We start from the raw sequence: 143,364 nt of genomic DNA, 5'->3' as shown, positions 1-143,364 counted from the left end.
AAGGATTGTCGGTACCCCCCTACCCACCATTGAGGACTTGCACGCTGCCAGAACTAAGACAAGGGCGTGCAAAATCCTCTCGGACCGTCTGCACCCCGGTCACCAGCTCTTCCAGCTCCTTCCCTCAGGTAGGCGCTACCGATCAACGCAAACTAGAACTAGTAGACATTCCAACAGCTTCTTCCCTCTTGCGATCAACTTCTTAAACACCTAACCTATAATTCCATTACAACAAGCTGGCAATTTTTTGACTTGAGTTGGTTGTCACATTTGTGTGGGGCCAATTATTTATTACTTGTGCACTCACTGTAGTTGTCTCGCCATGCTGCACTATTTGCATATACTGGCCACTCATGCCAGAGTAGCATCTGCTCCATTTGCACACTGATTGAGGAGTATCTGTAACATTTGCACAACCGACATTGTCCCAGATGATCGCGCTACTCGTCACTTTAAACCGCATACACTCCTTGAAAGTCTCAGCGCCCTTTGCACAATGGTCATTGCACCGGACGATTGCAATATTAGTCGTTCGAACTGCTCTAAGTGCTAGAGGACTCTGCATCTTTTTGCACAATTGTTTTTTGTCAATGTCTTGATGTCCCCAAAGTGTTCTGTAAATTGACTGTTTGTTGTACTAGAGCGGCTCCAACTACCGGAGACAAATTCCTTGTGTGTTTTGGACATACTTGGCAAATAAAGATGATTCTGATTCTGATTCTGATTCTGAATGTGGTGAACAACTGAGCCTTTCGGGGATGCTCCTTTTGTACCCAATCATGACACTCGCCTGTTTCCAATTAACTTGCTTAACTGTGGAATGTTCCGAACAGGTGTTTGTTTTGGAGCATTCTTCAACTTTGGCCGTCTTTTGTCCCATCTTTTTGGGAATGTGTCGCAGGCATCAAACTCAAAACGAGAGAATATTTGAAAAAACAAACAACCGACATGGATCAGATTGAATCATAAATACTGTCTTGTATTTATTCAGTTAAATTTAGGTTGAAAAGGATTTGCATTGTATTATGTTTTTATTGGTTCACTGTTTTACACAATGTTTCCACTTGATCGGGACATCGCCCGGCGGTCTTGCGGATGCCGAATGACTGCGCGAAGGGCCTTTATGCATCTTTAAACAAGCTCGAAGGTGCAAGTAAAACAACGACCGGAATAATGTGTGGGACGGAGTGTCCGTGTTCCTGTTGTTATGGTTTTCGAACAGAGTTTTTATAACTGACGACAATAATTAGCCCTCTTTTATCATTACAGTAAGCTCATTTCCAGAAACGCTGTACCCGAAACTGCTGCGACAACGGAACAGGATGTGAGGCAATGAGACAATGCAATGCAGTTGGAGGTTCAAAATCAAATTTGCTGCCATTTAAGCGTGTTACACATGCGTGCGACTAGTTAGCATGCGATAGAAGAGAGCAGACCGGAAGAAGCGCAAATACACTGCAAACGAAGCGCCGCAACGTTCACTTCTGGTCTAGTCTGGAAAACCACACGCAAGTACGGTGTCCGCGATTTTGTCGTGGACCGCTTCGGGCTCCCCCCGCCTCTGGGCCAAAGTCGGCCGGGACGGGCTCCGGGACGGGCTCCGGGACGGGCTCCGGGACGCCCTTAAGCCAGCCGTCGGGAGGATTAGCGTGTCCCAGCATGGACGGATGGGGGGGAAAAATTTCCGCTCTTAGCACTGGCTAATTTACTCTTTTTTGGAACGCATGTCATCATCTTAGCAAATTTATGGAAACATATTTTGATATTGTGATCTTTTTTTCTTTTCAAAAGTGAAAATGGAGATAAAGGTGTTTAAGTTCTAGATGAAGATTTCCCAAAAATGACAGTCTGTCAAAATGCCCAGTGTGGTTGGAAAGGCTACTTTAACGAGTACAACGCGGCAGGAATTTTGAAAATCGGATGAAGCGTTGTGGAGAAACGCATTTTTTGTGTCAGACAAAAAGGGGAATTTTTTTTAAAATGTTTTTTTAAAATTATAAACACAAGTATTTATTTAGCTGTATTTCTACCTTAGGTACAGTGTGAGTACTTTTGCCACCTCTGCTGTGCATAACAACACGATTGTAATAATAGCGCACATTTTGGTGAACCCCAGCAATAATAGAAATGAAATGTTGGAATGCAACAACATAAAGAAGCAATGAGTGAAGCACACTCCATCGAAAATGAATGTAAGCGGCGATTCGAAGCCGACGGCGGGCCCGGATGAATGTGACTGGGGTCTACGATATCATGTGACTTGCTGGAAGAGAACTCCCGCTACCCCCCCCTCCATCCGGCGGGCCTGCCCCGAGTAGCCTCTGCTGGAAGTTTCCAGGAAAGGGGCCTAGTGGACAGGCTGTGAGGCCTCAGCAGGGAGACATTTGGCTCATTGAGACAAACAAAAACATCGAGGGGCGGCGGGAAGACTCTCCCTCTTACATAACTCGGCCTCCGTGACAGGAGGAGCAACAAAATGAGGCACGATGCAAAGAAAAACCCGCCCGTCCGCCGCTGCTCAGCTGGCCGGAGCGCTTGGCGACTGGAACGCGAGCAAAAGTGAAAGCGGCGAGGCTGGCATGCGATTGCACAACGGCCACTTCCGCATTCAACTTGTTGGAACGCCAATGCGTTTACGAGCAACTCATTCTGTACCGCAAGTGGGCCCTGAGGGATGATCGTCAGGTGGGCCGCGGCAAATAGTCCCATTCCCCTTCTTCTGTCCCAAAATGGCGATTGGGGTCAATATCACCGGGAAGCGCCTTCGGGGTTCTCGTCCTGTTTGGATTGGCCGCTTCAACTTGCGGACCTCCTAGATAGTTCCCTGTATTCCCTTTCTAGCGATGATTGAGTAGGGAATGAGGAAACGATTGATTGATCATTCCCGACTCCCAAACCACTGGAATTAGCAATGTGACAAGATGAGCCAGAAATGACCGTCCGCCCAAATGCGGAGTGCGTTTGGAGCGGCCGCTTCAAGCTGAGCACAAGAAGAGAAATTGAGTTTTTTGGGGTTGGACAAAAGGCGGTTTTGTGGGATACCTACCGCCTACGGAAAATCTGGTGAAAAACCGCTTTCATATTGAAGTCAAACAGAAAAGCTTGCCTATTTCCGAACAGGTCAGTATGGTCGCCAACGGTGATTAACTGCTACATTTAGATGACTGCTGTGGATAGAAAACGTATACACGCACCTGTTCAAATGCCATTTTACATTTTGCGATGCAAAAGAATTTTGACCCAGAGAAATCATTTTCAAACTTGTTTCACCATTTAAGCGACCTACAACTCAACCTTTGGATCTTTTTGAGAGGGGAGGTGAAAACAAACTTGAATGTGATTGACTTGGACTTGACGTGTTCTTGGCCAGCTCACCGTTGCAAACGAGATGTTCTGCTTAAACTGCTCTTTTACCTGATTCGATCAAATATATAAAAAGAAATCTTTTTCCACGAGGATGCACTCCCTCTTCGAGCTTGTTCACAAGTAACAGATCACGCGCAAACTCACGTTCAACGGGAGGCTACGCACAACTGCCACCGATTGAATTTTCCGGATTGTGACATTTTTTTGCAACTGTCCCTCGAAAGGTTTTATTTGGTGTCCGAATCACATGGCGAATGCTCTTGTGGGCCGCATCGGTTGCCCGCACATGACCTTTGGTTTGCAGGTATTCATGTCAAAAACATATCAAATGCAAGCTTGCGACTTGACAGGCCACGCTCGACTTACTGTGTTCTTTAGTTTGCTTCATCTTTATGATTATCTCCATTCCTGGAATATTTACTGCCTTCATTTTGCATTGTTTTCCTTCTTCATCAAATGATTGTTTAATGCTGCGTTTCCCAACAATGATTAAGACAACGCATGGCACACCAACCAAAAAAGTCAACATCAAGTATGATGAGTGAAATTGTGATGATCTTGTCCGAACTGACTTCACAAATGGAAATTTGGGCCTGTTTAATTGAACACGTTCATTGCACCCAACTGACCCTGTTACACTTGTAGCCGCTAGGTGGCGACATACTCCGCTCTTTTTGGCCTTCTGCTTCTTGTCCTTGCTGTTTCGTTTAGATGTGGGATGGCAACATTGGCAGCATTCAGGTACATTACCGCCACCTACCGGACGGGTGCCATATGACTAAAATGTGATCGATTGATTGATTATGTCATTCTTTAATGCAAAATCAAAGCAAAGCGATCCACCAGCAACTTCCTCCTTCATCCTTCCTTCGTGCATCCGCACTGCCTCCCCCTGTCCTACCCGTCCTCTCCCTTTTCAGTTTTACTCTGCTTTCTGCCATTGACATTTCAGAAATCAGCCGTCGCTCCAAGCCCTCCACTTGCCAACTCGACCCCCACCCGACTGTTCTGGTAAAAGCTCGCCTCCCATCCCCGCTCCCCCTCATCACGAACATCATCCCCTCATTTCTCTCCACTGCTATTTTTCCCACATCATACAAAAATGCAGCCACGACCCCAATACCGAAAACCCCCGGTTCAGATCCAAATCATTTCAATAACCTTCGTCCCCTCTCCAATCTCCCATTGGTCTCCAAAAGCTTAGCCAAGACCGCCACTTCCATTTGCACCGAAACAGCGCTCATCAAGATCGCCGACGACCATCCTCAGCCTCCTTGATCTGACTGCAGCTGTTGACACCATTTCCCACACCGTCCTCCTGAACAGACTCCACCACATTGCCATGACACACACACGGCCCTCCAGTGGTTCGGTTCTTACCTGTCTGGCCACACCCAGTTTGTTCAAGTAAAATCATTCTGTCCCCGTTTCTTCTGGTGTCCTCCAGGGCTCCGTTTTGGGACTCCGCCTCTTTATCACCAACATCCTACCTGTTGGCAATTTTCTTCCCCATGAATTCAACTTACATTTTCACTTTTAGGTGGATGACACCCAGCTCTATCGCTCCACCAAACCCACTGTCACTCTTCCTCTTTTCTGCCTTACTTCTCCAAACTCAAACGCTGGTTCTCGTGTAGCTTTCTACAACTCAACAAAAAGTGATAAAAGTGAAATCCTACTCATAGGTACCAAGTCCATGCTCGCCAAAATTGAGTTTTTCCATCACACCATAATTCCTGTTTCCCCGTCTCCTCAGGTGAAGAGTCTGGGTGTCATCCTCGACAGCACACATAAACAACATCTCCCGGTCCGCATACTTTCACTTAAGAAACATCACTGGCCTCCGTCCATCCCTCGCCCCCACCCACACTGCTGCTGTCCTTGTTCATCGCCTCGTCACTTCCTCCCTGGATTGTGTTAACGCTTCCCTTTTTGGTTGTAGTTGTCAGAGTAGATTGATACTTTTTACCTTTACTTGAGTATTTGTTAAGAATCGATACTTTTACTCCGCTACAATAATCGACATGCCGCTCGCTACTTTTATTTATCCATTATTGCATGTGCACTCTATTTCCGACTTCATCTGGGCCGTTGCGGGTCGTTTGACTCTAATTAACCAATCAGACGCCCCAAGGCTGTCACATCATCGCAAACAAAGCCTTCGTGAGCCAATCAAAATGACTCATTTTGGGGACAGAAAACAGCTGCGCGAGTGTTTACTTTACAGACTCCAAAAAACAACAGCTTTTAATCTGGCCAAACAAGAATATTTCAGCCCACTTCTAACTTGAGAAAACACCTTGCGGTAAGTTGCAGATGTTTCTATTGTTGTTTTGGCAGTGCATACAGTGGCTGAAATAAGTATTTAACGCGTCACCATTTTTCTCATTAAATATATTTCCAATGGTGCTATTGACCTGAACATTTCTTCAGGTGTTGGGAACAACCCAAGTAATCCATACATACAAAGAAAGTAGAACAAATGAGATCAGAAATTAAGTGTGAAAAAATGTGAAATGACACAGGGAAAAAGTATTGAACACATGAAGACAAAAGCCAACACTCCTTCATGCATGTGCCTGTGTTTGGTGTATGTCAGCTGGGAAAATTATTTTCAGTTGTACTGAACAACAAAAAAGTATTGAACACATGAAGGGGGGTGCAAAAAGGCATGGAAAGCCAAGAGAACACCTATAATCGATCAATAATCAAACAGCATTGCAGCCCCCTGACAGTGCAAATGAATATCCTAATTGATGGCCTACATAAAGGTCTCATTGCCAAGGTGTGAGTCAAGACACATCTCCCGATGGCGAAAGAGCAAAGATCTGTTTCAAGACCATCGCAAACGAATTGCTGCAAAACATAACCACGACATTCGTTACAGGCGCACATCAAAGCTTCTGAACGTTCCAGTGAGCACGGTTGGGGCCATAATACGGAAGTGGAAAGCCAATCATACCACCATAAATTTGCCTCCATCAGGTGCTCCTCGCAAGATTTCTGACAGAGGAGTGCAAAGAATAATCAGAAGACTTGTCCAAGAGCCGAGGACCAACTGCAGAGAGCTTCAAAAAGACCTGGAATTAGCAGGTACTGTTGTCACAAGAAAAAATTAAATCATGACAAACTCGTTTAAAGTTTGCTGAGCAACATTTGGGCAAGCCAGTTAAATACCGGGAGAATATCGTCTGGTCGGATGGGAGCAAAATGGAACTGTTTGGATGCCATAATGCACACCAAGGTTGGAGGCGAAATGGCACTGCACATCACCCTAAAAACACTATACCAACGGTGAAGTTCGGAGGTGGGAACATGATGGTGTAGGGCTGCTTTTCAGAAAATGGGACTGGTGAACCTCACATTATTGAAGGAAGGATGAATGGGCAAATGTACCGAGACATTCTTGACAAAATTCTGCTGCCATCTACGAGGATGATGAAAATGAAACGAGGGTGGACATTTCAGCAGGATAATGATCCAAAACATACTGCCAAGGAAACTGTGTTGGTTTCAAAGAAAACAAATAAAGTTGCTCGAATGGCCCAGCCATTCACCGGACTTGAATCCATTGGAAATCTATGGAAAGAACTGAAATTCAAGGTCCATAAAAGAAGCCCACGGAACCTTTAAGATTTGAAGACTGCTTGTGTGGAGAAATGGGCCAAAATCACACCAGAGCAATGCATGCGACTAGTTTCTCCATATAGGCGGCGTCTTGAAGCTGTCATTGCAAACAAAGGCTTTTATACAAAGTATTCAATAAATTCCCAGTTGGCGTGTTCAATACTTTTTCCCTGTGTCATTTCACATTTTTACACACAACTTAATTTCTGATCTCATTTGTTCTACTTTCTTTGTATGTGTGGATTACTTGGGTTGTTCCCAACTGATGAAATTTTCAGGTTAGTAGCACCTTTGGAAGTATATTTTGTGAGAAAAATGGCTGCCGAGGGTGTAGAGCTGGTCCACTGTTCCACGGCCAGGACGAAAACCACACTGCTCCTCCTGAATCTGAGATTCGACTTCCCGACGGACCCTCCTCTCCAGCACCCCTGAATAGACCTTACCAGAGAGGCTGAGGAGTGTGATCCCCCTGTAGTTGGAACACACCCTCCGGTACCCCTTCTTAAAAAGGGGGACCACCACCGCAGTCTGCCAATCCAGAGGCACTGTCTCCGGTGTCCACGCAGAGGCGTGTCAACCAGGACAGCCACACAACATCCAGAGCATTTAGGAATTCCAAGCGAATCTCATCCACCCCCGGGGCCTTGCCACCAAGGAGCTTTTTAACCACCTCGGTGACCTCAACCCCAGAGATAGGAGAGAGAGCCTGCCTCAGAGAACCCAGACTCTGCTCCCTCCTGGGAAGGCATGTCGGTGGAGTTGAGAAGGTCTTCAAAGTATTCTCCCCACCGACTCACAAAGTTCCGAGTCGAGGTCAGCAGCGCCTCATCCCCACTATACACAGTGTTGATGGTGCACTGCTTCCCCCTCCTCAGACGCCGGATGGTGGACCAGAATTTCCTCGAAGCCGTCCGGAAGTCTTTCTCCATGGCCTCACCGAACCCCTCCCATGCCCGAGTTTTTGCTTCAGCAACCACCAAAGCTGCATCCCGCTTGGCCAGCCGGTACCCATCAGCTGCCTCAGGAGTCCCACAGGCCAAAAAGGCCCAATAGGACTCCTTCTTCAGCTTGACGGCATCCCTCACCGTTGGTGTCCACCAACGGGTTCGGGGATTGCCGCCACGACAGGCACCGACCACCTTACGGCTAAAGCTCCGGTCGGCCGCCTCAGCAATGGAGGCGCGGAACATGGTCCACTCGGACTCGATTTCCCCGAGACGTGGGTGAAGTTCTGCCGGAGGTGGGAGTTGAAACTCCTTCTGACAGACGTTCCCAGCAGACCCTCACAATAAGTTTGGGCCTGCGACATCGGACCGGCATCTTCCCCCACCATCGGAGCCAACTCACCGCCAGGAGTTGATCAGTTGACAGCTCCGCCCCTCACTTCACCCGAGTGTCCAAGCCATGCGGCCGCAAGTCCAATGACACGACCACAAAGTTCTAATCGGGGGGGGGGGGGCGTTCCTCCCAATCACGCCCTTACAGGTCTCACTGTCATTGCCCACGTGAGCATTGAAGTCCCCCAGCAGAACGATGGAGTCCCCAGCGGGAGCGCTCTCCAGCACCCCCTCCAAGGACTCCAAAAAGGGTGGGTACTCTGAACTGCTGTTTGGTGCATAGGCACAAACAACAGTCAGGACCCGTCCCCCCACCCGAAGGCGGAGAGAGGCTACCCTCTTGTCGACCGGGGTGAACCCCAACGTACAGGCGCCGAGTCGGGGGGCAATAACTATACTCACACCTGCTCAGCGCCTCTCACCGTGGGCAACTCCAGAGTGGAAGAGAGTCCAACCCCTCTCTAGAGGACTGGTACCAGAGCCCAAGCTGTGTGTGGAGGCGAGTCCGACTATACCGAGTCGGAACGTCTCGACCTCGCACACCAGCTCGGGCTTTTTCCCTGCCAGAGAGGTGACATTCCACGTCCCTAGAGCCTTCAGAATCAAAATTACAACCATCTTTATTTGCCAAGTATATCCAAAACACAAGGAATTTGTCTCTGGCAGTTGGAGCCTCTCTAGTACGACAATAGAGAGCCATTTTAACAAAAAATACTTTTGAGACATAAAAACATAAGAACACACTATGGAGAGTCCCTGAGCAATGAAAGGTTGTCAGTAATGAGGTTAGGCTGATACAATTACAGTTGACCTCTAGCAATTTAATGGCAAGAGGGAAGAAGCTGTTGGAAAGTCTGCTAGTTCTAGTTTGCATTGTTCGATTGCGCCGACCTGAGGGAAGGATCCGGAAGAGCCGGTGACCATGATGTGGAGGCTCCAAGAGGATTTTGCATGCTCTCGTCTTAGTTCAAGTCCTCCAGGGTGGGGAGAGGGGTATCGACAACTTTTTCAGCAGTTTCGATTGTCCGTTGCAGTCGGAGTTTGTCCTTTTTTGTAGCAATACCAAACCAGACTGTGATGGATGAACACAGGACCGATTCGATGACCGCCGTGTAGAACTGCCTCAACAGCTCCCGTGGCAAGCCGTGCTTCCTCAGAAGCCGCAGGAAGTACATCCTCTGCTGGGTCTTTTGAGGACGGAGTTGATGTTGATCCGTCACTTCAGGTCCTGAGAGACTTTGACTCGCAGGAACCTGAAGGTCTCGAGGGTTGACGCAGGGCAGTTGGACAGCGTGAGGGGCAGCTGTGGCGAAGGATGCCTCCTGAAGTCCACGATCATCTCTTCAGTCTTGAGCGTGTTCAGCTCCAGGTTGTGTCGGCTACACCGACCCCATGCACGCACACACACACACACACACACACACTTACATACAGATTCAATTGCAATACCAACTGTCAGATATTATTATTGCTTTGAACATTGCTTGAGCAAAGAGTTGCAAATGTGTCGAGCGAGGTGCCCACCACGCACCTCCTGACTGGAAGCGAGGCGCTCAAGGCAACAGATGGAAATTGCTCCCATTTTGTGGGCAGAGACACACAGATAAAGAAAAGGTGGATTCCGGAAGAGGGTGGATCATTCTGGTGAGTCGCTTGCTGAGTGCGCTGGAATCTCTTGTGTATCACTAGCTAACATTTTTCCTTCCACAAAAACTACACAAGTGTGAAGGCAGTTTTAATCCCCAAGCCCTCGAATTGCACTTGTCAATGAACGTGGCCGTGTGGTGCAGGTTATTGTTTTTTTAGATACGGATGCCCTTTCACAACCAGCCTAATATTATTATAACGATCCAATTTAGAAGCTAAAGCTGGTCACACTGGTATCTAATCTGTGCTCAAACTGCAGTTCCGCTTACCTTTCGGCTTTGACGTGGCGACCAAGTAGTTCTTTCACTCTGGAACTTCAGCCGGCCTAGCTGCCAAGTCATTGGTGGAGAAACTGCGTGAGTGATTATTATGGTGATTAGCCCCCCGTTTCGGGCAAAAGTGCAGAAAGGCTTGCTGACCGACACATTTCCAGAAATAGGCAAAAAGCGAAAGATTGACTGACTTGTTTCATTTCACACTTGATGGGTGTGCAGGCAACTACAATATTTATTGACAAACAATAGAAAGTCCATTGTCAATAATATGCCCCCCTTTAAGAATACAGTGAACCCCCGCTGTATCGCAGTTTATCGTTTACTGTATAATGCTTGATCGACAGTATATTGCAGATTTTGAAGTGATTGCTTTTCGTGGGTTTTTGCACGATACAGGCAAGTGCGAATTTGAAGTTGAACACCTTCAAAGAGATGCAAGACGGAAATAAGAGCAAGAAGAAGAAATTGCTAATTTGCGCTAGCCCGTGTCTGTTGTGTTTGGCATTATACTGTGTGTTAGCGTTAGGATAGCGGACGTTTGGTTAGATGAAATAATGGGTTGAACATTTTGGTGTTTAAACGTACAATATTCAATTCTCTTTGTTTTAGTTATGTGTTAGTTTTCTAGTAAACTTCAACTGGGAGTGATAAACAGTGGAAGCAAGCACGCTTTATCGCTATTTGGACAAGTGCACATGTGAGCAAGTCTCTTCTCTTTGTTTCCTCAAAGTGATGCGATCCGATAGTCTCCCGTGTGTTAACAGCAAAAGATTTGGAAAAGGCGCCAAGTCTGCCTGAATCATTTTAAGTGTGTTCAAATGTGTTTACACCGCGCGGGAGGGGTAAAACCCGAAATAAAAACGATACCGTCTTGCATATTTTGCCCATTGGCGGGTGGGTCTGCGACGTATCCCTGTGGTAGGGGAAAATGGGGATTCACTGCAGCTTTTTCATCATCTGTGTTACTAAACTAGTGTACGGTCGGGGCCGTTGCACACATCCGTGCAGATCGCAGACGGAGTAATAAGAGATCACTTTGAATCCAATAGTCGACTCGTCAAATGTGACTCGGCGGAATCTGTGCTTGGTGGCTGAAAAAACACTGCCGGACTTTGTCACATTGACAAACAGTTGAAATCGGATGGTTTGAAAGTGTTTATTTTGGCAAGCACCATTGGAAACAGAGCAAATTTGTGTTGATGTTATGTGATCAAGAAAATGATATACCCATGCAAAATTCCTTGTGAAATGTACATAATATGTATTTATTGCAGAGAGATGATGTCTCAATGTCATTTCAATCTCATGGATTTTTATATGACTTTGGAGGGAATTTTTCTTCTCTTCCTGCCCTTGTTCATGTTTGTTTTCTTTCGGTTGGGCGTATTGCCCAATATTGATAAATAAGCTCGTTCAAATGAAGAATTACACTAAGGGGTCTGGAAAGGCTCGGCACGTACTGCACGGAGTGACATGATTTCTCGATCCGTCCAAAATCAAAGTTTGAGTCGAAAACAAAAGATGCAAATGCAATGCGAGGATCAACTGAAAGAGAAAGAAATCCTGATATTGAACTGGAAAAACCGCCCACAACATCTGGTCATCTCGGATTAGGTTAGAAAGGCCGTTCACGCCCCCGCGCTCCTTTCCCCCTTTCCGCCCTTCCTTGATGTCTTTGAAATTGGTTTGATCCTCTTTTCATCACTTCCCTCGTTGCTGAAAAGGAGCATCTGGCTTCCTTCAGTGATAAGAAACGAGAGGAGAATTCGCAGCGAGTGTCTCTGCGCGTCGTTGACGCTTCCCTTCGCTTCCTCTGCGAGTCCTTTTCCCATTTCATACGGCATCCTTCCGCTCATGTACATCTGGGCTCCGAGGCCACGAGGAGTTCCTTCCTTCCCGCCGCCTCATACGGTGGTGACCCTCATCACCACCTCCCGGTTGCGGGCGGCGCCGATCCGCGGGTCGTTGGGCCGCAGCTGGCTGAGGATGTGTAGGATGGTGTATCCGCAGCGGCGGTTCAGAATAGTTCTCAGCCTCCTGCCCCGGCGGCCCGCGCTGCCGCCCGCCAGGCCCTGAGGAGTCCCGCGAGCGCCGCGGGCCCCCGCCTTGCCGGCCACACTCACCGGGTCGCCCAGGTCTTTGGATTTCTCGTAGTTGAGAACTTTCCACTGCTGGTTGACGGCCTGCCATCGTTTGAAAATGCGATACACCGACGATCCCTCGTGGATGATGAGGCCTGTCGGAAGAAAAGGACATCGTTGAGCGGGCTTTGCGTCGTCAGCAAGGCTCATCGATGTGCGCGCCCGGTAGCTTCTGCTACTTTACTCGAGTATTTCTTTTTGGATTTTCAACTGAGAGGAGACGGCAGGAACGCGCAAACGAGATCCGGCCCACCGGTTCTCATTCTATCGAAAGGCCAGCTCACCATCGGCTCGGCGGTATCTGGGCCATGAGACAGATCCGCCCCTAAAACGAGCCAATTTCATCTTGGGATGAAATAAATACATAATAATTCAACAAAAGGTCTGTAATACTTGATCCTGGGAGTAAAGTGACCAAAGCATGTCACGGACACGTTATCAAGACGTGGTGAGAATCAACAAAGTACTCGGGTTGATTTACCGCGGATTCAGTGCGTCACAGATATTTTCCCCAAAAGGTCAGTGTCGTGTAAATACTCACCTGCACGTCTCTGCCAATCGATTGAAATGTGGCAGCAAAGACTCACAGAAAGTCAATTGGGGCCTTTTTCTCAACAGACAAAAAGACACCTTGCGAAGTAAATCTCAACTCATACGTCTGGTAAGACACCGAACTGTTTGAGGATACAAAACAAATGCCCGGAAAGCCGCTGTTTAAAACACAAGCCACAGTCAGAGTTTTAGAAATAGATTCACAAATACCAACCTTAGCCTGACCGATCGCTAATGCAAACACTCAGAACAATATCGACAGCAACAAATGCAAGTACAGGCCAACGTTTAGCTTGATTTTCTACAACTACACTACTTTAGTTTAAAACATCGCCGCAATGAATTCTGGGTACCCATAATGCTTTTTTGCCGACGACATTGGCAGGACAGTGAGGGTGAGGAACAGGACCAGTGGTTAACCCGGGAAATCGTCCGCTCACACCACATCCGCATTGGCTGTCGTTCACGTCACTCGAGCAGGGCATGCCGAACAGCGTGTTGCGTATGAACGGCGACCTCAAGTGGACAAATGAAATACCGCCACCTCTCTCTAATGTGCACTTTCACTTCATTGGCATTGGAATACTTGTAATATAATAATTTGTCAGGGGGTTTCCGGAACGTGGCACCCACGAGGGTGTACTGTACCAATACTTCGTCACCCTACTTAAGTCGACTTAACGTGTGTCATGTCCTGTCTGAGTTGTGTATTGTTTCTTGCTGTCAGCTGGCTCTTCTTCTTCTTTTGGAGTTTGACGGCGCTTTGCAAACTTGACAAGCGCATTCTGCTAGGGCTGCACGATATATTGTTTGCGCATCGTCATCGCGATGTAAGTGTGCGCAATAGTCACGTGGCAGGGTCCGCTGCAACGCCGGTGTTGTGTAATATACAGTGAATCAACTGTAATATGAAATGTGACCAGCAGAGGTACCAGTTTGGACATGCGAATCAGAATCAGCTTTATTGACCAACTGTGTTACAAGACAGACAAGGAATTTGTCTCTGGTAGATGGAGCCACTCTAGTATAACAGCAAACAGCCACTATGACAAAAGATACATTTAGGGCATCAAAAACACAAGTATGGGGAGTCATAGAGCAATGAAAGTGTACCACTCGTGCGGTGATACTGATATAATGGCAGTTGTGCAAAGGAATCCTCAAGCAATTTCTCTAGTACGACAATAGACAGACATTTGAACAAAAAATACTTTTGAGACATAAAAACACAGAACAGAATGTGGTAAGGCTGATACAATTACAGATGTGCCAATGAACGGCAAGAGGGAAGAAGCTGTTGGAATGTCTGCGAGTTTTAGTTTGCCTTGTTCGATAGCGCCAAGAGGATTTTGCATGCTCTTGTCTTAGATCTGCCAGCGTGCAAGTCGGGTGGAAAGGTGGGTAGGGGGTACAGACAATCTTTTCAGCAGTTTGGATTGTCCGTTGCAGTCGGGGTTTGTCCTTTTGTTGTGGCAGCGCCAAACCAGACTGTGATGGAAGAACACAGGACTGATTCGATGACCGCGGCGGGCCGTGCTTCCTCAGAAGCCGCAGGAAGGACATCCTCTGCTGGCTCTTTTTGAGGATGAAGTTGATGTTGGTCTCCCACTTCAGCTCCTGAGAAACTGTAATTCCCAGGAACTTGAAGGTCTCGACGGTTGACACAAGGCAGCTGGACAGCGTGAGGGGCAGCCGTGGCCAAGGATGCCTCCTGAAGTCCACGATCATCTCTATAATCTTGAGCGTGTTCAGCTCCAGGTTGTGTCGGCCGCACCGCAGCTCCTAGCTAAAAAAAAACTTGTATCTCAAATCGTCTGTCCCGTTGGAAATGAATAAAATGCCGTTAATCTGTTATTTTGTCTTTTATGATTATCCTTTGTTGTAAATATATACCCCTCCTTGAGCTGTCACCGTTTCGTGGTGAAGGGGTTTGTGTGTCCCAATGATCCCAGGAACTAAGTTGTCTGGGGGTTTATGCCCCTGGCAGGGTCACCCATGGCAAACAGGTCCTAGGTGAGGGACCAGACAAAGCACAGCTCCAAAAACCCCTATGATGACAAACAATTCAGGAAGACGTTTTCCCCTGCCCGGACGCGGGTCACCGAGGCCCCCCTCTGGAGCCAGGCCTGGAGGTGGGGCTCGAAGGCGAGCGCCTGGTGGCCGGGCACAGCTGAAAGGGTAACGTGGGTCCACCTTCCCGTGGGCTCACCACCTGTGGGAGGGGCCATAGGGGTCGGATGGAATGTGAGCTGGGCGGTGGCCGAAGTCAGGGACCTTGGCGATCCGATCCCCGGCTACAGAAGCTGGCTCTAGGGACGTGGAACGTCACCTCTCTGGCAGGGAAGGAGCCGAGCTAGTGTGTGAGGTCGAGAAGTTCCGACTAGATATAGTCGGGCTCGCCTCCACACACAGCTTGGGCTCTGGTACCAGTCCTCTTCCACTCTGGAGTTGGAGGCGGGGGACATCGAGTCCGAGTGGACCATGTTCCGCGCCTCCATTGCTGAGGCGGCCGACCGGAGCTGTGGCCGTAAGGTGGTCGGTGCCTGTCGGGGCGGCAATCGTCGAACCCGTTGGTGAACACCAACGGTGAGGGATGCCGTCAAGCTGAAGAAGGAGTCCTATCGGGCCTTTTTGGCCCGTTGGACTCCTGAGGCAGCTGATGGGTACCGGTTGGCCAAGCGGAATGGAGCTTTGGTGGTCGCTGAGGCAAAAATTTCGGTGAGGCCATGGAAAAAGACTTCCGGACGGCTTCGAGGAAATTCTGGTCCACCATCCGGCGTCTCAGGAGGCGAAAGCAGTGCACCACCAACACTGTGTATAGTGGGGACGGGGCACTGCTGACCTCGACTCGGGATGTTGTGAGTCGGTGGGGAGAATATTTCGAAGACCTCCTCAATTCCACCGACATGCCTTCCCATGAGGAAGCAGAGTCTGGGTTCTCTGAGGTGGGCTCTCCTATCTCTGGGGTTGAGGTCACCGAGGTGGTTAAAAAACTCCTTGGTGGCAAGGCCCCGGGGGTGGATGAGATTCGCCTGGAGTTCCTAAAGGCTCTGGATGTCATGGTTGACACGCCTCTGTAACATCGCGTGGACATCGGGTACAGTGCCTCTGGATTGGCAGACTGGGGTGGTGGTCCCCCTTTATAAGAAGGGGGACCGGAGGGTGTGTTCCAACTACAGGGGGATCACACACCTCAGCCTCCCTGGTAAGGTCTATTCAGGGGTGCTGGAGAGGAGGGTCCGTCGGGAAGTCAAATCTCAGATTCAGGAGGAGCAGTGTGGTTTTCGTCCTGGCCGTGGAACAGTGGACAAGCGCTACACCCTCGGCAGGGTCCTCGAGGGCGCATGGGAGTTCGTCCTAGCAGTCTACATGTGTTTTGTGGACTCGGAGAAGGCGTTCGACCGTTTCCCTCGGGGAGTCCTGTGGAGGGTGCTTCGGGAGTATGGGGTACCAAACCCCTGATACGGGCTGTTCGGTCCCTGTACGACCAGAGTCGTCGGAATTTCATCCACATATCCGGCAGTAAGTCGGACTCGTTCCCGGTGAGGGTTGGACTCCACCAAGGCTGCCCTTTGTCACCGATTCTGTTCGTAACTTTTATGGACAGAATCTTTAGGCGCAGCCGAGGCGTAGATGATGTGGTTCTGTTGGCTTTCATCAAGCCGTGACCTCCAACTCTCACTGGAGCAGTTCGGAGCCGAGTGTGAAGCGGCTGGGATGAGAATCAGCACCTCCAAATCTGAGACCATGGTCCTCAGTTGGAAAAGGGTGGCGTGCCCTCTCCAGGTCGGGGAGGAGATCCTGCCCCAAGTGGAGGAGTTCAAGTATCTCGGGGTCTTGTTCACGAGTGAGGGAAGAATGGAACGGGAGATCGACAGGCGGATCGGTGCAGCGTCTGCAGTGATGCGGACTTTGTATCGATCCTTTGTGGTAAAGAAGGAGCTAAGCCGAAAAGCGAAGCTCTCGATTTATCGGTCGATCTACGTTCTTAACCTCACCTATGGTCAAGAGCTGTGGGTCGTGACCCGAAGAACGAGATCCCGGATACAAGTGGCCGAAATGTGTTTCCTCCGCAGGGTGTCCGGGCTCTCCCTTAGAGATAGGTGCGTCGGCAACTCTGGACTCTGGACCGCGGTCCGGTCCAGTCGGGTGCAGTGCGCGGTGGGCTTAAAGCAGCTTTCTTCCTGTGTTCGACTGAGCACGTCACCGTCTTCTTGATCCCGCCGCAGTCCCTCCCACTTTGAATTGATGCCAGTTGGAATGGAAAAGCAACGGAGGCAAGGCCGGGCCAAGCGAGGCCGGGGCAGATCGGAGCTGGGCCGTTCTGGAACTCGTTGATGACATCGCCATCGCGCGTCACCGTTGAGGACATCACCCTAACAAAGGGGTGGGCAAATCTTTCGGCCACATTGACTTTTAAAATTTGACAGCCGGGCTAAGCCAGGACCAGACGCTTACATATAAAAATGTTTTTTTAAAAAAAAAAAGGCATTGTCGTGTTAATACTTAAGATATACTTTCAATGGGAACAGTGTTGTTTTGTTGATCACCTTTTTTTTGCCAGTGCATCAAAGTCTGGTATTAGTTTTGTTGTGGCAATTCTCAGAACGCATTTGAGGTTTCATCACTCAGCTGGGATCTGTAGGATGTTTTGTTGGTGTTCCTCACACTAAAAGTCTGTTGACGCACACATGTAGCGCCAAACACCACCGGGATCCTCTGTGCCATCTTCCGGATTTTTGGAAATGGGTCTGCGCTTCACGAAGGTTAAAACTCATCCGGTTTGAGGGTTGAACTTCTCTTTGAAGACAGTGTCACATTGGAGATCAATCAGTTCCATCTGCAGCTCCCGTGGTGCTGTTTCAGGGTCTTGCGTGACTGAATCTGGGATGGCAGTTTGTCAGATAAAGCTGTTTTGCTGAGCCGGCAAGCTCGATTTTAACCGCTGAGCCGTAGCCATCGCTTCATAATCAGCACGCTTGGGAGAAAGGTGACGGCTGATGTTACATTCCTCTAAAACCGCAATGGTTTCTTAACAAATTAGACATATAGCCTTTGACCGGACGGACTTCGGTGAAAAAGTATGAAGTTGTCCATTCTGTATTAAACACTCGGCACTCAGTCGACTTTTCTTTTCTTTGGCCCACTCAAGTTTGAAGAAGGGTTCAGAGCAGTAGCAGAGTAAAAACAGAACAGCCAAAGTCAAGTCAATGTATCACTGTACCTACTGCGCCACCTGGTGGAACCACTGGGCATTACAGGACAGGGTCAAATGAATGCAGCCATGATTTTGATATGATTTGGGGCGATTCCGTACCAATCTTTGACGGGCCGGATGGAAATGATCAACGTGCCGGATATATATATATTTCACATTTTGAAAATATTTCACGGTTGTTCCCCGTCCAAAGCAAAACATTCAATCACAGCTCTCTGCTTCTGACAATGACGTCATTTCCATAACGGCAAACAAGAAGAAAACAGGCTTCTACAAAACTTAGTATTTCAACTACAAACGGTGCAAATTCCCCCCCAAAATTCATCGGTTAAATGAAGTGGACTTTTTGGCGAGGTATTTCTTTGTACCGCAGTCGTCCGGCCGTGCGTTTGCGGCGCGCTTACCGATGCAGACGATGTCCATGAAGCCGTACATGCCGTAGCAGATTTGGAAGAGCAGGTCCTGCCGTTGCCACTTGGCCGAGGGGCTGAGGGAGGACCAGATGAGCCAGGAGATGCTGGCGATGAGGAACAGGGAGCCCAGCACGATGGCGGCGATCTGCACCTTCTCGATCACCGTCAGCGAGATGGCCTGCCACTGGAGCGCAGCGGGAAGGAATTACACAGCGCTGGACAGACTCGTCCGGACTCAACAAGTACCACACTGTCAAAAGGAAGGCTTCAATTCGTCTAACAGGTCTGAGGCACAATCCCAAGAAGTACATTTAATATCGTTGTAAGTCACCGTAACACGGTGCATTTAAAACGAACATTTAAAACGTGAAATAAAAATTGTACATACCTGAATAAATGTTGTTCAAGATTATATGCAAATGATTTCAATGCAAATGTGTTCAATTTAAAATGGATATTATTATTACAGAAGCCATCAATTCTTATTTTATTTTTTTTTGAAGCGGGGGGGGGGGCACTTCTTCTCATTGGACTTACGGGTGAGCTGGAGTCTTTCCCAGCTGATTTTGGGCGGGAGGTGGCGCACGCTCTGGACGGGCTGGCGCCCGATGGCAGGGCACATATCGACAAATGAGCAGGGACACCTGCGGGCAGTTTCACGGAAACCTTTTTGGAAAGTAGGAGGAAGTCGTTTTCATGAAAATCTACCCGACCGATTGTATTATCCGGGATGTTATGCTTCATTGACACGGCCGAGTGCTTTGTTTCCTGGTTTCCGACTTACACACGTTTCCATGGCAACAGCAAGCTCCACCAATCAGAGAGGCTGCACACACACACTCGATAGTGGGGAGCCGTGTCTTCCTTAATAAAAACAGGTTGGTTTTTTTCCAACACTCAAGGTTGCACGTGTGGCATCTTAGATAGATACAGCGGGTACGGGAAGTATTCAGACCCCCTGAAATTTTTCACCCTTTCTTATATTTGCTAAAATATTTTTTATTTTCCCCTCATTAATGTAGACAAGGCACCCCATATTGACAGAAAAAAGAGGTAATTGTTGACATTTGAAATATCCCACAGCCATAAGTATTCAGACCCTTTGCTGTGACGCTCATATTGAACTCGGCTGCTGTCCATTTCTTCTGATGATCCATCCATCCATCCATTTTCTGTCGCGCTTCTCCTCACTGGGGTCGCGGGCGTGCCGGAGCCCACCCCAGCTGTCATCGGGCAGGCGGCGGGGTACGCCCTCAACTGGTTGCCGGCCAATCGCAGTCTTCTGATCGTCCTTGAGACGGTTCTCCACCTCCATTGGAGTCCAGCGTCCAGCTGTGTTTGATTTGAACGAATTGGACTTGATTAGGAAAGCCACACACCTGTCTCCATAAGACCTTACGGCTGACGATGCATGTCAGAGCCAATGAGAAGTGTGTGGCTTTCCTAATCGAGTCCGATCAGTATCATCCAACACAGCTCGACTCCACTGAAGGTGGAGAACCATCTCAAGGATCATCAGAAGAAATGGACAGCACCCGAGTTCGTAATTATCTGAGCGTCACAGCAAAGGGCCTGAATACTTATGGCTGTGTGATATTTCAGTGTTTCTTTTTGAATAAATCTGCAAAAGATGGAACAATTCCGTTTTTTGCTGTGTGTACATGAATGAGGAAAAAAATGAATTTGAATGATGTTAGCAAATGGCTGCAATATAACAAAGAATGAAAAATTTACCACGATACCCGTGGGTACAGGGATCCTGTACATACAGTATCTTTCTTTCTTTCTATCTATGATATGATAGGAATGATGCAACAAGATGGACATTTTTACTCGATTTTTCCATTCCCACTGTCAGATGGCAATTTGCGCCTCGCAGCGAGTTTTGCCACACGAACGTTGGACGTCAGCGAAAAAAGAAGCTGAGCAAATGTGTTCATGATTTGAGATTCAAAATCAGATTTGGGTCCCGCTCCCAATAAACAAATGCATGCTTGTCGTTTGCGATGGAAAAAGGGAGAGAGAGTGTTTTCAATGACACGAGTGGACAATTTCACGTTGGACTTGCGTGACAGCAAATGGGATGCGTGATGCCATTCGTCATTCAAGTCGATGAACTCGAATGCAAATGACGTTCTGCTCATCCCGCTTCCCTCGACTGCGGGGTGTGATTATTGAGCATGAAGCCACGGGAAAAAATGGCTGCTGGAGAAAGTGGAGCGGCACAGAGTTAGATTTCGATTTTTATGTTGATTCAAACTAAAATTGGCACGCCGGTTCCAAAATGGCAGTCAGTTTTTTTCTCCACAGCTCACCCTCCACATAAGCAAAATTCCACTGATTAGCTGCAGTAAGACTTGCCGGCCGATTACGTTTGGACTCGTCGACAGCTACGTGGCAACTTGCTTGTGCAGCTCCCATTAGGTCACCACTATCAATATCTGCAAACAGAAAGCCAGCATAGTAGGAATTAAGAGGATTTGTGCTGGCTTTTCTCTTAAACTTGTAACCACGGGCATACCGTGGTTACAAAAAAGTTCTATTTTGTATTATGCTGGTTTTTTTTAGTTTTCAAAGCTTGTAACTATTCCAGCTTAGTGTTTTATTTACATAGGTACTGTATATATTTATTTTGTTCGACAACGTGAGATCAGTTTCGGATTCCGCACTTGTTAAAGTGAGCTCCGATTGAAATGACAAATACATTCCATTTTACAACTACTGACCTCTATTAGTGAAATACAGTGGTATATATTTTTCATTTACTCCATCCATCCATCTTCTGAGCCGCTTCTCCTCACGCGGGTCGCGGGCGTGCCGGAGCCCATCCCAGCTGTCATCGGGCAGGAGGCGGGGTACGCCCTGAACCGGTCGCCAGCCAATCGCAGGGCACATACAAACAAACAACCATTCGCACTCACATTCACATTCGCACCTACGGGCAATTTAGAGTTGTCAATTAACCTAGCACGCATGTTTTTGGGACGTGGGAGGAGACCGGAGAAAAGCCACGCAGGCACGGGGAGAACATGCAAACGCCACACAGGCGGGGCCGGGGATCGAACCCCGGTCCTCGGAACTGCGAGGCTGACGCTCTAATCGGTCGTTCACCGTGCCGCTAATTGACTCCTATGAGTTAAAAAAACAAATGTTTTAGTCCATAATGAGATACTCTTTCGCCACCATGCTTTAGCGTGCGCAAGGCATTCTGGGCTGTTGTGAAATGGTTACGTTGCTGCTCTCTGTGGAGCTAAGCTAGCCACTTGCGAACATCTTTTATCGTCAGCGAAAAGAGTTAAAAATGCCGTAGTGCGGCGCTTTTGGATGCAATTTCCAATCAGGACGGAATGCAAAAAAGGAGGGAAGCATTCGTAGCTTTGCCGGCGAGAGAAAGTTGAAGAAACGGTCGGAAGAGTTGAGCTGCCGAAAGATCCGCGGCTGTGTTCTCGCCACTTCAGCCCGGATTCTTTCTTTGGATTCTTTCCTCACAAAGGAGCCTAAACGGCCGCGTGTGACAAGCGGAAGCCGAGCAAAAAAGACGCGAAAGACAGGACGCGCTGGCCACGCGTCTCCATCGGCCCACATTAGCACGAGCTCCGAATCCACCGCCGAATATGACCGACTCGAGTCTCTTCACACGCGTCATCTTCATCCTCATTTCTCGTTTCTCGTGTCTTCCTCACTCTCCTCGCTTCCCTCGTCACACTCCGGCTGGAACCGAAACGGCTGAACAGCGTTCATCGCCGTCAGGGGGCTGCGACGCGGGCGTCGGGCACGTCCCCATTTGACGCCACGACCCAGAATGCACCGCCGTCAAAAAACAATTACGATTTGTAAAAAAAATATATCAATCTGGAAATGATTATCCAAAGTTGTATGGTATTATTATGTTACTCAAATCGAAAGAGATCACACCTAGCAAACGTGTCGTTTACTTTTAAAAACTGCTGTCAGCGCTAACTCAACAAAAGTTGCGTTCCCCAGTGATCCTTGTCATAGTTTTTATGTCAATGCGTTGGAAACACTGCATATTATATTTGAACTCAACGCATGAAGAAAAATGTTTCCATTTTGAAATTACAGGAAAAAAAGACAATTCAAATCGCAGGCTGTTAAAAAAAATAGCTGAAGCCGGAAAAAGAAGCATCCCGCGAGTCACCGTTACGGCGACACGGCGCAGCGACAAACGCCATGAAGAGCAACTAACGCGCACAATCGGCGTAATCTGGAGTCGTGTCTCGCTGAGATCAAACGACGGATGTCCCGCAACGTTTTGCTCCTCAACCCTGACAAAAGCGAGCTGTTGATGTTTGGCCCTGCTCAACGCAGCCACCCGTTGAAGGACAACACCTGAGTTTTGACCATTCAGCCAAAAATCTATTTGACTCAACTCGCGCCTTTCAAAAGCACATGAAGAATATTACCAGAGCTGCGTCTTGTCAAAGATTGAACAAAAAACGAATCCGTATTAAGCATCACGCCACGCAGGGTGAGCGAAGCCTTAGTTGTACCGTACGTTCCGTCCCGAAAGCTACGCTCGCAAAACGCTGGTCTTTTGGTGACTCCGAGAGCCAGAAAGAGCGCCGGCGGCGCTTGCGCGTTTTCTACTCGGGCTCCAGTACGCTGGATTGCCCTACCGCAGCTATTTAGAGCTGCTACCTCAGCAGCAATGTTTAAAACCCCACTTCAGACTTCTCTCTACTCTTTGGCATTTAGTTAAAGCACATGACTGCCGATTGTCTCCCTTTATCTCTCCCGCTCGGAGAGAGGGCTTGGTGTCGTTGACCGAATCTGAGGATGTCGCCGTTTGGGTTCTGCACCGACTGACCGGGACGAGATCTGAGGTGGACCGCTTCCCCCGTAGCGGATGTCGCGGAGGATTCCGTTCCCGACCGAGCGGGCCGGGTCCTGAGGCGGGACCTCTTTCATCTCTTGAAATGGACTCTTATGCTATCTTCGTGAACATTGCACAGCACCAAACTAGGTGATACGTGTTGCCCACTCGGCATCCATTGCAGCCTGGTCATCATCCGCAGTCCCTTCTCAAGGTGTCGTCCTTTCTCCCAAAACGAGGTTTGGAATTTTTCCTTGGCCGATCGGGGGGTTTAGATGAGGGCACGTGGACAATCGTTGCCAACCGCGGGCCTTTGAGACAGAGTGATTAAGGGCCGTACAAACAAACGTGACTGAATATTTAGTTGAATAACCACTGTTTGCGAGAACTTCTTCCAGTCCGAGATGATTTCACACCTGTTTTTTTATTTGACAGAATGAACGAGCGCCACGCTGCTCTTATTTTCAACAGGGCACTTTCGATGACTTATTTGATTGCGCAGACTCGGGAGCACGCAAATTTAAATGTCGAGTCCGATGGCTTTCTACGACTCCATTGGGAAATCATTTGCCGTGTCGTCATATATTTCCGACCAAAATAGCGATTGATCTGGTCGCTCATGTTGGCGAGCTCTTATTTTGAACGCTACTGGCTACGTTTGAGCTGTCCCAAGTGAGAGAGGGACGGACGGATGACATACCTGCAGGGGGTTTTTGGTGCTGATGGCCAGGACCTGGTACTTGAAGTAGCACAGCTCACAGCTCCAGGAGCCCCTCTCGCTGATCCAGCGGATGAGGCAGGGCTGGTGGGTGCAGCGCACGGACCCGTCGCACCGGCACGGGCTCAATAGCTCGCCCTGCGGGACAAAAGAGGCACCGCGGCAAGTCAGGAAACCCATACTGCACAGGTGGAGTAATATTTGAAGACAATAGGCACCAGGGTACCTCCGGGTCGCAGGAAGCGATTGACTACCGCTGACGTGTACTGAAAAGCATGGCAGAAACGTATTGTGTTTGGGGTTGCATCGCCGTGTATTTTTTCGATCGTCTTTCTGCCGTGGAGAAATAGATGGGCTCAAATAAGACGCAGACAGACGATCTGAGCATTTTACTGACACAGAGCCCATTTATACACAGTTAGCAGCATTTCTCGGAGCCGCTTCCGTTCTCGGAAGCTTTTGGACAATCCAAACAATGTGAGGATATTCGCTTAAAAAGAAGTTCACTGACTAATTATCTTTTTGCACAGTAACTGTCTGGTGCGGGATCACCCGAGTTTATTCGACCATATTCTTCCCCCCTATTTGGGGTCAATGACCCTAAAGCAAAGTAATCTTTCAGGTTTTCCCTCTGTCGCAATGTGAGAAAAGAAAAAAAAAAAACTAACTTAATCCAGCAGAGCCTGTGGGTGGGGAGAAAAAAGATCACGGGGGCGTCAAAGATTGCAAGACGTAGTCGCCATTTGTAACGGACAGACTGGAAACTAACCCTCCGTGGGGTTTGCGGAAGCCATTTTCTCACCGGTGCCTCTACGTCGAAAAGATTTGCTCGCGTTGTCTTTGAGCCATCGAGCAAAACATAACGACCGCGTCCAGTCGACAAGGGGCTATCCGTTTCAGGGTCAGGCGAGCACGTCTGTACCATTAATGCGAGCGACACAAAAGTCCATTCGGGAGTCGGTCCCTCTCTGTGTATGAGTTTCCAGCATTTCCCACCAGTCTCTTCTGGAATCAATTTACCCGTTCACATGTCAATTACGACCAGCATTCCATCTCCCTCGGAAGCAACTGGCCTTGTTTTCGACTGACACGTCACACATTCAAACTATGGCGGTAGAGAAGAAGGCTGAACTCATTAGTCAAGCCGTTTCGCCTGTTTCCTCAATGGCTTTGTCTTGGTCAAACGGCACGGAAGCCCTTGTTTATTGACGCCAAGAATCGTCGAACTTTTTGCCCCCCGTAAGTACGTGCGACGTGATGGCGAGAAGGTCCCGAGCTGTGATTGCCAAGCACTGAGATCATCAGCTGTGGGAAACGAAAGGCGACGAAACAATTTGTCTCCTGTAATCCAGGGGTCACCGACCGTTTTCAAACCGAGACCGACTTCTTGGTACCGATCCATGCGAAGGGCTACCAGTTTGATACACACTTGTGAAATTACAGATTTGCTGAGATGACCTAGAATTATAAATGTTTTTTTTCAAATGTATTCATGTTGATTATTATTGAAGACATTGATCATATTCATGATTTCTCACAGTATTCACACTCAACACTATTTCTTTCAACCTTTGCAAGTGTAGGAATAATCATTATGTCATTATGTTTTCATCGCCGCTAACAATTTGTTTATGAATCATGAACGACAGTATGCTGGACCATGTTTGTACAAATGTATTATGAATGACGGATGTAACATACAAAGATCGACTTTCAGCTTTTCAAATCTGACATTTTTAAATCCTTTTGAACAATTTTCCAATATTTGAATGAAACTTTGCCACGGCACTGCCAGGTTGCCACTGACAACATCTCTGTGTTTCTTTGTCTGTGCGTGGAAGCCTGGCATTGCCCGCTGTTGTGATTTGACTCCGCAACCCTGAGCGAGTCTTGCAGGTGTCTATCAGCGGGGCGTGTTCTGTGTTAGTTTTTGACAAAGTTATGTCAGAAAAGGCAGATGGACACCTTTCTCGCTGCTGGACACAAACCACCGTACCTTTCTGTGTCAACAAGACGCCGAAGGTTTGGTGCAGCCTGATCCCGATCGTTTTGGAATGCCACAATTTCAATTCCCACCTGTCCAGCATCCAGGCTTGCACTTGAACATCGCACTTAGTTGCACAGCAATGGAACGTTCATGAAAGCGACGACAAACAAGGCTCAAGTTGACAAAGGTCACAAAACCTTCTCTCAAACATTTGCCCAAGTCTCTTTATGAGTACTTTTCTACAACTTTGTCAAAAGTCCCAGATGCATAAGCACTGTTTTTCAGCACCATTTACACAGAAGGAAAGTGCAGCACATTCTTTGTCTGTAAATGCACAGAGCAAATGTTCATCTGCGCTTGAAATGCATTGAGAGCACTTATCGTAGCAGCAACAGTCTTACCTTTAAAGGCCCTGCAGTCAACAAACTTTAAATTCCAATGAGCCATCCTGCAGTTCTATTGTTGGAGCCTGGGTGGCGCTTTGTGCCCTCTCGCTCTTTCTCTCACTCTCCCCTCTCTTTCCAGCACCTTCCTCGGCCGCGCAACTGTCACCGATCAGCCCTCGTTACCACCTGCATTTAAGCCCGCCTGATCCCGGAAAGCCTTGCCAGAGTATTACAGCTTCTCCAGCGGTACAACGGCTCCCCGGTCTCCACGTAAGCGACACAATTCCTCGTCTCCTTTCTGACCTCCGTGTCTCTCCTTGTCCTCAGTGTTCCCTCCGTGTTCGTCGCCAAGTAAATTCCTACCGCCAAGCCGGCCGCCTGCCCTCGTCACCGCCTGCCACGCATTCCCTGCCGCCACAACCCGCCAGCGCACCTCAAGGACCATCTACGATTCCCTTTTTCAATAAACTGTTCATCAGAACCTCTCAGCCTCCGCCTGCTCTTGGGTCCAGTCTCCATTTGTTCATGACATAAATGCTTCAGTTCCTTTGGGCATGTCCCATTAGGGGTCGCCACAGCGTGTCATCCTTTTCCATCGCCTGGGTCCTCCTCTCTAGCACCAACTGCCCTCACGTCTTCCCTCACGACATCCGTCAACCTTCTCTTTGGTCTTCCTTGAGCTCTCATGCCTGGCAGCCCCATCCTCATCACCCTTCTACTAATATACTCACTCTCTCTCCTCTGGACTTGTCCGAACCATCCAAGTCTGCTCTCTCTAACTTTGTCTCCAAAACATCGAATCTTGGCTGTCCCTCTGATGACCTCATTTTCTAACCCTATCCAACCTGCATATATATATATATATGCATCCATCACTGCAGACGCCGCCCGATCCGCCTCTCAATCACCCGTTCCATTCTCCCCCCCCCCCCCAAGATACTTGAACTCCTCCACTTGGGGCAGGATCTCATCCCCGACCCGGAGAGGACACGCCAGCCTTTTTCAACTGAGGACCATGGCCTCAGATTTGGAGGTGCTGATTTTCATCCCAGCCGCTTCACACTCGGCTGCGAACCGCTGCAGTGAGAGTTGGAGGTCACGGCTTGATGAAGCCAACAGAACCACATCATCTGCAAGAAGCAGATAAGCAATACTGAGGTCACCAAACCGGACCCCCTCTACGCCTCGGCTGCGCCTAGAAATTCTGTCCATAAACGTTATGAACAGAATCGGTTACAGTGCTTCTGCGCAAGCATGTGTAGTTATGTTTAAATCTTTGATATACTATATACAGCTCTGTGGAAATCAAAATAAAAAAACACTGCAATTTATGCCAACAAATCTTTTTGGAAATGCGAAGAAACTGAAGTGTTTGTTATTACGCTTATTTGTGTCTCGCCGGGTTTACATGCAGACTTTTTTTGTTTATCCGATTGAAATCCTTCCGAATGAAAATCACCGGTCAACTGTTTACATGTGACGTGATCGATTCCGATCTGGCTCGTACGAGGGCCACTACATTTCATGAGAACAGCCGTTTTAAGGATGTGTGACGTGATCAGACTGATTAGGGGACACGAGGGGTGGAACACTTCGCAAAATCCACGGTTCGGTTCTGTTGCGTATTCATCTCTTGCGTTGTCCCCTTTTACGTATGCCGCGATGCGCACTGGCATATGCGAATGGTGACGTCATTACGTGGTTCCACGTTGAGTAAAAAAGAAGAGAATACAAACGCAGGTGCAATGGCTTCCCGTCTCCCGTGTCTTCATTGATTGTTATACTCTCACAGAGAAGTATATCACAAAACCGGCGACCAGGTACGACCTCACGTTTGTTGTTTTCGGCGCGGTAATAAGAAGTCCGCCTTTAAAGCGGTCATTCGTGGGTGTCTTCCGCGACGTCGTGGCTGACCAGGCGGTGCGGTGAGATAACAGCCGTGTTCGTGTTCGAAGGAGGACGTCGCTGCTGGTGGAAAGTAAAAGTTACCGCAAGACTCACCGCTGAGATGGCTGCGCCGGTCGGACAGATGGGGGCGTTTGACAAAAATGGAGAACAATGGACTTCTTATACCGAGAGGTTTGAGTGCTTATATTGTGGTACCAACGTTTCTGAGTATTATGGGAGGAAAAACATTCAACCTGCTGCGTAGTCTGGTACAACCAGACAAGTCAGGAAACTAGTCATGTGAGGAAATAGTGGCTATATTAAAAAACTACTGTGCACCAAAGCCGCTGGTCATTGCAGAGAGGTTCAGATTCCATAAAAGGAAACTGGAAGAGGGGGAATCCGCTTCACAATTTGTAGCTTATCTGAACATTGCGGATTTGGACTGGCAACACGTGACACTATACGTCTGGTGTGTGGTCTACGCAGTGAGGCTATTCAAAAACGATTATTGACAGAAGCTAACCTACGACTGGAGAAGGCAATAGAAATTAGCACACCAATGGAGAAGCACAGCAGCTAAGTGTGTCAACCCAAGTGCACAAGGTGTTCACGGAGTCCACAAAGAAAACGACAGCTGGCCACTTGTGTTACCGTTGTGGAAAAGCGGGACACCAGGCACCTGAATGTTGGTGTGAAGACTTAGACTGTAAAAAATGTGGTAAGACGGGCCACATTGAACGTGTTTGTCGACGTAGGAAAACTCAGACACGCAAGCCGTATAACGAGCGACAGAGAAGTGGGGAAAATAAGAAGAACTATGTGAATAAGATGGAACACGAAGAAGATGAGACGAGCAATTGTGAGTCAGAGGAAGACACAGTGCATATCTTATCTGTTATGAGGACGGATACTGGGTCACACCATTACTGGAGAACCATCCCGTCAGGATGCAGGTGGACACTGGTACACGTGTATCCACAGTATCCAACGTTGTTGACAATACCAAACTACAGCACCTTGCTCTTCGAAAAACTAAATTGAAGTTAAGGAGTCCGTACGACTGTTAGGAGTTGCGTATGTGGCAGTGGAATATAACAAACTGAAAAAGACTCTTCCACCGCATGTCGTTTCGGGGAATTATCCCGCTCTGATGGGTCGCCATCATCTCCTTGGCAGGAAATTCACGCTACTGACAGACCATCGACCACTAACATCTAGTTTTGGGTCTCATAGGGGCATTCCATCGCTGGCAGCCGGCCGTACGCAGCGATGGGCTCTGCTGTTGTCTGCCCATCAGTATGTCATCAAGTATAGGAAGTCAGACCAGCATCAAAATGTTGACGGCTCTCTAGGCTTCCTTGACCTGTCACACACGCTGAGCCTACGCGGGCTGAAATGTTTTGCTTCAAGGAGGTGACAGCTGCTCCAGTCACCTCAGTTCACATGAAGAAATATACGCGCACTGACCCCGTTTTGTCCGAGGTTGTTGATATCATCACTCGGGGAAGGAGAGGAGAGATGACACCCGCTTTCAAGACGTATCTGGTGCGACGAGATGAACTTTCAGTCCAAAACGGATGCCTTTCATGGGGCTATCGTGTCATCGTTCCACCACCGCTGAGAGAGAAAGGGCTTGCTGAGCTTCATGAGGGACACTGTGGAATGGTGCGGATGAAAGAAATGGCACGGAGTTATTTCTGGTGGCCTGGCCTGGATGCACCCATAGAGGAGAAAGCAAGGTCATGCACTGACTGCCAAAAAGTGAGAAACCTCCCACAACTGGCTCCCTTACATCCCTGGAGCTGGCCTGAGGAACCGAGGCAAAGAGTTCACATCGACTTTGCGGGACCATTGGAGAACCGAATGTTCTCAGTGGTAGTTGATGCTCATAGTAAATGGCCAGAAGCAGCTGTCTTGAAGAGCACCTCTGCAGAGAGAACCGTTGAAGAGCTCAGGTCTAGCTTCAGCCGATTTGGTCGACCTCAACAACTTGTTCGTGATAATGGCCCACGGCTAGTGTCAGAGGAGTTCCGAACGTTCATGGAAGAAAATGTTATTCAGCACATTAAGTCTGCGCCTTATCATCCTGCTACAAATGGGCTTGCAGAAAGATGTGTACAAACATTGAAGCAAGCGCACAAATCCTCACCAAGCTCACAGTCCCTCAAACGACGCCTCAGTGCTTGTCTGTTGTCTTACAGAAACACCCCGCATGCTACAACAATGCTGTCTCCGCTCGAGGGTGCGTGGGAGTTCCCCCAATCAGTCTCCATGTGTTTTGTGGACTTGGAGAAGGCGTTCGACCTTGTCCCTCGTGGAGTCCTGTGGGGGGTGCTTTGGGAGTATGGGGTACCGAACCCCCTGATACGGGCTGTTCGGTCCCTGCGCGACCGGTGTCAGAGTTTGGTCCGGATTGCCGGCAGTTAAGTCGGACTCGTTTCCGGTGAGGGTTGGACTTCGCCAAGGCTGCCCTTTGTCACCGATTCTGTTCATAACTTTTATGGACAATTTCTAGGCGCAGCCGAGGCGTGGAGGGGGTCCGGTTTGATGGCCCAGTATTGCATCTTTGCTTTTTGCAGGTGGTCCTCAGTCGAAAAGAGGTGGAGTGCCCTCTCCGGGTCGGGGATGAGATCCTGCCCCAAGTGGAGGAGTTCAAGTATCTTGGGATCTTGTTCACGAGTGAGGGAAGAACGGAACGGGAGATCGACAGGCGCATCGGTGCGGCGTCTGCAGTGATGCGGACTTTGTTTCGGTCCGTTGTGGTGAAGAAGGAGCTAAGCCGAAAACCGAAGCTCTCGATTTACCGGTCGATCTACGTTCCTTTCCTCACCTATGGTCACGAGCTGCGGGTCGTGACCGAAAGAACGAGATCCCGGATACGAAGCGGCCGAAATGAGTTTCCTCCGCAGGGTGTCCGGGCTCTCCCGTAGAGATAGGGTGAGAAGCATCTCCCCCACATCGAGAGGAGCCAGATGAGGTGGCTGGGCGTCTGTTTAGGATGCCTCCCGTACGCCTCCCTGGACCCAGGATACGCCGGAGAGACTACGTCTCACGGCTGGCCCGGGAACACCTCGGGATCCCCCCGGAAGAGCTGGATGAAGTGGCTGGGGAGAGGGAAGTCTGGGCGTCCCTGCTAAAGCTACTGCCCCCGCGAGCCGACCTCGGATAAGCGGAAGAAGATGGACGGATGGATGCATTTATATTCCGGTAAATCTGTATTTGATTTGTTACTGTATATTGTATGTTGTTCATAAGGCCAGGTCATGAGCGTCACGACCGAGTTTTGCGCCAATACGAGCCAAACGTATCGATTAGTACGTCGTGTTCCTATTCAGGAAGTAAATGGTGTCGCAAGCAAGTCAAGTCTCTTGTTCATCATTACAAAACACAAGAGATTTGAACTACCACGAGTACCAGCGTATTGTAGAATACACCCCTGTCAAAATCAATCTACGGCAATAGTTAAACAATGTGCAATTAAATGTTAGTCAACATCTTCACGACAAAAGAGTTAGCTTTGGTGGAATCCTATCGTCATGTCCATGCAATGTTCAATATCTTTTTTATGTGTTTAAGGCAATAGTCACTGATGGTGTAGTGGTGCACTCGCCTGACTTTGGTGCAGGCAGCGTGGGTTCAGTTCCCACTCAGTGACGGTCCGAATGGTTGTCCGTGTCTACATTTGCCCTGCGACGGACTGGCGACCGGTTCAGGGCGTAGTCCGCCTTTGGCCTGAAGTCAGCTGCGCTAGACTCCGAGCATACTAGTGCACGGACCCGGAGCTGGATATCAACGAAGGGCTTCGATAGCCTCGATATCACCGCATACGTCACGTGAACGCCGGCGCGCTCTGCCGCCACGCTATCCTGCCGCTGCTCACCGGGTTCTTTGACTTTGTTTTAATGTTTGAAACTCCCTTTAATCTTTTCTTGCACAACCGAACTTGATTTTAAGCGATTGACCGGCTCATACACGGGAGCCCTTACCTACGGCCTGTCGATCTGAGGAGCCCGGCGGAAGACAGCGGCCTTGCTCCTCTTCGCTTTCTTCCCGGAGTCTTTTGTGTTTCTTACAACTATGCGGACTACCAGAGTGCAAGTGCGGAGCTTGCTGGTTTAGAGCATCCTTATCCATGTCCACTCTCCAGCGACTGCACTGCTCCACCGACCCTTCAGCTCCACCACGGCATCGAACGGCAGGTCCATCCACCGTGGGTCCCATCGAAACCTCCGCCTCTGTGACACCGCGACAATAAAATCCATTCAGTTTTACTCTGCTTTCTGCCATTGACATTTCAGAAATCAGCCGTCGCTCCAAGCCCTCCACTTGCCAACTCGACCCCCACCCGACTGTTCTGGTAAAAGCTCGCCTCCCATCCCCGCTCCCCCTCATCACGAACATCATCCCCTCATTTCTCTCCACTGCTATTTTTCCCACATCATACAAAAATGCAGCCACGACCCCAATACCGAAAACCCCCGGTTCAGATCCAAATCATTTCAATAACCTTCGTCCCCTCTCCAATCTCCCATTGGTCTCCAAAAGCTTAGCCAAGACCGCCGCTTCCATTTGCACCGAAACAGCGCTCATCAAGATCGCCGACGACCATCCTCAGCCTCCTTGATCTGACTGCAGCTGTTGACACCATTTCCCACACCGTCCTCCTGAACAGACTCCACCACATTGCCATGACACACACACGGCCCTCCAGTGGTTCGGTTCTTACCTGTCTGGCCACACCCAGTTTGTTCATGTAAAATCATTCTGTCCCCGTTTCTTCTGGTGTCCTCCAGGGCTCCGTTTTGGGACTCCGCCTCTTTATCACCAACATCCTACCTGTTGGCAATTTTCTTCCCCATGAATTCAACTTACATTTTCACTTTTAGGTGGATGACACCCAGCTCTATCGCTCCACCAAACCCACTGTCACTCTTCCTCTTTTCTGCCTTACTTCTCCAAACCCAAACGCTGGTTCTCGTGTAGCTTTCTACAACTCAACAAAAAGTGATAAAAGTGAAATCCCACTCACAACCTCACCCGATCTGCATACTTTCACCTAAGGAACATCACTGGCCCTCCGTCCATCCCTCGCTCCCCCCCGCCCCCACACACACCCTCACCCACACTGCTGCTGTCCTTGTTGATCGCCTCGTCACTTCCTGCTTGGATTATTGCGTTAACTCTTCCCTTTTTGGTCTCCCCCACAAGTCACCTCAAAAACTACAGCTTCTCCAGAACTCACAAGGACCACCTCCACTCACCACATCACTCGAGCCCTGCAACAAATCCACTTGTTCCCTGTTCAGTACCGCATCCAATCTAAAATATTGATCGGCGCTTTCAAGGCCATCAATAACTTGGCCCCGCCGTATCTAACCTCCTTCACGTTGTCTCAGGTCTTCGTCCTTCCACCTCACCGTCCCTTCTGCCCGCCTTCAGCCGCTCGCCCCCGGTCTTTGGAAGTCACCGCGACCTGACCTGCCGAACACAGACTCACGAAACCGCTTCAAATCCACACTCAAGACGCACCTATTCGAGACTGCTGACTCACTTTAACATTTCCCTTATCATGTGAGATTTTAATTGATGTTTTATGTTGTGCTATTTTGATTGTATTTCTTGTAACTGTTTTTACTGTGGCCTTGAGGGACTTAAAATCATGATTTTTATTGTTGTTGTTATTATTTTTTTTAGGGGTGTACCGATCCAATCTTTGCTATCCTAAAATCGGTCCGTCGTCAGCAAAAAACGAGTACCGGATCGGATTGGCTCTAAAATGGCCTATTTATAGAAGCGGGCCGTTCCACGCTGCGCTCCAGCACTTCGATCCGGCAGCGCCCGGCCGGCACGAAGAGCCCACGTGATCACGACAACGGCCTGCCAAGGCGCTAACGTAGTCACAAGCAGTTAAAGTGGATCCTGCCTGTTGTCTATCGACACTCCAGTTGAAGTTCACTGTAAAACTAAACAAACATGACACAAAATTACACCTATTGAGTGTTCAAATTCATCACCGACTTTGTGTTTTTCTTCTTTTTTGCTCACAAAAATCGCTAGCTCACAATGAATGAAAAACACCATTGACGAGCTAACAAAAATGAGCATTGAACTTGTGGCACGTATATTTCTCAAAATAACGAATATTGGCACACTAATGCTGCATAAACACATACAAAAAGGCAACATAACAATACTCTGTCATATATTCTTCAGTGAGTTCTATTAACAATTATCGATCATGAGTTCTTCTGCTTTCTTTGTTACTGCAAGTGCACACTCCCCCCAGAGGCCAAGATGTGCACTGCAGGAACAGCCATTGTCAGGAAAACTAAACCCCAGTTCCATCAAGAAGTTCAAAAGTGTATTTTCTGCACACTTGCTGTTCCCACCATATACTGACAGGAAAAAAAGATATCCATTCAACTCGAATTGTTTTGCACGTCAAATGTATCATTTCTATTTGATTATTTACTGAGGTTGTTTTTCATGGTTTTCTCATTGAAATTTGACTTCATCAATTCTAATGTAGAATATGCTTATGGTTAAGTTAAGCAGTGGTTATATTGCATTTTAAATCCAAAACGTTTTTGTTATTACTGTGTTTTATTGAAGTTATTTTCGAATATCATTTTTATTTATTGTATTCAATTGTAGTACATTCTTATTTCAGAGTTACTATATGTAGCCCATCGGTTAACAATAAACGGGTCCGTTTTTCTCCTCCCGACTGTTGCTGATTATTGTTGTCTGTTGGAGTAATATCACCTCACCCAAGCCCTTTGGAACATTCCGCATTATAAAATAAGTCAAGGAGATATGATTATTGATGATATCGGGGCGGCCAAAATTCGAGGCTGCAATTTCGGTATCGGCTCTGAAGTGAAAAAGTCGGATCGGGACAGCTCTAATTATGATTATGATTATCATTCATCCATCCATCCATCCATCCATCCATTTTCCGAGCCGCTTCTCCTCACGCGGGTCGCGGGCGTGCCGGAGCCTATCCCGGCAATCTTCGGGCGAGAGGCGGGGTACGCCCTGAACCGGTCGCCGGCCACATACAAACAAACAACCATTCGCACTCACATTCACACCTACGGGCAATTTAGAGTCGTCTCTCGGCCGGCCCGGGAACACGTCGGGATACCCCCCCCCCCGGAAGAGCTGGATGAAGTGGCTGGGGAGAGGGAAGTCTGGGCGTCCCTGCTGAGGCCGCTGCCCCCGCGACCCCACCTCAGATAAGCGGTAGAAAATGGATGGATGATAATGCAGGCATTGATCTAATGAATGAAAAAAGGAATCCTGTTAAGAATGGGCAAAATCCATGATTAGGTAACTTTTCAAGCTAATTGAGGTTGTTTGGTTGGTTTTCATTTCACTGCTTTGACTGACGTTTTAGATTTTTGCCGCGGTATCGAGGTACTTTATGCAGGTGTGGTGTGGAAGTCCTAATTTTGGTACCGTGACACCACTATTAGTGAGTACAAAGCGCGTACTAGTAGCTGGACCTTACGCCGGGCACGAAGGATGAGGAACAAATGCTCAAACGGCTCCTTCAGATCCAGTTTACGGTCCCAGTGCTACTGACTAGAAAGACGCAGCAGTTCTACTCGTGCGCTGAATGCATTTATGTTAAGCGAGGGCAAAGGGCGCACTAGTAGCTGGACCTTACGCCGGGCACGAAGGATGTGGAACAAATGCTCAAACGGCTCCTTCAGATCCAGTTTACGGTCCCAGTGCTACTGACTAGAAAGACGCAGCGGTTCTACTCGTGCGCTGAATGCATTTATGTTAAGCGAGGGCAAAGGGCGCACTAGTAGCTGGACCTTAAGCCGGGCACGAAGGATGTGGAACAAATGCTCAAACGGCTCCTTCAGATCCAGTTTACGGTCCCAGTGCTACTGACTGGAAAGACGCAGCGGTTCTACTCGTGCGCTGAATGCATTTATGTTAAGCGAGGGCAAAGGGCGCACTAGTAGCTGGACCTTAAGCCGGGCACGAAGGATGCGGAACAAATGCTCAAACGGCTCCTTCAGATCCAGTTTACGGTCCCAGCGCTACTGACTAGAAAGACGCAGCGGTTCCACAAGTGCGCTGAATGCATTTATGTTAAGCGAGGACAAAGGGCGCACTAGTACTTTGACCTGAAGCTGCTCAAAAACATAAGCTCCAGCGGTTTCCCTCTCTTTTTTTCTTTCCCCCTTCGGGACTAATAAGGACGATCAATGAGTTGAGCACATTTGAATGAGCGAATGAAGGACGCGGTCGCCGTTGTTGTTCTCAGACAGCGCGAGCCGGATACGAAAGGCTCCAACGTGGGCAGCGGAGCGCTCGGGCCTGACCCGCCGCAACCGTTTGCGTTTGCGTTTGCGCACCTGCTCGGGCCCTTGGAAGCAGATCCGGCACTGGGGGGTCCGCAGGCTGCTGGCGGTGCTGGCCAGCGACACGGCGTCCAGGCCCTGCACCTGCAGCTTGGGCTCCTTGTCGTCCAAGGCCCGCAGCTGGCTCCGGGGCCGCGGGGGCTCGCTGCCGTAGTACTCCTCGTCGTCGTTCCGGGAGCGGCAGTCGCCGAAGGGCGGCCAGCCGCAGCCGCCCATCACGCGGACGGCGGCGACGGCGGCGGCGGCGGCGGCCGAGCGTCGCTCTCTGTCGGGGTCGGGCGACGAGCCGGACTGGCTCGAATCGGATCGCATCGACACCAGCACTTTCAGTTCGTTCAGAAACATGCGCATCCGATACTTGAACATGTTGGGCTCCGCGCGCACGCGAACGCACGCCTGGCCGGCCGGAGGATGCGCGCGAGCGGCTTTACTCGACGCGCTCCCGTCTTTCTTGGCCCTCGTCGAATTTCACAAGGCGCCCGTTCATCGGTCGCTGTCGACCGCTCACAGTGTATCGTCCGTGTTCCGACGCAAACGCAAAAGGACAAAATGACAAAAGCAAAAGCCCGAGACGCGAGACGCCTTGTGTTCATGTGCACGAGACGAGAGAAGGGACGCTCGAGCCTACGTCGCCTTTCGCTAGCCGAGGCGGGGGACTCGACGTCCGCGCGCTCACATCTGGGACTCTCGGCGACAGTCATCGTCCGACATCACCGCCTTCTGTCTCCTTTCTTCTCCTTTTGCCACGCGCTCCCGAAAAGTCAATCGTCGGCATTGTCCAAACACCGCCGAGTATCTCCCCGCGCCTGCCATCGTCGCCATCAAGGGTGGGTGGAGGGAGGCGGGCGGGCGGAAGAAAGGAAAGGAAAGGAAAGGAAAGGAAAGGAAAGGAAAGGAAAGGAACAACAACAACAACGACGACGACGACGACGGAAAACTCGAAACGAGGCACCCCTCAAATGCGAGTCCCGCACATGCACAAGGCCGACGAAGGATGGAGGCGTCCAACAAGCGACGCGGGCAGGCGGGCGGCCGTCGATGACGAGTGGAGCGCATCCATCGATGCCCTCCTCCAAACGCAGCTACTTCCGCAACGAGCGTGCTGACATCCTGGCCGCCGACAAAGACTCTCCCTTCCTTTTCTTTTGTCCTGTGGCACGTGCAGGGGGCGCTGTCCGCGGTGCTGACGCCTCTTTTCCAGCGGCCCTTTTGTCTCCCTTCCAACGCAAACGAACATCACAATTGGAGACGTTGGACACCGAAGGCTTCGGGGACTCGTCGTGCCACCCGGAAAGAAGTTGTGTGACGTCGCGGGCCGACTCGCTCTGCCGGGGGTTGCCCGCGGGCACCGGGCGGCACCCCGACGACGGCACATTGTGATTTCGCAGGAATCGCAAAAGTGAACGCATGATGACATTTATCCTTTCCGACATGCTGAAATCATAGTTGATCATTAGCGAGGAATGGACTTTACACCGATTTTATCGGCTCTATCGGTATCGGACAGTTAGCATTTTATGCCGATCGGCTTTAAGTTCGTAATTCGCCGATCCGATCGATGCTCCGCGAAAGACATTCACTCCGCGTCGCCATCGTGCACAGTATATTTGAATCCAAAAGCGAGTTTATTTTTAGCCTTGTCGCGTGTCTTTTGACGTAGTACTGTAAATATCTGACGGCCAATAAAGTTATTGAAAAAAAAAAAGAAAGAAAAAAAACATGTCGGCGCTGTGAAACAGACAACACGTCCGAGACGGACGGACGACACGTAATGCCCGGCAGACGACAAGACAAATTGGCTCTTTCAGGATTGCACTCTGTCAGAATGCTGCAATGAAATCTTGTACTCCGATTGTATTCCGATATCCCGTTTTTTTTTTACGATCACTGGGCTTTATCTTGTCAACTCCAATGCGACCGGATACACGACTTTGTATTATAAGGACAAAACGGGAGAAAACGTGTGTTGGTGGTCACCGGTGCTCAGGACAGGAGAGGACGTTGGTTTGAGGCTCGCTTGAGGTACGTTCCCGTACTTTGAACACGATACGGCTCGCGAGCAGGCAACAAAACGTTACGTAGCCTAGCGCGCTCGTGCTAGCGCTAACGGTTGTACGTAAACATGCCGCCGTTCTGTCGAATCGTGCTCTGAAGTTTCGGTGTGGGTGAAGTCATTTCATTTCAGATCTGACTAGAGCAGTGATTTCCAACCTTTATGGAGCCAAGGAACAGAAAAAACAGAATAAATCTCACGGCACACCAACAAACAAAAAAGTCACAAAAAGTGGATACTTTAATGGCTGCATTTACTTCCTGCCATCTAATAGAAGAGCATTCATTTGTCATTATGCCTCACTGGCATAAATACAGGAACAAAGACACATGATTTATTGTAAATATAATTTTTGGAGCAATGAAGTACACGAGTATATACAGTCAATGAACAGGTCATTTAAATAGACACATTCCTCCATCTTGTGATCGGATATCGTTTTTTTTAAAGTAATCCTGATGGTGTAAAGCCTAGTGAGGAATCATTAACACGATCAGTGTTTCATGATTAATCACGAATAATTCATTGTAACATAATCGAAGGCAATTTGAGAAGATTTGTCTTTTGAGAAGTGTGGATCAAAGCGGTAGCAAAGAAGCAGCTCTCGTACTTTGGAGAATGCCGCCGAGTCCCGGTCTACGCCTCCCCAAAAGCGCGCTTCCCGACCGACTTCCGACTTGAATCGTTCCGAGCTCGTTCTTTTCAATGAAATGGAACCAGCGGCTGGCTGGCGTTTTGTCACGTAACATCTTTCGACTGACACTTGGCGCATTTAAACTTCGGCGCTAGAGAAGAAGGCCCAAACGACCGGATAACGAGCAACCCTTTACTGCTGCTCAGTGACTGTTTTTTTTTTTCCTTTTTTGTGTCAATGTCTTTGTGTCTCCAAAGTGTTCTCTGTCAATGGACTGACTGCCTGTTGTCCTACCAGAGCGGCTCCAACTACCGGAGACCAATTCCTTGTGTGTTTTTTTTTTTTTTGGACATACTTGGCAAATAAAGATGATTCTGATTCTGATTCTGATTCTCATCAGCAATGTAGCCAGGTGGCCCGTCTTCTCAATTGCTCTGGGTGAGCGGCTGTAAGGATTCTATATATCGAAACTGAAAATTGCGGAAAAGGCTCTCCTGTTTTGATTTAGTAACAAGTCCAAGATCCTGGAAAAGCGGGTCATGTATCTGGTTGATCTAACTTGTTCTGCAACGTCTGCCGGTCTCTGTTTGAGAAGGACAAACTTGTCTTCTCCTTTCTCCTTTGCTGCAATCTGCTTCTGTGAGTGTCACAAACCATTTATGGACAATAACTGACTCATTTGGATCATTGCTCTGCCTGGCGCAAACGAAATCAATACTGACATTTCGTCAGGGCAAAAAACGAGATCGAGTACTCTGACTTGACCTGCAGTGGGCCTGCAGAACACCCTCGCTAATCCCGATCCTCGCTGGCTGGAGGGCAAGAGCTGGGATGAGATTTGTCGAGCCAATGAGCTTCCTGGCTTAAAAGGAGCGAAGTGAGAAAAGTTCTCAACAATCCTCGATTTGTTCAGAATTCTATTGGCTGTAGAGTAAGAATATCACTCAACCAACATTTTTTTTAATTGTTTGTCCTTGTTCCACAGAAACCTTTCAAGCCTATTTTTGACAGCAAAGACCCGAGCGACGTCCCTTTACCCTCACCTTGGGACGATAAACTCAACGAACTGCAGGAGGAGACCATTGTCGCTGTCTCGGGCCTGACAAGATTGGATTGTGCCAGCTGTGAACAAATATGTCGTAACTAAGCTCGGGAAAAGTTTTGTTCAGCCCCCTCCCGTCGAGCTAAGCAAGAGCTACCTGGACCCTAATGCTACCTTTGGCTTCTCTGGCACGCGGCTGCTGTCACATACAGCGGCTGAAGTAAGTATTTAACACGTCGCCATTTTTCCCATTAAATATATTCCCAACGGTGCTATTGAAAGCAAAATTTCACCAGATGGTGGGAACAACCCAAGCTATCTATACATACAAAGAAAGTACAACAAAGTAGCTCAGAAAAGAAGATGTGTGTAATAATAAGAAATGACACAGGGAAAAAGTATTGAACACGCCAACTGGTATTTATTTAATACTTTGAACTAAAGCCTTTGTTTGCAATGACAGCTTCGAGACGCCTCCTGTATGGAGAAACTAGTCACATGCATTGCGCCGGTGTGATTTTGGCCCATTCCTCCACACAAGGAGTCTTCAAATCTTGACGGTTCCTTGGGCTTCTTTTATAGACCTCGAGTTTCGGTTCTTTCCGTAGATTTTCCATTGGATTCAAGTCAGGTGATTGGTCGGGCCATTCTAGCAGCTTTATAGTTTTTTTTGAGAGTTTCCATGGCAGTATGTTTTGGATCATTATCCTGCTGAAATGTCCACCTTCGTTTCATTTTCATCATCCTCCTAGATGGCAACAGATGTTTTTGTCAAGAATGTCTCGGTACATTTGCCCGTTCGTCCTTCCTTCAATAATGTGAAGTTCACCAGTCCCATTTGCTGAAAAGCAGCCCCACACCATCATGTTCCCACCGCCGAACTTCACTGTTCGTTATGGTGTTTTTAGGGTGTTGTGCAGTGCCATTTCTCTTCCAAACTCGGTGTGCATTATGGCATCCAAATCCCATCCGACCAGACGATATTCTCCCGGTATTTACCTGGCTTGCCCAAATGTTGCTCAGCAAACTTTAAACGAGCTTTGACATGATTTTATTTTTCAGCAATGAGGTCTTGCGTGGCGAGCGTGCATACGTGCCATGGCGGCGGAGTACATGACTCAGTTTTCCTTGTGACAACAGTACCTGCTGATTCCAGGTCTTTTTGAAGCTCTCCGCAGTTGGTCCTCGGCTCTTGGACAACTCTTGTGATCATTCTTTGCACTCCTCTGTCAGAAATCTTGCGAGGAGCACCTGATGGAGGCAAATTTATGGTGGTATGATTGGCTTTCCACTTCCGTATTATGGCCCCAACCGTGCTCACTGGAACGTTCAGAAGCTTTGATGTGCGCCTGTAACGAATGTCGTGGTTATGTTTTGCAACAATTCGTTTGCGATGGTCTTGAAACAGATCTCTGCTCTTTCGCCATCGGGAGATGTGTCTTGACTCACACCTTGGCAATGAGACCTTTCTGTAGGCCATCAATTAGGATATTCATTTGCACTGACAAGGGGCTGCAATGCTGTTTGATTATTGATCGATTTTAGGTGTTGTCTTGGCTTTGCATGCCTTTTTTGCACCCCCCTTCATGTGGTCAATCCTTTTTCCCTGTGTCATTTCACATTTTTACACAAAACTTAATTTCTGATCTTATTTGTTCTACTGTCTTTGTATGTATGGATTACTTGGGTTGTTCCCAACATCTGGTGACATTTTCAGGTCAACGGCACCTTTGGAAGTTTAGTTAGTGAGAAACACGTTGACGGGTTAAATACTTATTTCAGCCGCTGTAGATGAATGTCACCTTTTCAGCTTCACGTAAATGATTTATTTCATGACACGCTCCTAGAAGAGGTGACATGAAGTTGTTCAGTACAACTGAAAATCCTTTTCCCAGCTTACACACACCAAACACACGCACATGCACGAAGGAGCGTTGTTGGCCTTCTCTCTGACGAGCCAGCAGCGTTCCTGCGCTGTTTCATTATTGATGGACCATATTGAGCTGTTTGTCTCTCCTCGCTGAAGAGAATGATTTGCCTTCCTGTTTGTCCTCGCTGAGCTGTGAGAAGAAAACGCATCCCCCTCCAGAAGCAATCATAAAAGCACGCGTCGTTCTTCCTGTTGCGTGCTGCCACGGGGACGATTCCATGTCGAGTCCAAGGGCGTAAGGCCTGCGGCTCCCGAGCCAAAAGCGGCCCACTGGGGCAGCTTTGATTGGCAAAGCGTGGTAACGTGTACCGCGAGCGCCGCGCGGACTCCCTCGGGCGGTACGCAAGTCCACCGTTCAGTCCGACGGCGCGCCTATCGCCAAAGCACGGGAAGCTTTGTAGTGGTTTTAAACTTCCTATATTTAAGTGCAGTCTTAATGTCCAAACGGTGCATAATATTACAGTTACATTGATTGTAATCCAGGTCATTTTATTAGATTTTTTTTTACTTTTCACGTAATTGTTTCAAGTACAGTTGTATTGTAAAATTGAAGTATGGTGCATTTGCATTACATTTTGAATATCTGGTTGTTTTTAAAACATATGTATAGTTTTTATTTGACATTTATGTGCAAAACATTTTCAGACTTAAACTTTCATATATTTAAGTGCAGTGTTAATTTTGAAACTGCATAACGCTGCTGTGAAGCAGAAACCTCCTACATCCAAATTTATTGATCTAAATATATATTTAGCTGCTAAATTGTTGATAAACTCTGGCTTGTAACATGATACTAGCATTATGTTACAACATCACTTCTTCCTAGTACGGCATTGACAACATATACGATAAATACTTACACACTTCCTTAAGGTGATCGAAAAATTAAATTTTGCATTCTTAACGTTGGCTCTGCTGCTCAGTGTGACGCGGGGGGGGGAAAAACACATTCAGCATTAGCTGTCACTCAAAACAAATTAGCCAATGAGGACGCATTCCTCAAAAAGCCCACCCAGCGGAGAGGTTTGTGCCAAAAGTCAGCGAAAAAAACAGAAACGCAAATGCAAAAGTCATCAGCACACCAAAAAACAAAAATGGGCAGGTTTGCGATTTGAAAAGTTTTTGGTGAATCTTTTCGGCACAAATCTGATTCCATCGGCCTTTGGTGTTGGCCTGCATTTTATAACCGACTTACCACACTGGGTGGCAAGGCAGGAAATCCAATCGCGCACTTCCTTGTTTCCCACCAATCACATCATTTGGTAACGTTCCGCTTAATGTCAAACTCCGTTTCTTATTTTGGTTGTGAATGCGGAGATGCGATTCTGCCGCTGCTCAGTACGGGGGCCGAACTATCTTGCAGGATACAGGCCCCCTGCCACCCGAAGATCTTTGCCTTTTTGCTTCATTACCTCGCTGCTTTTTTTTTTAAATAAATACATATCAAAACATTATTGAGCTCATTCGCCCCTTCCTTTTTTCCGAAGCGGTTTCCCGTATTGCTGTCCGTTTCAGAGCATCTTGAGTGATCTCTCGCTGGAAGTCAAATGTGCCCGCTAAGGTCTATTTGCCTCTTGGGCGGATTTCCGACGGCAGTGAAGCTCCCTATCCTCTTGAGGGCCCGATGCCAGTCCCCGCCCTGCCAGGCAGGCCCATATGCCGGCCGGGCACATTAACGCGGAGAAGCTGCGGAGAGAGATGGCCATCTGTCCTCTCCCACATTTAGAACTCGCTCTGCGAGCACGAGGACAGATCCGCGAGGTCTTTGGCGTAGGTGTCGCCGAGCTCGGGCCCTCCGCGCGCCACACCAAGCGAAGCTTGCCACCGTTCTGCAGAACTAGCCATGAAATTAACCAAATGCGGAACTGCTGCGTCTGCGCAAACACCGAAACGTTGCTCATCCGCAATCTCTTCAACACACACCGTCGGCCGTAACCACGCTAAAGAAATCGCCGACTTAGCTCTTCGCTCGACCTTCTGCTCTCCCCCCCACGCACACGCACACGCGCGCGCACACACACACACACACACACACACACACACAGGCTCCTGCTTCCTTACGTTCTGCCCGCCCCGTTGGCTTTCTTATCCAATCCCAGGTCGGGATTACGCCTCTGCACACACAGAAATGGTCGCCTTGTCAACACAACACATAAGTGCAGCCTCGCTACCGAACATATTTGTCCTGCAGGTCATATTGGTGACTTTTGACAACAAAGTACAGTAGCACCCAAGAAGCTCGTTCTCCCACCATTATGACCGATATTAAAATACAGTCGCATAGTAGGCCCGTGTCCTCCAAAAAAGAGAGAAGGCCTACTCACACAAAGAATATTGAATATTATTGTAAGCCACTATAACATAATCGCTGGTGTCGTGCAGAGTCACGATGTCTCCAAAACGCTCCCTTTTCAGGAAATCAACAGAAAAAGTTAACAAACAATCAAAACACCCTTTTCTTGAGCCATTAACATTGTACAGTAGCTGTATAATGTATATGTGTTTATTTTTGTAAATGATTCCTATTAGAAACAATAGTATGCCGTGGTAAAATGGCAAACTTGTAAGAAGGTATTATAAAAAAAAAAAAAAAATAAATAAAATTTTTTAAAAAGGCTCATTCCCAAGCCTACACTGTCGTCTCCTTCAACTTCCGTCTTGGGTTAGCTTCCAGTGCGGTCTTCCCCAGTCGGCTTCTTCCGCCGTGACAATTAGCAAACAGTCCACTATGTGTCCAAAAATTCAGAGTGAACGGACCCGGCTCGAAGCCTCGGTTTATCTGAACCCTAACCCTGACCCATCCTCGCCATTCCCACCGACGCGTGCTTGTTGACAGACGATTGTTCAGTCAAGAGGTCAAAATAGCAGCAAGCGTCTCTGCCGGCTCTGACCCTACTGCCTCCGTGTGGCGGAAGGTGGTACAAATTCACAGCGTTCCTCCGCATTTCCAGAAACAAATGCCTTTCCTACAGTGGCGGGCTGAGCATTTGGGTCCTGGACCCTAGCTGACTTTGTAGCACCGATATCACGTTGCAAGAACAGAAACCATAAATACGATAGAAAATGCAATAAAACAGCACATACACAGCTGTGCCACTCACATGCATCTTCACAATCCATGTTAAGCTAACAAAAACTTAAAAACATTGAAATAAAATACATGAGGCTCCCCCGAGACGCTGACCATTAAATGTATTAATGAATGCCGATCACTAACGACGTGTTTTTCTCTGACCAACCGATCAGAGGACAGCAGCTGAAACTTGGTTGGACAAAATTTGACATCCACATAGTGTCCATCAGTTGCTTGATGGTTGTTACTGCATCAATATGTCCAGACTACTGGTCGCCTTACAATCCTTCGGGACTATCTGGCCTTGTGTGTTTATATTGCCCAAGGTATCGGCTCACCCATGATCCAAATCGTTAGAATCAGGTGTTGCAATCCCTTCCATGGCCACAGGTGTATAAAATGAAGCACCGGGGCATGCAGTTTTTTTTTTTTCCACAAACATTTCTGACAGGACGGGTCGTTGTGAGAAGCTCAGTGAACTCCAGCGTGGAACTGCGATAGGATAGAGCTTCACGGAACGGGTTTCCGCGGCCGGGCGGCTGCATCCAAGCCGTACGTCACCGAGTGCAATGCAAAGCCTCGGACGTCGCGCCGTAAAGCATGCCGCCGCCGGCGACGCCTTCTCTGGAGAGACGAATCACGCTTCTCCATTTGGCAATCTCATGGACGAGTCTGGGTTTGGGGATCGGTACTTGTCTGAATGCATTGTGCCAAGTTTAAAGTTTGCTTTGGGGGGGATTACGGTGTGGGCTTGCTGTTTTTCAGGAGCTGTGCTTGGCCCCTTAGTTCCAGTGAAAGGAACTCCGACGAATGGTTCAGCATACTGAGAGATTTTGGACAAGTCCATGCTCCCAACTTTGTGGGAACACTGGCCCCTTCCTCTTCCAACATGACTGTGCACCAATGCACAAAGCAAGGTCCATAAAGACATGGAAGAGAGAATTTGGTGTGGATGAACTTGACTGGCCTGCCAAAGTCCTGACCTCAACCCAACAGAACCCCCTTGGGATGCATTAGAGCGCTGAGAGCCAGGCCTTCTCATCCAACATCCGTGTGTGACCTCACAAATGCGCTTCTGGAAGAATGGGCAAAAATCCCCATAAACTCACTTCTAAACCTTGTGGGCAGCCCACAACAGTTGAAGCTGTTTTGAAAATGTGTTTATTTATTTTAAACGGTCCTGTTCAGCTGCATGGCCATTCAGAACGATGGCTCTGGGCTCTGTATGCCTTTTGTGCTGTGCAACAGGGGAGTTTGAAACACTTCCTCTGCTTATTTTGAAATCATTCTGTTTATTGACAATGCAGCCGGACAGAAACGAGTTTTAGGTGAACTTTGTTGAAGTATTCTATTTGGCTCGCTAAGTAATAGTGTTTGAAGTTGGGTGCGTCAAGTCCCCCTTCTGAAGGGTAGCTCGGCTAATTGTCTTTTCGTATTTTGAGAGGAAAAACCTCAAAGGGCAGAGTCAAGCATTTGGAACCACTTTGACGCGAGTCTGAATGGGATCATTCATTTGAGGCAATGTTTTCATTTTTACCGTAGCTATACGCCCTAAAGGTGAGATAGGTAGGCTGTTCCATTTTAAATGGCCACCATTTTTTCCCCCATTGATTTAGATGAACGCTTAAGTTTTGTTGATATTAATGCCTTCATATTTGTCATTTCCTGGAGGAATAGATAAGTTTAGATTTTGGTGCGCAGGATTCCATGAGTTAGTTAACTGTTCTAGGGAGGGTTGTTGATTTAGCCCAATGAATAGCATATTCTGATAATTGGGAACCTGTTTGAAGTGATCACTTGGGTTCCTGTAAATAAAGAAGGATATCATCCTCCACGTGTAGATTGATTTTGTGTTCTGACACAGGAGACGGATACCTTCAATACTTGTGTCCCTATAGCCAGATGAATAGCAGGGGTGAGAGTGGGCATCCTTTTCTAGCTCCTCTTTCGAAAAGGAAACTTTGAGATGTGACCCCATTTGCCTAACGTTGCAATCCAGTGAACACACCAATCACCGAAGCCAAATTTGCGAAGTACTGCAAATGAGAAAAGACCAATTAACTTTGTCAAAAGCTATTTTGTGTGTCTAGTGACAAGACAATCGCTTTTAGATTATTACGCCGAGACATGCTTATTAGTTTTACCAGTCGGTCTAACAGTTGAAGCTGTTATAGCGGCAGAGGGTGGACCGGTGTCATGCTAAACCCAATCGATTAAGAATGGGATGTCACTGAAATTCACATCTCTGATTCAAGGCAGGTGAGCGACTACCGTTGGCCATATAGTGCATATTTTGTTATTGGGGCTTGTTCGCCGGAGACAAATGTGAAAATATGAAGACGATCATTCTGATGTCGTGGAAGTAGTGCAGCCAAGACAAAAACAACTATGAAATGAAGAGAATAAACTGCAAGGAATAAATGAATAAACTCATGAATCAAATTAGAGTTTAGGTTGCAAATGTAGGCCATCTGAGTGTTTCGGCCTCGCTGGCCCTGCCTGACCCAACACCGCTTTCCTGTAAAATTCTGTCTGCAGCCATTAAAAACACACAAAAACGCAACACAGACTCACAACGTATGGTCCAATTTCAGGTTTTATTATTTGTAAAATTAGGTCCCCAAATGAAGGGGAAAATACATTTCAAGCAGCGGTGCACACAAATGAATGTTGTGGTGTAAATATCGAGCAGGACAGCATGTGGCAACCCGTCTGCGAAAAGTTTGGCCCGCCGCAGCAGCAAAATGTGCACTGGCTGTAAGCTGGCAAGTTCAAGTAAGACACACAATTCAAGTGGACGCTCATTATAAGTTAAAAGCTAGGACGACGACGTCAGTAAATTAGCAGGAAATTGCAAAGATAACTTAAAACGGACCCATTTGTACAAAGCATTTAACACTGATGAATGGAAAAGAGTCAGGGCAATTATTGACAAGATTAAAAAGAACTGCAACCGAGGCCAAACCACATTTCACAACACACACTAAAAAAAGAAAAGAAAAAGTGGGTCTGTGACACAAAATGTGCAGTTTCTGTTGGATATATTGTCGCTATTTCTTCCACTTAAACAAGAGGCAAATCTACGTACCTGACAGGACGCAACATCGCAGTGTGCGCAACACTAAAGGAACAACTACACGGAAGATCAGTTTTATGTACATCAGGTCTGCAGTCCGCTGGCGCTCAAACTTGTGACGGCTGGCTCAGTTATAGCTCAGAATTATTCCAACGCCATTGACTAGTGACTAATTTATCGAAACTCTAGTCCAGGAGCAACGTGACAAGAAAATGACAGTCTGCCAAAATGCAGAGTCCGTCTGGCGGGGCCACTTCAACCTGAATTTTGAAAATTGCACGACTGGTTTCGGAGAAACTGAGTTTTTAGAGCCGGAAGAAACGTTTTTGCCTATTCCCAAAAAATCTGGGGAGAAGAGAAGAAGAGGGGGGGGAAAAAAAAAAAAAAAAAAAAAAAAAAGCCTTCAAATTACAGCAAAACCTAGTATATACTTGACCATTGGCTCCTGGACCCTTTGGTTTTGTCTGCTACTCAGGGAAGCCCTTCTCTGATTGGCTGACACGTTTCAGTTCACTTCCACCAATAAGCTTGCAGGACACGTCAAAATGACCGTGACTTTTCAAACGGTGTCACTTCCCCGAAAAACTAAACCTGAATAGCAAGCCTGCAGATAACCATGATTTTAATGAGCAATTAAAAAATAAAATCGGATAGAAAAACTAATTTCCATCCCTTTATTTAAAAAAAAAATATTTTTTTTTTAAATTAAATGCACTCATTGATTATGATTCAGCATTGTAAATGAGAAATTGTTTGCAACTACCTTCCCTGGTTAAACAAAAAGATTATTATTATTATTCAGTTCAGTCAGAAAATTTGCAAAAATGTTGACCACTGTTTTCCAACGTGAAAGTCGATGTTCGCAAATGCCTTATTTTGATTAAAAACAAAGATATTCAATCAGTCTGCTTTGACGGAGGACAAGGGAAATCTGGAACTATTACTTGAGAGGTTGAAGTCAGAGGATTTGGGCAATGGGAAAAAAATGATCAACATTTTTGCCAATTGTATTACTTCAATATCAGTTTGAAATAACGTCCTGTTTTTGAATAAAGAGATGGAAATTAAGTTTTCTTTTCTCCGATTCATCCAAAAAATAATTGACAGATTAAATGATTAAAATAATGGTTAGTTGCAGCCCTGTAGAGGATAAATCAAAGATCAAAACATACTAATCGATGGTCAAATTAATTGACTATTGTTGCACCTGTAGCCCAAATGGAACGTTATTGGTGAGAATGGGGGCAGTAGAATAGCTCCATGTACTTCATCCATCAATTGTCTGGAGGATTTAAGGAGTTTGAAGTGCTCATCTATTGCTTTTATTTATATAAAAAAAAAAAAAAAAAAAAAAACTTTTTTTGTTTAAGAAAATTGCCCTCGTCCCCTTGCTGAGTCCGAGCAGTTTGTGACTTTTGCTCCACACATCCGGTGGGCACTTCTTCTCCCCGTCGCGGACGACGCCTTTGCTGTGCATGAGAACATTTCCGGGCCCACGTGGGCAAATTTGTGAGATGCTTCTCACTTGCCGGGTTGGGCGGCGACGGCTAGAAGTCGGGCCATCAAACGGAGGCTGGGTCGCAATACGGGCGAGTCGGCCTCACCGGTATTACGAGTCATCCCGTCGTGCGCGAGCGCCCGCGGGGCCGGTCTCGAACGAAGAAGGCGTGGGGTGCGTTCTCGTGTGGGCCGGTCCGTTCCGCGTCGTGTACCGGTGTGTCAAAAACGGCACGGGGACGAAGTGCGGCGGCGACGGACTATAGGAACGCGCTCGGGTTCGCCCGCGGGTCCTTCTGGTTCCTGTAGCGGACTGCCAGCCAAACTCCCAAAATCTGGAGGAGGACATTCAGGAAAGTCAGGCGAGGGCAACACTGTGCGACCAAATATCAACTCTCGGGGTGTCTGGGGACAGGTCCTTCAAAAGCTTTTCAGGCCATACAGTGGCTATAAAAAAAAAAATCTACACACACCTGTTGAAATGCCAAAACCTTTTCCACCACGAGGCCTTTTGGAACGGTGGCCGCTCTTTCAGAATTGGTACCGGCTCCATATGGGCATGATATAATAGGATAAGTTGCGCTGACTATTTCATATTAAGCGACGTTAAAATGCCTGCAGTGTGGCAAAATGGCTTGATCGATTTCTCAAATATTTTGGGTAAAAAGAAAGGTGTTGATTTCCTTGTATGTATTTTGGAAATTTGTACCGCCTCTGCAAGGTACGTTATTGCCACAGCCCGAATGTCAGGAAAAGGTGTTACTTGTGCTTTTCCGCTCGTGGTGGCAGGGCTCGGTCCCGATCCTTTACTTCATTTTCTCCAATGCGTTAGGCAAGTCAACGGCAATGCGCGCAAGCTTCCTCGGGTTTCCATTTAAATCTGATACTTTTCTATGTTAAATATCTCAATTAACATTGTTTTGATAGCAACCAGGATTTCTGGATTTCTCAGTGTTCACTGCAGTATTTGAAGACTCCGGTATTAGAATATTTCCACTTGACGCAGACTGCGCTTCAGTGCACCGACTTTAAACACCTCATTTCGGGCGTTTCGGAGTTAGCAAGAGATTGAAGCGCCGCTCACCTCCGTGAAGCTGAAGAAGAGCCCGACGCCTCCGAGGATCTTGAGCGCCTCGCTGGCATGGTGCAGCATCATATCCCCGCAGGTGTAGCATGAAGTATTCTTCTTGCATAACTGCAGTCCAAGACACAAAAACAGCAGATAAGGTCTTTCTTTGGTCTGCGGCGCCGCAAAGCCGCAAGCTGTCTGCCGAGCTCAAGCCGTTGGCACAAACTGAGTAAAACCAAGGAAAACCGTGGCTACGCACTGCGGTACGCCGCTCACAAGGCTATTTATCGAGCGACGTAATCAAGCGCAGGTCGTACGTGACGTTTCCAGACTTACGGCGGGACAGTTCTGCAGATCCTGCTCGAACTGCGCTCGGTGGCTGGTGACGTTGAGCAGCCCGCAGCAGTCGAGCTGACTCTCCAAGTCGGTCTTGGTCTTATTTTCCAGCATTCCCCACGCAGAGTTCAGAAGTCCTTCCTGGAAAAGCAGATCAAGGATTCTTAGCCCCGTGCTTATTCGTCTCTACAACCGCGCGTACATCGAGCCAGTGAGATTTCAGTATGAGCGTGTCTTGTCTTGACGTGACAACTGGGAGAGCGGTACCAAACTTACCACTGGTCATGCAATGTACAGCAATAAATCCATCTTCATTTCAAAGTTTCCACATGCCTACAAGAGCATCTCAAGAAATTTGAAAATCATAGAAAAACTCATCTGTTTCACTCATTCAATTCAAAAAGTTCAACAGATGAAACAGACACAGGAGTACTTTTCAAAAAGGCCAATCCCTAACCAAATGATTTGGATTGTGTATGTAATATTCACATTTCTTGAGATGGTAAATTGGTTTTTCTTGTTAACTATAATCCAAATAGAAATGGAATATTTCACTGTGTTTCAGCCTTTGATTTGAACTCGTGAAACACATTACAGTACATTTGACACGTTCTTGAGATTCACACCCTTGTAAACAATAGTGTCGCCAAGAAATTAGCATGGGGGCTAAAGCAAAACTCCCAAGTCAAGAGGAACAGAGAGAAGTCACGCCCCGAAAAGCTTTCGGGTGAAGCTTCGGGATGGCACGAAGACGCACTTGTACCCTTTCGAGTGGACTGAAAGTTGGACCCTTCAGCGTTTTAGTACTTTATGTACAACTTGCTGTTTTCTAACAATGAGCTGAACGGCTAAATTCAAAAGCTGGCGTTTGATCCATAAAACGTTACAAAGAGCGCCCGCTTGTATGTCTTTCTGTGAGTCTTCCGGTCTCTGTTGCAACCTGCCGACGACGCCGTGGTAAAGGGAGCTCAGTGGCCACTTCCTGCCGGACGGCGAGGAACCGCTGATCGACCGTGTGGTCGTCTTGGTCTCATGATGTCAAAACGTGAGCGGCGTGATGAACAGGGCCGTTTCCATTCTAATTTGACCTGGAAATTTAGGGCTTTCAATTTTGCCATTCAGCTCCTCGTTGACGAACGGCAAGTTGCGCAAAATCTACTGAAACACTGAGAAGCTGCACGTCCGCATTCAAAAGAGAAGGTCAAATTAGGTTCACCTGGAAAGTTCACAGTTGGATCTTAGTTTCATCCAAAAGAGAATGGAGGTCAGGTACGCACGAAGACGGAAGGACGGCAGACAGCGGACTCACCTGCTGGCCGCGGTTCATCGCCAGGCAGGAGCAGGACACTCCGAATTGAAATAGGAAGACGATGAAAAGAATGACCATGTACTGGGAGGCCAGACGTCAAAGAAACATTCACGCGCCTTTCAATGCGCCGAGCGACGTGGAGAAAGGATACGAAGAAAAGCACGACTTGGTGGTGGCGGACGGCTCCGACGAGGCCCACCGCGGCGATGAGCAAGAGGAAGACTCCCACGGCGATCACGCCGCCGATGACGTGGATGCTGGACACCAAGCCGAAACCCTTCCCCCACGCCGCCACGCCGATCAGCAGCAGGCCCACCAGCTGTACGTCACACGAGGGGGACAACTTACTCGCGGCCCCGTTCGTCCACGTGAGATTTCACTTGATTCGCTACATTTGAAAATAGACTTTCAACACTTGAAGACAATTCGATACATTTTGTCGCTAGTTTTATCGAGAGGTGCGACAAACGTTTGATAATCAGTCAAAACTCTTGAAAGGAGACCTTGCTTAACTTCAGCTTCTTATTAAGAAGATGATTAACTCTCTGATTTCTGTCGTCTTCCATGAAAGCATACGGATTATCTTTGTGTCTAATCGAAATGCGACATTTGCAAACTGCTGCTTCTACTTTGGAAAATAACGAGTTTTTTTACATTACGGACCAAAGCAGGAACGGAATGGTCATCAAATTATGTATGTCCGATTTCAGCGCTATCAATTTGAAATAATGTCCTCTTTTTGGAGAGGAAAAAAAAAAAGCAAATTCAAAAATAATGGATTAATTAAAAAAAATAATGATTGTTGGTCGCAGCCCTTGTTTTAATCAATCCTTATCCAAGTTGGCGCATTTGCTCTGTATAATCTAATGACACCTGGTCTATGTAACCCACTTGAAACGTTCAACTCGTTAGGAAACCTTCCCGGAATAAATCCGAGCCCTTTTGCCAATGTGAGACGATCGGTACTGCTACTCCAAGCTGAACTCATGCAGCTATTTGTTGAAGCGTGTAGTTTTTTCATGACCTATTTCATAACTGTGTTTATTCTTCTGAACAACTCCGTCATCTCGATCCTTTCGTATAAGGTAGCAATCTCTAGCCTTACGACAATAGAAAGCGTTTGATATTATATTAGTCTTGGTATATTTGTCTATTATTTGACATTATATTAGTCTTTGCGGTGACGTGACACAACCAACAGGGCTAGGGCTAGGGTAACCCCCAACAACCGGAAACATTGCAAACAAAGGGGCCAGGCTTAAATCTCAGTCTGAGACTAAAATCTCTACAACTTGTCTGTAGCAGGTGAGAGATGATAGTAACAGCTAGTCAAGATCTCAATGGGTTAGTGACTTTCTGATATAAATGATCTCAAATGATTGAGATATATTGAGAATATTGAGATTTTTATTTAAGAATCCATTTTAGAGCGTAAAGATCTGCCGTCAGTGATATTTTAGTACTGAACCACATCACTATTGCTCAATGTGTATTAACAGATTTGGTGGTGGAAAAAAACTAACATATGCTGAAAGTTGACATTTTGTTATAGATCAAGGGTCACCAACATGGCACCAGGTAGCCCCCCCCCCCTCCATTTTCCTAAACAATAATCAAATGTTAGCTTATCGCATTTGAATGTAGATGTTCAAATTAAGTAAGTTCAAATGGCTTTATTTTTTTTTATATGAGCGTACAGAAGTAGCTCTCAGTTCCAAAAAACGTTGATGACCTCTGATATCGACTTTCTGCCCAAATGAAAACAAACCCATTTAGTAAGAAACAAAGTAAACACACTTTGGTATTTGCTTGAGTGAACCACATCTGGCCTCTGGATCCCGACTTGTGCTGAATGAAGTCCAGTATTTGTATTGTTTTGAAAAAGTTCAAGAGAACACTCTGGGCAGTAACTTTTATTACGAGCTGATGAAAATAGCCTCGCGCGGCCCGGCGAAAGGGCTTCTGGATTTGTCACGATGACATCGGGTGGCCTAACTAACTCGCCTCTTTGCTCCGAGCGAACTGCTACAACGTTCTACATTTGAGACGAGCTACTAATAAATCTACTCGGTGAATGTGGTTGTCGGGGTCGTTGAGCTGAAAAACGGAAAAGGTCAAGCGGGGAGCATTTCTTGTGCGTCGCGGCTAAGCTGCTAGCCGAGATGCTAAGTTAGCTTAGCTTAGCTCACTCACCATGTAGACCACGTTCAAGGAGCAAAGCGCGTTTTTGGAACACGTGAAACCACCGCACACCATCGCGGCTGCCGACTGAAGGCCAAATCGAAGAAGAAACCGAGGTTGAGCTTTCGACTCGTCTATTTTTCTGACGTGAGGAACGCGTGACGTCAACACATGACCGTTTGCAAACTTCCTGTTTCGGTACAACGCACTTTTCTTCTTCTTCTTCTTCTTCTTCGTCTTCTTCTTTTTCTCCTTGTTGGCGGGTGGCATCAAACGTTCAAAATGCATTACCGCCACCTACCGTGCCGGAGTGTCGTTCAGAGTACGCCCATACATACAGTGTGTACCAAAATCAAGAAATCGATTCGCTTTATCAATCCTGTTTCGTTTAAAAACTGAACCAAAGCTTTGATCTTCATTTCTCCAGTGCTGGGTACATTTCTAAGATGAACTAGTGGAACCCCACTTATCTTCAACTCATCTCTTAGCCTCCCTCGATAACATGTTCAACACGCTCCTCCTCTCCTCCACATTCACACAAACCTGTGCCACGCTTCCCAATTCAACGCATTGTCCAATTTAGCCCAGTATGTCCTAATCTTAATCTTGCGATGGTTGTTTGTTCCCTTCTGTTTGTACCCGCTGCCTTCACCCCCACCGTCTGCTGTAATTTATAGTGACCTCCATTCCAACGTTTTTAACATAAGCCTTGACCTCAGCCATCCCGAAATATATTCCCAACCACTCTTTTCGTTGAAGTGCTTGTTTTGCAAAACAATCATCTTTTTTCATTTATGCGCCGGAGCCCACATCAACCTGACGCTCGGCTCGACTTTTCTTCATCAATACGACAGCTCCTAAATTTCCAATAAGACATCTGCCCTACTTTGTGATACCATGTTTTTTCAACAAAACGAACGACATACATACCTGATTTAGTCAACGTCGTTGGTTACAACGTTATATCGATGAAACTGCTGTCAGTGTTCTTTTATCAGAATCAGAATCCTCTTTATTTGCCAAGCACGTCCAAAAACACACAAGGCATTTGTCTCCGGTAGTTGGAGCCGCTCGAGTACGACAACAGACGGTCAATTATGTGTTCAAAAGTGGAACTATGAGTCGAAGTTTTGGCTGGGTGTCGGGCCACTCACTTATTGCGACAAATAACTCATGAATATGCAAATTGCTTGCGTGTAATTGACACGCACGCCAGTTGTACAGCCGGGTTCACGACCCTGGTCCTGCATGCTTCTTCTCCTGTCCTTGTCCTGTCCTTCCCTCACAGGGTGGAGCACGACAGCCCCGTGCAACACTCATATCGAAGGCTTCTTTGTTGTAGATGTGTAATGATTGACTTTTCTCATCCTGTTTACAATGAACGTTTTGTCTGTTGTCTTCGTTTCTCTCTCCCCTCTAGAAACTTTGTTCTGTTCGACTGATCGAGTCTGATTCTCAATAAACATCAATTATAAGACTAAGAAACTGAAGCTTAGAAACGCCACTGTGACACAGTAAAAGTGTTCCGGCGTGAAAAGGGATACAGATCCTCCGTTCTGCTTGACCTAACAGCCGAACGGGACAAAAAAAAAAAAAAGTAACTTAGTTACTTTACTGATTACTTGATTTCAAAAGTAACTAAGTTAGAAAAAAAGTTACTTTTCAGTTACTTTCAGCAGCTGCCAAGTGGCAGGAATATCACTTATCCACAGTACAAAAAAAAAGGACGAGCTTAACTGTACCCATGACTTGGTCATGTACGCCATCAACATGAAGCAATAACTTCAAATATTTGCGGAGTTGAAGCCACATTCAATCAGCGACAACACAGTACAGTAAGTACCAAACGTAAACAAGCACACCATTCTCAGTACAGTGCTCTCAAGCAGGGGTGTCAAACTCTTTTGCTCATGGGCCACATTCACCCCACTTCCATCTCAAGTGGGCCGGACCAGAACATTTGTGGCCTTATGTACAATAAATAACGACATTTTTTGGGTGCACGTAATTACAACTGCATTTTGGAAAATACATTTATTGGTTATTATTCGACTTTACGGCGATCTGATCGGTATCGGCCGATAATTAGCATTTTCATGTCATAATTCGCCGATCCGATCAATGACGTCATCGACCGGCTCCGCACGAGACATTTAACGCCGCGTCGCCGTCGCGTATGAATCCAAAAGCGAGTTTGTTTTTAGCCTTGTCGCGTGTCTTGTGGCGCAATCCTGTCACTATCTGACGGCCAATAAAGTTGTCTTCAATCTTGGCGGTGAAAAAACACGTCATCGGTGTGGGACTATTTTGCGGTTTCTCAGGCAAATTTTCAGTCTGTGCGCAACTGAAGTACGCGGTGGAGAAGGTCATCAACTTTGATCGGGCACCGGAAGAACGTACACGAGGAGGAGCGTGCCGCGTTCAAGCGACAAGAAAAAGCACAAAAAAAAGGAAAATCCAAACGGACGCAAACTCTGGACAACACCCGTCCATATAGACGGGACAGTGAGAAAGTTAGAGTAAGCATGTCATTAACATCATTATTTGTCAAAGTCATTTCATTGCAATACGTTAGCACCCATTATTTCTGCCATGTTGTAATGTTGATCTGACCTAAACTCATGTCCTTGAATGCCCCCTAGAGGTCTTTGATGTTTTAACTTTTGTCTAAAATGCTGCAGAATCATTTGAAGTTCGGATGGGCGACCCTAGTGAGGATAAGCGGTACAGAAAATGGATGGATGGATACAGTACTCAGTGTACAGTACACAAGTACATCCAATAAATGAACAAGTCACGTCGATGGACACATTGCTCCATCGTGTGATCGGATCGGTTATCGGTTTTGTAAACTTGCTGGTTGGTCCCAAAAATCCTGATCGTGTGAAGCCTAATTCTTCTTATTATTATTATTACATTTTGCTTCAAATCATATGAGCAATCTCAAATGTCATAACAAAAACGAGTCCGATTTCAACAGCATTATGAATGAATCAGTGTTTTCATTTACATATGCAATTTACAGATCACAGTCGATGTAGAAACGGTATCTGTACCTTTTCACTTGTTTAGAAATGATTTTAAATTGGTGACATCCATCTTGAAAGGTTCAACTGACTCATCACACCTTCCGAACGAAAGTGGGAATTTGAAGGAATGGAATTGCAGTTATCCCCCTGCCTTGTAAATGTACACAGGCAGAACTTTATAAAAAAAAAAAAAATGAAGACAAAGTTCATGTATGAGCTGTTTCTATGAAGGACATAGCTATCCACACAAGGGAAACTTCAATTAGCTGCTTGTTTAATAGTCACCCAGTAACTTGCCATAAAAACACAAACAATGAATCTACTGTATATAAGGTTAGCATTAGTCAGCAACGCCTCTCCTACGATTAGCATGCATCAAATTAGCTTGTAGCCAACATTTCCTGTCAGGGGGTCGTCACCGCAGCGGGTCACTCGCACGATTGCTTTGTCTGACGTATCCCAACCCTTTCTAGCCGGGATTTACGAAACGCATGACGTGGCGTGCCGCGTAGGTTTTTTTTTTTTTGAAGGCAAGGCCAAAACATGGAGGACCCAAGTGCAGGGAAGCAAGGCGGAATTCTCAAAAATGATGAAATTCCAAATCAAAGGCAAACAAGGATCATGGAAAAAGCAAACTCAACAAAAGTCCCAAAACTGATAATCAAAGCAACGAAGAATCACTTCGACCGACAAACCTTTTGACTGGAAACGAGACACGACGACTGAAACTATAGGCGGCTTTGACACGTGACGCAGACCGACGACGACGACACCGGACAATAACAATGAACCGAGGACAAGTGAAAGAAAGCGAGGAACTAAATACAACTAAGGACAAACTCCGACTGCAACGGACAATCAAAACTGCTGAAAGGATTGTCGGTACCCCCCCTCGCCCACCCTTGAGGACTTGCATACTGCCAGAACTGAGACAAGAGCGTGCAAAATCCTCTTGGACTCTTTCCTTTGTGCCGCCGGAGCTCACGCGGAAGAAAGCGGTCCGACGGGCCCGACCGAGCGAGCCGGCGTGTCGTCGCTCGTGTTTGCGCCACGTGCGGCGACCGTGATTGGGATGTGGGAGGGAAAAGCGGAAACCCACGCGGGCACGAGGAGAACCTACAAACGCCATACAGACGAGGCCGGATTTGAACACGGGTCCTCAGAACGGTGAGGGAGATGTGCTAACCTGTCGTACACCGTGCCACTGATTAACATACTTGTAAAAACAATTGCTTCAGTGTACCACCACCATATAAAAGTAGCGTTTATGATTCTTCACACAATTCAGCAATTTACGAGCAAAACAAACCAATTGACCTATTTCAAATCACAGTCCCGAACAGAACATGGAGAAATCCTCGCTCCTGCAATTATTGAATTTTCTTTTAATGATACTTTGTTTCCCTTTATAATCCTCTCGAGGAGTCTGGGCTTTTTAACTTTACCCTTGCAGTACCCTGAAATGGCTAAACTACAAATACGGGTTTAGACGGACGGACGGACAGATAGACAGATAGATAGACACCTTTGCACATGCCTCTGTAATAATGAGTGAAATGAAAACCAGAGACAAAGGAAGCAGGCGATCTTTGCTGTTAGCGGTATAGTAACACCCCCCCCCCAACCCGAACACGCACGCAATCGTCTTTTTGAGACGATCATACGTGATGTCACTCGGGGAAACAACTTGTGGTTTTATTCCCTTGACAAACGGAGCAGCATTGCTAATGATAATGTCGTGTGCAAAAAGAAAAGCTATAGATGAGTTTACCGCCTTAGTGGACTTTACAAGGTAGGCACAGGCTAGCTAGCTTGCTCACGAGCAGTCCAGATGAGTTGAAGGCTCACGCAAAAACGGGCGACTTTCAACCATTAAAACACGCAAGTGCGACAGTCTCGAGCCCCGCCGTACGGGTGGAGCAAATATCTTGCGGCTATTTGATGAGAAAGGAAGTGAAGATCGGCGCTTTCAACCGCACCGCCCTCGCGAGGGGCTTGAAAAAAGGAAGTGAATTCAGTTGAGCGCAAAGCTGCAGGAAGGTTTCAAGCGCGCTGACTTTTGCGGCCCGCGCGCAGACGAGGGCCTCTTTCCTTCGTGCCGCCGGAGCTCGCGCGGAAGAAAGCGGTCCGATGGGCCCGAGCGAGCCGGCGCGTCATCGCTTGTGTTTGCGCCACGTGCGGCGACCATGAGCGGCAAAAGCAAATCGCCAAACTCCGCCGTGATCAAAGCGGAGGTCAGGAGGTTCGAATCGCTCTACGCTGCCATCGACAGACTCTCTAAGCAGCTGGAAAGGGTCGCGGATCCGCAGCTGCGCTCGGGCCTGAAAGTCTACCTCCGCAGTATCGAAGGTAAGCCGCTCTTGCGTACGCTGTGATCTTTGATTTGTCTGCGGTCACAGACACCATCGATACGCCGCAAAAACGTATCTGGAGCGGTCCGCGATCGATATTGCTGTCAAAAACCTTTCTTTAACCTGGAAAACAAAAAGGGAAACACAATTGAGAGCGAAATCTCATTTTCCAGGGTGGTCTGGCCAAGAAGGCGGAGCACAATTCATGTCATAACAATACAGTCAAGCGTATCCATAGAAGAACAAACAGAAACGGAAAACTATTTGCAATTTGCAAATTCAAAAGCCACGTTTTCATTTGTGCAACTTCCAAATCTAAGTGGATCTCGCTATGCGCCGTTTAGAAAACTTCTTGTTCAGAGTTAGAACTCATTTGAAATGTACGTACATTTCTGCATCCAACTGGACTTCTGGAACAACATACAAACAACGGTGGGAACCTTTCAGAAAATTGGGGCAAATATGGACATAAAGATGCGTGGCAGTGCATTCAAAAAACATCAAAGTTGTTCCACCAAAGCAACCTCTTGTGAATTGAAGCCGTTTAAGCCTAACAGAGAGACGTTTTGCAATATTCAGTGTCTAAATATATTTCCGCATTTGTGCAAAGTTGGTCCAGCGGCGTTTGATACGAAGGAGGTTTGCTTTGCCGCCTTCACAAGTGCACCGAGATCAGGCGTCGACTCCTGAGTCGCAAACAACTTCGGAAGCTCGTCGAAGTGGTAAGCGGTCGTCACTGCGCCCTCCAGTGGACGACGTTAGCAACGACAGTTGTTCATGAGTTCTATTTCCCCACGGTTGTGTATGTTTGACACTCTGGTTCAAAGGTCAACTGTTGAAAATCCCCATGGTGTCCATGGTGGATAATGCATACTAGGCTTTCGACTGTACGAGACGTGCGCGCATGACAGCGGAGGAGACGGATAGCGTATCGTTTTCGGCATTTCCTGCGTCAGCCGTGGTTTTTATCCGCGCGGACTTTCATTTTTCGGATTCCTCGATCCACAGAGCAGTCGGGCCGCGTATAGCGCGGTGGCATTTACGTTCGAATGGGCCGACGGAGGCGGCGACAGACGGAAACGTGCCAGAGCGTGCGGCCTACTTCCTGTCTGCCTGTGCGCAGCCGCCCTCAAAGCCACTTCCTTTCACACGAGCACGCCCTTTTCCTGATGAGTTGTACCTGGTTTTCTCACACGCTTCACTTCTCATCGCCTCTTGTTAACGTGATACAAGGCCCCGCGAGCAATTCTGGGATTTGTGGCATCCGGCGATGTAAATCGATATCTGAAAGTGTCAGCAAAACACGAAAGGAGGGGCTGAATTGCCTTAGAATACCGTGGTTGAAGTCGAGAACAATATAGTCCGCGATTAATTGATTTTTAGAATCAGAATCACCTTTTATTAGCTTTCATGTTACAAGACACGCAAGGAATTTGTCTCTGGTAGTTGGAGCCACTGTACTACGGCAACAAACAGGCAAAATATACATTGAGGACATAATAACGCAAGTGTGGAAAGTCATAGAGCAATGAAAGTGTGCCACTGGGATGGTGATGCTGATATAATGGCAAATGTGGAAACGAGGCAGACTCCTCGAGCAATTTCAAGTGACTGACATCGAGTGCAATGATGTGGTACAGTGACGATTGTGCAAATGGCGCAGAGAGTTCTCGAACACGCGAGTGGCCGCTCGTAATTAACAACAGTCGGCAACCACGGCAGCGTGATAAAATAGTGAGTGTAGAGGTGTCCCCGCAGAGATGTGCAAATTAGGCAGCGTGTTGCAACGAAATTGGAAGTGAACTGTTTACGAAGTTAATGGCAAGAGGGAAGAAGCTGTTGGAATGTGCGCTTGTTTTAGCTTGCGTTGATTGCCAGCGCCTCCCCGAGGGAAGGAGGCGGAAGAGGCGGCGACCGGGATGCGCAGGCTCCGGGTGGCGTGCCGATAACGATCTGTCCGTCGCGCTCGGATTTTGGCGCCGAACCAGACCGTGATGAATGAACACAGGACCGATGCGATGACCGCCGTGTAGAACTGGCTCAACGGCTCCGGTGGCAGGCCGCGGCTCCCGATGTCGGTCTCCCGCTTCAGGGCCTGAGAGATTGTCGTTTCCCATCAACTCGAAGGTCCCGACGGCTGACGCGGGGCAGGCCTCGACTTCGACGTTTCGGCTGGCCTGACCTCAGTAAATGAACGCCGGCAGTAAATAGAGAGAGAGAGAGAGAGATCACAATTGTCGAGTTCTTTGCACTTCGCGAGCGTGCGCGACTGACCTCCGGTCAAGCAGAACAACGGACACGGACCGTCTTTGACGGCTCGCTGTATTGACGACGGGGATTTTCAAAGGTAAAGTCGCTGCTTGCAGCCTAATGTTCTTGCCTTCCACGCATGAACTGTATTTGCAATTCATGATTGCACTTTGTAATAGCATATTTCATGAGTGAGCCCTCGCTAAAGTAGAATGTTTCATTTATTCTTATTTTCCGATTCATTTTGCGCTGAAAACTGTTACGTATTCTTCTTCTTCTTACACGACAGAGAACACTTTGGAGACAGAAAGACGTTGACAAAAACAGTCAGTCGCCGAGCAATAAAAGGTTGCTAGTTATCTGGTAATGCCGGTACAATTTTATTTATTTATTTTTTGACAGCGGCACGGCGGCCGACCGGTTTGAGCGTCGGCCTCACAGATCTGAGGACCCGGGTTCAATCCCCGGCCACCGCCTGTGTGGCGTTTGCATGTTCTCCCCGTGGCCGCGTGGGCTTTCCTCCCACATCCCAAAAACATGAGTGCTAGGTTCATTGGCAACTCTAAATTGCCCATAGGTGCGAATCACCCAGCATGCCCGACGCGTTTGGCCACTGTCGATTTAACGGCACGCGTGCTTCTCTTCCAAATTCATGTCATGCCGCTAGGTTTCTGAATGGAATATTCGGACGCGTCTCCAGCAATTGTGCGCGCTGCGGCCGGCGGCCTCCTCGAAACGTCGCGTCGGGCCCCTCGAGCCAAAGGCGGTCGTCGGCTTTTTCGCGTTCCGTCTGAGTCGCTCTCGGGAGGAGCGCGCGGCCATAGCAGCCGCACGCTCCAATTGCGTATTTCGGGATGTTGCGCGTATCCCCTGATATCGCATCGACAGATTTTCGTGAGAGTAATTATTGACAATGAAATTTTGCGCAGCGGACACGTTGACGTTGCGACGGCTGCTTTTATCGAGTGACTACTGACTAAAAATATGTCTCACATTTGTAACGTCGTGTGCATATTGATGTGGTGCACGGGCAACAATTGCACACGTTTGCTTCAGAAGCCCGCCGCGGGAACGATAGAGTAAATATGACTTTTGATGCTTGACACCCGAAATGGTACGAAACCCTTTTTTAAACGCGGCTATTTTCGGGAGATTGGCTCCACAATGTAACGGATCCTTCCTCGGCCTGCGCCGCGCCCCTCCGCCGGTCTATTTTTGGCACGATCCGGCGATCACACAGGCAGACGCCTACACGGTTGTAAAAGTGCCACACAGACACAATCGTTAAATCGAGATCTGCGATTGGTCAGAAATGGACGACAAGGAAGCGTAGGTCTTTGTAGCCCATATTGCACTTTACAAGTCAAATCACACACACATTTCTGAGTAAGTGTGCAGTGACAGATAGTCACTGATCTATTGGTGTCCGAAATGTTCCCATCCTCCTGCTGAGACCAGAACTTTCCCACTTCTACTGAGGCTGTAGATCAATACACGCACATGAGAGCTCTTTGCGCCACATCTACGACCCAGCACACACACGTACGCACACATGCGGAAGCGTTGTGAGATCCAGGCAGCGAATGTAGCAACGGAGGAGGAAGGACACGAAGAAGATGATTGTGCCACCAGCGCCAGGAAGATTGGAACACCTTAGCAACAAACAAGCCAAGCCTCCCACTGAGGAGGAGCTGCGCCGAGCCACACACACACACACACACACACCAGTGCCGGTGGGGGAGGGGGCGAAGGGAGCGGGGGCCCGAGGCATCCACCTGCAGGGGGGCATCCAAACGGGTTTTGTTGGGCATCGAAATGCTCCAAATCCTGCCCCCGTCTTCGAATAAATTTCGTGGGTAAAATATTTAATTGGAGGACAGACAATGCCTACCAACCCCCCCGCCTGCCTTCAGCGAATAGTTTTCAGGGGGCATCACAAAAGCCTTGTGTGCCCGGGCATCGGCCACTGACACACAAACACGCACACACGACAGACAGCTGAGGACAGATGGACGATCATGGTCAAATTATTTCTGGAAACAAAAAAACCCCAGCTTGAGTGCCCCCTTTCCCCCCTCCATTCTTAGTTCACAGCCCCCCCCCCCCCCCCTCCCTTTCCCAGTGATATTTTCCAGCGTCTCCCCTCATTCGGCGGCTCCAACACTGCCGCTCTACCGCCAGCCGCCGCGCCCCGTAGACACCCCGCCCCCGCCTCGGTGGTACGCTGGGAGGAAGATGGAGGGGAGGAGGGAATAGGAAGGCGGGATGAGCAATCGTGAGCAGAAAGTAGGAGCAGGATCCCGCGGCTCGCGACGAGGAGATTCTTAGCGGGCGCGCTTGAGAGACGGGCTCCGAGGGCGTAACGTGCCGCCTGTGCGACGGCGTCTCTCGTCGTCGTCGTAAGCCGCGACTCGCCTCCTACGCGTCGTCCCGCTCAACGCCTCTTGCGGAGATGAGGAGAGGGGCGTGATGGCCGAACGCCAAACCCCGACTCCTCGGTGCGCCCCGCGTATCCGCCGCGGATTTCTTTCAGCGTCTCGTGCCGATCCGCCGCGGCTCTCGTCGACGTCCTTCCTGCAGCGCCCGCCCGTGGAATAGACGCTTCTGTCGACACGCGTGTGAGGCTTGAGGAATGGCAAGGGGAGTTCGTGATCCGGATCCCTGGCTGCTCTGAGGTGACCCCGCTGAATATTTCGAGACTGCGCTTTATAGCCGCCGCCGATCCCGTGTTTGATCATGGATGCGATGCGGGGCAATTGCTGTCGTGAAGCGGATGTTTTTTCGCACAAGAAGAGCCGGGGGGACGAGCGAGGCGTAAGATGCAGTGTGCTACGTATAAGGTCAATGGAAGCCCGACAGGAATGAAGCATTGCGCCCATTCGTGAAGATTTATCAGCCCCGGGAGCCGCACGCATATGCAGCGTTGGGTTTTCCAGGAACAAAAGAGTTTCGGTGACGGGTGTGCTAAGACGATTGAATGTGCAGATTCTCTGTGACTTCAATTAAGACCCCAAACAAAGGAAAAGGCAGATTTGGGGGATGGATGAACCCAACAGTTCCTCTGCTGACGTAAGGAGAAACTTCATCTCCTTCCGTGCAAGTTTTTTGTCTCGGTCGGATTCTTCCGCACCCCAACACGCTGATAAACTGTCACTAGTTCACTTCCCTGTCTCCGTTTTCATACATCTACCTTGTGCCAACTGAAGCCTGGCCCCATGAGCGAAGGCGGCGCCCTGCAGCAACGCACCACCTACCTCATCTCCCTCACCTTGGTCAAGGTAGAGGCAGTGGAGGAGAATGGAGGGGAGGTCCAGAGCAGCACCCCGGGCAGGGAGGCCACGGCGAGATCGAGGTCCCGGTCAGAGGAGAGCCGGGCAGAAAAGGCCGGGGTCAAGGTGGAGACTGAAGCACAGAGTGGACCTGGAGAAACCCAGGCCCCACCACCGGGGACCGATGCTCCTGTTTTCGTGGTCCAAGATGAAGGGATGAAACCGCAGAGCACCTTGACAGATGAACCCGTCTGCGCTGTTGATGCCCCCAGAACTAGCAGTGAGAAAGGACTGTGCAAACCTTCTATCCCTTTACAGCCAGAGAGAGCAGACGCAGACTTAACTCCAGCAGAGAAAATACACCGCACCCCTGAAGCAAAGCAATCCCGGCCTCCCTTTTACACCAGTACACCCCCGACAGAGGTGGGCGAACCCGCCCGTACCCCGACCAGAACCAGCCTGCCCGTTCGCCCTGTAGGCCAGAGGCCGATGAGTCTGCTCAAATCTCACAGCGGCGTGGCCCCTCGCGGCCGCGACTGCAGGGAGGGTCGGGAGCGGAGCCCTACCTCAGCCCAGAGTCTCGATCGCAAGGACTGCCGAACGACCGCGCGCTCTCCGGGCCCTTGCCGGGCCTCGTGGGCCGAGGCCGGCGGGACCGAAGCGTGGCGGGACCCGCGGGATGAAGTCCGAGCTGGGACGGAGCTGGAGATCGGAGGCAGGGTGGCCGCGATGCTCAGAGACATGCCTCGCAAGGATAGACTGAAGTCGGGTTCCACCTCCCTACCCGCGCAGGCTACCCAAGCCGGCAAACCTCCACGCAAGGGCAAGAGTCGCACGCTGGACAACAGCGACCTGAACAGCCTCTCTGAAGACCTGGCGCGGAGCGGCGAGGCCCAGCAGGGCCAGCGCGGCGCCTCCAAAGATAGGAAGATGCTGAAATTCATCAGCGGCATTTTCACCAAGAGCAATTCAAGTGTGGCGGGGTCATCGACATCGGCCGCTCCCGTCCTCATTCAGAGGGATTCCAGTGAGGAGGAAGGTCGGTGGTCACAGACACACGCTGCCGCTGTCTCCGCCCTTCAGGATAGGGCAAGCATTTGTCTCCATAGCGAAGGCCCTCAGGCAGCTGTTTATTAGGGTGCGGTTGGTGGGTCCGCACTACTTTCAATGAGCTTTTTTAGTTTTTATTATAACCAATACTGGTGCTATGTGTCCTGAAACGTGCTCATTCAAACCGATGACAGATGGACTTCTCTTCATCTAATTCCCCTCTGAGCGCGAGTTGATTTCACGCCGCGGGAGGGATAATCTGCACGACCGTTCCCGGCGTTCCCGGCATAGCTCGAAATCACACAATCGATCCGGGGGTGGGGGTCGCCGGTGGCACAGACGGGTCACGTCGCTTGCGGTGATTTTTAGCTCATAAAGCTTGAAACGGTCGCATAGACGGAAGGCACGAGGAGATAGGACACCCCCCCCCCCCCCCCGCGTCAAAAAGGGAATTAACCGACAAAAAGCTTTCTTCCGTAGTCCGCCACTTCACGTGCTCGGAATACATTCGCCGCCCTCCGTTCGTTTATTTGTCAGTGCGATCTGAACATTGAGATTGCTTTCACAACTGTGTTTGTGTGTGTGTTCATTCACTCATTGTACATTCACACGGTCACACAGGCACATTGTCGATTCACTCATGTAGTCAGACGACACGCACACAAACGCACACAAACCTTCACCCAGGGCAGGAGGAAATGTTGCCATGGCAACCGGCAGAACGACCGCTGCTGCTACAGAGGCAGAGTGTGATGAAACAGAATGGCGGAGGAGGCGTGCGCGTACGTGCGTGCATGTGTGAGACGGGTTTTGTCAGAGAATCCCTCCCCAAAAGAATGAAATGGATACGATTTGCGGTGTTCGACGTGGACTGGCAGCTCCGCGTGGGTGTTAAGCGGATCCGGTTTGGGGCACGGGGCGCGGATAATTGGCTTTGTGTGGAAATCTAGGCGGCGGAGCAGCTGAAGAATGGCAATGTCTCATCAGAAATCTCAAGATGAAGCCCAAGTCCATGAATATGTTTTCTCTCATGGGAAGCAGCACAATATTGGTGCCTGGAGCACTGCGGCCGCCGGTCGTCCCGTTTTTCTGGAAAGGTTCTTGCTCTTTTGCATCTCTGAGAAGGACAGAGACAGTGTGGATGAATGAAAGAAAAAAGCTCACATGGGGCACGCTTCCTAGCAAGAAGGCCCGAGGTTTGGCTGTGGTCTTTTTGCATTCCTTCTCTCCGGGCCATACCCCGCAGCCCAAAAACACGCTAGCTTCGTGGACGACTAAATGGTGCTATAGCTAACGCGGCTAAATTCGATGCCAAGCTGCGAGGGGAAAGAACGTCCGCCTTGCGTCCGTTGCCGGCGCAGCATAAAAGTCGCTAATCGTCGCCTCCTTGACGGCCAAGAAACGACACTTTTAGACAAGTGTCGTTATAACCGAGGGCAGGCGGAGGAGAAGACAAGAGACAAACGGGAACACCATGCTGATCGCTAAGCTATCAGCTGAAGCAAAATAAGTGATCGACTGGCACAGTACACTTGTCCCGTTGGTGTGGCCGAAAACGCATTTGTAGCGGAGATTGGCCAACTTTGAAAAGCAAATGAGTACGCGTCTACAGAGGAGAGTACTGCGATACACGATAACGCTAGGCAGCCAGAACGGGCCATCGCCGCTTCTACGCCACTTGAGAAAATGGACCTCGAACTTAAACGTACATTCATATGATAACGCTGTATAATGTAAGCGTTAGTTTCTAGTTTCCCGAAAACAGACAGACGGGTCACGTCGGGCCGCACGTGCTGCGATCGAGCGCGACGGCCGCCCTTTGACGCACACCGTGAACATGAGGACGTCTTCTCCGCGTCGCTGCCTCGCTGACCCTTTTTGTCTCCGTCTGTCTGTAGTAAACATCGCCAACAGCCAGGAATGGAGCCTGAGCAGATCCATCCCGGAGCTGAGACTGGTGAGGCTTCCGTTAAAGTTAAACCGTCCCAGGTCAAAAGGCTACTTGGCCTCGTGTGAAATGAAACACGGCTGCGACATCACAGGTTCTCGAGCTGGGTTTGCAAAATAATTGGAAAGAAATATGATTTGGAATCTCCCAAAACTCGTTTTTCTACAGACGCGCACTAACGCAATGTATGGATTGCGGGGCACGTGCTAACCCTGACGGGAAACAACTTCTCTATTTGAACCAAAACAAATTGTCACAGTTGGCAGAAGCGGGCAGGCATCGCACAAAGTCGAGCGACGGGTGAGCTCATGAAAATAGACGACGAGACCGGAAGAACGAACGACAGCATGAACAGAAAGCATGAAAGCAGACGGCAAGAATCAGACTAAAAAAAAACAAACATAATCCAAGTGGAAAATGTACTCCAACATTCTTCTGTACTGACAAAAAAAAAGTGTTTTTGCATTGATGGATCGATGACTCTAAATTGCCCGTAGGTGTGAATGTGAGTGCCACCGGTTGTTCGGTTCCACGAGCCCTGCGATTGGCTGCCGACCAGCCCGGGTGTACCCCGCCTCTCGCCCAGAGTCGGCTACGGAAAACGGATGGCTGGATGGATGCGTGGATTCGAACAGGATTTGAACACTGTGATTGTGTAAAAAGCGCCACAGCTTTCATTTGCTGCTTATTTCTCGCAGGGCATTCTGGGAAGCGTCAAAAGCGGCAAGTCGGCCCTGGTGACCAAATACATCACGGGCGCTTACGTTGCGCTTGACAAACCTGATGGTAAGAGGAACTAAACTAAGCAACAATTTCAAGAATGGGAAGGAGATTTGGATTTCAGAATCAAGACTGATGCACGCTTTAAAACATCAAGTTGTGAAAGTGGAAAAATATGTTACGATAGATGTAAAACAGAGGTGCCCATTTTTCAGAGGGATGCCTAAGAAATCAAAATGAAAAAAAAAAAAATTAAAAAAAAAAGTTTGTGGTAAGCAAGTTAACATCTCAGACTGTACTATTAACAATATTAAAAAAAAGATGACACTCATCAAATATTTTGATCAAATCCTCTTTTGTAAATTTGAAGTATTGAAAAATAAAATTGAATGGGCAGTTTGTGCTGACGACAACAACTGATGTCAGTTTTCTCAATTGAAATCTTTTATTACAAACGTGTGAGCCTTAAAATCCAAACGAAGTAAAATTTGCCTTCAAATGGAAATCGATTATGAAGAAGAGTCGGAAGAAATACAAACGTATTTACTCCTACCCCCGTCTCTATTGTCCGGATTTGAAAAGTTAGTTGAAAAGCAGTAAAAGCAGCAAAATAGAGATAGAGATAGAGATAGAGAGAGGGAAATTGTAGTCGAATTGAACATCGCTTCGAGGTTCATTTGATCTATTGTTAATGTAGCTGTCCCTCGGCACAATGAATAGATACATTGTGTGTGTGCATACATATATACTGTATACACTGTGTATATATCTATATCTATATATATATATATATATATATATATATATATATATATATATATATATATATAGGTTAGCATGCATTCGGGCCTGGTACACGTGAAATTAATCGGGTTGGGTTTTTTTTGCCCCTTCCGACGAAGGAAGGCAAACACCAGACTATTTTCTGAGACGATCCTATAAGATGATCCTGTGTGTTAATAGTACATTCGTCCCAATCGACAAGCTTAAATATTAAACGGGTTCAATATTTATGGCCACTCCTTTACTTATGCAAAAGTACACACTAAAAAGTAAACTGACATTTTTCAACCTCTCCAGATGATTGGCATTCATTCTCTGGGGGCAACAATGGACAAACAAACAAAAATGAAATGTGTGCAATTGGAAAGCATCTTTGAGTGTAGACAAAAAGGGCTTTACAAGTCGAATGCTATATTATTATTAAATGAAAAAAAACGAGCATTTATTTGTACTATTAAGATCAAGTTTTATTCAGTACAAGATAAATAGTTAAAAAAAAAAAAAAAAAGCCAGCTATGGGTGGCTGATTGAAACTAGACAAAAATGAGCAAATTATGGCTATTTTCAGTTTGCGTTTTTTACGGTTTTGCTTTGTCTGTGGCAACATAAATGTGTTGGAAGTCTAATATGTGTCAAACGTGAAATAATTTACTGCCAGCGTGCCATAGACTTCAACAAGCTAGCTTTCTAAAAGACTAACGTGGTTCACCCAAAGCATGAAAGACACTTTTGAAAAAAAGACACCAAAAATATTCTTACTTATGAAAGATTCAATCCCAGTTCGGAGTTCCCTTGTTGTGATTGTACGACGTGTGTGCGACCGTACGCAGCACAATGTGCTGGCGTGGAAGGCACCGACGCTTTGCCCCCATTAGCTTAGCTACATGGAATGCGCCGACTCTTTGCCCCCACTAGCTCAGCGTCGCCACAGGGCCGCGGCTTATCTCCGGTGTCTATGAACAAATGCGCTCGACTTCAGGTTTCCGTTTTTTTCGGCGTTCTGCTTTTTGCGTTGAGTTGTCGCTAACTTTAGAAGGTTTTAGAAGTAACAGGCTCATTTTTTAAAATTGAAGGAGTAGAAAGTACAGATATTTGTTTTTAAAAAGTAAGGGTTAAAAGAAGAAAGTCGCCAGAAAAATAAATACTCAAGTACAAATACCTGAAAAATCGACTTAAGTACAAGTACTTTGTTACTGTACTTAAGTCGATTTTTCAGCCTTGTTCCTTCCCACCTGTGTTGATTGACGACGTCATCGTTCTACAACACTCCCGCCTTCGGTCGCTTCAGAAACATCGGCACAACAAATCCAGTCGTGTTTGTTCTTTTCCGATCGCATTTGATGATTTTTGTCTTGGAGGACCGGATTGTAGATCGGTGGTGGAAGAGAATTTTGATGTGTGGCGTCCTGTGATGAGATGATTGGAGCACACCACACGCAGTTTTTTGTTTTTTTTTTAATCTTCTTGTGTGGTGTCTGGAACAGATAAGGCCTGGTACACACATAAGGATTCTTAAAATCTCACAAGGTGTTTTATCTGTGAGACTCTACACATAAATATTACCATTCAGGCATTTAACAGTTACGGTCGTATGGTTTTGTTGTGTGCTCCGATAATCTCGACAGGGGACACCGCACACATAACGAGATTCCGTTCCATCGACGATCTCAAAGTCTCGTGTGAACACACGTGATTTCACAACAGCGAAGGCGAGCAGACGCTTCGGCGTATGAGCCGATGTTTCCCGAATGCGGGACCGTTGTCGTAAAAAAAAAAAACCCAAAAAAAACCCCCCCGACTTGCTTTAGAAAATACCGCTTGCCGTCTTTTATCGGACGGGACATGTCAGTTTGTCTTTTGGTTGATTATTTTATGACCTTTAGATCTTTTGAAGGCCGCTTCTTTTCATCGGCTACATTCACTTCCACGTCACCGTTGTCGGGAGCAGTTGGCGTTCCCCAAGCACATGAAGAGTTTTGGCGCTCATTCTTTAAGATCGTCGTCCCCGACCTGTTTCGGACCCTAAAATTGGGACCAATCCACCCTTAACACACCTCAGACCTAAGGATAATCTTATAGGATCATTTTATAGGACTTAAGATTGTCCTGCTTGGTCGGGAAGGGGCAGAACCGGGGCAAAAACAGGCCGATTGTCTTGATGTGTGTACAAGGCTTTGAGCTATCTTTGCACCAGGATCTTTGTACCAGGCCTGAGTTACTGTATGTCCACAGGAAGGATGTAACTTGCCTCGTAAAGTCAGTGAGTCATTGCGGTGTGCCGCTTCACAACTTGTCTCGGTCAGGTGGCAGGTATAAAAAGGAGGTGCTGGTGGACGGACAGAGTTATTTATTGCTGATCCGAGAGGAAGCCGGGCCACCCGATGCGCAGGTTCGTGGACATCTCCACACCGGTATGCACGGTCGCGGCTGTCGTGTGCGAGTCTCCCATCTCGTGCCCCCTTCAGTTCAGCAGCTGGGCGGATGCGGTGATTCTGGTGTTCAGTCTGGAGAACGAAGACAGCTTCCAGGAGCTCTACCGACTGTACGGCCAGCTCGGCTCGCGGCGCGCGGACGTCCCCGTCGTCGTCGTCGGCACGCAAGGTGAGTGAGAGCGGCGGCGGCGGCGTCATCCGCTTCGCGCGTGCCGGCACAACACGTTTGGCGTCTTCCCTCTGTTGCCGCTCCATTGGATCAGCGGGGAGGACGCCGATGTCCCTTGTCACGCCGACCCGATCGGGACTCATTTACCTCGTGAAGGCAACCCTCTCGTGATCCGGTTCATTTTTGGATGATTCGTTCAGCCATAGAAAATGTTCGTCCTTCTTTTGTCAGTCCATTTGACATCGGGAGCGGGGAGGTCACGACCCCACCACATACTTCTTCCATCCACCCATTTTCTTTGGGTCGGTACATATAGACAGGCGATCATTCACACCGAGGGCCAAATATAATCTTCGATGTTTTTGGATTGTGGGAGGAAACCGGAGTATCCGCAGAAAACCCACACAAGCACGGGGCAACATGCGAACGTCCAGTGGTGGAAAGTTTTTCGTTTTTTGAAATTGTTTAACCGGGAAAGTCTCATTGAGATTACAAATCTCCTTCACAAGAGGGTCCTGGTCCAGGACAACAAGTAATCCCGGAACATGAACATAATACAAACAAACATAAACAATACAAACTAAAGAAAAAGGCACATCAACATATCTGTCCATCCATTACCCATTTTCCGTACCGCTCGTCCTCCCGACGGGTCGCGCTGGCGCCCCTCCCGGCTGACTTCGGTCGGGCGAGAGGCGGTGTACGCCCCGAACGGGTCGCCAGCCGATCGCGAATACTGGGAATTTGCCAGCATGTCACACCTATCAGTTCATTCTTGCCCACTTGATTGACTACAAAAATGAGAAGAGGAGTTAGTAAGTGTTCAGCAATGACAAGCGACACGTTTGGCAGATGATGTGTCACGAGTGGATTTAGACTGGACTCAAGAGCAGGCGGAGGCTGAGAGGTTGTGATGAAAAGTTTATTGAAAAAGGGGAATGGAGATGGTCTTCGAGATGTGTTGAGGCAGAGAACGTATGGCAGGCGGTTGGCTTGGCGGCGTGGTGGCGGAAAACCACTTGGCGAGGAGCACGGAGGGAACACTGAGGACAAGGAGAAACACGGAGGTCAGAAAGATGACGAGGAATTACGTAGTGTACTCGGTAACTGGGGAGCCGTTGTACCGCAGGAGAAGCTTCAATACTCTGGCGAGAGTTTCCGGGATCTGGCGTGCTTTTATGCAGGTGATGCTGAGGGCTGATTGATGACAGGTGCGCGACAGAGGTGGTGCTGATTCCTGTGACGGGAGAGGGGGAGGGGGAGAGAGAGAGAGAGAGAGAGAGAGAGAGAGAGAGAGGGCGCCACCCACGCTCCAACTAAAGGACTGCAGGGCACAGCTCATGACATCAAGTTAACGGACTTATATGGTGTAAAAAACAGGAACACCCGAGACGAGCGTTAACCATGAGGTCGTGACAGGTTCGGAGAAGCAAGATATTCCACATCCTTGTTGAATTTGTGGCCAACGTCTTGCGTCTTGTGCCAGGCTAAAGAGCACGGAATGGTTTTTCCACACGGAAAGGCCTTCGAACTCAGAACCTCTTGACTGTGAAGCGGATGTGCTAACTACTATTCACCGTGCTAGTTTCTTTCTTCTCCAGTATGAGGTCTGTAGTGTCAATTGTGAAATGTAAAAACAAAACACATCATTTGGTAACAGAGGAGTCTCCCCGTCTTGATGTGCTATTTAAAAAAAAATAAAATAAAATGTTGTCTCCTTATGTAGATAAAATCAGCAGCACCAACCCGCGCGTGATTGAGGACCAAAGGGCTCGCCAGCTGTGCATCGACGTGCGTCACTCGCTCTTCTACGAGACCTGCGCCACCTACGGATTCAACGTCGATCGAGTGTTCTCGGAGGGTGAGTCGTGCGCTCAATGCCGCCGGCGCGCCACAGAAAGCCCACGTGAGCGGCTTGACTCACGGCAACGAAACACGTCACCCGCTTTTCTTTTGCAGCCGCCCAGAAAATTGTCGCCCAGAAGAAGCAGGTGGCACTGCAGGCCTGCAAGTCTCTCCCAAACTCTCCGAGTCACTCCGGAGGCTCCACGCCAGGGTCGGCCTCCTTCCCCGGCCAGGTTGGAAACCCCCACGGCGGCGTGTCCCGCACACTCGTTTTTGCGGTTACCCAAACCGCTGAAGCCCGTGGCCGAACCGTGGCGCAGTTTGCGAAGGGGCCGACAGTCGGCAGCCGGTCGTGCTGTGACTCGATATTTGAATCGCGGGCGAACGGCGTCGCAACTTCGGAGATGTAACGGCCGGCCAAAAATGCCAAGTTGTGTCACGGGATCTTTCACCCCAAAAAGGTTTGTTCCCGGGTTCCAGCAATACCAATACAGTATATACCGTCCGCGGCGGAGCCAGGCGGTGGCCGTGGCCCCCGACATCGCCCCCGAAAGAAATTTGCTCCAATTACAGTGAGTGGACACCCGCATATTCGCAGTTCAGCATTCGCAAATTCACCTATTTGCAGATCTTGGGGGGGAGAAGCCGTCCCCTGGTTTTCACGGAAACCCCTGCTTATTTTGCAGTTTAGTTTTTTTTTGTTTTTTTTTTGGATCTCCCACGCTCATTGCAATTCTAATGAGGGTCGCTATATTTAATGAATAACATGTGAAAACACTGATCACGTTCATAATTTCTCAGCAAAAATATCAAGAATGACTTGACAGGGGAGGAAAAACCCAAATCGATAAGCGAGACTTTATTTCCAGCGACTGATCGTCCAGGTGCAACCTGCCATCCAGTTTGCGCAGTAGAGTTTGGGTAACCGCAAGGATCGTCCCCGGCGATCGCGGCGCTGGCAAACGTCCGAGTATTGGCCTTTGCCTCTCGGACGGCGGGGTTGCGCATTTCATTCCACCTCCGCCGTCTCCATCCTCTTTCTCCGTTCTCATCACATCATCCCGCGACCTTTGCTCTCAGGTCAGTAACGGCGTGAGCGGCGGCTACGCCTGCTCCCTGCCCTCCACCCCCGTGCTCGCCCACAGGGAGCTGAGGGCGGCCCAGGGGGAGGGCGGCGGCAGCTCCCGTTCCCTGAAGAGCATCCCCCGAAGACCCTCGCTCTTCAAGGTCAGTCTGCGGTCCATTCCACACCTTTGTCCTCTCTCGCCATCATTTCACGCCACCGTGCTCCAGTTGTTGTCCTTTTGGAATTTTTGGAGTACGTCATGCATCCTCCTTTTCTCTCAGAATCGGGACTCGGAGAAGAGGGTCGCTGACGCCAAAGGAGACGCGAGCGGCGCTCGGGCGGTTCCGATCAAACAGGTTGGTGCCAAACATTCGTTCTTGCCGTTTTCAATTTCAAGCGATGACTGATTTCTTTGTGATTTGTTTTTTAATCAAACACAAACCGTGAAAAACATTTTTCCTATTTCAATTTTGGGTTGAGTTAAGATCGAACATCCCAAATGGCAAAACGGGCCAAATTCGAGCCGATTATTCCATCGGTCGGGAAGTCAGCCGGCTGGTTCGCTCGTCTTCTCGGTCCGGACGGCGACCGCCATCCGTCGTGGACAAACATCTTTGAGGAAGTGAACTTCCTCAAAAGTGCCTTTGATTGTGGACGCCAGCCACCGCGACATTCTAACGATAAGCAAAAAGTAAAGAATTGCGCCTGATTGATCCTTTCGAAACAATCTGTTCTTGAAGATTCAACGCACGTGTATCGTGAAACACAACCGAACTGCACTTACAAAAACGTACAGTCCATTACAAGGGAGTGTAAATGTAACCTTCTGCGCAGTTTCCATGTTTATCCTGTGCTTGAATGTTGAAAGAAAAAAAACTTCGACTGCGGACCGCTCAACTTGGAGCGACCCGCTATTTTCGTTCTTCTTCCGAGCGTTGCGCAATGTCACGCGAGGAACTGCGCGCGCGCGTCACGGTTGACCGATGGCTACGTGTTATCTGACGGAAGCAGGTGAACTCGATGGAGTTTGCGATGAATAATAATAATGCTCGGCGCCACCGTCGAGGGAAACTTTCACGAGAGAGATGACGGAGTGAAGCACTTGTTGTGTTCCCTCAGAGCATCCTGTGGAAGAGAAGTGGCAGCTCTCTGAACAAGGAGTGGAAGAAGAAATACGTCACCCTGTCCAGAAATGGAACACTGTGCTACCACACCAGCCCCAGCGTAAGAAAACCCCGCCGACGCAGCGCATCCACGTGCTGAAATCAAAAGACGTTTGATTGACGCGACACCGTACAGCAGCGATCCCCAACCGTCTTAGAAATATCTACGTTGAAGTTTTTATTGTACTGTTGTTTCGCGTACACCGAGATTTTGATGGACCGGTGGTGTCACGGGAAACACGGGAACACTTTAGTAGACAAGCGACGTGACGTGTAACGGGTGTCGAATCCAATCACGGTCGGAATGAAGTTGTAATCGGTGGGAGCCCCCCGGCGATGGGGCCGCTTCAACAATCGCCGCGTCGTTTGAGACGAGGACACCCGAGTGTGTTACTTACTTCCAATTGAATTACTTTTCCTTTGCTCGCCATCGTTGTGGAAAATGCCCCTTTCCATCTATATTTGATCTCGATTACACCTCTCGATAGGATTTTGGAAACAGGGGCAAGGAATTTAGTGCTTTTTGGCAATTTGGAGGGCTTTTTTTGGGTGTCATTTCATCGTGACAATCACCTGTCGCCGTCAATCCGTATTTGAAGCAGGACTGCGGTTCTTGTGCCGAAAAGCAGCTTCCTTTTCCTTTTCGGCTCATCTTGGCGAGCTTGCGGGCTTACTTTTGTTTTTTTTTACGACCGGATCACGTGACCGAGACGCGCAGTCCTCCGGCGGCGGGCCGAGCGTTTGCGTCCTGGGCCTTCGCGTGGGAACTTACCTGACTTTATCCACCTTTTGATACGTCCTAATTATAGAAACCGTCAATACTACCCAAAAACCCGACGTACTGCGTGACCACCTACTTCGCAGGTGTCAAACTCAAGGCCCGGGGGCCGAATCTGGCCCGCCAGGTCCTTTCGTGTGGCCCGCGAAAGCAAATCATCGGTGTCAACGTCCGTGATTCTTACTCAGATTCTCATAAAATAATCACAATACATAGTATCGTTGAGACATTGCAAGCATTTTCTGTTTACAGTAACTTGAACAATAGTTGAACAAACTGTTATCCTTGACTTCTGATTTCCATCAATTTGTTGTGCGTATGTCATAATATTATGAGGTGACGAAACATTTATATGGTTTCACAATCAACGGCCCTCTGAGGGAAACTGGGACTACCATGTGGCGCGCGACAAAAATGAGTTTGACACACCCGGCTGACGTACATCATCTGCAGCAGTTCATCATAAATGTTCATCTAATACCCTGACAAAAATAATACAAAAAAAAAACTCAATAAAAGACATCAGTCTCACCTGATTTGTTCACGTATTAATGAGTGCAGCTAGCGACAGATGCGTTTTGCTCGGTTGAACTCGGCTTGCTCTCACCAACCAATCAGAGAATGGAAAAATACCGCCGTTATTTTGTGGCGAATTTGAAATGTGATTGGTGAAAAAGAACAACTACATTGAAAAGGTGCCGTCGCTATACAGTTGAGGTCCCGTGGGACAGCGGCACGACTCAGAGGCGGCGGAAGCGGAGGAACCCCAAAAGTACCGCGCCCCTACTTTCAAAGTGGTTCCGCCGCCCCTGGCACGACTGACCGGGCAGATTTGATTGACGTGGCAAAACAGGGGCTCGAACCTGACTGGACTAAAAAAATCTCAAATCCACACACACGTGCCGGAAGCTGTGCAGCCAAGAGAAATGCAATGAAACGAAGAGACTAGGCTGCTGGTAGATCGTCCGAATTCATGGGCCAAATATTTGAATTCTGGTTGTAAACGGAGGTCAGTGCTTGTGTGTGATAGTGTTTCGGCCAGCAGATTGATTTTTCGGTAATTACGCACGCTCGTTTATTGGGGACCACCCCGACAATACATGAAATGAGCACAACTGCCTCACAGCTCTGAGGACCGGGGTTCGAATCCCGGCCCCGCCTGTGGGGCGTTGCACGTTCTCCCCGTGCCAGCGTGGCTTTTCTCCGGGTACTCCGGTTTCTTCCCACATCCCAAAAACATGCGCGGTAGGTTGACTGAATATTCAAAATTGCCCGTAGGTGTGAATGCGAGTTTGTTTCTATGTGCCCTGCGATTGGCTGGCATCCGGTTCAGGGTGTAACCCCGCTCTCGCCCCAAGATAGCCGGGATAGGCTCCAGCACGCCCGCGACCCAGCGTGAGGAGAAGCGATACAGAAAATGGAAGGATGGCCAAAATATGATTTATTTACAACAAATAACACAAAGAATGAGTCTAAGTGTCTCAGTAATACACGGTGCATTTCAGGACTACATGCAGAATCTGCACGGGAAGGAGATCGACCTTCTTCGCGTGACAGTGAAGGTTCCTGGCAAACGTCCTCCGAGAGCCGTCGCACCTGCGGGCCCCACGCTTGCGCCGCCCGCCCCCTCGGAAGTCGACGGGCTCAGTAAGGAGCCGGCGGCTGCGGAGAGCACGGGTACAGATAGGCGCATTTATTTGTATCGTCTCACAAATGGCGGCGGGGTCGTCGGGGTTTCTGCGCGCAGCGAAGACTCCACGGTCATTAGACGTCGGCTAACGGTGGTCCACGTTTGTGCAAGGCCTCTGATTGATTTTACTGCCACGCCAAGTTGAAGTTTACTTTAAAACTGAAAAGAAAGCAAAGAGAAGGACACCTTCACACAACACAAACAACCACATACTGTAGCTTAGCCTTTAGTCAGCTAGCTTAATGCTAATGCTAACGCACGATAGGAAACACATAACACACAACCCTTGAAGCAACTGATCTTAGAACACAAACGGTGCTACAACACACTTAGATATTTAATATTACAGTTGTCACAGTCAAATATCCTTCATCCGCTGCGTGGAGCTGAGACTTCCATTTACAGTCCTTTATTCTGTCTGTTTTATACTGCCCCCAGGTGGCCAAGGCGGGCGGCAGCACAACGGCCATTCAATAAATCCAAAATGTGCGTTTTTTGTTTTTGTGTCACACTTATGTGACCATCTTACACTATCAGATCAGATTTTTGATCGGCCCCAAACCTGGTAGGGCGGAGTCATTGCTTGATTATGCTTTCTTAATTGAACCCTGGTCCCCACATGTTCTGAAGCTATGCACTTTTTGAAAGCGATACAACATAACCGATTGCAAATGTTTCGGCTACGGCCTGCGGTTTCAGAACCGCTGTTGTGGATGTACCGTGGCTCCGCAAAGTATTCAGACCCCTTTACATTTTTCCCTCTTTATCATCTTGCAGCCATTTGCGAAAATCATTGAAGTTCATTTTTTCCACAATGTACACACAGCATCCCATATTGACGGGGTGTCGAGTTAGTAAAAAAGAAATGGCAATATAATAAAGAGTGAAAATTTGAAGGGGGTCTGAATACTTTACGCCCCCACTAAAGCCACTTCCTTTGTTTCTGTCAGTTCCTCAGTTGTGCCCCGCCACCCTCTCTGTGCTCGACGACCGTTCTGCCGGAGGAGAGCGAGGCCTTCAGCGCTGCGCCTCGTCTTTGTCCACCAAAGCGCAGAGTGTCGGTACGAACTCATTCCTGAGCTGCTCTGAGGGAGCACAGATGGCAAAAGTGCTCCCACTCTGTACTTGTACTTAAGCTGAAGTACAGATGCAGTGAGTATCAAAAGTCAACACCCCTGTTCAAATGCAATGGTTTTTTGTGATGCAAGCTACATTCCCCACCATTAATGGTACCTAAAACAACAATAACAAGAAACATTTTTTTGTTGTTGGAAATTGAACACAAAAAAAAACGTTAACTATTGAAATGTTTGCCAATCTTGATGTGGTTTCCTGAGGTTGCGTGCATGTTTGGACCCTCAAAACAGCGTTGGTTTCTTTGCGAGCAGCGCGGCGCACAAGCACGGCAACAGTGTTATACGAAATGAAAAGCTTTTGATACGTTTTCATCTTCAACATCTTTAGACGAGACACCCAATGTTTGAAGTTGATGGGCTAAAATCCGAAGGAGGAGTTTGTCAAAATATGACGAAATAGTATGGAAAGTCAAAATGGCGGACTTCCTGTTGGCTGTAGGGTATGGCGCCAATTTTGGTACACTTAGGTGGAACGTACAGACGGGGCTGCTTTTTTGAAAATTTGTAGGGGACGCTACTGAGACAGCTTTTAAAAATTGCATCCAAAAACATGTCAAAATATGACAATGTTCACCGTGCTTGATCTGTGTACAAAGTTCCTTGAGGTTGCGTGCATGTTTAGACCACGAAAATGGTGTCGGTTTCTTGGCGAAGAGCGCGTCGAACAGCACGTCACCGTTACAGAGCCATTTTTGAATAATCACATAAAACAACTTTAAGATATCCAATTCTTTGCCAGGCCTGACGTGCGTGCAAAGTTTGGTTCAAATCGGGGGAGGTCTAGGCTGTCAAAAATGCGAGAATAATACAAAGAAAAAGAATAATTGCTACGATGGCAATAGGACCCTTGCAGCAGTCACTGCTCGGGCCCTAATCATAAAACAGAATAATTCTTGCGATTACAATAGGGCCCCTGCCAAGTTGCATGCGTTTTTGTGCATGTTTAGACCATCAGGTGACCAAATAAACTTCCTTTTGCGGGAGCTATGCTTTTACAAGGCAGTGTACATACAGAAATCAAATCAAGAACTTTTGATGCGTTTGCCAGTAGGTTGCGCTACGACTATGAGCGAATAATTGCTTCTAAATGTCTTCTGGCCTGGACTCTTATCAAATGTGTGACATTTTGAAAAGATATGAGCATCAGCGGTCAAGTTACAACAGTTGTCGTTGACGTGACGAAACATCAGAGTTCTCTATTTCGCCAAAGCGTTTGATAACTTCTCATGTTCAACTCATCCTGAGATGAGACACAAAGTTTGAAGTCAGCCACCATCCATCCAATCGGACAAAATCTCCAGGAGGAGTTCGTTAAAATGGGACCTCTACGAAAGGCGAAAAGTGAGGTAAAAAGTGAAAGTCAATTCAAAATGGAGGACTTCCTGTTGGGTTTAGGGTATGGCTCCGGGAGACTTTTTGGGGGGTTTTGGCTGTTACGTATGCCTCCCAATTTTGATTACGATTACGATTACGTTTACAAAATAAACAGTTGAGAAGGTGTACCCTTCTCCTGACTGATCCCTTTGGACAATGACATCCCACTGATGCTGTAGGAGCTCTGTGTGGACGCCGCCTTCTGCTATAAGATGTGGAAAAAAAAAATGTTAGGAAAAGCCTACGAGAACATCTGACCTTTATTTTGGGTTCGTCAGAGGGACTTTAAACCATAGCACGTGTTCTGGCTCCCATGATTCCATGAGATTGAATGTGATTGGTTAATTCTGAGCACATCCACATCCCCACTTACAAGAGGGTGTGCACACATGTGCAACCACATTATCTCACAGGTTATAGGTCACATTAGTGGTGGGAAAATATATATATTTATATATTTTTTTTATATATTTTATATATATATATATATATGTATATATATATATATATATATATATATATATATATATATATATATATATGTATATTTATATAAATATATATACATATTTTGTACCACACAAACCTGTCATTCGAACAGGGGTGTGTAGAGTTTTGCTATCCAATGTACTTGTTTAAAAAAAGAAGGGTTCATATAAATATCAAAATACAAGTCCTGATTCAACTCCTTTACTTAAGTTGAATTTCAAAAGTACACAGTCTGAAATGTACTTATGTGCAAAAGTAAAAACATTTTTTTCTGCTAGTACTAGTGCTGCGAGGGGGTGGGGTGGGGTGGGGGAATCACATTACGAGTCACATGGTGTTGTTTAAGCGCTAAATTGAGTTGGCTTGACTTTTATGCTAGCAAAACAACGGGTTCCCTTAGCTTTGCCAACATTGGGGAGTGAACGAAACGCATCTTAGGCCCGACATGTTTGGGCTTTTTTTCCAGTTTAGATTGAAATTTTTTGGACATTAGAAGGTTTCTAAGTTGGCACAAAACACATCGTATTCAACATTAATGCAAACCCGCAATAGAGAGAAAGACCCAAAGAACATTTTGACAGAGCCGGGTCACTTTGACCTTCGGCGGCGTGCCTACACGAAAACATGTTTACGCAGTGAACGTCCTTTTAAGGGAATATCCCCTCATTGTTTTGAATATTCACGCGGTTTCGGAGAAATGTTTTTGAGCATGTATAGATCGTCGCTATGTTCTGTACAGATCTGATCGCCACCTCCAACCATATGTGTCTGTGTCTAGTTGGGCCGACTATACATCCACGACATGTGGCGAGCTAGCCAGGAGAGGACAGGCAGGCAGCCGACTGCCGAGTTTGAAAAAGATAACAAGCCTATTTTGACAAAGTGAAAAGTAGAAATGTAAGTAGTGAAACTAAATAATAATAATAACAATAATATTTCTATAGCATTTGCACAGCACCTTTCAAAACACGCGTGGCAGAATAAAACAGTACACACCAAACATCGCGATTTTATGTCATGAAAAACAGAACAGAACAAAAAACAGTGAAGCCGCAGGCAATGAAGACCCAAACAAGGCAAGAACCCAACTTGCCCAACTGAGATCGAGAGGGTAGATGTTGGATGAAAAGATTGATAAGTACAGCAAAAACAGTAAAAACGCGGCATGATCAAATAAATCCATCCATCCATTTTCTGTGGCGCTTCTCCTCACGCGGGTCGCGGGCGTGCTGGAGCCCATCCCTGCTATCATCGGGCAGGAGGCGGGGTACGCCCCGAACTGGTTGCCAGCCAATCGCAGTGATAAAATAAAATCCATTCATAAATTCATGAATCATAGATATACAAGTACTTCACATAAAAAACGAGATGATATAAAATAAATTAATAAATGAATACATACAAATAGATATACACAAAAAATGAGTATGAATAAAAATATGAAGAAATAAAAACGGGGGAGTAGATGACATCACATAAAAGCCAGTCTTTAAGCCAGTCCGTTTTAAGAAGTGATTTAAAAGATGCCACCAAATTTGCGCGACTCAGATCCTTTTGAACAACCGGAAGCCCCTCACCCGAAGATCTAAGACCACGGGCCGGCTGATACGGGGTTAAACGTTCGACAACGTAGCTCAGAGTCAGGCCCGTCTTTGCTTTAAAAGTAACCAGTAAGATCAATCAATTCTAAAACAGGCCGGTAGCCAACGAAGGGATGCCAAAAGTGGAGCGAGGTGGTGTCGCCTATTTGATTCCATGAGAACCCTCGCTGCTGCATTATGAACTAGCTCTTACAGTTGTCACAGTGGTATTTGTACTTGGTTATTACCCACCACTGCAAATGAGTCTGTGATTGCAGATTTGATTAACTTTGCCCGAACTGTCAGATGCCCTCGAAGGGGCGTCCGGACCGTTTTCTGGTAAAGATGCTGGCCAATCATCTCCCATGAGTGACCGCAAGAAGAATAGGAGGAAGAAGAGCATGAATCAGAAAGGAGACACAGCCGTCGGGCAGGCTGAAGGTAATTCAGCGCACGTTTGAAGCGCTCAGCGAATGTGAATACATTGACATTGCGGCACGGTAGCCGACGAGTTAGTACGTTTGGCTACGGGTTTTCTCCGGGTACAGCATTCCATCTTCCTCGAACATTCCAAAAACACGCACGTTAGCGTCAATGACGTAGCGGCCAGATCAGAAGCTCAGTCTGCTTTTCCTCAAAGGGCTGTTAGGACTGTGAAAATCACAGCAACATTTGGAGTACCGGAGGTTGTTCATTTTTTTCCCAACCCACTGACCTCACTGGAGGAACTTGCAGTCGGTGTCTGAAATGTTCCAGATTGATTGACACGAGACAGGCATTATCTCAGGCGGCTCTTTCGAATACAATTCCAGTGCTATGTGTCATTTTTCTGTGATAAATGATGAATATTTAAAACCGGTTAAAATGCTTCCGTTTCTGGCCAACCACTTATTACTACGTCAATAAGGTAAGATTGCAAGTGCGGCCATTTTGCTGAATGTGAGTTTCAAACTTTGTTAAAGTTCCCCTTCCATCCATCCATTTGGATTCTTTTTCCCAGACCAAATGTCCACGAGTGAATAGTTCCGTGAAAAAATGACAACTAACCGTCCTACATTCCGGGCGATTCCTCAATCACCTTCCCTTACACCAAGACCAGGTTACAGCATCCCCGCGGGGCCCACTGTAGATTTGCTCAAGCAGTTCCAAACGGCTACAGCACGGATCCCGGACCAAACGTCTACGCGGGGAACAGATCATCAGACAATTACAACTACTAATTCTACATTTCCGGTACCGTATTTTCACGACCATAAGCCTAACCCTAACCCTTGAGGTTTTTTCACGAGGTTTAATTTTTTTGCCAACACCAAAGCGTGTGCTATCATGACAAAACATTGGGGGGGAAAAAAAAAGTCCCCCAAAATATTTTTCCATGTGATAGCATAGTCCCAGTTGTGTGCAACAGAGGCTGACACCGGAGCGGATGTTGACTCCCGCTCACTCCCGCTCCCACAAAGGTTGATCCCAATCCTGTGTTTAAAAAAAAAATCAAAATCCTGCTCACACCCGCTCCCACTCCTCCCCAATTCTGAATGTTTACAAAATAAAATAAAAATCCCGCCCAATCCCACACCCACAGCGATTGATCCCAATCCCGAGTGAGCAATCTTGAGCTCGATGCTCAAGGGAAATGTTCAAATATCGATCAAATATCAATGTGTCGGCAACCTCGTTCTATCGGTTTCCTTGCGCTCGGCACACCCGCAAACCTAATGAGGAAAGTGCGACAGAAAATGGATGGATGGAAGAAAAAATGGGTCTGAAATGATCCTATTTGAATCTTCTGTGACTCTCTCTGTGTAATTAAATGTGACTTTCCCTCAGCCTATTTTTAACATCTGCACTTTCTTTCTTCGCTTTGTCTTCTGCCTCTGCGCCCGTCTCTCCCTCTGCAGCCAAGCGCAAAATGTGGAAGCTAAAGAGCTTTGGTAGCTTGAGAAACATTAACAAGACAGGTAACATTTGCGCTCACATTTCCCCTGTTTGACTGACATCTTGACCGGCGATCCCGATGTCTCCATTTGTCTCGTTTGTCACAGCAACGTGGGCGTTTTTGCCTTCGTTTGACACGTCTGCATGCGCTTTGTCTTCCTGGCTCGCTCGAAATGGCAACGCAGAGGCCACCGCTTGTTGACGTGCGCATCGTTTGTCTTGCAGATGAAGAAAACGCCGACTTTATCATCGTGTCGTTTACCGGACAGACGTGGCACTTTGAGGCTCCCGGTCTGGAGGAGAGAGACTCGTGGGTGTCAGCCATCGAGAGTCAGATCTTGGCCAGCCTGCAGTCGTGTGAGAGCGGCAGAAACAAGGTACACGTGCTGAGAACGTAACGGGAAAATTCACAGAATCCGCACAACCGGGAAAATATTCTTTCGATGCGTCGATGAATTGATTTTTAACGAGCGGACTATGTGGCTGAGTAAAACAGCCGTTAAAAATCGCTTTGTATAAATTAGGGAGTCGGTGACTGCGTTTAGAATCATTTACTCACTAAAAATAAAAACAAAATAATGTCAAAGCTATGGACAAAAAGAAACTGAGAAAAAAATGCGCAGTGCTATTTTTCTCGTTCACAAAACGTGCGTGTTTTTGAGGGCTACAATGAAAGTGTATAAATCAGAGGTCTCAAACTAAATTCATCTGGGGGCCGCATCAAATATTCCACAAAAACGCTTTCAAGTATTCAAGAAAACGAATCCAATCTTCTCAATCTTTACTATTTACTATTTAGTTCCTGAACAAACTCCCTCGAAAATAGCCATAAGCCTGTGCTGTGGTATCTTATAAATGATTTTATATATATATATATATATATATATATATATATATATTAACGTCCAGGGCAACGACTCTGCAAAACATGTGTAGGCCACACTAACACTAAAGTCTGATGTCAAGTAGGAGGCCGCAAAATATTCTCCCGCAGGCCTCAATTGGCCCTCGGGCCGCGAGTTCGAGACCCCTGGAATCCTTCATGTTTCTTGGACATTTAATTCAATGTGCGTGCGTGTGCGTGTGTGTAGGCGCGGCGCAGCAGCCAGAGCGAGGCGGTGGCGCTGCAGGCCATTCGTAACACCAAAGGCAACAATCTGTGTGTGGACTGTGAAGCACCAAGTGAGTGCTCGCATGCGCCTTCCTCTCCAGCTGCAGCTTTATTGTCTGAATCCAACGTACAGCTAAATAAGATAACTTTATTACTTTTTGCAGGAACTTACAATGAAATGTCCGTAAGGCAGACGCTCTAACCCGTCGGCCACCGGGCCGCTTAAATTACAATTGCTTTTGAAAATAGTTTGTCTGAGATTTGCAAAAGGTTAAGAGTCATAGTCACACTTTTGTACACATAAAAGAACATTGACTATTGAACAGCTTCACCTTTATAGTTATGGACTTTTGGGGGGGGGGGGGGGAACATTCGCTTATCTGACTGTCATGAATGTATATACAGTGGAACCTCGACATAACAGACTAATAGGCTCGTCCCATATAGCCAATTGTCTGTTACATTGAAGCACTTTTTTGGGGGGGGCATATGCACCCATATTCCTGTATCGTACAAAATTATTGTTTTGTCGGATTTTTTTCATGGCCGAAAACACCTAGTACAGTACAAAGTTATTGTACATAAATATTTTTTAAAAAGCTTGAAAATCTTTGAAAGTTTCACATTTCATCCAAACTTACCACGCCGGTGTGCTTGGTCATGGCGACATTGTTGATGTACATTAGTCATCATAGGCCAGTCGCTTTCGTGAGGTGCAAGGAATTTGTGTGCTTCCTAGTTCCAAATCTGTTGTCAAAGGCGAACAGTTTGACCCAAAGAAATTGTTACTGTACCAAAAATAGCATGTTCCAGATTCCTCAGAGGCATGCCGCTCTCTCTCGCTCAGTGCACAAAAGACAATAGATATACCATCATCACATGGCAGACACGGGAGGCGCATCTTTTGGAACTGCATCTAGTCATATTGTATATCTGCGACCCGAAAATGCATCAGTCCCATTCTCTGCCTGCATTGCGCCGCAGCGCCAGTAAACAACAGTGGCCAATTGTGGAACTAACAGACTTTGTCAATGGCAGTTGAAGGGACAAATGGAAACTATTTTTGGGCACAGCACTTTGTTCGGTCCCTTGGTCCATTTCAAGTCCAACACTGCAGACGGCATACTGTACGTGACAACATCAATACTGTAAAACAGCATAATATGCTCTAAGCGCATTCTAAAAGGAATGACGTATGTAATTAAAGATGCAAAGCAAAAGCAAAATCAAGCATGTCTTCACACATTTACATTTAATTCAGCGATTCTTTGGTGTACGACTAAATGAGGAAGGACAACCACGCCGCTCATGCTCTTATCTCCCCAAAGACCCCACTTGGGCCAGTCTCAACCTGGGTGCGCTGATCTGCATCGAGTGTTCGGGAATCCATCGGAACCTGGGCACTCACCTGTCTCGGGTGCGCTCGCTGGACCTGGACGACTGGCCCGGCGAGCTGACGCAAGTGCTGTCCGCCATCGGGAACCACACGGCCAACAGCGTCTGGGAGGGCCGCACTCTGGGCAGGGCCAAGCCCACGCCCGCGGCTTCACGGTGGGTGCGCCTCGGGAGGAGCGGGACAATTTTGGATCAGACTTACTTGACTTCATCTGGCTGGTGTTCCTCAGCTAATGTCATGTACAGTGACACGTTTATTGCGGCGTTGAGTTCCAGAACCCCCGCAAAAGACCAAAATCTGCGATATCAAATTAGATATGTCCGATTTATAAAGTGAGAACTCGATATGGTGAGTGACGATTGTGTTCACGTAATTGAATGACTAAAAAAGATTTATGTACAAAAGAGTCGTCCACCGTGGCGGCACGGTGGACGACTGGTTAGAGCGTCAGCCCCACAGTTCTGAGGACCCGGGTTCAATCCCCGGCCCCGTCTGTGTGGAGTTTGCCTGTTCTCCCCGTGCCTGCGTGGCTTTTCTCCGGGCACTCCGCTTTCCTCCCACATAGCAAAAACATGCAAGGTAGGTTGATCGACAACTCTAAATTGCCCGTAGGTGTGAATGTGAGTGCGAATGGTCGTCTGCTTCAATGTGCCCTGAGATCGGCCGGCAACCAGTTCAGGGTGTACCCGGATAAGCGCGTGAGGAGAAGCGGTACAGAAAAAGGATATACAGTAGATATTCTGCTGCTACTGCTAGCATCTTCCTCTGCCGTAACTGCAATTATCAGCAATATAAATGTGATTTTTTTTTTTTTTTTTAAATCCGCAATAGGTGAACCGCGATATGGCGAAGGATTACTGTAGTGAAATAATAATGACTTCATCCTTATGCAGAAATTTACAGTTTAAAATTCGAGCCAGTTTAGTTGAACACAATGCTATTGCTGTGTTGTAATGTATGTAAGACAACAGGTGGCCACACAAGTTAAGTGTAACTTCGGCCATCAAGTGGAAGAACATTTCACGGTTCTCCCTGTCACTATACGTCGCTGGCATAGATAGATGAACAAAGATGTATATTATTTGTACGAAGTGAATACTTTTTGGATAAAATGACAGACCTTCCTGATACTCTCTCACTGATGATCGTCCTCCAACCTAACAAATAAAAATGTAAGATGTATTTTGTGCGCGCGTATCGAAGCGCGTGACTTTTTTTCCGTTTTCTTTTCAAGCGAAGAGAGAGAGTCGTGGATTCGGGCGAAGTACGAACAACGGGCGTTCGTGCCGCCCCTCCAGCCGCGTGCGGACGACAGCCTGCCGGCGCGGATGCTGTCGGCGGTGACCGAGCGAGACCTGGTGCGGCTCCTGCTCCTGCTCGCCCACAGCAGCAAGGAGCTCATCAACGCGCCGCTGCTCGCCGCCGGCGCGGCCCCGCACGCCGGCACGGCCCTGCACGCCGCCTGCCTGCTGGGCGACGTGGTAATGACCCAACTCCTCATCTGGGTGCGTTTCTTCTTCTCTTCTCTCCTCTCGTTCTAGGGACTGGAAAGCTCCAGTCGCCTCTACTCGATTTAGTCTTTCTTTAGTTTTTGTGATGGTAAAATGGGAAATGGACTGCACTTCTATAGCGCTTTATCGACACCATCACAGTGCCCAAGGCGCTTTACAAAGCCTCACATTCACCCACTCATACACAACTTGTATTGCTTTCTATGCCGTGGAGCATTTTTGTTTTGTTTCCATCTGTGAATTACTTGTAGTTTTCTGCAGGTGCCACATTCCCAAAACATGCAGGTTAGCTTGCTTGAAAACTCTGTCACGCAACGGACGGCACGCACGCAGGCCTTCCTTCCGCGTTTGGGGTGCGGCGGCGCGCTAACTTCCGGCCGCCAGGCAAACCCGTAGCGACGACGACGACGGCGGCAGCGTCAAACTCCTAATGACTACTCGCTGTCTGCTGGAATTTCGTCAAGTTACTGTGAATGATTGCTAAAGTTTTCCAAGTATCAGCGAAGCCATTAAAGGATCCTTATCAGGTTTGGCACTTTTGCAGTACACGCAGGTTCGTGTGCACGTACGCCTGCACGGCTTAGAATCTTTCACAACTCTCAACTCTCAGCTCCACTGTGTTTGTAGAGCACTTAAGAAAAACAACTGCAGCTGTAATAAAGTGCTGTACATTCAAATTGGACAGAAATACAGTCGATAAGAAAGCCTTAATTGCCATTGTGTGGTGCAGATACGACAGAATTGTACATAATAAAACAATACTCATGACAAACATGCTACTGGCAGGATGAATATTGTCTTGGGCAGCTCGAGAGTTTCCCGATCCCCGCGACCGCGGCTTTGCGGCGGGAGCGGCTCGCCAAGCAGCGGGGAGGGAGAAGGAGAGGGAGGCGGAGCTCCGGCCATTGCTGACTCTTGTTGTCGCCGAGGTCAAATTGTCTCAGCGGACCCCCAATATTAGGGACTAGACCCCAAATAGCGCAAATCCACAGATAATAGATGTACATTAGAATGACATTGGGAAACAAAAAAAAAAGTTTTTTGTTTCTTGTTTACCCCCAAAATTCTTGAATAAGTGGAGATAAACTAGCAATAAGCCTTTTTGGGGTGGCTCAATAAAGTATAATCAACCAATACAAAATCAATAGAAACCTGCTTAAGTACATGGACTACATAGGTGCATCTGTAATTGATTTTATTTGATATAAGTTTCAATTTGTACATTTATATTCTAAACGTTGCGCTGAGCCAGATGCTACAAAGTTTCCTTCTGTATACACGTGTGCATACCTGAACGGCAATAAGGTCCGTCTAAGTCTAAAGGTTGGGCAAGCGTCGTTTCTAGAAGCTTCCCCGTCGCAGGGTTGCCATCGGTATTCCATAAATAAGCTTTCGCTGGAGAGACATCACGCTGTGTCATTTCTCTGCCCGCAGTACGGAATCGACGTGAAAGCGAGGGACCGCCAGGGCCAGACGGCCATGATGATGGCGAGAAAAGGCGGGAACAAAGGCTGCGTTGCTATTTTGCTCCAACACGGCTGCTCCAATGAGACGTCACCCGCCGTCGCCACACCCGTCCTCTCCCGCCGCTCCAGCACCGCCAGCCTGGGCCGCAGCAGCTCCAGGAAGCACGCCCCGTAGCCCGGCCGCGCGAGCTGCTGTGAAACTTTCAGCACACTCGAGCGGCTCGTAAGAGAGAACATCGCTATCGCATTAAGCAGAGGTGGGGACTGCGGTCACATGACTTGACTCGAGTCAGACTTAAGTCGCTCATTTTAGGACGTCATACTTTCTTGGCTGGCGTCCCTGAGACTCGTCCCGTCTTACGCCTGGTACGTAGGCACAGTAAAGACCGTCGGGCTGGTTTGGTCCCGATTTTGCCCCTTCCTCTCCTCTACGATGATTCTATAAGAGGATCCTGTGGTCTGAGGTAAGGTTAAGTGTGATTTTGTTCCACTAAGACAACGATCTTAAATATTGAACATGCTCAATATTTCCAGCCAAAACGTTTCGGGTGTGGGTAAAGACGAAAATTGTGACTTGAAACCGAATGTAGCCAATCGATAAGTGACCTGACTGACGAACAAGTAAGCGGCCGTAAATCAAAACAAACCCTTTTCAACACCGCTTATCCTGGTTAGGGTCGCGGGGGGCCGGAGCCTATCCCAGCGGACTTTGGGCGAAAGGCGGACTACGCCCTGAACTGGTCGCCAGTCAGTCGCGGGGCACATATAGACACGGACAACCATTCGCACTCACATTCACACCGTCACGGAGTGGGAAGTGAACCCACGCCGCCCGCACCAAAGTCAGGCGCGTGTACCACGACATCAGGGGTGTCAAACTCATTTTTGTCTTGGGCCGCATTGTAGTTATGATTTCCCTCAGAAGGCCATTAGCACAGCGAAACCATATAAATGTTTAATCACCAATCACCATATTATGACCATTACACAACAAATTGAGGGATAACGAGTTTTGAAATCAGAAGACAAGGATAATAGTTTGTTCAACTTACTGTAGAAGGAGGGTTTGGTAACAGAAAAATGCAATATATCAACATTATTGTTTATTATTATGACCATTTGGAATTTGGGTAAAGACACAACCATCACCATCAGTGACGAACATGTCCTACCTAGACTTTACACCGATTTCATCGGGCTGTTCGCTATCGGCCGATATTTAGCATTTTATGCCGATCGGCTTTAATGTCATCATTCGCCGATCCGATCAATGATGCCATCGATCGGCTCCGCAAAAGACGTTTACTCCGCGTCGCCATCGTGCACACTATAGTTGAATCCTAAAGTTACTTTATTTTTTGCCTTGTCACGCGTCTTTTGACGTAGTATTGGGAATATTTGACGGCCAATAAAGTAATTTAAAAAAAAAAAAAAAAACATGTCGGCGGTGTGGGACAGACAACACGTAATGCCCGGATCAGACTACAAGACAAATTTGCTCTTTCAGGATTGGACTATGTCAAGACTACTGCAATAAAATCTTGTATTCCGATACCACCGCATCGCGTTTTTTTACGATCATTGGGCTTGATCTTGTCAAGTCAAATGCGACCGGATACACTTGTTACTGTGGCGACGACAACGCGAGTGGAGCGCGCCAACTTTGTATTTTAAGGACAAAACGGGGGAAAACGTGTGCTGGTGGTCACCGGTGCTCAGGACAGGAGAGGACGTTCGTTTAAGGCTCGCTTGAGGTACGTTCCCGTACTTTGAATACGATACGGCTCGCGAGCAGGCACAAAACGTTACGTAGCCTAGCAAGCTAGCGGTACCACGAACGGTTGGACGTCAACATGCCGCCGTTCTGTCGAATCCTCCTCTAAAGTTTCGGTGTGGGTGAAGTCATTTCATTAAAAATAAAGTCATTTAATTACAGTAAGTTAGCAGCCATTATTTCTGTCATGTTATGATGTTGGTTTGACCGGACTGGTTAGAATGCACGATCTGACGAGAGCGGTGATTTCCAACCTTTATGGAGCCAAGGAACAGATTTTAACGCTTGGAAAATCTCTCGGCACACCAACAAACAAAAATGTCACAAAAAGTAGATGCACAGTAATTACCGTATGTACTTCCTGCCATCGAATAGAAGACCATTTATCATTTGTTCCGTCTGTCACTCTGCCTCGCTGGCAAAAATAGAGGATTATTTATTGTAAATATCATCTTTTGAGCAATTAAGTACCCAAGTATATACAGTAAATGAACAGGTCATTTAAATAGACACATTCCTCCATCTTGTGATCGGTTATCCTTTTTTTTTCAACTCGGTGATCGATGATCGGCCCCAAAAATCCTGATCGTGTAAAGCCTAGTCCTACCCGGTAATTTTTTTGTATAACCAGATGGCAAACAGTATTTTCCAAAGTCTTTTTACTGATAACGTCGCCATTCTGCAACACTCCCACCTGCAGTCCCTTCAGAAACATCAGGGCAACATATCAGAAGTCTCTCTTCTTTGGTTTTGTAAGATGATTTGTGTGATCACGCAACGATTCTGTCTTGGAGGACTGGTTCAACATCGGTTGTGGAACTGAATCTTTGCGTGTGGTGTTCTCTTTTGGAATTATCGAAGCACACCACACACAGTACCACCAAAAATGCCCGATTTTTATCTTTATGTGTGGTGTCTGTGACAAATAAACAATCTTTTAATATTTGACAAATCCTTACGTGAGTACCAGGCTTAAACTTGAACGACATGACTTGACAAGTCTTCGTGTATACATTTGAAAATCTACATCTTAAAGACAGTTGTGTGTTTTGCTCTTAAAAGAACAAGAATACATACACACACACACACAGACACATCCATTTTCTGTCCCGCTTTTCATCACTGGGGTCGCGGGCTGCTGGAGCCTATCCCAGCTATCTTCGGGCGAGAGGTGGGGTACACCCTGTACTGGTCGCCAGCCAATCGCAGGGCACATATAAAAACAACAACATGCACACCTATGGGCAAGGGAGAGTATTCAATCAACCTCCCACGCATGATTTTGGGATGTGGGAGTACCCGGCAAAAACCCACGCAGGCACGGGGAGAACATGCAAACTCCACACAGGCGGGGCCGGGATTTAAACCCCGGTCCTCAGAACTGTGAGGCAGATGTGCTAATATATACACACACAGACACAGGATATATATAAGTGTGTGTGTGTGTGTGTGTGGGGGGGGGGGGTCGAGAGAGAGAGAGAGATGTCACTGATGGTGTAATGGTACACTCGCCTGACTTTGGTGCAGGCAGCGTGGGTTCAGTTCCCACTCAGTGACGGTGTGAATGTGAGTGTGATATATATATACACATTACAACAGAAACATTATTTAGTGTGTAGTGCGCAAACCACCGGAACGCTAAAATGAGGCCACCCAATGAAGCAAGTATGGTTTCGGTAAAATCAGGAATAAGAGAACGGCAACATGCAAGGTTTAGCAACTCATTGATAAGAGCCACTACTACAATAGCATCCTCCATTATAAAACCCCCAAAGACAGGTAAACTAGCGTAATGTCTCGTTTATAATGCGCTTTCCCCCCCCCAAAAAAAACTGTCAAAAGTCCATAATGCGCATTATACATAGGTATAGGGGAAAATGAAAAAGACTTTCCCATTTTATAAATGTATGCCACTATCTACGGGTTATGAAAAAGCTGTACACTTTCATTCCAATATGCCACCGCCCCCTAGAGGTTATGAGAAAGGTGTACATTTTCATTCTAATATGCCAGCGCCACCTAGAGGCTATGAAAAAGGTGAAGCCTACACTTTCATTCCAATATGACAGGGGTACATATGACTGCATATATGTACAATTGTTTACATACCCAGGCAGAATTTGTGAAATATCTGTTTTGTTTTTTTTAAATATGACTGATGACTGAACAACAACCATGATTAATTTCTTTATGGTTATGTTTTGTTTAATGATAATGCTTTTCTGAAATGCTTGACCGTTTAATTTGAATCCCATTAAAATACAATTAAATGTGTTTGGCCTGGCCCTTCATGTTTTCTTAAAAGAATTGTACCCATTTTACAAATTCTGCCAGGGTAATCAAACATCTAAGCACAACTGTGTTTTCTCGTTTACTAAATAAAGTAGTGCTGTGAATTTCAAAATAAGAGCAGGTAAATAAAAAAAAAAAAAAAAAGTGTGTGTTTTAATAAAGTGCTTAACTTCAGAATAATTATTTGAAAAAAAGTAACGAGATACAGATAACACTTAATGTTTTGATTATATGGGTAGAAGCAAAATCATGCATTGTAAAAATGCATTATACATAAGTAGAGGGGTTTTCCAGAATTTTGTGGTCTACTTTGGGGGTGCGTATTGTACCTGAGAAATGACGGTATGTTAACTTCACTGTTTAGCTTACTGATTTAATAACTTCATGTCAGTTATTTGTTCAGTTGACAAGACAATAAAGTAATACATAATACAAACTGGTTTCGGAACAATTAAAGACCTGTGATTGTGAATGTGTTAGTACAGCTACAGTATGATTCTCTGGGACTCAAACAACATTCAAAGGCACACACACTCACGCAACCCCCCACTCTCACGTACCTTCCCGAGACGTGTGTAGCAGCAAATAGATAATATAAAAATCAATAACTCATTTAAAACTTGAGCTAAGGTTAAAACTGTGCTTCGATGCAGTAGTGCAGTTCAACAGTTGGGCATTCGAACAGCTTGTCGAGGGAAAGGGTTGATCATTATGGTGGCCCTACCTTTGATGCTCCGGAAACGTTCTCCTGATGGCAGCAGCTCAACAAGATTGCGCAGAGGGGGTGAGGCGTCCCTGAAAACGGAGAGCGCTCTGCTCCTACAGCTTGAGTTAAGCTGAGTCAAGACTTGACTCGACTTGCTTGAAATCTAGTGGGGACTCCGCTTGACTTTCGCCACAGTACCTTGGGACTTGACAGTTGAAGGCAATTGCTATATTCGCAACTTGCGACGATCATTTTATTCTTCATTGTTGTGCTCCACCACTCCAGCATGTTGCGTGTATTCCAAATGCTGATTGGCTGTCGCGAGTCGACGCAGTGGCACACAAATGTATGTCTTGAGTTAGAATTGACCAACTCGAGCGAATTGGCGAAGAAGCAGATTTTCACCAAATGCAACTTTTGCGTCGTCTTGCTTGAATTTGCATTGACTTTATATGTAATCACGTCACGCCAGCAGTGAAGTTTGCGTTTGGTATGGTTGCAGCATGACCCTTGAGCCTTACTTATGACTTGCACATATGTGATGTCCTCCCACCGTTGACATGACGTCAAACGAAGTGTGTCTGAAGACTGAGCAACATATCAAACCACTTGAAGCAATATTGATTCCTTGTGTTGATGGCAGTCGTCGTCGTCATCGAACTCATCCCCGATGAGTTCCGTAGCCGACGATTTGCTTGTGTGAGACATCCTCCAGAACAAGTGCAGTCATTTGGCTCGTGCCGAGGAGAGGATCCGTTCATCTGTTCATGTCTGCTGAAGAAGTGTTTCTACTTTTGTCTTAGCAAATAAGACATAAAGCTACAATGTGTCTGCCTGTCGCGTGCCTGCTGCCTCCCTATGACGGTGGCCTTGGCCTTAAGAAGCACTCGGGGTCAGCTGGTGTAAGTAGTTCTAGAAGATGGACTACTTTGTAACATAAGATATGTCAATGTATGTTTCTGTTACTGGTCAAAGGTAAGGTGTTTTAATATACAGTTACATGCATCTCCACACCGTCACCGTTCACTGTAACAAAGACCCAATAGAAACCGAGCAGGCAGTTTTGTAAATGATTTCTAAAATGCTGTTTTTAAAAGCATCTGTTCACTTGTTTTTTTTTCATTGTCTTTTGATAATGTCATGACAACATACAGGTTATGGACTGAAATGTCATTCGGGACATCCAAAAATGACTGAGGATGAGGAGAACCCATTCCATGATTGAGATCCACTTCCTGTTGTGGAGGTCTACCCCATGAGTTCTTACAGTGACGAATGAAGCATTGTTATTTCCGACACTTTGTGGTCATGCGAATCCCCCGTGAGCTACCACAAACAGTTAACAGAATTAAATAAACGTTTTTTTTTAAAATGTTGTACGGTGTTGTTGATAGTTAATAGCAGCCCGAAAGGGTAACGTGGCTCCCCCTTCCCAGGGGCTCACCACCTGTGGGAGGGGCCATAGGGGTCGGGTGCAGTGTGAGCTAGGCGGTGGCCGAAGGTCGTCCGATCCCCAGCTCCAGAAGCTGGCTCTAGGGACATGGAACGTCATCTCTCTGGCAGGGCAGACGCTGTGGTGTGTGAGGTCGAGAAGTTCCAAGTAGACATAGTCTGGCTCGCCTCCACACACAGCCGTAAGGTGGTCAGTGCCTGTGGACAACAGGTGGACAACAGTGATGAAGCCGGTGATCCCATCAAACTGATGTCTCAGGAGGGGGAAGCAGTGCACCATCAACACTGTGTATAGTGCGGATGGGGCGCACTGACCTCAACTCGGGACGTTGTGAGTCGGTGGGGAGATTACTTCGAAGACCTCCTCGATACTACCGACACACGTTCCCATGAGGAAACAGAATCTGAGGTGGGCTCTCCTAATTTTGGGATCGAAGGTCGCCGAGGTTGTTAAAAAGCTCCTCGGTGGCAAGGCCCCGGGGGTGGATGAGATTCACCCGGAGGTCCTGGTTGACACGCCTCTGCAACATCGCGTGGCCATCGGGAACAGTGCCTCTGGATTGGCAGACTGGGGTGATGGTCCCCTTTTTAAGAAGGTGGACCGGAGGGTGTGTTCCAGCTGCAGGGGGATCACACTCCTCAGCCTCTCTGGTAAGGTCTATTCAGGGGTGCCGGAGAGGAGGGTCCGTCTGGAAGCCGAATCTCAGATTCAGGAGGAGCAGTGTGGTTTTCGTCCTGGCTGTGGAACAGTGGACCAGCTCTACACCCTCGGCAGGGTCCTCGAGGGTGCACGGGAGTTCGCCCAACCAGTCTACATGTGTTTTGTGGATTTCGTTCGACCGTGTCCTTCGGGCTGTCCTGTGGTGGGTCCTCCGGGAGAATGGGGTTCTGAACCCCTTATACAGGTTGTTCGGCCCCTGTACGACCGGTGTCAGAGTTTGGTCCGCATTGCTGGCAGTAAGTCGGATGCGTTTCTGGTGAGGGTGGGACTCCGCTAAGGCTGCTCTTTGTCACCTATTCTGTTCATAACTTTTATGGACATAATTTCTAGGCGCAGCCGCGGTGTAGAGGGGGTCCGGTTCGGTGGCCTCATTATTCGATCTCTGGCCTTTGCAGATGATGTGGTTCTGATGGCTTCATCAAGCCGTGATCTCCAACTTTCACTGCAGCAGTTTGTAGCTGAGTGTGAAGCGGTTGGGATAAAAATCAGCACCTCCAAATCTGAGACCATGGTCCTCAGTCGGAAAAGGGTGGAGTACCCTCTCCAGGTCGGGGATGAGATTCTGCCCCAAGCAGAGGTGTTCAAGGATCTCGGGGTCTTGTTCACGAGTGATGGAAGAATGGAACGGTAACTCGACAGGCGGATCGGTGCAGCGTCTGCAGTGATGTTGTAATTTATTGGCAAGAGGAAAAAAAAGGTTTTGGAATGTCTGCTGGTTGAAGTTTGCATTGTTCGACTGCGGGGCGGCACGGCGGACGACTGGTCAGCACATCTGCCTCACAGTTCCGAAGACCTGGGTTCAAATCCGGCCTCGCCTGTGTGTGGTCGGCCTGTTCTCCCCGTGCCTGCGTGGCTTTTCTCCGGGCACTCCGGTTTCCTCCCACGTCCCAAAAACATGCGTGGTAAGTTGATTGAAGACTCTAAATTGCCCGTAGGTGTGAATGTGAGTGCGAATGGTTGTTTGTTTCTATGTGCCCTGCGATTGGTAGGCGACCGGTTCAGGGCGTACCCCGCCTCTCGCCTGAAGATAGCTGTGATAGGCTCCAGCACCCCCCGACCCGAGTGTGGAGAAGCGGTACAGATAATGGACGGATGGTTGGATGTTCGACAGCGCCTTCCCTAGAAGAGGTGGTGACCAGAATGTGGAGGCTCCAAGAGGATTTTGCATGGTCTCGTGTTAGTTCCGGCAGCGTGCAAGTCCTCAAGGGCGAGTTGGGGGGTACCGACGATTCAGTCGGAGTTTTTTTTATTCTTATTATTATATGACTAATATATTGAAAAAGCTATACAACTACTTCTGCGCATCGAATCAAATGTTCGAGACGTCTCTGTATTTGTCAGGTGCATTTTTCTATTGTGCCTGAAGAGGCCGCGCGCCCGTATAGTGACGTCATCAACGCGCGACCCGCGTTGAGAATTGGTTGATTGTCAAAGGTTGCCGACGTCACGGCCTTTTGAGTCTCTCGTAAACAGAACATCGGACCGTCGGGAGCAATTTCGTCGTCGCCACGGACACAATGGCGAAGGGTAAGTCGGCTTTCGGAAGCGCACCTTCTCCGCCGGCAAACATTTGCACACGCGGTCCAAGTGATTTAATAATGTGTCACATCTCGGCGTTTTCCACTTGCGCATCATAGACGTCATACGGTCACTTCAGTGGAAATGAGTTGACGTTAGCAAATGGCGCAATGTACTGTAGCAGCCTGTGGTAGGGCTAATACACTGGAGATAGCCCATGTACAATATATATGGTGATTTATCGATGTTCTACACGGCCTATGAATTCGTCATTGTATCGAGCTCATTCAATGTATGTGACTAGAATGTTCAAGTCACCTGCAGATCAATCGAGCTTTAAAACATGATTCAAATGAGTCCTAGGCGGTAAGAATCAAATAAGGAGCAAAGCCACTTTTTTTGTATCGGAAATCTTTGTCAGTCATAAGGAAATGTTTGACCGAAAGCTCGTGGTGGGCAAGTGAAGCCTCGCGACGCACTGTGGCTTTCCTCACAATTGTGCCGAAAAAGATTCAAAGCTTCAGTGACAGCGAAGCCATAGCAACCTCGAAAGAGCACGACCGAAGCACTCGCACGGTTTCTTTCCCATGACAGCAACACAAGTTCACAAAAGTCTGTCTGGTCATTCGTGGGTTTTGTTCATTCGCACCAAATAATGATGAGAGCGTCGTTACGATAAAATATGCAGATACTCTCCCCGACCGATATTCTAAAACACATTCCACAATGAACCCGATGAATAAATGCAAATTATTTTAAATGTGGTTAAATGTTGGTTAAGGGTTTATTTAAAGCCTTGAGCTTTTTTTTAAAACTGTACTAAAAGTCCCTTACAAGATGAGAGATCCTTCCTACTTTGCAAATGATCATGGTGTGTGTGTGTGTGGTGTTTTTAAGTAAAACCTTGAAAGAGAATGGTTTGTTATTTGGGGACTTGTATGGGTTGACTTGCCAAAATACTCTCACTCTCCAAATCTCTTATCTCCTCACGACCCCGTTTTGAAGCATAACGACCCATCTCGCATAGTTAGTGTGGCGCCAAACCACTCAAGTCGATCGAACCTGTCAAGCTGTCATTGGCTCAGAATACGTTGAAACGCCAGCAGCCAATGAAAAGCTTCGAAACATTTGAACGGACTGAAGCGCAAAGCGAGCTAGCGATGAAACGTCATCGGTCACGTGACACCGCTGTTTTGACACAAGCTCCGACACAGCGTTTTGAATCACTCCGCTTCAGGAAGAGGGACACAAGCTCCAAAGCCTCGGTATCATTTGCCCATCGCTACCGAAACCGCGACTCTTTGGTCGAGTAATACATGCTCGGATGTAACCGAACTAATAAACCTATATATATGTATATATATGTATATGTATATGTATATATGTATATATATATATATATGTATATGTATATATATATATACATGTATATATATGTATATGTATATGTATATATGTATATATATGTATATGTATATATATATACATGTATATATATGTATATATATATATATATATACATGTATGTATATGTATGTATGGCTTCCCTGACCCAATTGTGTTCCATCAGTTGGTGCATAGCCCAGCAGCAAGGATGAGGATCCGGCTCCAGGGTCCCGGCCACGCTGGCAGCCTCCTCGCCGAGCTGGACCGCTGCCGCCGGTTCGGCCGCTACTGCGACGTCTTCGTGCAAGTGGGCAAGCGCACGTTTGCGGCGCACCGCGCCGTACTGGCTTGCGCCGGCGCTTACTTTCGCAACCTGTTCAGCCGGGCTCAGTCAACGCCCACCGACGTCTTCTCGCTGGAGTTTATTTCCCCGGCCAGCTTTGAAAAGGTGCTGAACTTCATGTACACCGGGGAGATCTTGACAGATCTCATAGATGTCGGGGTTCTTTACGAGCTGGCCGAGAGGCTGGGCGTGAGCGAGCTGGTGAGGGCGTGTCACGCCACCTTCCCGGACCTGCGGGGATCCGTGTCTGCAAACGCCGTGGCGGGCGGCCTCGGAGACCCCCCGGCCGGCTCCGCCGTCTGCTCCTTCGCTGCGTCCCACTTTTCGCCGTCGCTGTCGGCCGCCCCGACTCCCGCCGGCGCCCCCTCGCCTCGTGTCCAGGCCGGCGCGGTGACGGCGGACCGACGGTCTCCTGCTGGGAACGCATCTATGGACTTAAAGATAGAAGATTTCCAGTCTCGTCTAGGCTACGGGCAAATGGTGGCGCAGAGCCCAGGTCGCTGCCTTTTAAGCGGTGAGGTGCCTGAGCTCCAGCTGAAAGCAGAGCAGACACCGGAGGAGGCGGTTCGAGGCGGGTCGACAGTTTCTGAGATGACGAGCGACTCGGAGCCGTCCGCTTCCTGCTCCTTCCCCGATTGTCTCGTTCGTCTCGGAGCGGCGACTTCCTCCCCTTCGGCGGAAGCGTTGACGGTTCCGCGGGCCAACGAGGAGCGGCGAGCTCTGGCGGACGACGGCGCCATCGAACAGTCGGAGGAGGAGCGGTGGGGGCGACCGGCAGGAGAGGTCATCGAACTGAGCGACGACGACCACTTCATGGAGGAGGACGAAGACGACCTCGTCTGTGTGGAAAACGGCGACGGAAGCAAGTCAAGCAACCAGGTAATATTTGTCTTGATCAGGAACATTGATCAATGACTTTTGTGGTTGTTGAGGATGACGCTCTTGATTTTCTCTGATGGTAAAGCTGCCCATTCTTCTTGGCAAAAGGCCTCCAGTTCCTGTCAATTCTTGGGCTAGTCAACTCGGTCGTTGTCAGTAGGTTCCACTTGTTCAGCTTAATTGCTGCGATCCAAAGCTTTCTTTGGCTCTTTGGATCGATCGTATCAAAACTATTTGAACAATCGATAATGCAATGCAATGCAACACGACACTACATTTATTATAATAACGAAAACAACAACTAAATTATAAATGTCATCATTGTCCCGCGAATTTTGGGAGAATATTATATGGACTGACGAGATGAAAGTTGAACTTTTTGAAAGGTGTGTGTCTCGTTACATCTGCCGTGAATGGAGCACAGCATTTCAGAAATAGAAAATGATCACAACAGTCAAGCGTGGTGGTAGTATGATGGTCTTGGGCTGCTCTTCTCCTTCAAGACCTGGACAACTTGCTGTGATTGATTGAACCATGAATGAGAATGTTCAACCATCAGTTTGTGACCTCAAGCTGAAGCGCAACTTGGCTTCTGCAGCAGGAAAATATGAGTATTAATGAATTGGATGCATTTGGGGTTAGCCTTTGAAGTTGGTAATAGTGAAAAAATGAAGTGAACCAGACAATGATTTGAGTCGATTCTTTTCCAGAATGAGAATGCTTAAAGAGGAGGATGCTATTGATGTGGCACAGCTTGAAGCGGGCATCGGGTGCGGGCGGAGATGGGCCTGGCTCAAGTTGGAGGCCAAAACAAAAAAGCAAAGAAATGAGGCCTATTTAATTGTAATCTTAAATTGTGCTTGAGCTTTGTAAATCCGTTTTTCTGTGTGAATTATTTTTATTATTTGATTATTATTACTTTTTTTCTCCTTATTGTACTCTTCAGTCTTCCAGATTCTACGTGTTTTCCTACTTTTCATAAATGGTGGACTTAAATGAATGTAACAGCAGCATAACGTTAACTTAATATCAGCATCCATGAGGGGTTGGCTTAAGGGAAAAAACAAGGGCTGTGATTTAAGTATAAAACGCTTATTTGCTAACAAATGAGCAGAACTGGATTTTAGCAAGCATGTAACCGCTTTCAAAACATGCCATACTGGAAATTACAACTAAATACTTGAGTTGGAACCACACAAAGGAGGACAAAGGAGATAATGGTTAAGTTACGCTCGCTGAAAATTGCAGGGGGTTGTGGGGGGTCAAGCAACAAAGCCGTGCTGGCGCTCCTGGAGCTCTAGCGTTAGTTCGCTTCCGGTAATCGTCTTTTCACCGCGTTATCTTAAACTCGGAATGTCCGGACGACTGTCAAGTAGGCTTTGACCTAAGTGGAGTGGTCTTTCCAAGCGAGAAAATCAACACAAATTCAACAAAAAGAGCGCCAAGCGTGCTGTGACGAGACGGCCGTTATGCCGGCTAAAGCGGCGTCACTAGCGCGGTGACGGATCGACGCTGTGTGAAATGTCGACGCCTCCGATACCAGAAGATCCGTCCTCAGAAATACATGTCGATACTTTTGATACTTCAGTCTTCAGGGACTGTATTTGCAGTACCGTATCAGAGAAGAAAATCGGTGCTATCGATCGATAGAAGACGCACATAAGTGGCACAATCTCAGCCATGCGACACGAATCGCACGGAAAGCGCCAGGAGGTGAATCGATTCAAAGGATTTGCTGAATTGATCGATATTTTTACCCGCGCCTAGTTTTCAATCAGTTGACCAGTTTGTGCCACGCGGGTTCCCGTTTTTCACAAACATTGGGAAAAGTTCGACATTGGCCAGCGACCCCACTTGTGCTCTTTCTTGTTTTGGCGCGCAGGTTCCGGGCGACGTGCTGGCGTGCCGAGCCTGCGCGGCTCCTCTGCTCGCCGACTCGGCCGCCCTGAGTCCGCAGGCCGAGAGCCGCGTGAGCGAGCCGGGCCGGTGCGGGCTGTGCGGCGCCCCCTTCCCGGACCACACGGCCGCCGTTTCCCACTCGCTGGCCCGCATGGGCGTGCGGCTTTTCTCCTGCGACATGTGCCACCTGGACTTCTGCAGCCCGAAGAAGCTGCTGCGCCACCAGCGTTACAGCGGCTCAGCGTTCGCCTTGCCGCAGCCCGGCCGAGGCTCCGAGTTGCAGTGTGCCGTGTGCACAAAAGGCCTCAGCAAAGACTTCCAGGTTTGTCAAGCGTAATGCATGCCCCCGCTGAAACTGTTTAGAACGACTGCCATCGGTGTCCCCAGTAGGCCTGTTACTATTTCGACTTATCGTTTGATAAATGTAACAGACACGATTGTCTTTCCCGGACGCGAGAAATTCTCATTGTTGTGGCGATGCGAGGCGACGGCGAGTTGGGCGGCTCCACTGCTAAATAGCCTGCTACTAGCGGCTGAGCTACTACAAATTAGCCGCGAGCGGGCTCGTGGACCGGCGGCAAACAGACGTCGGCTCCGGCCAGTACGCCACAGCCTCGCCCCATGCGCACCGCGTAGATCCACACAACAGAGATACTTGAGGGAAAGTTAAAGCGGTTAGCCACATTCGCTGGCCACTAGCTCGGGAGCTAAACAGCTCGCTCGCGCGCAGCGACGTCGTTTAAAAATCAGCACCTCGCTCGAAGTTGTTGTGCAGGTTAGTCCCCACATAACACAGACGGGAAAGTTAACCGTTTGTTAAGCATAACCGCAGCGGCACACCTTATTCAGCCAACTGTTGACTGCAGTGAACGTATTTGATTGACAGGTGAAGGGCTCGTCTTTAGCGGACAGGCCCACACACTACTGAAGCTGGAGGGCGGGGCCTTATTGGTCATGATTTCTGAGCCTTATTTTACATGCGTACAGCGGGGCAAAAAAAGTATTAAGTCAGCCACCAATTGTGCAAGTTCTCCCAATTCAAAAGATGAGAGCGCCCTGGAATTTTCATCATTGATATAGCAAAATGAGAAAAAAAAAATCCAGAAAATCACATTGTCTGATTTTTAAAGAATTTATTAGCAAATTATGGTGGAAAATACAAGTAAGTGTTTTCTCACCTACAAACAAGCAAGATTTACGGCTCTCACAGACCTGTAACGTCTTCTTTAAGAGGCTCCCCGGGCCTCCACTCGTTACCTGTATTAATGGCACCTGTTTGAACTTGTTATTGGGTAAAAAAGACACCTGTCCACAACCTCAAACAGTCAGACTCCAAACTCCGTCATCGCCAAGACCGAAGAGCTGTCAAAGGACACCGGAAACAAAATTGTAGACCTGCACCAGGCTGGGAAGACTGAATCTGCAATAGGTAAGCAGTTTGGTGTGAAGAAATCAACTGTGGGAGCAATTATTAGAAAACGGAAGCCATACAAGACCACTGATGATCTCCCTCGATCAGGGGCTCCACGCAAGATCTCACCCCGTGGGGTCAAAATGATCACAAGAACGGTGAGCAAAATTCCCGGAACCACACGGGGGGACCTAGTGAATGACCTGCAGAGAGCTGGGACCAAAGTAACAAAGGCTACCATCAGTAACACACTACGCCACCAGGGACTCAAGTCCTGCAGTGCCAGATGTGTCCAGGCCCGTCTGGAGTTTGCTTGAGAGCATTTGGATGATCCAGAAGAGGATTGAGAGAACATCATATGGTCTGATGAAACTAAAATAGAACTTTTTGGTAAAAACTCAACTTGTCGCGTTTGGAGGAGTAAGAATGCTGAGCTGCATCCAAAGATCACCATCCCTACTGTGAAGCATGGGGGTGGAAACCTCATGCTTTGGGGCTGTTCTTCTGCAAAGGGACCAGGGCGACTGATCCGTGGAAAGGAAAGAATGAATGGGCCCATGTATGGTGAGATTTTGAGTGAAAACCTCCTTCCATCAGCAAGGGCGTTGAAGATGAAACGTGGCTGGGTCTTTCAGCATGACAATGATTCCATACATGGTGCTCGTCCAAGCAATGAGTGGCTTCTTCTGAAGAAGCCTTTCAAGGTCCTGGAGTGGCCTAGCCGGTCTCCAGATCTCAACCCCATAGAAAATCTTTGGAGGGAGTTGAAAGTCTGTGTTGCCCAGTGACAGAAAGGGAAAAACATCACTGCTCTAGAGGAGATCTGCATGGAGGAATGGGCCAAAATACCAGCAACAGTGTTTGAAAACCTTGGGAAGACTTACAGAAAAGGTTTGACCTCTGTCATTGCCAATAAAGGGTATAGTGTGGGAGGTGGAAACTTTCAATTATATGGTACAATTTATCCGCTATTAAAGACAGTCTCACTAATTTATGGGATTAGAATTAGAAATGGGCGCAGTAGAAGGGAGGGTGCCCCCCCCCCTTTTTTTTTTTTTTTTCTTGGAACCCTTTCTTTTACAAAAAGTCGCTTCCTTTCCTTTTTTTTGTAGTTGATTGTGTACCCCACGTGGGGGCGATGTTTGGCTTTTCTCGGTAACCAGGAAATGGTCATGTGCTAAGAGGAAGTGTTCTTTTGAAGCCAACGGGAAGGCCTTCCTTTGGCCACGCCTTGTAATTAGTTGATTTCCAATCACCTTTTCTGGTGAATTTTGGGACTGTATGGTGTCAAAAGGTATTTACCTTCTCCCTCGGCGGAACCATTAAGGTTTCTTCTTCCTTTTGGGAAATGTTGTGGTGGCATTGCTGCTGCTGCTTACGACCTATATAGGCCTATTCCTGGATGACCTTTGGACAGGTTTGGTCTTCAGTACCTTATGAGGGGTTTTCTCTTCCTGGTGATTTGGGTGAGTGCTTTATTAAGGTCTACTTTTTAAAAATCATTTTAATTTCTCTGTGTTCTTATATGGTGTGTGTGGGGGTCCTCCCTCCCTCCCGGGGCCCAAGTACAGGATCGGGTATAGCATCCTCAAATAAAAAAACAACAAGATTTAAATGTAACCAAAAAAATACTTTAAAATACTGCAAGGAATACATCACTCAGAGATTATAACTACGTCATTGGAGCGTGGGATAGACTCTGCTCAAACACATCATCCGGACAAAGACATTTTACAACTCTTGGAAATGACTCTAACCAGAAATGACTTTGAATTGAATGACAAACCTTATCTTCAAGTCTGTGGTTGTGCGATGGGTGGGAAGTATTCTCCTCCTACAACCAAAAATGTGGTCTATGCTATACAATGTCGAAAATGCAATAACATTTACAGAGGTGAGACAGGAAGATCGTTAAATACCAGAATTTCGGAACATCAATATTATATTAGACAACGGGAACTGGCTTCTTCACAGAAACTGATATAGGTTGTGACAAGGGTCCGTCCGTATATTCATCCAGGCTGCCGGCGTATTTTTCAAACACACTCCAGTCTGTGCAGTCTAAACCGCTTTGAAGTTCTAGCTTTGCTTCATTGGTCCACTTTTTCACTCTTTTCACCGTAAGCTTCGCGCATTTAAGCTCTTGTTAAGTTCCTGTACGTCGGCATCAAGTGAATTAAGCAGTGATCAGACGAACGAGCCCAGGGCTGCCCGAGGTCTGGCACGGTACGCGTTATTTAGCGTAGTATAGCAGTGGTCCAAAATGTTATTTTCCCAGACAAGCCCAGTGTTGCACGGTACGCGTTTTTTAGCGTAGTATAGCAGTGGTCTAAAATGTTATTTTCCCTGGTAGGACAGTCCGTGTGCTGCTTATATTTTGGGAGTTCGTGGTTGAGTTTAGCTTTGTTAAAGTCCCCGAGAATAATGAGGGCTGAGTCCGGGTGTTTTTTTTTTCAATTTCGTTGACTTGTTCGGCGAGCGTTAGCAGTGCGGCGTTCGTGTTAGCTTGAGGCAGAACGTAGACACCGGCGAGAATGAACGATGCAAACTCACGAGGCGAGTAGAATGGCTTACAGCTCAAAAACAGCGACTCCAAATGCGGGCTGCGGTGTGTGCTGAGCTCCGTGACGTCCGTACACCATTTTTCGTTGATATAGAAGCATATCCCGCCGCCTTTTGTTTTCCCCGATGATTCCATGTCGCGGTCTGCCCGGTGAAGATGGAAGCCGGGAAGCATGACGCGCCATCGGGTACAGCCTCACAAAGCCTACCTAGTCTGCGTAAAGCACATAGCGGCGGAGCGTCCCGAGTCTTTACTGGTCTTCATCAGAAGATGAAGCTCGTCCATTTTGTCGGGTAGAGCGCGTACATTCGCGAGGTGGATCGAAGGAAACGCCAATCTGTATCCTCTCTTGCGGCGCTTCACCTGGATGCCGGCTCGCTTCCCTCTGTGGCGCCGCCTCCGTCTCCATGCGCCAAAGACTGCGGTCGCTGCTCCGGTGAGTAACTCGGGGGGGGAAAAAACTGAGCTGAAGTATTGGTTTTCGGAGGGGGGAGAGTGATCTGGCATTGGAGTGTGACTTGTCGTGTTTTTTGGTTGTTTTTCTTTCATTAAAAATGTCTCTGTCTTTCTTTGACAAATGTTCTACTGTATGTTTTTTTTAATAAGATGTCCAATTTGAATCTTAGATGCGTTTACTAACCAGTGTTATGTGCTAACTCTAAATGAACAGGTTACTTACTTATCTTTAACTCGCTTGTGCGACCGTTTGAGCATGGTACGCGTCCTCGCCGTCTCCGAACCGTAATTTCTCTCGGGACCGAGTTTTAATTTAATGATACATTTTCCCCAAAACTTTTTGGGTCTTTCCTCTTTATTTACCCATTCGGAACATATGGATGGAATACAGGGACATGCATTTAACTCTAACCTTAACCTATTTGCCACTTGGGGAGCACATCTCTTCTCCAAGCCCTAACCTTAAATCCCCCCCCCTTTTTTTTTTAGAGGGATATAACATACTGGGATATCCCTTATTCTAACCTTAACCATATGTCAATTTTGGATGTAGTTGCTCTCTATAGCCCTAAGCTGAAGTGAATTTTGGATGAGTGGCTATGATAGACTGGTATAATTTTTATCGTAACCTTAACCTGTTTGGATTCTGCTTGTCCTCCTTTCTCGTAGCTCTAACCTTTGACCCGCCTGGAATGCCTAACCTTAACCTGTGTGGTATTTGGCAGTCCTTTTTTTGGGGGGGGGGGGGAATGTGGGACTAATAGGCGGCATCGATTGTGGCTGAAGTGGGGAAGGGATGCCGTTTTGACCCTGCCCTCTGCTGGTTGTGTTTTTTTTGCAATTACTCGAGTGGGACTGACCTTTTAATGGAGTTTAATACTCCTGTATATGGGCTGCAAAAATATGATTATTTGGGCACATATAATAAGGATTTGTATCAATGTTCCCCTTCACACTAAAAATATACAAATACTGTTCTATATATGAAAATGAAATAAGATATAGGATTAGATTTTTATTATTTATTTTTTGAAAGTTTTGTTGAATAGAATACAGGGAAGAGGAATCACTGCCATATTTGTGCCCGTGCATGGGATGTTTGTTCTTTTAACATAACCCCGCCATCCCCTCCCGGGACGGGCGGACCGCAGGCACCGATATCGGGAACGGAGCTCTCCAAACCCGAACGACTCAGGGGAGAACCGGAATGCCAGCCCCGCGTTATTATCTTAATTATCCATTTGTTTATTACGTTTGGCAGAGGTATTTTCAAGTGTTATATACTCCATGACAAGGTTTTGCCATTGGCTAATGTTGATAGCTTGTTAATTTTTCCAGTTTAATAGTATTGTTTTTTTTTTAGCGATAGTTAAAATGACAAGTATTGGTTGAGTATGCTTATTTGGAAGATCTCTAACTTTGAAATCACCCAGCAGGCGAAGATTAGGAGAAATCGGAATCGTGCAGTTCAAAACTAAGGAAAGTTTCTGTGTGACTCGTGACCAGAAGCGCCGTACAGGTGCACAATGCCAAAGAGTGTGCAAATAAGTGTCTGGAGTGTTTTCAGAACAATGATGACATAGATTTGATTTTGAATAGCACATTTTATGCATACTATATTGCGTAACATGATATCTATGGAGTACTTGGATTGGAAGTGGATTAGCTGTTATTTTTTGTCCTTGAGAATGTGTTTTTACAGATTTGTGCCCAGTGATCAATGTCAGTAGACACTGAGCGATCTTTTTGCCATTTTGTGACCGGTAAGTGTATTAAATTAGTACTTGAGATTAATTTGTATACTTTTGAAAGGAGTTTTTTGTTTTGTGGTAGTAGTTGAACTATTTTCTGAACAAAAACGGGTAGTGCTAAAGTATTCCCGTGTGTTGAGAGTCTTTTTAGGATTGTTGTTCGAACGTTATAGTATTGGAGGAAGTTACCATCTCGAATGTGAAATTCTTGGAAAATGCTTTCACGTGACGTGAAAGCATCATTTTTGAACAAGTCATGTAGGCTGTCAATTCCACTTTGTTCCCATGTGCTGCAGTAAAGGGGTGTTTTGTTACTCTCAAAATCAGAATCGTGCCCGATCGGGGAGGAATAATAGGGTGCTGACTGAGATTGCGTGATTTCTATTTTCCACCAAACCGATAAAGTCGCAGCAGTAATCGGAGTCTTCAAACATTTCTGCCGTTTGAGACTTGCGCTGATAAATGGGAGGTCTGAAAGTTTGGTGCAATTAGTCATTCTGTCCTCGTTCCAACCAAGATTGTTGTTCCACATTCGGATGTAACCATTTAATGAGGTACTGTATTTGGCCAGCTAAATAATAATGAGCGTCAAGTCCACCTTCTGCTTTACTTTTTCTGTAGGGTATTTTTCTTATTTTTAGAGTAAAATTTTAAAATGGCGGCGTCGAGCATTTGGAACCATTTTAATGTGGGTTTGAATGGGATCATTGAAAATAAATAGTTTTCATTTTTACTGTAGCTATACGTCCGAAAAGTGAGAGAGGAAGGCTGTTCCAACGTTTGAAATCATCACAATATTTTTTTCCAGTAAGAGGTATGTGATTTAAACTATTTAACTGGAAGTTTTGCTGGGATATTAGTGATATTCCCGGTCGGAATAGGACATTTGGATTTTGGTCGGCGGGATTCCATGAGTTAATCGTTAGAGGGAGTATTCTTGATTTTGACCAATTGATAGAATATTCTGATCATTGGGAAAATATCTTCATGTTATTGAAAAAAGTTTCAATTTTGTTTTTATTCGGCTTATTATGGGCTGAATATAAGCTTTTGTAGTGGTTGTAAAATATATTATTATTGTTGGTTCCTAAGTGGGTCTGTCGGATTCTGTGTGACTTGTTTGATTTTCATCTCCAAATTCATGTTCTAATCTTTTGTTCTTGTTTTTTCTTGTCGCAAGAATATGAAATGATTTTACATCTGATGACAGCGTTCCTTGTTTCCCCAAGTAAGGATGGGGATAGAGTTGTGGAATCATTCATATCTATCTCCCCATTCCTTTGTGATATAATCCATGATCTTAACTCTCTTTGCGTGTGAACGAATGCCAGTGACATTCCATGAGACAAAAGTTATACTTGACGTGTTAATGATAAGTGTACAATATAAGTGAATGTGGGACAATCTGTGTGAGTGTATCTATGCGTGTGTGTGAGAGGTAGATCATTCTCAGAAATATTATGTCGAAGGGGAACTTTCTTACTCTGGGACAGGTAATATGAAGTTGTGTTAGGAAGTATTATGCATTGAGGTATTGTATGTAAACGTGTGGTATTTGCGTACAGCGTAGAAAAAACATGGAAAAGGAAGACAAGGGAATATGTCACACGAGTTAAACATATAAGCACAGGTAACATCAGAATACATTTGTGTACGGCGGGGGCAGGGAGAGGGAAGCGAGCATTCGATAAGTGGCGGAGCAATAGAGAAAAAGGAGGACCAAAGAGAGAGAGAGAGAGAGAGAGAGAGAGAGAAGGGAAACAACCCATGTCAGCTCGTGCGGGGTGCAATAGGACGTGCGCAATTCCCCTTTTAGATCCTGAAACTAATTACTACACCTTTTTTCTACATTATGTTCTAACTATTAGAGCATACTTGAAAGTAGTACTTAACTGTTAGAAGAGCTGAGGGGTGACTTTGGAATCGCGGAACAGTTGATCGTCTATGTATTGTTTGTCCACAATCAGTGAGGCGCGTTTTCTTTGTTGGCGGTAATTTTTCATTCGAGGGTACAAGAGTTTGCGTCGCTCGTTGATTTTGCGTGGAAACTGGTCTTTCATCCCAAACTGTGTACCCTTCAGCTCCCGTCCTTTTGATTTAACAAAGACTTTCTGCTGGAAATGTTCGAATTTGGCCACGATCGGACAGTGATGATTCCCTGCTCGGGATCCTCCTAGCCTGTGTACTCGGTGGAAGGTGATGTTAGCGAGTGTCTACTTCGGGATTTTCAGCGCTGTCGACATGAAGTTTTTTACTTGAGCCTCTGGATTATCAGGTGTACTCTCTGGAATGCCGGAAAATGTGGGGTTATCCCGCATGCTTCTTGACTGTAAGTCGAGCATTGCCTCTCTGATTTAGTTTTCTTTCTTGCGAATTTCTACCTCTGTTGTCATCACTTTCATGGTTGATTGAAGCTCTGCATTGTCTTCTTTTAGCTCTTTCACTTGCTGGTGTGTAAATTTCTAGCTGGATTTGAGCTATTTGATCTCCTGGTGTAATAGATCAAGAAGTGATAGTTTCTTGTCAATGGAGGAGAGAACTTGAATATGGGTGTCGGGAGAGCAAAGTTGTAAATCTTCAGCGCCAGTGGATGAATTAGCCTTTCGTCTTTTCAGCGGATTGCTGCGGTCGTCATGGCGGGATCTGCTCGCTTGCGTGACGAAGCGATCGAAAGATCCTTCGATGAACTCTTCGAGTGGATCCACGATGGTGTCTTGGCGTCAGCAGGGATTGGAAAAAAGTAATCAATAATAATCAACCCCGTAATAAGAGGGGAAAAAAACAACGGATGCGAAAATGAAGTCTCAGGGTTAGGGTTGGCCATCGAGAATCGAGAACCGATTGGACCCGGGACTAAAGTTCCGGTTCTTCCGGAATCGTTCAAATGTAAAAATTTCGGTTCCCAGTTTCGATGCCTAGTGCTCCAGCCGCAAAGAATTGGCGAAAAACAACGAAGAAGCGGCGTAAACCAATGAAGAAAGCAGCGCACGATGACGTGCTTGTGCCCAACGCCGGTGGCAGCGGACAAAAGTGTGTCTTAACTTTGTTCAAATGAATGACCGGTTGCCTCAGTGCAACACTTTGGAATAAGATTACGTTGTGCAAAGGAGGCTTTCGCGATGTGTAGCGTCTGACGCGCTCCGAGCCTCAGCCTACACCGCGCGGAGCTTCAGTCAAGTCAACCCTCAGTCAATTGGGTGAGTGAAAATAAAATACATCTATGCCAACAATGAGACCGCTAACAAGGGAAACGCTTGCTTGCACTTTTGCACTGTTGGTTTTTAGCGTTTATTTGAGTCTTCAAACCAACGTAAGCGCCGATGATAAAAAAAAAAAAAAAAAACCAAAAAAACAACACTTAACATTGGGCTAAAACTTCACCGTAGCAACTTGACATCACAATGAATTGGGACAAAATTCACATGGATGTTGTCTCACAGTATCACAAACACTAACCTTGTGGGTAGGGAAATGAATCAGCGTTTTATAGCATTTTGTTCCATGCATTAAAAAAAAAAAAACAATCACCTGTGTCGTGTGAAGTTACTTTTCGTGCCAAAATGCTGAGTTCCGGTGCATACCCTTCAAAATAAAGGGCTACAAGCTTAAAACAAGAAGTTAAGTTAAAACTCTCACATATAAACCATTTGACATGATGAAACAGAATACAGGGGCATTGTTAGAATTATTTTAACAATACTATCAGTGAAGTGAACTCTCAGTCAACTGGGTGAGTAAAACAAAATAAAAGCGTAAAAAGACTTAAAATAACTATATTAACTGCTATATTTAACTTTTGGCTGAAACATTAATTCATGACTATTAAGTCAATTGGGTTAGTTCCACACACATTGCCTTTTAGTTCATAGATTTAATGGTTATAAAGAACCTAGAGTCAAATGTTCATTTTAGTCGATACGGCGGGCTGCTAAGAAAGTGGATGTTCATAATTTGGACACCCTTTATTTAGACCATACAAAGTTTTTTGACCTAGCCCCCTAAAGAAAATCGGAACCGTGAATCGTTTGGAACCGGAATCGAACTAAGGAACCGGGATCGGAACCAGAACCAAAATTTTCATCTGGGGAATCTCGCAGTCTCTTGCGGGGTCTTGATCCCAATCCAATCGCTCATCTTTTTAAGTGGGAGAACTTGCACAATTGGTGGCTGACTATAGTGGGCATGGAAAGTATTCAGACCCCCTTAAATCTTTTACTCTTTTATATTGCAGCCATTTGCTAAAATCATTAGAATTCATGGTTTTCCTCAATGTACACACAGCACCCTATATTGACAGAAAAAAACCGGACTCTTTGAAATTTTTGCAGATTTATTAAAAAGGAAAAACTGAAATATCACACAGCCATAAGTTGGTGAGAGAGGTAAAGAAGACCCCAAAGATGTGGCTGAGCTCCAGAAATGCAGTCGGGAGACAGGAGAAAGTTCTAGAAAGTCAACCATCACTGCAGCCCTCCACCAGTCGGGGCTTTATGGCAGAGTGGCCCGACGGAAGCCTCTCCTCAGTGCAAGACACATGAAAGCCCGCATGGAGTTTGCTAAAAAAAACACCTGAAGGACTTCAAGATGGCGAGAAATAAGACTCTCTGGTCTGATGAGACCAAGATAGAAATTGTTGGCCTTAATTCTAAGCGGTATGTGTGGAGAAAACCAGGCACTGCTCCTCACCTGTCCAATACAGTCCCAACAGTGAAGCATGGTCAGAATCAGAATCATCTTTATTCGCCAAGTATGTCCAAAAAACACACAAGGAATTTGACTCCGGTAGTTGGAGCCGCTCTAGTACGACAGCAGACAGTCAATTGACAGAGAACACTTTGGAGACAGAAAGACATTGACAAAAAACAGTCACTGAGCAATAAAGGGTTGCGGGTTATCTGGTAATGCCGGTACATATATATATATTTTTTTTTTTACATTTGTGCAAAAAGCCCTCTAGCACTTAGAGCAGTTCGAAAGACTAATATTGCAATAGTCCGGTGCAATGACCATTGTGCAAAAGGTGCCGAGACTTCAAGCGAGTAGTGCGATCATCTGGGACAATGTGGATTGTGCAAATGTTGCAGATACTCCTCAATCAGTGTGCAAATGGAGCAGATGCTACTCTGGCATGATGGCCAGTATATGCAAATAGTGCAACGTGGCGAGATTACTACAGTGAGTGCACGAGTAATATATAATTGGCCCGGCAGAAATGTGACAACGAACTCAAGTCAAAAAATTGCCAGCATGGTGTAATGGAATTGTAGGTTAGGTGTTTAAGAAGTTGATCGCAAGAGGGAAGAAGCTGTTGGAATGTCTGCTAGTTCTAGTTTGCATTGATCGGTAGCGCCTACCTGAGGGAAGGAGCCGGAAGAGCTGATGACCGGGATGCGGAGGGTCCGAGAGGATTTTGCACGTTCTTGTTTTAGTTCTGGCAGCGTGCAAGTCCTCCAGGGTGTGTAGGGGGGTACCGACAATCCTTTCAGCAGTTTTGATTGTCCGTTGCTGTCGGAGTTTGTCCTTTTTTGTAGCAGCACCAAACCAGACTGCGATGGAAGAACACAGGACTCATTCGATGACCGCTGTGTAGAACTGCCTCAGCAGCTCCCGTGGCAGGCCGTGCTTTCTAAGAAGCCGCTGGAAGTCCACGATCATCGCTGCAGTCTTGAGCGTGTTCAACTCCAGGTTGTGTCGGCCGCACCGCAGCTCTAGCCGCTCCACTTCCTGTCGATATTCAGACTCGTCACCATCCTTGATGAGGCCGATGACAGTGGTGTCATCTGCAAACTTCAGGAGTTTGACAGCCGGGTGCGTTGAGGTGCAGTCGTTCGTGTAGAGAGAGAAGAGCAGCGGAGAGGGGACACACAACCTTGGGACGCTCCAGTGCTGATGCTGCTTGTGGAAGAGGTGGTCTCCCCCAGCCTCACCTGCTGTGTCCTGCCCGTCAGAAAGCTGTAAATCCACTGGCAGATGGCAGGTGAGACGCTGAGCTGGAGAAGCTTGGATGAAAGGAGTTCAGGGATGATGGTGTTGAACGTTGAGCGAACGTCCACGAACAGGATCCTCGCGTAGGTCCCTGCACTGTTGAGGTGTTCTAGGATGAAGTGCAGTCCCATGTTGACTGCATCATCCGCAGACCTGTTCGCTTGGTAGGAAAACTGCAGGGGGTCCAGCAGGGGACCTGTGATGCTCTTGAAGTGGTCCAGCACGACTTCATGACCACGACTTCATGACCACAGATGTCAAGGCGACAGGCCGGTAGTCATTTAGACCCGAGATTGTAGGTTTCTTGGGGACTGGAATGATGGCGGAGCATTAGAAACAGGATGGTACTTCGCACAGTTCCAGAGAGATATTGAATATCTGTGTGAAGAGTGGAGGGAGCTGGTCCGCGCAGACTTTGAGGCAGGATGGGGACACATGGTCTGGGCCTGCCGCTTTGTTAATCTTTTGTTGTTTGAAGATGCGTCTCACATCCTGTTCGTGGATGGTTAACGCAGAAGTCGGTGGTGTGATAGTAGTCGGTGGTGCGGCTGAGTGGGTTTGGGCTGTGAAAGTGTCCTTTTCAAATCTGCAGTAGAAGGTATTCAAGTCGTTGGCTAGTGTGCTATTGTTCTCAGCTTGGGGGGGATCGTCGCTTGTAATTTGTCAGCGATTGGAATGCATGCCAGACTGATTTAGAGTCGTTAGCGCTAAACTGTTTTTCCAACTTTGCTGCATAGTTCCTCTTTGCAATGTTAATTTCTTTAGTCAGCAGGTTTGTAGCTCGATTATACAGGGCCCTGTCCCCGCTCTGATATGCGTCCTCCTTAGCTTGGCGAAGCTGCTTAAGTTTGGCAGTGAACCACAGCTTGTTGTTGTTGAATGTGCGAAATGACTTTTTTGGTACACACACGCATCTCCACAGAAACCGATCTAGGACGTGACAGTGTCCGTATATTCCTCCAGGCTGCCAGCTGAATTTTCAAAGACACTCCAGTCTGTGCAGTCTAAACAGCTTTGAAGTTCCATCTTGGCTTCATTGGTCCACTTTTTCACTGTTTTCACCGTAGGCTTTACGCATTTAAGTTCTTGCCTGTACGTTGGTATTAAGTGAATTAAGCAGTGATCAGACGAGCCCAGGGCTGCACGAGGTTTAGCACTTTATGCGTTTTTTAGCCTAGTATAGCAGTGGTCTAAAATGTTATTTTATGGCTTACAGTTCAAAAACAGCGACTCTAAATGCGGGCTGCGGTGTGTGCTGAGCTCCGTGACGTCCGTCCGTACACCATTTTCGTTGATATAGAAGCATATCCCGCCGCCTTTTGTTTTCTCCGATGATTCCGTGTCGCGGTCTGCTTGGTGAAGATGGAAGCTGGGAAGCATGACGCGCCAACGGGTACAGCCTCACAAAGCCAAGTCTCCGTAAAGCACATGGCGGCGGAACATCTTTACTAGACTTTTAAGTCTTTACTGGTCTTTATCCGAAGATGAAGCTCGTCCATTTCGTTGGGTAGGGAGCGTACATTCGCGAGGTGGATCGACGGGAACGCCAATCTGTATCCTCTCTTGCGGAGTTTCACCTGGATGCCGGCTCGCTTCCCTCTGTGGCGTCGCCTACGCCTCCATGCGTCGAAGACCGCGGACGGCGCTCCGGTGAGTAACTCCGGGAAAAAACTGAGCAGATTGGCGAAAGAAAATCTGGAGTAGCCTACCTTAATGGTTAGCAAGTCTCCCCTTGTGTAAGTGAGTCGTGTAATGTCTCCAAAGACAAACGAAAAACACAAAAACAATACGAGAGAGCGCGTAACCTAGGCGACCACACTGGTAGGCGCCATCTTGGTATATATAGTGGTGGTGGCAGCATCATGCTGTGGGTTTTTTTTTCAGCTGCAGGGACAGGACGACGGGTTGCAATCGAAGGAAAGGTGAATGCGGCCAAGTACAGGGATATCCCGGATGAAAACTTCTCCAGAGTGCTCAGGTCCTCAGACTGGGCTGAAGGTTCACCTTTCAACAAGACAATGACCCTAAGCACACAGCTAAAATAACAAAGGAGTGGCTTCAGAACAACTCCGTGACTGTTCTTGAATAGCCCAGCCAGAGCACTGACTGACCCAATTTGAGCATCTGAAGAGACCTGAAAATGGCTGCCCACCAACGCTCACCATCCAACCTGACAGAACTGGAGAGGATCTGCATGGAGGAATGGCAGAGGATCCCCAAATCCAGGTGTGAAAAACTTGTTGCATCATTCCCAAAAAGACTCATGGCTGTATTAGCTCAAAAGGGGGCTTCGACTAAATACTCAGCAAAGGGTCGGAATGCTTATGGCTGTGTGATACTTCAGTTTTTCGTTTTTTTCTTCTGTCAATATGGGGTGCTGTGTGTACATTGAGGGGGGAATAACTCAACTTAAATGATTTTAGCAAATGGCTACAATATAACAGAGTGAAAAATTTATATATATATATATATATATATATATATATATTATATATATATACACACACACACACACAGTGGGTATGGAAAGTATTCAGACCCCCTTAAATTTTGCAAGGTAAATGGCTGCAATATAACGAGTGATAAATTTAAGGGGATCTGAATACTTCCCATAGCCACTGTATGTGTGTGTGTGTGTGTGTGTGTGTGTGTGTGTGTCTGTTTGTGTTTGTAGGTATGGAAAGTTTTCAGACCCACTTAAATTATTTTAACAAATGGCTGCAATATAACAGAGTGAACAATTTAAGTTCATTTTTTCCTTCTCATTAATGTACACACAGCACCCCACATTGACAGAAAAAAAAAATGGAATTGTTGAAATCTTCTGGGTGTTTCCTGCTCCTTGAACGCTTGCAGCGAGACCCATTTCCACACATCCACTATTCACACACAGATGGAATTGTGAATATTACTCCGCGGCGGACTAATGTGCGGCCTGAGGTTCCGCCTGTGCTCTCGTAGTCACAGGAGTTGCCGAGACCAGAAAAATATTTCCGCCGCTTCTGCTGTTAACAAATCATTGTACTTTTACGCCGTTACAATGACCTAAATGTCGCTCGCTACTTTTATTGATCAATGATTGCTTATTTATCAACTATTTCATGCGCGAGACTTCGACTTCCGCATTGGGCTCTGTTTGCGTCATTCAATTTAAGCGCTAGTGACGTTCAAGGCTAGTTCACCAATCAAACGACGCAAGGAAGTCACATGACCTCACACGTCGTCTTCCATTGGGCTTCCCGGACATACGTATTCCCGCTAGATAAATGTTAGATATATTTTAGTAGTTATCATTTATTTGCTTAGCTTGCATTAGTATTTTGCATTAGTATTATGGACAATATTTAGATAGAAAGATGTCTCGCCTTCAAGAAGATGACTCAGCAACATTTGATGGAAGGGCGCCTTGACCAAGGACGTGATCGGATGTGGTCGGGGACGGGACGGGTGTCGTCCGGTCCTATGTTTTGTGTTGTGTCTTAATGCTTAGAACGTGATGTCTTGTAGAACCCTCCTATTTTCAAATAAATGTAGGAGCGACGGGGGAGATTGTTTAGAGCGTGTTGAGAGGCTGTAACCGGAACAATCTCCCATGCGCCCTCCTCATGAGTAAAATGACCAACGTCTTCATTCCTTTTGTGTTTATTCATTATAATGTTTGGTGAGATAAATCCAACAATAAGCCTGCCCCGCTGATCGTCGTGCGTACGTGGCGGCCCTGTTGGGAAGGTCGTCCTTACCATGAAGGCGACGGCGCGCTACTCGTGTTTACATTGCGACGAACAAAAACAACAGCTTCCGTGTATTATAGTATTTGTCTGGCACTGTCTGCCCAAACGGGGATATTTCAGCTCACTTCTAACTTTCGAAAACACCATGCAGTAAATTGCAGATGTTTTGACACACACACACACGCACTGCAACATCAGAATTTGTACATTGACATTTTGTATACTTTATTTGATTTGATTTTATTTTTTTAATTGATGTTCATGCTGTGGTTAAAAAAAAAAAAAAAAGTTACTCACTAATAATAATTTCAATGTGTACTTTTTAGCCTTACTCAAGTAATTTTTTGGAGGACTACTATATACATGAGTCACATTATTGTCAAGTAACACAGTACTCTTACTTGAGGACAATGTTTGGCTACTCTACCCACTCGACCCACCCCCCCCAGACCCTACCTAAAATGTTTTTTTTTTTTTTTTTTGAATTTTCGTTTTGTTTTTTTTGTCACCTTTTTCGTGCCTTTGGTGTTTGCATGTTTGTACTATATCTGCATAAATAACCTCGATGGTGTTACAAAAACATAAAATATGACTAAAAGCAGTGGAATAATAGCTGACGAAACAACTACAATTGTTCTGTATTTAGGATACTTATTAGGAAGCTTAATGAAATCAAGACATTTCTTTTGGACCATTTTAAGATCTTTTGAAAACACATGCTACACGATTGAGCATTTTTAAGCGGTACTTAAATGTATTGTATGTTTTGTGAGGCAACCCTATTTCAAACATCATACAACATGGCTTTACCCTTCAAAAGAAACGGCTTACAGCTAAGCACGCACAGTACAGCACACGAACACACACACATCATTCTCTCAACTTGGTTTCGGTAGAAAGGTGACATTTCTCTGCTGACTTTTTTTGTTGTTGTTTTTTGTTTTTTTGGGGGCTTGTCGCCTCTGCTGTCAGACGGTGAGAGCGCACGCCCTGAGCCACGTGTGCGCCCAAAGCCTGAGCTGCGGCGTTTGTCACGTCCCCCAGCTCTCCCTGTGCTCCCTGCTGTGGCACGCCTTCGCCCACCTCTCGCTGCCCGTCTTCACCTGCCCGCACTGCGCCCGCTGCTTCGTGGAGCGCCCCCTGCTGGACGCGCACGTGGCCGCGCACGCCGAGGAGCGAGAGGACATCCGAGCGGTTACGGTCGGGGGGGAAAGTTTTTCGGGAATTGAGGAGCCGGGTCGCTTCACCTCCTCCGCCTTCCTGCGCCGGCGCACCTCCGAGTCCTCGGGGGGCGGCGGAGGAGGAGGGCCCGGGGGTCTCGGCCGGTTAGACAAGCGCAAGGCCGAGCGGCCTCTGGCGCGTCGGCCCCCGTCTCCTTCGTCCCCGCGCGAGCTCGGAGGTCTCGTGGAGACGAGCGGCCCCGGGAGCGAAACGGGTCCAGACTTACCGGAGAAGTATTTCCACGCTTTGTGTTCCGGGGCCCTGACCGACGGGAGCGCGGGACAGGACGCGGCCCGCAGGAAATGGTACCGCTGTCGCTACTGCGGGAAGCGCTTTGCGCACTCGGGGGAGTTCACGTACCACCTGCGCATCCACACGGGGGAGAAGCCCTACCAGTGCAAGGTGTGTCTGCGCTTCTTCCGAGGCCGCTCCACCATCATCTGCCACCTCAAGACGCACGCCGGCGCGCTCATGTACCGCTGCACCCTGTGCGGCCTCTACTTCTCCACGCTGAAGATGATGTCGTCCCACGTGGAGCTCCACAAGGATCGGCTGCCGCCCGACTTCAACATCGAGCACACCTTCATGTACAACGACCGCTCCAAAGAAGCGCCGCCTCCCGCGGACGCCTGAGCGGCTTCTCCGACGCAAACCCCCCCCGCACGCAGAACGGGGCTTAGAAAAGATTGGGTATAACGAGCCACGCGATACTAAATTGTGGCCAGCGAGTAGCAACAAATATGGCTCCTCATTGGGTTTGCCTGCAAAAAATGCTCATTGATGGCCACAAAAATACTTACCTGTGGCCATGGATTAGGTATAACATGCTTTCAAAATACTGTTTTTGTGGCTACAGTACATAGAAGGGGTGTAAAATGCAAACCTTTGGCCACAAATGAAAGAATCCGCTTTAACACGCCCTCGAAATACTAGTTTGCTGCCACAATATTGATATAGGCTACACAAAATGCTCATTTATGGCCACAAGTTAGATTTATATCTTGTGCTTGAAGTACTATTTTGGGGCCACCATAGAGATATAATGCGCGCATAATATGTGGCTACTAATTATGTATAATGTGTGCTCAAAATGATCATTAATGCTTTCAAAAATACTTCTGTGTGGCCAAGAATTAGGTGTAACGTGCTCAAAAACCTTTTTTGTGGCTGCGAAATGTTAATTTGTACAGTGGGTACGGAAAGTATTCAGACCCCCTTCAATCTTTCACTCTTTGTCATTGCAGCCATGTGCTAAAATCATTTCATCATTCATCAATGATTTTTTTCCTCAATGTACACACAGGACTCCATATTGACAGAAAAAACCAATGATTTTGCTCTTTGCTCAGTATTTAGTCGAAGCCCCCTTTTGAGCTAATACAGCCATGATGTCACGAGTTTGTCACACCTGGATTTGGGGATCCTCTGTCATTCCTCCTTGCAGATCCTCTCCAGTTCTGGCAGGTTGGATGGTGAACGTTGGTGGGCAGCCATTTTCAGGTCTCTCCAGAGATGCTCAATCGGGTTTAAGTCAGGGCTCTGTTCTGAAGCCACTCCCTCGGTATTTTAGCTGTGTGCCTCGGCTCATTGTTGGAAGGTGAACCTTCGGCCCAGTTTGAGGTTGTGAGCACTGTGGAGAAGGTTTTCGTCCAGGATATCCCCGTACGTGGCCGCATTCATCTTTCCTTCAATTGAAACCGGCCGTCCTGTCCCTGCAGCTGAAAAATATGGGGTGCTGTGTGCACATTGAGGAAAAACATGAATTTGAATGATTTGAGCAAATGACTGCAATGTAACAAAGAGTGAAAACTTTGAGGGGGTCTGAAAACTTTCTGTACCCACTGTACAAGGTGTAACGTGTGCTCGACATACTAATTTGTGACCAAGAAATCCACTACTCAGAAAAAGTTTGAGATATTGGGCGTTTGGGTGAAATTTCAAGATGATCTTTTCTAAACTTCTGAAAGTACATGTCCAACTGTTGAATGTTTCAATACTTTTTGTACAAGAGCAGCTGAACGGCAAAATTGTTATGGCGTATGAATGGGACGAATACATTTCCCGGGTGGTCTTAATCACGCTGTTGACATTTGGACGGACATCTCCAGATGGAACAATTGATCGACGCAATGTCAACATTGCCGGGCTTCAATGGATGCTTTCACGCTGTCATCGGCAGGTTGCAGCAGAGACTGGAAGGGTCACGCATAAAAGTGGATCTCCTCGGGAATATTCAAGGACTGAAAACATGTCATCTGTTTTGCTCTTGACAGCCTCCACAAATGATTTTGCGCACGTGACTCAGCAGTCGGGTTTGATGAATGAACGTAGGCAATCATTCATCATTCCCGACTCCCAAATTTCGTGGACATTTTAGGGAACTATGTAGGAGGTCCACAAGTTCAACTGGCCAATCCGTCCAGATTTAGCATTTAGACAAGACTTTAATCTTAGGCAAATCTTGTCACGTTACTAATGTTATACACCTATGGCCACAAAATAGGCATAACGTGCGTACGAAATAGCAAATATTTGTGGGGTTGATGTCATTCCTGCAAACAAGTTGGACATGTGGGCAAGCAAATGGAGCGCACCTTCATCACAAACGTTGAGCGTGCTCCTCAGCAACCTGCCTCAAGATGAAAACGCTTCCTTTGCAATGGCCGCCTGTTCACAATGTCTTTGTAGCTCCTCGTCTAATCGGAAATAAATTGAATCTCGCCATCCCTGTCCATTACGTAGCTTTAGCCACGCGCACTCCATTTGCTTACCAAACTGTGCAGGATGGAGCCGCAATACTTGGTGGCCACAATTTAGTGTTAAGTGAGACCCTTATATTTTATATATATATATATATATATATATGCGCAATATTTTTTGGGTATAATCGCGCTCATGCTCAAAGTAAAGAGGTCAGTTAACAAATATATTGTGGTGACGAAATACTAATTTGTGGCCACCTAGTTCAAATTGTTGTCACATGTTAATTTGTGGTCACGATTTATATTTTTTATATTGTGTGTGGGGGGAAGAAAATACTGATTTATGGGTTGAATAACTTCGAGGACTGGGTAAGGAAATGGAGCGCACCTTCTGGAGAAACCGCAATACGAGAGCTCCTCTACTTTGTCGCTCTAGAGGAATGATATTGTTTTTCATTTATATGTTTTGTGTGTGTGTTATACCTAGTACATGGCCACAAATTTGCATGTTTTGTTTACATTTTGCGCACATTATATATTTTCCTCCCCCACCACAATTCGTCAAATGGAAAAGACAAAACTGTCAAAGCAGAATGCCGCCCGATGCATATCATATAGGGGCGGCTGTGGTGAGCTCAGTAGGGTTAGTTAAAGCGGGTCACTGGTTCAAATCCCGACTCCGCATGTCAAAGTGTACTTGGGAAAGACACTGTACAGTGGGTACGGAAAGTTTTCAGACCCCCTTAAAATTTTCAGTCTTTGTTATATTGCAGCCATTTGTTAAAATCATTTAAGTTCATTTTTTGTCCTCATTAATGTACACACAGCACCCCATATTGAGAGAACAAAAAACGGAATTGTTGACATTTTTGCTGATTTATTCAAAAAGAAAAACTGAAATATCACACAGCCGTAAGTATTCAGAACCTTTGCTATGACACTCGTATAGTTACGAACTCGGGTGCTGTCCATTTCTTCTGATCATCCTTGAGCTGGTTCTACACCAGAGGTGGGCAAACCTTTTGGCTCAGGGGCAACATTGACTTTAAAAATGTGTCAGGCAGGCCAAGCCAGGACCAGATGCTTACATAAAAAAATAAAATAAAAAAAAAGGCATTGTCGTGTTAATACTTAAGATTTACTTTTAATGGGAACAGGGTTGTTTTGTTGATCACCTTTTTTTTGCCAGTGCATCAAAGTCTGGTATTAGTTTTATTGTGGCAATTCTCAGAACGCATTTGAGGTTTCATCACTCAGCTGGGGTCTGTAGGATGTTTTGTTGGTGTTCCTCACACTAAAAGTCTGTTGACGCACACATGTAGCGCCAAACACCACCGGGATCCTCTGTGCCATCTTCCGGATTTTTGGAAATGGGTCTGCGCTTCACGAAGCTTAAAACTCATCCGGTTTGAGGGTTGAACTTCTCTTTGAAGACAGTGTCACATTGGAGATCAATCAGTTCCATCTGCAGCTCCCGTGGTGCTGTTTCAGGGTCTTGCGTGACTGAATCTGGGATGGCAGTTTGTCAGATAAAGCTGTTTTGCTGAGCCGGCAAGCTCGATTTCAACCGCTGAACCATCAGTTCCTGCGTTGATTGGCTGTTAGCATAATCAGCACGCTTGGGAGAAAGGTGACGGCTGATGTTATATTCCTCTAAAAAAAATTCTTAACAAATTAGACATACAGCCTTTGACCAGACTTCAGTTCAAAATTATTTAGTAGTCTATTCTATATTAAACACTCGGTACTCACTGTCGACTTTTCTTTTCTTTGGCTCACACGTGGTTGAAGAAGGGTTCAGAGCAGTAGCAGAGTAAAAACAGATCAGCCAAAGTCAAGTCAATGTATCACTGTACCTACTGCGCCACCTGGTGGAACCACTGGGCATTTCAGGACAACCTGGTGGAACCACTTAGCATTACACGACAATGTCAAATGAATGCAGTCATGATTTTGATATGATTTGGGCGATTCTGTACCAATCTTTGGTGGGCCAGATTGAAATGATCAACGGGCCGGCTTTGGCCCGGGGCCAGGAGTTTGCCCACCCCTGTTCTACACCTTCATTGGAGTCCAGCTGTGTTTGATTATACTGATTGGATTTGAGTAGGAAAGCCACACACCTGTCTATATAAGACCTTACAGCTCACAGTGCATATCAGAGCAAAAGAGAATCATGAGGTCAAAGGAACTGCCCGAAGAGCTCAGAGACAGAATTGTGGCAAGGCACCGATCTGGCCAAGGTTACAAAACGATTTCTGTTGCACTTAAGGTTCCTAAGAGCAGAGTGGCCTCCATAATCCTTAAATGGAAGACATTTGGGAATACCAGAAACCTTCCTAGAGGTGGCCGTCCGGCCAAACAGAGCAATCGGGGTAGAAGAGCCTTAGGTGAGAGAGGTCAAGAAGAACCCAAAGATCACTGTGGCTGAGCTCCGGAGATGCAGTCGGGAGACGGGAGAAAGTTCTAGAAAGTCATCCTTCACTGCAGCCCTCCACCAGTCGGGGCTTTATGGCAGAGTGGCCCGACGGAAGCCTCTCCTCAGTGCAAGACACATGAAAGCCCTCATGGAGTTTGCTAGAAAACACCTGAAGGACTCCCAGATGGTGAGAAATAAGATTCTCTGGTGTGATGAGACCAAGGTAGAACTTTCTGGCCTTAATTCTAAGTGCCGTGTGTGGAGAAACCCAGGCACTGCTCATCACCTGTCCAATGCAGTCCGAACAGTGAAGTGTGGTGGCGGCAGCATCATGCTGTGGAGGTGTTTTTCAGCTGCGGGGACAGGACGACCGGTTGCAATGGAAGGAAAGACGAATGCGGCCAAGTACAGGGATCTCCTGGACCAAAAGTGCTCGGAGCATCAGACTGGGCCGAAGGTTCAAGCACACAGCTAAAATACCGAAGGAGTGGCTTCAGAACAACTCCGTGACTGTTCTCGAATGGCCCAGCCAGAGCCCTGACTTAAACCCAATTGAGCATCTCTGGAAATGGCTGCCCACCAACGTTCACCATCCAACCTGACAGAACTGGAGAGGAATTGCAAGGAGGAATGGCAAAGATCCCCAAATCCAGGTGTGAAAAACGTGTTGCATCATTCCCAAAAAGACTCATGGCTGTGTTAGCTCAAAAGGGGGCTTCGACTAAATACTCAGCAAAGGGTCGGAATACTTACGGCTGTGTGATATTTCAGTTTTTCTTTCTTCATAAATCTGTCAAAATGTCAACAATCCCATTTTTTTTCTGTCAAATGAATGGAAAAAATGAACTTCAATTATTTTAGCAAATGGCTGCAATATAGAAAAAAAAAAAGAGTGAACAATTGAAGGGGGTCTGAATACTTTCTGTACCCACAATATGAATGTGTGTGAGAGGGTGAATGCGTGGCTTTGTGAAGCGGTTCGGGCACTGTGATGGTGTTGATAAAGCCCTATAGAATTTACAGTTGACCGTCTACGCACCAGTCAGGATAAACGTCCCCAGATTATGAAGGCATGCGTCCCAAAGGAGGCTTGCAAAACGGGGGGGAATGAGAACGTTTTCACAGGAATTGTGGGGAATTCATGGAAAGGTATCACATTCAAGCACATCTACACAGATTTAGTTTTGTCATAAGCAGACAATTCAAAATGGAGGGCTCTCCATATCCACATGCGAGGCCATTAAAAGTGCCTATTTTTTGAATTTGATTTTTTTTTAAGTTGGGCCACTCCAAAGTCGAGGTATTACGAGCACGGAATGTTCTTGTTTTCGTCAGGATTTCGTTATTTACATTTGCTTCTACAAGCCAGCCTTCAGTGTTGTATATTGCTGCTTTAGTTCGGTGTTGAACTTTTGTCCAACGAGTTCCCGGAATTTTGCAACCCTCCTCCGAAGAATGAAAAACGCTCTCTGAATGTGTCATGTTGGCTTTGTAATTAGTCTTACCTCATATTTATGATACTGTGACTTTGTACGCCTTTATACATTGTCTTTTCTCTTTGTAAATTCCTTTTTATTGACAAGAATACAACAGATGCACCAAGGACGTTGCGTCGACCACTCACCGTTGTACGGTCAACTCTTCCTCTCTCTATCGGTTCAACTGTCAAGTGTGACAAATTCCACATGGAAGTGACATAAAAAAATAACCTGCAAAATCCTTGGTAGAAGAACACTTATTTTTTGGAGGCCTAAAAAGTGAAGAAAACCGCTCTGGTTTCCCAGCGTGTGTGGAGTTTTTATTTAGTTTTTTTAAGCTCAAGTCGAGAAGCGGCAAAGTCACCCAAATTTACGGATTACATAAGAATAAAAAACGTTACAGGATGGACAGGAGAGCTGGAGCGTCCGTGTACTTTGCGGCCATTGATTTTTCCTTCTGATGAAGGAAAAGAAAAAAATGGGAAACGACTATTTTCATTTCTTGTTTTGATGTACGTAAACAAAACACGGCAATGGTAGTCATCACCCGTTTCTTGTTTGGAAATTGAAACGCGAAAAGGAGCCTTTCAATTCTATTCTATTGTTTGTTAGATGTGGCGGAGTCATGCCAGCCAATCGCACGCATGTCACACTTACGGCAAATGTTGTGTTCAATTAACCATAGCGTCAGTGTTGGGAAGATGACTTTGGAAAGTTATCGTTTTGAAATTGTCATAAGAGTAGAAGTGTAACGATTTCAAACACTTTCTCAAAGTAATTTAAGTACATTTTGATTACTTTTCTTAATTTTAAATGAAGGCATCAACAGGACCCTTGGATAAATGGTCGAAAAGCCCATGTTATTTGATGTGTTAAAAAGTGCGACTATGAGTCTAACCTTTACAAAATCTGAGACAAAATAATAGATGGCGTTTCGACGTCATACTTGGAAAAGTGTGTCGCGTTTGAGATAATGGCACATGATTAGAGAGAGCCAATCAGAGGCGTCTGCTTCAGACGGAGGAAGTGATATAGAAAACATCAAAACATAACATGACCATTATAGTATAACATGAAAATTCTTTTTAATATCCATCTGCATTCATCTCTCCAGAGATGTGTGGCATTCTTTGATAGTGTAAAATGTTGATTGAACGATGACACTAAATTCATTCCTCATTCCAGTGTGCCTTACCTGGATCTATGCATTTCAACAGTACTTATCCTGTTGAGGGTCGCAGGGTTTTGGCTCGGGCAAAAGGCAGACAACACCCCGAACTGGTCGCCGGTCAGTCGCAGGGCACGTACTGTAGAAAGCATCACCGAGGGGGAACCCGACCCACGCTGGCTGCGCTGAAGTCAGGCGAAGGTACCACTACACCGTCAGTAACTGGAAGGAAAACATCCATCCATCCATCCATTTTTTGAGCCGCTTCTCCTCGCTCGGATCGCGGTCCTGCCGGAGCCTATCCCAGCTATCATCGGGCAGGAGGCGGGGTACACCCTGAACTGGTTGCCAGCCAATCGCACATACAAACAAACAACCATTCGCGCTCACTTTCACACCTATGGGCAATTTAGTGGGAGGAAAGCGGAGTGCCCGGAGAAAACCCACGCAGGCACGAGGAGAACATGCAAACTCCACACAGGCGGGGCCGGGGATGGAACCCGGGTCCTCAGAACCGTGAGGCTGACGCTCTAACCAGTCGGCCGCCGTGCCGCCGGAAGGAAAACAGTATATTTGAAATAGTTACTATTTCAGGATGACTTTTAAAAAAAAACATTTATCAAACCTCTTTTGTAGAATGCAGCCCTATGGGGGCCACAAGCCAGTGCAAACTGTAGGCCGGTCCCAAGCCCGGATAAATGCAGACGGTTGCGTCAGGAAGGGCATCCGGCTTCAAACTTTGCCAAATAAATATGAGCGTTCATCCAAAGAATTCCATACTGGATCGGGCGTGGACAGGGTTAACAACGTCTGCCACCGGCGCCGTCAAGCTGCTGGGCACCGGTGAAAATTCAGCTACTGTGGGTCGAAGTTGAAGAAGAAGAAGAAGCGGTTGAAAGCGGATTCTTCGGCAGAAAGAGAAGCGGAAAGCACAGAGCCTAGAACTGAATGTGGGGACTTTGAATGTTGGGACTGTGACAGGAAAATCTCGGCAGTTGCTTGACATGATGATTAGGAGAAAGGTTGATATTGTGTGTCCAGGAGACCAGGTGGAAAGGCAGTAAGGGTAGAAGTTTAGGGGCGGGGTTTCAATTATTTGACCATGGTGTAGATGGGAAGAGAAATGCAGTAGGGTTTATTTTAAAAGAAGAGTTGGCTAAGAATGTCTTGGAGGTGAAAAGAGTTTCAGATCGAGTGATGAGGCTGAAACTTGAAATTGAGGGTGTTAGTATAATGTGATTAGTGGCTATTCCCCACGGGTAGGATGTGACCTTGAGGTGAAAGCGAAATTCTGGAAGTAGTTTTGAGCATCCCAGACAGAGAGAGAGTCGTGAATGGACATGTTGGTGAAGGAAACGGGTGATGAAGAAGAGGCAGGAACATAAAGTGACCTACAAGAGCGGGGGTAGAAGCACGCTGGTGGATTACATCTTGTGTAGACGATGTCATCTGAAGGAAGTTACCGACTGTAAGGTAGTGGTAGGGGAGAGTGTGGCTAGACAGCATAGGATGGTGGTGTGTAAAATGACTCTGGTGGTGGGGCGGAAGATTAGCAAGACAAAGGCAGAGAAGAGAACCACGTGGTGGAAGCTGAGACAGGACGAGAGTTGTGCAGCTTTTCGTGAAAAGAGGTGAGACAGGCTCTCGGTGGACAGGAGGAGCTTCCAGAAGACTGGAACACTACAGCTAAGGTAATCAGAGAGAGAGAGAGAGAGAGAGTACTTGTTGAATCTTCTGGCAGGAAGGGAGAGAAGGAGACTTGGTGGTGGAACCTCACAGTACAGGAAATCATACAAGGAAAGAGGTTAGCTAGGAAGAAGTGGGACACTGAGAGGACTGAGGAGAGGCGAAAGGAATACATTGAGATGCGACACAGGGCAAAGGTAGAAGTGGCAAAGGCCAAACAAGAGGCATATGATGACATGTAGGCCTGGTTGGACACTAAAGAAGGAGAAAAGGATCTATACAGGTTGGCCAGACATAGACCCCGACTGGACCATCCGCCAACATCCCCCGGACCCACGGCTGTGGTGTCCTTGAGCAAGACACTGATACTCTCGAAATGCTCCCCGGGCGCGTCAGCTGCCCCCTGCTCCAGTGTGTTCCATTAACGTGTATGTGTTCACTGTGATGGGTAAAATGCAGAGACCAAATTTCGTGTGCATGCATGCATGTTCATGACAATAAAAGATGATTCTTCTTCTTCTTAGGGATAGAGATGGAAATGTGTTGATTGGTGCCAGTAGTGTGCTGGATAGATGGAAATAATACTTTGAGGAGTTGATGAATTGGGATAATTGGAGAGAAGGATGTGTAGAATAGTCAAGTGTGGTGGACCAGGAAGTGGCAATGATTAGTAAGGGGGAAGTTAGAAAGGCATTAAAGAGGACGAAAAATGGAAAGGCAGTTGGTCCTGATGACATTCCTGTGGCGGTATGGAAGCATCTAGGAGAGGTGGCTGTGGAGTTTTTGACCAGCTTGTTCAATAGAATTCTAGCACGTGAGAAGATGCCTGAGGAATGGAGTAAAAGTGCACTGGTGCCCATTTTTAAGAACAAGGGTGATGTGCAGAGCTGTGGGAACTAGAGAGGAATAAAGTGGATGAGCCACACAATGAAGTTATGGGAAAGAGTCGTGGAGGCTCGACTCAGGACAGAAGTGAATATTGGCGAGCAACAGTATGGTTTCATGCCTAGAAAGAGTACCACAGATGCATTATTTGCCTTAAGGGTATTGATGGAGAAGGACAGAGAAGGTCAGAAGGAGCTACATTGTGTCTCTGTAGATCTAGACAAAGCCTATGACAGAGTACCCAGAGAGGAACTGTGATACTGCATGCGGAAGTCTGGAGTGGCAGAGAAGTATGTTAGAATAATACAGGACATGCACGAGGCCAGCAGAACAGCGGTGAGGTGTGCTGGAGGTGTGACAGACGAATTTAAGGTGGACGTGGGACTGCATCAGGGATCAGCCCTGAGCCCCTTCCTGTTTGCAGTGGTGATGGATAAGCTGACAGATGAGGTTAGACTGGAATCCCTGTGGACCATGATGTTCATAGATGACATTGTGATCTCCAGTGAAAGCAGGGATCAGGTGGAGGAACAGTTAGAAAGGTGGAGGCATGCACTGGAAAGGAGAGGAATGAAAATTAGTTGAAGTAAGACAGAATATAACAGAAATATGTGCATGAATAAGAGGGGTGGTGGGGGAAGAGTGAGGCTGCAGGGAGAAGAGGTAGCAAGGGTGGAGGACTTGAAATACTTGGTGTCAACTGTCCAGAGCAATGGTGAGTGTGGTCAGGAAGTGAAGAAACAAGTCCAATCAGGTTGGAACGGGTGGAGGAAGGTGTCAGGTGTGAGTCTCTGCTAGGATGAAGGGCAAAGTTTATGAAACAGTGGTGAGGCCAGCCATGATGGACGGATTAGAGACAGTGGCGCTGAACAGACGACAGGAAGCAGAGATGGAGGTGGCGGAAATGAAGAAATGGAAAAGGTTGACGCGTTGTGGCGACACCTAAAGGGAAAAGAAGAAGCTCAAACCTCTTTTGTTGTAGACCGAGAATGGTGTCGTGCAGTGATTCTCAACTGGTGGGTCATGGATTTTTTATGGGCGGACAGATAGGAAACAAATATAGGGGGTCCTTGGTTCATGACGACACCGCCATATGACAGAAATACTCTATTCAGTGTAATTATGACTTCATGAATTATGACTGCTGTGTTTAATATATGATATAGTGCACATATTTTCAAAGGCAATTTTTGAACAATACATTTTCTTTATTGTTCTTGAATGATATGAAGTTGGGTCACGACTTAGCTGCAATAGAAAAATGTGGGAACCACTGGTCTAGTGTTCTGCAGAACTGGACTGGTCTTGCGATATCGAAAGTATTTTTTTTTTTTTTTTTTAGTATTTGAACCCCGGTCCTCAGAACTGTGAGGCGGACATTCTAACCAGTCGGCCACCGTTTCACGCCTCAAATCATTTCAATTTATCTCAAGGTTAACACTAACTTTGACAGCCCTAATTATTTTCAAGATTTGTTTTAAATCAGCGGTAATGACAGCAAAATATGCATATTTCAGGGGACTTTTATTTTGAGATGCAACGTCAGATTTGGATGTGACCTCTTTTGGCGGAAACCTGGTGTGGTCTAGTGTGCCCCAGAACTGGACCGGTGTTGCGATCCTATGGATGCAGATTACAAATAAACTTTTCTTTTTTTTTAATGCATCTCAATATTCAAATTAACCTTGCTGATTGCAATCCTGGCACAGTTTACTTTCTCTCAGAAGTAGACTGGGTTATAACAGAGAGCTTATTTTATCGAATTATTTGAAATCCGAAGCATTGACGTTCCTGTAGCCCTCTAATTGGTCGGCTTTTATTTTGAAGATGGCTCCTTGTTGCCAGCTTATTACCGTAATGCCTTGTGTGAACAAAATTAGGGGCGGCTGGCTTGACTTCCTTTTTACCAGTGGAGGCTGGCTTGACCGCAGTTATCAACTGAGGATGGAATTTGTCTTTAAATAATACACATCTCTGGTGACAACTGTGTGTTTTATTGAAAGTTTGAAGGTTTTTATCATGTTATTAGATACATCATGATTGGGTAAAGATTTGGTGGTAGAACCACAGTAGCACTTTTTCCTGCTAAAACAGCACATTTGACTTGAATGAACCTGGTTTGTATTTAAACAAGCCTCTTCATCATGCTGTTCACATTTTGACATCGCAATGCCATAGATTTCTGGTGCACATTGTACTTAATTCGCAGCCACAAATTAGCCCACAAAATGCTAAATGGAGTAGGGTTAGCGTGTGCTGAAAATGAAATACAAAATTGTGGCCATTACAAATACACATTTTTGGCAACGAAAATGCTATTTTGGGGCCATGAATCAGGTGCAGCGTTCGCTCAAAACACTTCTGTGGCCACAAAATAATAAATTGTGGCTGCAAGACATTAACGATATAATACAAAATAATAATGGCTACGAAATGGGTATCATGTGCACATGGAATACTAATTGGTGCTGTTGATCAATTGTTAGGTGTCGTCTTGGTCTCAAGATGTCAAAATGTAAAAAGGATGAGACGGGAAGGTCATCGATGGATTCATGAATTGAGCACCTGTTGGGAATTATGCCATCCAACTCTTTGATGTCGAACAGCAAAACGTTGTGACACATTAAATACTTGCACATGTGCAGTCAACGATTTAGGGAAGGTATGTTCAACTCTTCTTGAATAAGTGGGCCCAGTAAGCGTTGTCGGGGTTGGTTCCCCCCAAAATGAAAATGATGAAAAAAAGGCTCGAATCTGCGGGTGTATGCGCGAGGGTCGACTGTTGCGCCTTTTTAGTTTCATCCTAAAATTTCAGTCAAAAGCCCAATGTTTTGTATTTCGTGGCCACAAATGAGCGTTCGGCATGCCAGTTCTATCTATATTGTGGCCACGTGTCATGTCTGGGGCTTTGTATGCTTACACTAAGTGGGAGCAGAGTTGACCTAACAAACCTCGAGCTGTGCAGAAGAAGATAACGAGGGAATCAATCAGTAAGGTAGTACACTTGTTTGAACAGCCACCGAAGAAACAAGTGTCAACTGGTGAGGTTTCTGGATTTTCCATCAAGAGCTGACATCAGACTGGCTGGTGCTGGCATGACTCGACTTGCAGCGTGTGCCCTTGTCGCCTCCTCCTCCTCCTCCGTTGGGCCCGGTCCCCGCCACCGCCTCAGCGGGTAAGCGGCTGACCACAGCGTTGATCAGGTTGTCGCGGAAGCTCTTGCTCAGGAAGTTGTAGAGGACGGGGTTGGCCACGCAGTGAAAGAGTGACAGGCTCTGCACCACGCTGAAGGAGAAGTAGACAAATTCCACCACATTGCAGCTGAACAGCTCGGGCAAGAGGTCGCCCACGATCATCAGCGTCACGACCAAGTGGTACGGCAGCCAGCACACGACGAACACCAGCGAGTATATGTGGACCAACCACACGTCCCGCCGGCCCTGCACGTCGGGCGCCGTTCGGATAGTGCGGGCGATCAGCACGTTGCAGGTGATGATGACCGAGGCGGGCCCCAGGAACTGGAAAATCAGGCACAGTAAGGCCACGGACACGAACCACTCGGTGTAGCTGCCCTCGGGAAGCATGTAGCAGCCCGGCTCGTCCCATTCCAGAAGATCCACGTGCATGTTCTCCAGCAGGGCCAGGAACAGGGAGAGCAGCCACATGCCTCCGCAGAGCGCCCAGCGCCGCCGGCCCGCCGCCGGGAACAAGGCTGGCGACGACGGCCTGGTGAGCGATAGGTAGCGCTCCAAGGTCATGGCGGCCAGAAACAAGGAGCTGCTGTAGAAGTTGACTCCATAGATGAGACTGGTGAGCTTGCAGAGGAAGCGGCCCCACAGCCACACCCGGTCCACGGTCACCTCCATCATGAAGAAGGGCAGCACGCCGATCACCATCAGGTCCGACAGGCTGACGTTGAGCACGCAGAAGAGGACCCCGTTGGCCGAGTGGCGGCGTCGCCAGTTGACCCACACCACCAGCGTGTTCTCCAGCAGCCCCGCCACGAACACGAACAGGTAGAGCAGGAAGAGGCAGATGCGCCGGTACTCGGCGTCCAGCTCGATGGTGCACTCATAGACGAACCACGGCGTGTCGTTGGCGAGACGATGAGAGTGGTTGTGCTCGGAGGCGCTCATTTTCTGTGGCGGACAGCAGAGGGAACAGCATATGTATGTGCGAAACAATTACCAGACCGCTGCCAGATTAGCCATTTATGTCTACAAATCCGTTACAAGCCGTTATCAGATTCTCACCGCATGATAACCGTAAGCAAACATTGTAATTACAGCTCTACAATGTACTATTTTGAAATGTTTGGGTAACTAACTTCTTTTTCATTGAATGCTCTCCGGAGGCAGATTAGTGAAGGTCAAAAACAAACAAAAAAACCCCATCGTTTTTTCAACTATAATTCAAATGCAGTACGGGAAATTGGTAGCTCGCTTCTCTCCACTTTGTGAAGCAACGTCAGAACGGACACAAGCTGATGTTAGCCGTGCTAGTTATCTCGTTGTATGCCTCGGTAATGAATCTCGCAGATGTCATTCGTGCATTCATCTTCCGTTCCGCTTATTCTCACGCGGGTCGCGGGCTCTCGCAGATTTATTTCACCAATTGTAGACGCCATAGATACGACTAGATAAATAGGACATACGGTTGATAGCAACTACATTCACATGGCAGAAGGCTACTCCAGCTGACTCGTGCCGTCTGGTGGTTGAGGTGGTGTGCCACCAGGAAGAAGTGGTCAGGTCTTCCAGAGCAGTCGCAAGGCTGCTGGATGAGGTGGGATGGTCTGGAGAAGAGGAAGATCACTTGGAGTGACCTGTGGAACATGGAGTATAATATGCTGAGCCATGTATGATGTCCTGCCCTCTCCAACCAACCTACATCTCTGGTTTGAAGATGATCCAGCCTGTCCCCACTGTCTCGCCCCAGCTACCTTGAAACACATACTGGTGGGTTGCAAGACCAGCCTTACGCAGGGTACACCTGGTGCCACAACCAGGTGCTGAAGTGCCTGGCTGCTGCACTGAAGCGTAAGGAGAAGCACCAACGCCATTCCCCTGGAAGCCCAGACTACCTTACAACAACCGACATCCTTCGTCCGGGGAGAGGAAAAACGGCCGACCAACCGATCGCATCTAGACTCCTGCCCACTAGATGCAGATGCGGGACTAGGAAATGCAGGTAGACTTGAGCAAGAGGCTCACCTTCCCACCCAAAATCGCCATCGACCAACCTGCGCCCAGACCTGGTCCTTTGGTCCAAATCCTGCCGACGTGTCTTCCTCGTGGAGCTGACAGTCCCCTGGGAGGAAGCCATCGATTGAGGCATTTGAAAGGAAATGGTTGAGATACGCAAACTTGGTTGCCGAAGCAGAGGACCAGGAAGGGCAAGTATATGTGAGGCCAGTGGAGGTGGCCTGAAGGTAGTAGTTAGTAGCCTTGTGGTTCCACCACAAGGCTACTAAAAGAGGTTGGAATCAGAGGACAGGCTCAGCAGAAGACCATCTAAGAGCTCGCAGTTGTTGCCGAAAGAGGCAGTCACTGGCCGTGGCTGAAGCGGAAGGAGACGGTTTGGGCTGCAAAGTGATCTCAGGGAGCCTCCGGTGCGACACACATCCAGGTCTGATCAGCCTGTGGTGGGCCAGCCCCGGTGAGGGTGTATTGTGATGAAAGGCCCAAACACCCAACTGATAATGTCGTACTGGAGGCACCAGGTGGTCTTCCCTCAATCCCGCCCCACCCAAGAGGACGTCTCCATCAACAGCATTATGCTGATCTATTAAGCGATTTTAACATCTAGTCCTAGAAAAGGACTTGCAAATCATTGAACTCGTTTTTAACTTAATTGGGGTTCGTACAATCAAACACGTTAGGTCGCCGGTAGCGATACGCACGGCTTCTTTACAAAAAATAAAAATGCAATCCAGGATAGTACATTTTCTTTGTTTTCATGCACACTTTACTTTTTATGAGAAGGTCTGTTGTATTTACCTTTTCAGTACAATAATTTGCTCTTAATATTTACCATTTTTTAATGTGCAATTCATCTTGGTATTCATTTCTTATAGTGTTAATTAATGGTGTAACGATTCATTCATTATATCTATGTATCAATTTATATTCCTTCGATCTGTGCTCGGCATATCGATTGAAATCGTATTAAAAGGTCATCGATTCTATCGATACTCGGAAATAACGCACTGCATTGAAGCACGGCAGGCTTTATGTGGAGGTGTGTATGTGTTGTATTCCCAAGAAAAATGCTTGTAATTCCATTCACTTTGCTTGATTTTTCAGTTGGCACACAGCAGTTAGCACTGTCGTGGCTATGTTCTTCTTTGTCCATTTCCTTTTCTGTGCCCCGCATCTAGTCACTCCTTTCCGTAGTGCCCCTAGGGGTTGGAGGAGACACCACAGTACGTGTGTGTGTGTGTGTGTGTGTGTGTGTGTTTTTTTTAAGCACTTTTATTGACGTTTAAGATATCAGTCTGTCTGGTGGATGGCAGATGAAAAGGAGGCTAACGAGAAATGATCATTTAGGATGCGTGTGTGTGACTTGCGGCAAATGGCCATGCACTCTGTGAAGCCTTTCAAGTTGCTTAGCTTAGCTTGCTAGCCGCTAACAACGACAACAGAGTTCCCTCGAGGGGAAATTTGGGCAAACGAGAGGAAAACCAGTGACAACGTCAACGACCGGACGCTGTTGTAGGCTCACGTTTGTGCTTCAAACAGCGGGTTTGTTCATTTATTTACCTCGCAATGTTTTATTAACACTTTTCCTGAAGGTTTCCTCTTGGAAACCTCACAGCGCTTCGTTTCTAGCCATTACTATTTAACTGTTTAGAACCGGATTCTCAAATGTACACTGGAGACATTTTTCCAAGGACTGAACTTTTGGCTCAAAAGTTACTGAATCGATTTCCAGCCACTGAATCGTTTCGGACGGAATCGTTCTAAATGAACCAATGTCATTCATGAAACGAATCGGCAATCGTGAAACAAATCGAATCGTTGCTAAAATGAATCGTAACACCCCTAATGTTAATGTTTGAGTTGTGCGTAAAATTATAATAATAATCAGGCTTGGGGAGTAAACATATAATCAGATTACAGGAACATTTAGGGTACAGGACAGGTTCAACAAAAATAAAGGTACATTTATTAAAAATTGGGATTTTGCAGTGGATTTTCCAATTCGAATACGGCGAGAGGCTGGTTGTTGAATTGGAGCCCCGACCTTTTGCAGCGTAAGAAGCATATCATTGAATCCTAAGTGTGTGCGTGTGTGTCAGTGAGTCGAGGGGTTAAGCTATCACTAACTGCAAAGGTTGCCTTCACAAGTTGAATTAGTCCCCTTTTTATTCCCGTTTCACTCAGTATAACACACACTGCGTCATGTGGCTCGGTTTTCCAAACTTTATGAAGCGAGGCAGCACGCTGACCAAGAGGTTAGCACGTCTGTCTCACGGTTCGGAGGTTTTGGATTTGCTCGCTGTTCCAAAAACATGCACGTTAAACAATTACAGAACAAGACTGAAAATATATGTCATTATATTTGATTGAGATTGGATTTCTTTTCTCCTGTTTGGTGTAGGAGTAATCCCAAAGTCATCAAGTGACATTACTCAAATATTGTGCTACTTGGATTGCATTTTTTAATAACTAGCAAGTAACTGTACTTGTAGTAACTAACTGTAACTGTAGTAACTGTATCGCAATACATTTTGAAAGTAACCCTCCAAACCCTGATGATGATCATGAAAAAAAACCCAAAATGTCTCTATTTTGCTGAAAACTACATGACTATTTAAATTTGGGTTATTACGGTGGTCCTTGGAGCGGAAGGAATTTTTGAAAAAGTTGGTCAACCATTGATTCAGGTTTTGTTTCCCCCGTATAATTGCAATGCAAAAATACACGTTTTCTAGAGCTGTATGTGTGCAGCGGCACGGCGGCCGACCGGTGAGCACGTCTGCCTCACAGTTCTGAGGACCCGGGTTCGATCCCCGGCCCCGCCTGTGTGGAGTTTGCATGTTCTCCCCCCGTGCCCGCGTGGCTTTTCTCCGGGCACTCCGCTTTCCTCCCAGATCCCCAAAACATGCGCGGTCGTTCGATTGAAGACTCTAAATTGTCCGTAGGTGTCAATGGTTGTTTGTTTCGGTGTGCCCTGCGATTGGCTGGTTCAGGGTGTACCGGGGCCTCTCGCCCGAAGATAGCTGGGATAGGCTTCGGCACGCCCTTGTGAGGATAAAGCGCTACAGAAAATGGATGGATGGACGGATGCGGGCGAGTAAAAGGCGACTTAAGTCGTAAGTGTCAAGTTTCAAGTTGCATCCATTCCCTCTCAGCCGCCTCCGGGCGAGAGGCGGTACACCCGAGACTGCTCGGCAGCCAATCGCGGGGCACGTAGATACACACTCGCGTTCACGTCGAAGGACGAATTGGAGTGTTTCTCCAAGCTAAGATGTATGTTTTTGGGAGGAATGACCCGGAGAAAAGCTACGTAAGCACAGGGGCGTGGGTGGCTTTTACCCGGCACAAGGAGCCCGGAGCCCAAATTCAAACGCGAATGTCAGTAAAGCGGACACGAGACGAACGGCGGGCTTACCTGGTCCCGATGCGTTTGCGCCGACGATATCGACGGACGTCTGAGCTGTCTGCCAGACCCGCTCTGTGTACACGCTACCCCGCTCCCCTCCCGGTGAGCGTGTACACGCGCGCACACGCGCCGCTGTAACAGGACATCCTGCCTGTGTAAGTGGCAAAGCGGTGGATCCGGAGATGCGCTCAGCTCAACTTGACCGTTCGGAAGACGGAAAGCTGACTGCTGTGGAACATGATGGCTGTGTGGTGCCGTGATCAACGATAAACGGGACATTTCTTCATTGTGGACTGGATCACGGTGTTCCCCGACATTGAATGACAGTGGACCCCGCTATTTGTGGGGAATAGTCAAAATCCGCGGATAATTGAGGCCCATTAAAATTTTGAAGCCAAACATACTTCAGTAAGCATGGACAGACTGCCAATAAATAAGCTTTTGCTGGCGGTGTGGTTCTCTTCCCCCCCCCCCCCCCCCCCCCCCCCCCCCCTGAAAAAAAGAGGAAGAAAATTGCTTTGTTCGTTTGTATGAATGGCAACAGTTTAATTGCACTTAATTGTCCTATGCGATCGAAGTTGCCCACTTGACATCTTGGTCAAATGTGGGACTGTGAAGCCCTTTGTCACTCTTTTGTGATTCAGGGTTCTACAAATAAACTCGACTTGACCTTGCTTTGACTGGCGGACGAGCATTCGCCGTAATCGTTCCGGCTGTCATAGATGGGACAGGAATATTTGCAACGGCGGGAAGCACAATGACCCTTGTTCTGGCAACTTTGCGGTAAACGTCCGAGTCGGAAAGCTCCCCGTGAGCTCGCGCCTCGCGACGTCTCTGACCTCCTCCTCCCCGTTGCGCAAATCTCGGCCTTTCGTCCGTCCGCCGCACAAAGTGCAACTGGAAAGGGGACCGTGCGTTTGCATTCTTCGCCCAATTCTGTGGAGCCGTCTTCCACGATCTGTTCCACAATGCCTAAAAACCCGTTGCCGCGACATCCCGTTTGTTCCCTTGCCCTGTTTGTATTATTTGATTCGAGTTGCTTTCTCGTCTGCGTGTTTTTCTGTGTCAATGTGTTTGTGAAGCACTTTGTAACTGCGTGTTTTAACAAGGGCTGTATTTTTTGGAATAACTTTTTTTAGTCTCTACATTTGTCCAAATGGGATATTTCTTTCCTCTTTCCAACCTCCGTGGATGACGACGCCCCACGAAAAAGATGGAAATGTGAACGTAAGTGTCTTTTTGTCTCAATTGTCATCATGAGCTAAGTGGGCATTTAGTTTTGCTGACGCAACCCGTCAGTTGAGCGGTGATTATTATCCTGTCAGAATTTAGCTTGCTGCAAACCTGCGTCCAGCATCTTTCTTCTCAGTACGATCGCTATCGAAGTTCATGACGGGGAAACTATTTTGTTCCGAGTCATCAAAACGGGTATTGTATAAAATTGACATCGTCTTTACTTTTGTACTTTCTTTTTAGTGAAGGCATCAGAATCAGAATCCTCTTTATTTGCCAAGTATGTCCAAAAAACAAACAAGGAATGTGTCTCCGGTAATTGGAGCCGCTCGAGTACGACAACGGACGGTCAATTGGCAGAGACACAAAGACATTGACAAACAAACAGTCACTGGGCAATTAAATTAAAGGTTGCTAGTTGCCTGGTGGTAATGCCGGTACATTGCATCTTTTGCACAATTGTCCAAAAAAAAAACGAGAGTCCTCTCAGCTCTTAGAGCAGTTAGAATGACTCATATTGCAATAGTCCGGTGCAATGAGCATCGTGCAAAAAGACTTCAAGGAGTGAATGCGGTTTAAAGTGACGAGTAGCGCGATCATCTGGGACAATGTAGATTGTGCAAATGTTGCAGAATGTTGCGCAAATGGAGCAGATGCTACTCTGGCATGAGTGGCCAGTATAGGTCAACAACAGATATGCAAATAGCGCAGCTTGGCGAGACTACGACAGTGAGCGCACGAGTAATATATAATTGGCCCCACAGAAATGTGGCAACAAATGCAAGTCAAAAAATTAGCATTTTGCAATGGAATTGAAGGTTAGCTGTTTAAGAAGTTGATCACAGGAGGGAAGAAACCGTTGGAATGTCTGCTAGCTCTAGTTTGCATTGATCTTCTACACAAGTACAGACTGTGAATACTTTGGCCACCACTGATTCTTTGAAGCAAATCATTTCCTGAGCAATAAAGTGAAATTGGATAATTTCCAACTGTGAGAGCGAGAACCGTTGAACACGTTATTTGACTTGAAGATATTGTACGTTGCTGGTATGGTCGGTGCGCAAACACAAGCGAGCAGCTGGCATCGTTTAGCACACGACAATGGCAGGAAATGGAAGGAAGCTCGTGAAGGGCAAGAAGAGTTTGGGCAGGAGGGAAGCTGAGGAAGGGGCCGCTTTAATAAACACTTGCTTAGTGTCGCATCGTCTATCTATCAGTCTGTCGCAAAAGGGACTACACGCTTGACAATTTTGCAAATGTTTTAAGGGTGGAGCGGAAGAGGATTCTGTGGTGAACTCCAAGCCCAAATCGGTTAAAGGAAGTGCTGGAAATTCAAATCGCCGACACAAAATATTGACACTTTGGGCCCGATTCTTACTTTTCACTTAGGGGTCTACTCACTTTTGTTGCCACTGGTTTCGACACGATTGGCTGCGTGTTGAGTTGTTTTAAGGGGATAGTAAATTTGCACTGTTATACAAGCTGTACATTGACTGCTTTACATATATTTGAGCAAAGTGCGATTTTGTTTTTCAGTATTGTCCCATGAAAAGAGAATAAATATTTACAAAATGGTTAGAGGTGT

At 47.1% G+C, this 143,364-nt stretch overlaps 5 protein-coding genes across 16 annotated transcripts; 2 read left to right on the top strand and 3 right to left on the bottom strand.

Annotated features, from left to right (window-relative positions):
• Positions 1-11,412: 11,412 nt before the first annotated feature.
• On the bottom strand, positions 11,413-37,894 carry marchf9 (membrane-associated ring finger (C3HC4) 9). Its single transcript, XM_061666193.1, has 4 exons — positions 36,767-37,894; positions 24,111-24,266; positions 18,568-18,760; positions 11,413-12,488 (listed from the first exon to the last, which is right to left on the bottom strand). The coding sequence occupies exons 1-4, from the start codon at positions 37,136-37,138 to the stop codon at positions 12,157-12,159; spliced, it is 1,053 nt and encodes a 350-aa protein (XP_061522177.1). The 5' UTR covers positions 37,139-37,894; the 3' UTR covers positions 11,413-12,156.
• Positions 37,895-48,082: 10,188 nt separating this feature from the next.
• tspan31 (tetraspanin 31) lies at positions 48,083-55,676 on the bottom strand. 2 transcript variants are annotated; one of them, XM_061694616.1, is made up of 6 exons: positions 54,985-55,676; positions 52,943-53,110; positions 52,792-52,872; positions 51,483-51,623; positions 51,162-51,272; positions 48,083-50,412 (listed from the first exon to the last, which is right to left on the bottom strand). In XM_061694616.1, exons 1-6 carry the CDS (start codon positions 55,258-55,260, stop codon positions 50,338-50,340), a joined length of 852 nt encoding a protein of 283 aa, XP_061550600.1. In that variant the 5' UTR covers positions 55,261-55,676; the 3' UTR covers positions 48,083-50,337. The 2 variants fall into 2 exon arrangements, with proteins under 2 accessions (XP_061550600.1, XP_061550609.1); XM_061694625.1 differs by lacking the exon at positions 54,985-55,676 and adding an exon at positions 54,589-54,974.
• A 3,737-nt stretch (positions 55,677-59,413) lies between these two features.
• agap2 (ArfGAP with GTPase domain, ankyrin repeat and PH domain 2) lies at positions 59,414-93,452 on the top strand. Of its 11 annotated transcripts, none has more exons than XM_061694595.1 (19): positions 59,414-60,350; positions 68,820-68,878; positions 69,568-69,655; positions 72,676-72,761; positions 72,838-72,973; positions 74,700-74,834; positions 74,933-75,051; positions 75,899-76,045; positions 76,166-76,240; positions 77,004-77,108; positions 79,331-79,502; positions 80,466-80,576; positions 84,401-84,535; positions 85,993-86,052; positions 86,255-86,406; positions 87,121-87,211; positions 88,469-88,691; positions 89,771-90,041; positions 91,482-93,452. In XM_061694595.1, exons 1-19 carry the CDS (start codon positions 60,188-60,190, stop codon positions 91,686-91,688), a joined length of 2,535 nt encoding a protein of 844 aa, XP_061550579.1. In that variant the 5' UTR covers positions 59,414-60,187; the 3' UTR covers positions 91,689-93,452. The 11 variants fall into 11 exon arrangements, with proteins under 11 accessions (XP_061550579.1, XP_061550588.1, XP_061550517.1 ...); XM_061694533.1 differs by lacking the exon at positions 59,414-60,350 and adding an exon at positions 64,404-66,910 and having other exon boundaries at positions 79,331-79,472; XM_061694525.1 differs by lacking the exon at positions 59,414-60,350 and adding an exon at positions 64,404-66,910 and having other exon boundaries at positions 89,771-90,017.
• Positions 93,453-99,892: 6,440 nt separating this feature from the next.
• On the top strand, positions 99,893-129,267 carry LOC133411787 (zinc finger and BTB domain-containing protein 39). Its single transcript, XM_061694478.1, has 4 exons — positions 99,893-99,985; positions 101,547-102,584; positions 104,467-104,805; positions 121,353-129,267. Exons 2-4 carry the CDS (start codon positions 101,571-101,573, stop codon positions 122,232-122,234), a joined length of 2,235 nt encoding a protein of 744 aa, XP_061550462.1. The 5' UTR covers positions 99,893-99,985; positions 101,547-101,570; the 3' UTR covers positions 122,235-129,267.
• Positions 129,268-133,922: 4,655 nt separating this feature from the next.
• gpr182 (G protein-coupled receptor 182) lies at positions 133,923-140,639 on the bottom strand. The gene is made up of 2 exons (XM_061694467.1): positions 140,556-140,639; positions 133,923-136,078 (listed from the first exon to the last, which is right to left on the bottom strand). Exon 2 carries the CDS (start codon positions 136,073-136,075, stop codon positions 135,002-135,004), a length of 1,074 nt encoding a protein of 357 aa, XP_061550451.1. The 5' UTR covers positions 136,076-136,078; positions 140,556-140,639; the 3' UTR covers positions 133,923-135,001.
• Between the last annotated feature and the right edge of the window lie 2,725 nt (positions 140,640-143,364).

Source organism: Phycodurus eques, chromosome 1, assembly GCF_024500275.1.
Source record: "Phycodurus eques isolate BA_2022a chromosome 1, UOR_Pequ_1.1, whole genome shotgun sequence".
Lineage (NCBI taxonomy): Eukaryota > Metazoa > Chordata > Actinopteri > Syngnathiformes > Syngnathidae > Phycodurus > Phycodurus eques.
This window is presented reverse-complemented; position numbering and strand designations above follow the sequence as displayed.

Coding starts and splice junctions, on each gene's coding strand:
- gpr182 (XM_061694467.1), bottom strand. CDS start 136,075: ATGAGCGCCTCCGAGCACAACCACTCTCATCGTCTCGCCAACGACACG.
- agap2 (XM_061694517.1), top strand. CDS start 65,818: ATGAGCGAAGGCGGCGCCCTGCAGCAACGCACCACCTACCTCATCTCC. Junction 76,241..77,003: donor GGGCGGTTCCGATCAAACAG/GTTGGTGCCAAA, acceptor GTGTTCCCTCAG/AGCATCCTGTGGAAGAGAAG. Junction 79,503..80,465: donor GGCGGCTGCGGAGAGCACGG/GTACAGATAGGC, acceptor TGTTTCTGTCAG/TTCCTCAGTTGTGCCCCGCC.
- LOC133411787 (XM_061694478.1), top strand. CDS start 101,571: ATGAGGATCCGGCTCCAGGGTCCCGGCCACGCTGGCAGCCTCCTCGCC. Junction 102,585..104,466: donor GAAGCAAGTCAAGCAACCAG/GTAATATTTGTC, acceptor TTTGGCGCGCAG/GTTCCGGGCGACGTGCTGGC. Junction 104,806..121,352: donor GCCTCAGCAAAGACTTCCAG/GTTTGTCAAGCG, acceptor CTCTGCTGTCAG/ACGGTGAGAGCGCACGCCCT.
- marchf9 (XM_061666193.1), bottom strand. CDS start 37,138: ATGTTCAAGTATCGGATGCGCATGTTTCTGAACGAACTGAAAGTGCTG. Junction 18,761..24,110: donor GCACCAAAAACCCCCTGCAG/GTATGTCATCCG, acceptor GCTGCGCTCCAG/TGGCAGGCCATCTCGCTGAC. Junction 12,489..18,567: donor CATGGACATCGTCTGCATCG/GTAAGCGCGCCG, acceptor TTCTTCCGACAG/GCCTCATCATCCACGAGGGA.
- tspan31 (XM_061694616.1), bottom strand. CDS start 55,260: ATGCATTTTGAACGTTTGATGCCACCCGCCAACAAGGAGAAAAAGAAG. Junction 53,111..54,984: donor CCTTGAACGTGGTCTACATG/GTGAGTGAGCTA, acceptor TGTGACGTACAG/CTGGTGGGCCTGCTGCTGAT. Junction 51,273..51,482: donor ATCTGCAGAACTGTCCCGCC/GTAAGTCTGGAA, acceptor CTTGGACTGCAG/TTATGCAAGAAGAATACTTC.